General features: G+C 44.8%; 1 protein-coding gene across 1 annotated transcript; it reads right to left on the bottom strand.

Annotated features, from left to right (window-relative positions):
- Positions 1-67,264: 67,264 nt before the first annotated feature.
- SH3TC1 (SH3 domain and tetratricopeptide repeats 1) lies at positions 67,265-120,045 on the bottom strand. The gene is given in 19 exon segments (XM_044295869.1): positions 67,265-68,136; positions 75,437-75,633; positions 77,094-77,208; positions 77,210-77,245; positions 80,282-80,404; positions 84,056-84,206; positions 88,612-88,792; positions 91,908-93,578; positions 94,353-94,388; positions 96,078-96,214; positions 97,352-97,547; positions 102,138-102,208; positions 102,470-102,662; positions 103,775-103,918; positions 104,843-104,948; positions 106,006-106,127; positions 109,865-109,939; positions 115,233-115,533; positions 119,910-120,045. Coding segments are annotated over 18 exon segments (4,053 nt in total). The 5' UTR covers positions 115,489-115,533; positions 119,910-120,045; the 3' UTR covers positions 67,265-67,893.
- Between the last annotated feature and the right edge of the window lie 15,003 nt (positions 120,046-135,048).

The following is a 135,048-nucleotide window of genomic DNA, read 5'->3' on the forward strand; positions in this document are numbered from 1 at the left end:
GGCCATCCACCTAGCCATGCCCCAGAAGTGGAAGAGATTGAGTGCACCGATGCCTAACCACTTATCTTTCAAGAGGAGTACATGGGAGGACCATCGCAGCACGTCTCGGATGATGACGAAACACAGGTGCCAACTGCTGGGGCTTTCGAAAAGTGTGCAGCCTAACAAGGAAGGCAGGGGTGAAGACTGGGTGGAAGATGATGTGGAGGACGATGAGGTCCTCGACCCCACATGGAATCAAGGTCATGCGAGTGACCTATGTAGTTCGGAGGAAGAGGCGGAGGTCGCACAGAGCCACCAGCACAGCAGAAGAGGGAACAAGGTGCAAAAGCAGAGCGGCCGTCCTCTAGACAGTACGCCTGCTACTGCCCACCGCAGCAAGGGACCGAGCACACCAAAGCCAGCTCCAAGGAGTTCCCTGTCGTGGCAGTTCTTCAGACAATGTGCTGACGACAAGACACGAGTGGTTTGCACGCTGTGCAATCAGAGCCTGAAGCGAGGCATAAACGTTCTCAACCTGAGCACAACCTGCATGACCAGGCATTTAAGTGCAAAGCACGAGCTGCAGTAGAGTAGACACCTCAAAAACCAAGAATGGTCTGGCTCCTCCTGCTTCCTCTTCTGCTGCAGTCGCGGCCTCGTCATCTACCTCTGGAGTGACAGTGCCACCTGCCAACCTACACCTGCAAGCAACAGTGCCAGCAACACCAACACCTGGGTCACCAAGCATCTCCACAATGTCCCACGGAAGCGTTCAGCTTTCCATATCCCATACGCTGGAGAGGAAGAGGAAGTATTCCCCTACCCACCCGCGATCCCTAGCCCTGAATGCCAGCATTTCTAAATTACTAGCCTTTGAAATGCTGTCATTCCATTTGGTGGAGACGGATAGTTTTAAAGGCCTTATGGCGGTGGCTGTCCCACAGTATGTCGTGCCCAGCTCCACTACTTTACAAGGCGAGCCATCCCTTCCCTGCACAACCAAGTATGGGACAAAATCAGGTGTGCACTGCGCAACCCCATCTGTGGCAAGGTGCACCTGACTGCGGATACATGGACCAGTAAGCACGGTCAGGGCTGTTATATCTCCATAACAGCACACTGGGTAAATGCAGTGGCGGCTGGGCCTGAGGCGGATAGCAGTTTGGATTGCAGGGCGCTTCAGTTTGCCTCCTGTTGCTTCCTCCTCCTACTCTGCTTCCTCGTCCTCTATCAGCTCCTCATCCGGTCAGCGTAACACCTTCACCCCCAACTTCAGCACAGCCAGGGGTAAACGACAGCAGGCAGTTTTAAAACGTATCTGTTTGGGGGACAAACCCCACACCGTGCAGGAGCTGTGGACAGGCCTTGAACAACAGACCGATGAGTGGTTTGTGCCAGTCAGCCTCAAGCCCGGCCTGGTGGTGTGCGATAATGGGCGAAATCTCGTAGCAGCTCTGGGACTAGCCGGTTTGAAGCACATCCCTTGCCTGGCGCATGTGCTGAATTTGGTGGTACAGAGATTCCTTAAAAATTACTCTGACATGTCAGAGCTTCTGCATAAAGTGCGGGCCGTTTGTGCACACTTTGGGCGTTCTCACCCTGCTGCTGCTCTCCTGTCAGCGCTGCAGCGTAACTTCGGCCTTCCCGCTCACCGCCTCATATGTGACGTGCCCACAAGGTGGAACTCCACCTTGCACATGCTGGCCAGACTGTGCGAGCAGCAGCAGGCGATAGTGGAGTTTCAGCTGCAGCACACACGGGTGAGTCGCTCGGCGGAACAGCACCACTTCACCACCAATGACTGGGCCTCCATGCGAGACCTGTGTTCCTTGTTGCGCTGTTTCGAGTACTCCACCAACATGGCCAGTGCCGATAACGCCGTTCTCAGCGTTACTATCCCACTTCTATACCTCCTTGAAAAAACGCTCCTGGCGATGATGGAAGAGGAAGTGGCACAGGAGGAGGAGGTGGAGGAAGAGGGATCATTTCGTAGAGTTTCCGGCCAGTCATTCCCAAGTGGCTCCGAGGGTGGGTTCCTGCACCCACAAACCCAAGGTACACAATTGTCCAGCCAGGGCACAGTTCTGGAGGATGAGGAAGTCGAGGATGAGGAGGAGAAGATGCAGGAGATGGAACCATGTTCACAGCAGGGTGGCACCCAGACCAGCTCATGGCCATCACTGGTGCATGGATGGGGGGATACAGATGACACAGACGATACACCTCCCACAGAGGACAGCTTTTCATTGCCTCTGGGCAGCCTGGCACACATCAGCGATTACATGCTGCAGTGTCTCCGCAACGACCGCCGAGTTGCCCACATTCTAACTTGTGCTGATTACTGGGTGGCCACTGCTGGATCCCCGTTACAAGGACAACGTGCAGTCCTTAATTCCGTCACTGGAGCGTGATCATAAGATGCGCGAGTACAAGCGCACGCTGGTAGACGCACTGCTGATGGCTTTCCCACCTGACAGCGGGGGCACAGTGGAAGCACAAGGCTAAGGCAGAGGACGAGGAAGAGGCCGCCAACGCAGCTGGGGCACCACCAACACCTCAGAAGGCAGGGATAGCATGGCCGAAATGTGGAAAAGGTTTGTCAGCACGCCACAACAACCAGCACCACCAACTGATATGGAACGTCTTAGCAGGAGGCAGCATTTCACCAATATGGTGGAGCAGTATGTGTGCACACGCCTACATGTACAGACGGGTCTGCCCCCTTCAACATCTGGGTCTCCAAATTGGGCACATGGCCTTAGCTTTCCCTTTACGCCTTGGAGGTGCTGGCCTGCCCTGCAGCCAGTGTATTATCTGAAAGTGTGTTTAGCACGGCAGGGGGCGTCATTACAGAGAAACGCAGCCGCCTGTCCACAGCCAACATGGACAAGCTCACGTTCATTAAAATGAACCAGGCTTGGATCCCACAAGACTTGTCTGTACCTTGTTCAGAATAGACATTTATACCACCATCAAACATACATTCTTGTACTCAAGTCAAGTGCAATGATTCTTTGTTTTCTTTTTTTTATTTGTCCCAATATTTTGGGGCTACCTACCCCAATAAAAAAATATAAAAACATTGTTGGCTACCTCCTCCTCCTCCATTGCTGCCTCCACCTACAACACCACATTCACCGCCTCCTCAACCTCTGACTCCATATCCACCTCCTCCTCTGAGTTGCAGGTTAATAATTTGTAATTTTTAGTTATTTTATTTAAAGTTATTTCCCTATCCACATTTGTTTGCAGAGCACATTTTACTGCCTTTTACATCCCTCTAGCCTTTTCAAGGACTATTTTAGAGCCATTTTAATGCAAAAAAGTGCACATTTTAGTGCACAAAATTGAAAAAAATCTTATTTTCAATTGTCGGGTGACATTTTACCATTTTTGGCGTATACAAACCCCTGCTGTGCCTGGGTGGCAGGGGCCTAAATCTCTCAAAATCCTCTGTTCTATTGCTGGGTGACATGAAGCTAGTTTTGCCGTGAATAAAACCCTGCTGTGCCTGGGTGACATATGTAACATCCCAGAGTATGTTACCAAACTCTGTTCCCCTGCTACAGCATGTTAGGTGTGTATATATTATAATCTTGTGTAATCTTGCTTTGCATTTTCCTGTATATGTACTTTCCAGGTTGTATCATGTCTTTGCTGTAATTTCCCTGTCCGCCAGCAGGTGGCAGCAATATGTAAGCAGACCAAGGTTAGTTAGTATATCTAGTCTGGCATAGTCCATTCCAGTCTAGGCTCCCCTGTATGAGCAGAAGTGTGACGTTCCCATGTCCTGTCTCATGAGGAGGAGAAGGAAGTGTAGTCAGTGTACCAGCCACCCCCTGCTGGGGTAGGTTGTGTTGGTAGGATCTCCCAGAACCAGGGATCCCAACCCTGGATCCCGCCTCGGCTGAGGCAAGGAACCATCTTCCCAGCTTGAGCCATTAGCCTCAGCTGGTCGACAAGAAGAGCAGCCACCTCCAGCCTCCAGGAAGAAACATACCCTGTGAGCCAAGCTGTGAGTACTTATCCCAAGTCCAGGAGAGGCCAAATCCCTGCTCAGCTAGTCAGGTCCATTACAAGCAGAAGACAGACAGAGAAGAAGATAAATACCTGCTAGATTCTCCAGGCACATAGCATAGAAGCAGAAGAGATATTGATCCCTGCCATACATTGCCTATACCTGCTGGGACCCAAGACTATTGCTGTAACTTGTATGGCTTTAAAGCTGTCATTCAGTAAAGACAAGTTGGATCATATCACCTGTTTGGATCTTATTTACTGCTACTAAAGTTCCTCAATTACTCCTATTAACAACACTCAATTTATTGCAAGTGAGCCAGGATCCAGGAGTCCAGCCGTACCAAGGTAGGAGACACATTTGACACTATACAGAGACATTATCCCCCTCTGGCATTACTCACCTGGTACATGAATTATAACATCTTAAAGGGCCCTGCTACAGTACCTGCAGAAGCTGCAATTGGCATCACGAACTATTACATATATATACTGACCCACTGCATAGCTGACCCACTGTACCGGTGTCCTGCTCATTGCACATGGGCCTAAATCTCTCAAAATCCTCTGTTCTATTGCTGGGTGACAAGATCCCCCTTTTGCCGTGAATGAACCCCTGCTGTGCCTGGGTGACAGGGGCCTCATTCTCTCAAAATCCTCTGTTCTATTCCTGGGTGACATGAACCCCCTTTTGCAGTGAATGAACCCCTGCTCTGCATTGCTGACAGGGAACTAAATTTAGTGAAAAGATCTGTTACTGATCGGAAGATGCGCGACTACAAGCGCACGCTGATGATGGCATTCCCACCTGACAGCGGGGGCACAGTGGAAGAACAAGGCAAAGGCAGAGGAAGAGGTTGCCAGCTCAGCTGGGGCACCGCCAGCACCTGAGAAGGCAGGGTTAGCATGGCCAAAATGTGGAAAAGCTTTGTCAGCCTTGGCGGTGCTGACCTGCCCTGCAGCCAGTGCATAGTGTGAACGTGTGTTTAGCACGGCAGAGAGCATTATCACAGGCCACAGCCAATGTGGACAAGCTTAGGTTTATTAAAATAAACCCGGCATGGATCCCACAGGACTTGTCCGTACCTTGTGCAGAATAGACATTTATACCAGCCTCAACCATCCATCCTTGTACTCAAGTGCACTTATTCTTTGTTTTATTTTGTTATAAAAATAAAAAATAACACAAATCAGTGTTGGCTACCTATTCCTCCTTCACCGCCGCTTCCACCTACACCGCCACGTCAACCTACACTGCCACATCCATCCATCCACATTTGTTTGCAGAACAGTTGCCATGCTCTTAAGCACATTTTGATGCTTTTTGCAGCCCTCTAGCCCTTTCCAGGACTATTTTAGAGCCATTTTAGTGCCCAAAAGTTCGGATCCCCATTGACTTCAATAATGTTTGGGTTCGGGGTCAAGTTCGTGTCCCGAACTCGAACTTTTTTCCAAAGTTCGGCCGAACCCGTCGAACCTGAACATCCAGGTGTCCGCTCAACTCTAGTCACCTTTCCTAGATGTAGAACATTTATACTATACCTTGACTTTATGGATGAAGGACTCTGCCACTGAGGAAGGAGAGGTACCCCAAAACGCATATGGCTGGAGTGTTTTAGCAAGCATTTACATCATCCGGATACTATAAGCTGCGAGATATGCAAGCAATCACAGCTCTATTCCCCTAAATGCAGACGTCTGCGAAGGTTCGCTGCACGAACTACAAGTGGAATGCACCGCGGAACGCATAGTTTGCAATTGGAACGCACCGTGGAACGCACAGCTGATATCCCAATCTCCTTCAGATGTAATACGTTGGTCACGTGGTAACAACCCGGTCATGTGAGACGCGGCCAGGTCACGTGTGAAGCCGCACAACTACCGCGAGACCACACGGGATGCCGTTGTAGGTCTGGGTGGTGGAGTAAGAGGACAAGCAGACATCTAAAAGCCGGGTGGTAACGTACTAACTACCTCTTATATTATATTATGCTGTATATGAACCTATATTGGAGATATGCAATGTATCAGCCGATGATATGACGATGATATGAAGTGATACCAATACGGGACTACACTTTACAGGTCTATCTGACAGTCCACTTTGCTGGGACATTTATGATCTGCCTCTTCATTCACTGGGACAGTATTTTACATTCACATAAGGATTATATCTAATACTATTGTCTTATAAAGAACAGGGTGGGCCATTTATATGGATACACCTTAATAAAATGGGAATGGTTGGTGATATTAACTTCCTGTTTGTGGCACATTAGTATATGTGAGGGGGGAAACTTTTCAAGATGGGTGGTGACCATGGCGGCCATTTTGAAGTCGGACATTTTGAATCTAACTTTTGTTTTTTCAATAGGAAGAGGGTAATGTGACACATCAAACTTATTGGGAATTTCACAAGAAAAGCAATGGTGTGCTGCACATCTCGTATCTTATGCATATGCTGTGAAGATACGAGATGTGCAGCACCTGGAACTACGGATACTGGAAGCCTGTGCTAGCATTTCTCCTGCGGTGTTGCTATCAGTGTGTGAAGAGTGGGAGAAGAGGGTTGCATTGACAATCCAACACAATGGGCAGCACATTGAACACATTTTATAAGTGGTCAGAAACTTGTAAATAATTCATGAAAGAATAAAGTTGCGTTAAAACCAAGCACACTATTGTTTTTCTTGTGAAATTCCCAATACGTTTGATGCGTCACATTACCCTCTTCCTATTGAAAAAACAAAAGTTGGATTCAAAATGGCCGACTTCAAAATGGCCGCCATGGTCACCACCCATCTTGAAAAGTTTCCCCCCTCACATATACTAATGTGCCACAAACATTAAGTTAATATCACCAACCATTCCCATTTTATTAAGGTGTATCCATATAAATGGCCCACCTTGTATTATTCCATGGTGTCAATATCAATGTCATCCTATTGCCATCATATGTTAATCCATTTTATATTATATAGTCCTTTGTTTTCCAGAACTTCTAATATTTCAGGTGGCCCCCGAGGGGCAAAAGATAACCCCACTTGTGCATTTACTGCTATTAGCAGCCAAAATATGTCTTTTTAGAGAATGGCTTAACCCTACAGTACCCTCAATGAGTGATGTTTTTTGCACACTAAGGCTACTTTCACACTAGCGCTTGATCGGATCCGTTCTGAACGGATCCGATCATATTAATGCAGACGGAGGCTCCGTTCAGTACGGATCCGTCTGCATTAATAACTTAGAAAAATTTCTAAGTGCGCAAGATGCCTGAGCGGATCCGTTCAGACTTTCAATGTAAAGTCAATGGGGGACGGATCCGCTTGAAGATTGAGCCGTATGGTGTCATCTTCAAGCAGATCCGTTCCCATTGACTTACATTGTAAGTCTGGACGGATCCGCACGCCTCCGCACGGCCAGGCGGACAGCTGAACGCTGCAAGCAGCGTTCAGCTGTCCGCCTGTCCGTGCGGAGGCGAGCGGAGCGGAGGCTGAACGCCGCCAGACTGATGCAGTCTGAGCGGATCCGCTCCATTCAGACTGCATCAGGGCTGGACGGAGGCGTTCGGGTCCGCTCGTGAGCTCCTTCAAACGGAGCTCACGAGTGGACCGACGAACGCAAGTGTGAAAGGAGACTTAGTCGTGTTTCTTGCTTGAGAGGGCAGAAGCAGAGCAGAAGAAGAGGAATTGGGTCAATATCTTTTTTGGTAGATGGGAAGCATTCATAAAAATTGCCCTAAGCAATCCTGAGGTGGTAGAAACAATGAAACCCTTCGTATATTCAGAGCGGTACCTAAAAAGGAGATTATTAAACACCCTGGGGGTTTTGCAAATAGATTGATATTGGAGGTTAAATTAGCGGTTTAGACATTAGGGAAGATGATCAAGTATGTAAAAGACCTTAAAGTGAGGGGGGGGGGGGGGAACGACAGTTGGGAGATGTTTAGTAGAAGTTGTTGTCTATGACCATATAAAGAATAAATGGAGATAATGTCATACCTGTAATAATGTATAATAACACAGGTGCTTATAACATCAAGGCATTTACCAAATGTACTATTTGATATGTGTAATGTGTATTATGCAAAGTTTCATTAATGATATTGTAACCACCTGCTTTGAAACAAATCGAAAAGATATGATTGACTTCGGCTACTTTCACACTTGCGCTTGATCGGATCCGTTCTGAACGGATCCGATCATATTAATGCAGACGGAGGCTCCGTTCAGTACGGATCCGTCTGCATTAATAACTTTAAAAAAATTCGCAAGTGCGCAAGTGCGCAAGTAGCCTGCGCGGATCCGTTCAGACTTTCAATGTAAAGTCAATGGGGGACGGATCCGCTTGAAGATTGAGCCATATTGTGGCATCTTCAAACGGATCCGTCCCCATTGACTTACATTGTAAGTCTGAACGGATCTGCTCGCCTCCGCATGGCCAGGCGGACACCCGAACGCTGCAAGCAGCGTTCAGCTGTCCGCCTGTCCGTGCGGAGGCGAGCGGAGCGGAGGCTGAACGCCGCCAGACTGATGCAGTCTGAGCGGATCCGCATCCATTCAGACTGCATCAGGGCTGGACGGAGGCGTTCGGGTCCGCTCGTGAGCTCCTTCAAACGGAACTCACGAGCGGACCGACGAACGCTAGTGTGAAAGTAGCCTTATCTCAATAAAGATGATATTTGAAAAAATAAATAAATTGTGCCACCTCACAGTAGCATTGCCTTCATTGTACAACCTTCACAGCAGTTATCTTCAGACATGTGCCCCCTAATAATATCCACATTGTGCCCCCTCACGGTAGTTATACCCATATTGTGCCCCCTCACGGTAGTTATACCCATATTGTGCCCCCTCACCGTAGTTATACCCATATTGTGCCCCCTTCACAGTAGTTATGCCCTCTCTGTACCCCTTCACAGTAGTTATGCCCTCTCTGTACCCCTTTATAGTAATAATGCCCATTGTGCCCCCTTCATAGTAATGCCCATTGTGCACCTCTACATAAGACCTCTACATGACTTTGGTGCTTGGTGCAGCCGGTCATGCACCATACTTTACACGATGCTAGCTCCCTTGCTGGTGAAGATTAAGACCATTTTACACTCCATAAACTGGCATAAAAAATTATGAATGAGATGGGACTTAAGTCATTGTCTACTGATCTCAGCCAACCTTCTCCCCCTCCCGTGATATGCCCCCTTTTTCGATCTGTTGGAAAAGTGGCGTGACCGGGGAAATATCGCAGATTTGGTACGTGACTGATATACATCACTTTTGTGACAAATATCAGTTCATAAATGAACCCCTCGGTGTCTTATAATATTGACTCTGTGTATTATTATGTGGATTCTGCATATTATAATATGTATCTTATTATTATACGGACTCTGTATTACAATATAGACACTATTGGGGGAATCTATCATAGACCAGCGTTGTAGAATCTCCAGGCCTGGTGGAAGCTTCCATACTCTCTATGATGTCAGAATTAATGCCAGGTCTGCTCACACTTATTGTGATGTCATAATGGGTAGAATCTGGATGAGGTCAACATCTTGTGATGTCATAATTAATGCCTGGTCTGCTCACACTTATTGTGATGTCATAATGGGTAGAATCTGGATGAGGTCAACCTCTTGTGATGTCATAATGTAGAATGTGGGTAATACCGGCTCACTCCCTGACATCTGTGTCAGTCTTCGTCTGGCTCACGATGTGCTCACGAAAGCGACGCAGATTGGAGCTCGGTCAGGTGGAGGAGATTTTGCGCAAGCGATGGAAAGTGGAGGAAGTCGTCCCACACAAGAGACGACGAGTGGAAAGGGATGAGGTTGAGGATATGGAGGTCGGGGAACGGCAGTACCCAGACGATGTAGAGATGATGGATCTGGAAGAAACATACGACTTTGACAGGGACGGGGACTGTATTATGAAAGACGTCAGCGCCCCCCAAACAGTGAACCCCAAAATAAGGTGCAGGGATTTCTCATTGTGTTTCTTTATATTGTTACATCCTGGAATGCTTGTACTTACTTTTTTGTCTTTCTTCTAAAAGATCTGGCTGCAAAGAACATGGGAATCCTTCCTTGGAGATACCAAACTTCACCAGGGATGATTCATGGGAAGAAAAACATCTTGTAGACAAATATCTACACAGAAGTGCACAGCTGAACATCCACAGATCACAGCCAAAAATTACAAAAAAAAATTTTTTTTTTTAAATATCTTTCAATAAACATGTTTTTTCCCCCCCTGTATTATTGGTTTTCAGTCTGTTTGGGGGGGAGGGGGGGGGGGGAGAGGGCTGATATGTAATTTTCAATTTTGCAGTTGTCCAGGGCCACTTCTTCCTAGGAGGATTCTGGTGTTTGTTCTGGGGAGGCGGTTAATTTGGTAAATCTCCGGGCCACTTCTTGCCTTTACGTGTTCTTTCAGGGGTCTGGTGTGTTTGAGCATTATATACTGGTACTATAGGGGTTAGGGAGCATTATATACTGGCAACACTGGGGTGGGGGATGATTACATACTGGCACTACAGGGGTATGGAGCATTATATACAGGCACTGAAGGGTGAGGGAGCATTATATACTGGGATTATAGGTTGGGAGCATTATATACTGGCAGTATGGGGACGACGGTGCAGCATTATACATACTGGCATTACAGGGGTATTATATCACAGGGGGCATTACAGGGGTGATTATAATACTGGGGGCACTACAGGGGGCTATAACTGTGGGGTGATTAGAAACTGCAGGGGGGGGGGGGGGGATGATATTATAAATACCAGAGAGCACTATGGTGAAAATATATTCTACTAGGGCTTCTGTGGGGGCATCATTATCATTGGGCACAGTATGGAGTGTATTGCTATTGCAGTACTTCAGACCTGGGAGTACTTGCAATTGTTATATGTAATGGTATGTTTTGCCATGTGATGTTAATGTAAATACAACTGCATGGTAGGAGTGGGCTGGTCCTGCTTCCTGCCAGGAGGGGGAGTCCTAGTCCAGACAGAGTGGAGGAAGAAAACACATGCTTGAGCTCCTTCTCCAGATCTTCTGTGAGACCACCACTTTAGAGAGATTCATAAAACTACGTCTATGTTATCTACAGAGCGGTTAGTCAGAAAGTGATCAGCAACCACAGCTTTACAGACCCTGCTGCAGGTGAGGAAATACATTTCAGACACCCATCCCTAAACAACATCCAGGCCAGACTAACCCCCAGCCTGTATTATGCAGTGGACACCTATCTGCACAAGTACCAGCATACTGCCTCCTGATAAAGCCAGCATGGTGGTGAAACATGCTCAAGGACTTTTCTTTCTGTTTTATTATCATTTATATGTGGGAAGGTGTTTCCCCGCTATTCCTGGATGTCACAGTGATATTATTGTTTGGTGTTTTGGTGCCATCACTGTACACTATATGACCCTAGCTCTTTATATCCTGTGTTATACCAGGTTTTGTATTACATCTCTATGCTGCTGTACCTACACTTTGTGTGACTTTTATACACTGCCTTATTGATCATAATATTTATTGGATTTCATTATTTTTGCAGTGTTGTGACACACGTTGCGGATTCAAAGTGCACTTATTTCAAGGTCTTTATATATTTGTAAGGCCATATGGTATGTCATTTAGATTATTTTTGGGGGGCGGATGGTGGATATGTTTCACCTGTTCCCTTTGTATTCTGGTGCAGTATTTTACTGTGCCATTTTTGCTATGAGTGTTATTATATATATATATTTAATTTTGGCGTATATATACTGTATATATATATATATATATACATATATATAACTTTATACACTTGGGGTCCGAATTGCCTACTCAGTGTGCTTCCTTGCCTACAGCAGTATTGAGGGGGTTTTGTTCTATCTTGCTCTAGTTGTCTCACCTACATTATGTGTCTAATTATCTTAATAAACATTTATATTTCTTATATATATTGCTGATATCCTTTATGTGAAGGGGTTATTGACCTGTCTTTATAGGTTACATAGCAAACTGCTGTTAGCCAGGATTACAAAAGAGAGACATCAGCCAGACAGCTCATGAAATTGCCACTTATCCAGCCACCATACCTCCTCCTCCGGTGCCAGTAACTGCACTTTGTTCCTAATACTGCTGGATGTACCACAAGTCATATTTTGCACTAAGTAAAGAGAGACTTTCATCCGTTTACTTGTGGCCTAATTCTTCAAACCACCTTTTCACTTCACCCTTCCCCAGAGACACAGCCACTACCACTCCCATCCTCTGCACCCGCTCCTCAAGAACGTAAAGCACCGATGAGGGCACTCTTGGAGAGCATTATTGCTATTGTGGGCACTGTTACTAAGGAGGACACTATGAGAAATAATTATTACTATTGATGGGACTTTGGGAAGCACTATTACCATGGGGAGGACACTGTATATACCACTATTATTTAGCAATAGACTGTGAGCTTTAGGGAGCACAGTAGTGGGGGTAGCAGCAGGACAATATTGTTGTGGCACCAGGACGGGGAGTTTGTGTTGAGAATCTGGGGAGGATAATGTTAAAATGATGAACCTAAGATGTTTGTGCGGTAAACTGCAGAGACAAGAAGCAGCTGACATAATTTATCATGACGGTCTGGTCCGAATAGTAAAGATGAGGAGAGAGAACATCTATATCAAAGAGATGTAAGGAATGTGGTGCTGTATTCTCCTGTATGTTTGTTATAGCAAAATGCAATGTCCATCTAAATATGTCTTTAGCTGTAGGGCTGGATAAAGAGGTGGGCGCCATTTCAATTTTCTCCTCCAGTAGTAGAGAACCTGGAACTGGCCATGGCTTTCCTCCAATGACAGCAGGCTACAACCTCTGCCTGGAGCTCTAGCATCTATCCAGGAGCCTTTCACAGCCTTCATTCAGAAGCAGAAGGAAGAGGTTGGATAGATTACTTCAGAGACCAAGGGCATTTAGTTCCACAGCATAAAGAGAAAAAAGGGACTTCGATCAGCGCAGCATATTAATGTAAAAAATATGTTATTAAAACAATAAAAATATATAAAATCACATATAATGCGCTTCGGAGGTGTGCTGTCCTCCTTCCACTGACATGTATCATATTTATAGCCAAGCAAGTCAAGATGAACACAAAAACATGAGATGGAGTCCACAAAAGGGTAACCTAAACCACTGTAGTTTGTAACAAGGTTCAGAACATCTGGATGCACTAAGATATATCAATAAATGGACAAAAAACACTATATAAATCACAGAAAAAATCATTGAACAAAGAAAAACCACGTTGTAGAGCAAGAAAATGTCCGCCAGCAAATATGCAGCAGGAACACAAACTATACTCACAGAGAGGCTCACATGCTTAACAGTTACAGTACAGGCAGTCTTGGTGGTTACATAGGCACAGTCTATTAGTTACAGCTGGTTGTAGTGGTTGCAGCTGCATCTCATTGGTCACTACCTTTTGAGGTATCAACACCATTTTTTACTTTCAGATCACAAGGAGCTTCCTTCCTTCACCCCACTGCGTCTATAGATCCTCTAACAGTACATTCTGCAGCCATGGTCTCAGCAGTCTCTTACTAGTGTTGATCCCGAATATTCGAATTGCGAATTTTTATCGGGAATATAGGTACTTCGAAAATTTGCGAATATTTAGAATATAGTGATATATATTCGTAATTTCAAATACTCAAGATTTTTTTTTAATCAGTACACATGATCCCTCCCTGCTTCTAGCTTGTGGGCCAATGAGAAGGCTGCAGTATCTTTGACTTTAGGAGTAGTGTTGATTGCAAATTTTCGTAATGCAAATTTTTATTGCGAATTTTTAAATTGCCGAGTAAAAACATGATTCCTCCCTGCTTCTTGCTTGTGGGCCAATGACTCATTGGCGAACAAGCAAGAAGCAGGGAGGAATCATGACTTTAGATGGGAAAAATGATGAATATTCTAAAAAACAAATATATAGCACTATATCGAATATATTTGTAAATTCTAAGACAAGAATATATAGCAATATAGCAAATATTCTAAAAAAAATATGAATATAGAGCTATTTAGCTAATATAGTGCTATAATCTTCTTTGCCTAATAGTTGTAATTTTTTTCTCATCTGAAGTTAAGTTCCAACTATTAAAAAAAAAGATTATAGCACTATATTAGCTAAATTGCTCTACATTAGTTTTTTTTGAATATTCGCTATATTGCTATATATTCCTGTTTTAGAATATTACGAATATTTGAAAAAACTAATATATTCGATATAGTGCTATGACTCATTGGCCCACAAGCAAGAAGCAGGGAGAAATCATGTTTTTACTCGGCAATTGAAACATTTGCGATAAAAATTTGCATTAAGAAAATATGCATATTATGTGATCATTACCTTGCCGATTTTTCGAGGAAAAAAAAATCTAAGAATATAATGAATATTCGAATTTGCTAATATTCAACAAATATTCTGCAAAATATTCACGAAATATTGCGAATTCGAATATGACCCCTGCCGCACATCACTAGTGGTGATCCCTGTACTCTGCCAGGACTGTGCCATGTAACTCTGTGAAAAGAAAGCAGAGGAGCAGTAACAACAACGCGAGTACTCCATCACGAAATACGTTAACGTGGCTGTGCAGCATGCAGTAGTACTTTACAGGGTTGAAAAAGAACAATCCTAGCATGCCAGCCAACAACCCGCCCACGGAGGGAGAGCAGTTGTCTGGTGCATAACAGGATTGGGAAGTCTTGTTAAATAGTGCGTCAGGCAATGAAGTAAAAATCATTCCTAGTACAGAGGCAAAGAGAAGACTAGAGGGCCCGGTTCAGGAGGAACTGCACCTGGTGTCAGATCTGAACAGGCCAGCAATATACTGAAACTAACAAAGCAATTTGACTCCGCCTAGGAAGGGGGGGAGACATATGGATACCAGGTATGCCATGTATGCTAGAAGCAGAAAAGAGTGATGAATACGCCATCAGGAGATGGAAACATCACTCCACGTGAATGGGGGGCCACATGATTGCCTATCACAGATCAGAGCCAGGGAAGGGATGGATACGCCCAGTAATGCAGGAGCCGTATGGGCCGCAGATTGTACCAATAGGGCATAGCTCCTGGTGATACTGCAAATACTCCACCTATAACAGGAGTAATGTGGCTGCATGGTGTGCATTAGAATGAGAGTGGAACATAGCTACAGGATTTAGAAATGCTACAGTATATGGAGGCTGTACAGGTACTCTACCTAATAAGGGAGACATACGGCTGTGTAGTGCAGACTTTAGACCAGACAGGTGTAAGGGGCACAGCATCTGGAGATGGTACAGGAACTCGTCACACGTAAGAGGGGAGTGATGCCTGCGTGGTGCGCACTAGAACCAGAGAAGTGCAATAGCTACCGCATTAGAAGAGGGCCTCTATACCTCGCCTGATAAGGGAGAAATAGGGCTGCATGTGCAGTACGCCCCCTTGCAGGGTATTGCGATGTGAGGTCACGGTTAATGGGCAAACGAGGGTTACTCACAGTTTGTAGGGAGACCCTGGGCAGGCGTACAGAAGTGATGGAGAGGCTGGCACAGGGGTCATCTGGGGCACACTCTGTATTTAGGGACCAGGCCTGATGGTGGATGAGGTGCCCTGGATGTTGCAGGTGTTTAATGTGCCTAGGGCAAGGTCCCTTTAAGGTTCGTGACGCCAGTGCCTGTGACGGTGGCACACCTGATTTATAGTTGTAATAAGTGAGGAACACAGGTTGTGGTAAACCAAACTTTTCTTTACTGGAAACAGTCCAACTTTATACAACTTGATTTCAGTTCCACTTTGCAGCAGTAATAAATAGCAGGCTTTACACATCAATGGCAGGTGTAATGTACTTTGCAAGATACTCAGAGGGTAAAATCAACACTCACAGACCAGGCTGCACTACTCCTTAGTTATCCTGGCTGTCTGTATCCCAAGACCTGTATGTCCTAATACTGGCTTTAATCCTTGGTAGCAATCTTCCTCAGGTATTTATCCTTGCTTTAAATTAATAATCCTTCTGCCCTTCAGCTTACTTGTCTAGCTGGAACCGATGGCTCTGCTCTGCTTTTGTTAGGGAACTGGGTTTCTCCCAGGAGGTAAACTCTTCTCCTGGGGTGAATCTTCTGAGCTAACAGAGGCTCAGGAACTTGAGGCTGGCTAGACTGCACTTACTAGCCACCTGGACTGCACTGCTCTTCCCTGTCTGGGCCTAGCTATATATACTAAGGGCCCTCTAGCTCCCTCTAGTGTCTAGGAGACTGAGCTACACCCTAATAGGCCTGCTACCCAGATAACACAGGGAAATGAACATAAAAAACATGACATTAATACAATAGGCATATTAACCCTTGTGTAGTGCCCACATTTACCTAGTGGGACACTACACATGGTGCATAATAGAATCAGAGAGGTGTAATTGCTATAGCAAATCTGGAGATGGTACAGGTACTCTACCTCTAAAGAGAGCAATGTGGCTACAGCCCCTGGAGATGGCGCACCATAGAACCAGACAGGTGTAAGGACTACAGCATCTGAAGATGGTACAGGTACTCTACCTATGAAGAGAGCAATGTAGCTGCTCGGATACGGCTGCATAGTGTACTGCAATGGCTAAAGGCACTCACTATGGTGAACCAGGGCTCCCTCTGTATATATGATTGTGTGACGCGCTCTAGCACCAGAATGGCTGTTTTGGCTACAGCGCCTGGCAGGAACACTCTCCGACTAGGAGGGTGTGTATAATATAGCCCCTTCGTACAGTGAAATAGCTGCAGTGCTGGGTACAGCATTTGGCAGTGGTAAAAGTACTCCCATGTTAAGGGAAACCACGTAGGTGTGCGGCATGCTAACCACGTGACGGGCAGACTTACCTTGTGAAGCCAGGGGAGAGCCATCCGAAAGTCCACTAGAGGGGATACCAAACCTGGAGATAAGAGGTTACTCAGCGGACATTTGTCTTTAACGCCTCTGGTGGAAGACCGCCTGATGCTCTGTTACCGAGAGAGAATTGGAGCAGAGGTATCCACCGAGGCAGCGGATGGAATGGCAGGGAAGGGTTTGTCACCAGCCTCAGACCTGTCCTGGGAGAGACCCGAGGATGCCGAGGAGGAGTGGGACATGGTTGTGGCAACCAGAGGTCGTCTGCGGGACCTAGCAGAGTGTGCCCCATCCGCAGAAGGGTCCCTGGGAGGGCAGAGGTGGCCGCAATTTTTGAACAGGCAGTCGGTGCAGCGACTCTGCCATAGACTGGGAGAGTCGGACAGGATTCCCTATGGCTTGGGACAGGCCATAGGATTCCCTATGGCTTGGGACAGGAGAGATCGACGGAGAAATAGGTCAGGGCGTCATGAGAGGGCCTGGGAGCGACTGCGCACAAAAAGGGACAGGCTGACAGCGTGGCAAACCTTTTATCGCCTCGGACGCACCCAAATACATGCAACCCCCGAGAGGGCTGGGAATGGGAGTCCTCAGAAAGAGGACATGAAGGCTGAGAGGGAGCCTGAAAAAGAAAGTAGTCAGCCAAAAGCTGTCTATTGGATCCCAGGGGCCGAGTCCCCAAAAGGGGCTTCAGCAGCTGCAGAATCTCAGAGAAAGGACCCCCCTGCTGGCAAGATGGAGGCTCTTTCTTCTAAAAAACAGCACCCACAGGGTTAAAGCCCGCGCTTGGCCGTGGAGAAACCCCTCCAGAAGCCGAGAGGAGCAGGGAGGGGCCAGCAAAAGCCCGTAAAATGAGGGAAGGGGGCGGGAGAGAACGCAGCCTAGGCGTGGAGGAGTGGCAGCCCACGATGGAGCACCCGCCTGCAGCAGGTGGAAACCTGCAAAAGAGACAAAAAAAGATGAAAAAATAAAATAGCAGCAAGACCTGCAGGAAACAAGCAGGTCAGGTCTGCCTCCTACGGACACTAGACTAAAACTGTATAGCCTAGTGCTGTTGAGAGGGTATAGCCCACCTGGGCGGAGCCAACTTTTTTAATATCTAGTGCCTCCTAGCGGTAGCTGGGCATATACCCATGGTACTGTGTCCCCCAATCCCCCAATGCCATTAATGAGAAATATAAAATACAGAAAACATGTTTTTTCATTGATGCTGCCAGTGGGGGCTGGACGACAACTGAATGGACTGGAGGTCCTGATCGAGCCTGCTTACCAAGAGGAAATGCAGACTCGCCCACTGGTAGCCCGGGCCCTCGCTATTGTGAAGGATGGATGTGTGCCTGTATGATGCCTCAATGTTGAAGACTGCGAGTTAACCGTTCGTGGGAATACCTTGCTGGCCAAAGTTTATTTGTCCGAAGGGGATATCCCTCGACAATAGAGCTTCACGCTACAGCCAGATAGGAGATCAGCCTGGACCTATGCTGTAGAGGTCCATCAAAGGGAGGCCCGGACAGCGGAGTGGAACGGTCGAGTGATCATGGCTCGGATGGGGGATGGACTGCAAGATCCTGACTCCAGGAAAACAGAAGTTGCTGGAAGACACCCTTTGGGAATTTCAGGAGGCATTCTTGAGACATGATGCATAGCGTTGGGCGAGCATTCTCGGCCGAACACCAGTTCGGCTCGAGCATCGCTATGCTCGGCACATCGTGGTGTTCGGCCAAACACCACGTTTGCTCGAGTGTGATGCTCGAGTCTCTTCTCCGCACATTTGTTGGCTGCTATGCAGCCAATAAACGTGCAGGTAAGTACTGCCATTCACTGCAATGCTGTAGCCATGTTGGCTACTGGCATTACAGTGATTGGCTGGCCGGAACACGTCATTGGGTGCTATATAGCACCCGATGACACGTGTTCGGCTCAGTCTTAGGCCGAATGCACCCGGCTGTGTTCCGCGGCTGAGAGCGGTCCGTGGTATGCCGAATATATGAGTGTATTACTGTAGTGCAGCGGCGGCATGAAGCCGAACGGCGGCATAGCAACCAATGACGCCGTGCGCTCCTGCTCTGAACAGGAATCCAGAGCCCGGCATACCATGGACCGCTCTCAGCTGCGGAACACGGATGTGTGCATTCGGCCTTAGTCAGGGAGAGCTGTGCTGCAGAAGGGACAGATAGTGTAGGGAGTGAAATACTAATATATATATTTTTTTTTACTTGTTAGAGACCCAAAAGTCCTTTTAAGACCACTGAAAAAAGGGACACTCCAACCCCGAAACGCGTCTGGTCAGACCCCCCCATTTCTTGAAAGGTAGTGCACTACATAAACAAGGATAAAGACCGGTGCCGAATATTTGCTTAAAGGTCCGCGTGGAAGACAACATTATATCGAGTCCGGAGCCAAACCGACGGGCTCATACGCAGAGATCCACCACGCGGCAAACAAACAACCTGCTGGAGACAAAGAGAATATTCTATTGAAGTCTGCAGGACGGCCGTGGTCGCATTTGTATTAGGTCGGTGTGACTAATACAAACTTAAATACTTACCTTTAGCGGGACGCTGCTAAGTTAGGCATACAGCGGGACGCCGCTGCATATCAATTCGGCTTATACTGTGCCAGCCAGTATCCGATTAAGTGCTGCTGTTCCAAGACAGTGTGCGATACACAGGGGAGACAGACTCTGTGCTTTGTCTGCTGCTAATTGGGACTGTGATATGAACTGGAATTTGTTCTGCTACTTTTACCGATAACGCTGCTGTTATACCCGGTCACTACTATTTTTAGAGGATCACGCTGCTATATATTGATTTATTATTTTGGTACGACTTTTTATGAACTTTTTATCAACTGTTATACTACTTTGAGCTGTTTCTTTCTTTTATTGGTGTTTTTTGTCTATTAGTGATAGACAAGTTGTACAAGAGGGAATATCTTTTAGTCGTATGCGATTTTAATTTTGTCTTATCATTGTACTATACCCCATTACAACATAGTGGCCCAATATTCTGAGGTGTGCCCAGTCTTTTAAATATAGATCCTTTTAAGGACTATTGTTGTATCTGGCAGCAATATAATTATTAGCGCAACCTGCACTAAATTGCGTGGAATTGTTAGAGACCCAAAAGTCCTTTTAAGGACTTTAGTTGTATCTGGCAGCAATATATATTTTTAGCGCAACCTGCGCTAAATAGCTTGCAATTGTTTGACATTATCTGTACTACATCTCCTGTTTAACGTGTGCGCATCCTAAAAATATCTGTGACATTCTGTGCACTTTATTTGTGCATACACTTACAAAATGTGCGCTACTGTACATGTGACATATATGCAAGCATGTATACCATTTAATATGCGCAATGCGAGCAGTAAGGGATGGGGAAGTGGCCACACTGCTGATAATTCACGCAGAAGCCGTGGCCCTGGGCGCGGTGAAACTTTGCCTGCTGCCAGAGCACAAGAATCACACTCATCCCTGATACCTAGCTTCTTGTCCCAGTTTGCAGGGCAGTGCAGGAGACCACACTCGAAGTCAGACCAGTGCGACCAGGTGATCGGTTGGATTGCAGCAGATAATGCTTCCAGTCGGTTAAACACCACCCTGTCTTCCACAAAGTCCAGTCTCAGTAGTCAAAGTCTGGTCAACAGAATCCTCACCCTGATCCTCCTTCCTTCCACCATGGAGAGTCTTGGCAAACAAGTGATCCCACACTCGGATATTACGAGGAGCTCTTTTCAGCACCATTCCTTGATTTGGCCCTCTCGCCAATGCTGCTTGAAGAGGGACATGAGAAGATCTTGTGCCCTGATTCCTAAACTCTTGAGCATCCAGAGTCACAAGAAGATGACGGTGGGGACCGGCAATTAGTGTTTCACGAGGTGGATGATGAGGATGAGACACAGTTGCCAATAAGTCAACCGCAATTACTGTCTCAAGAGGTTGATGATGAGGATGAGACACAGTTGTCAATAGCTGAGGTTGTTGTTAGGTCAACAAGTCAGGAGGATAACCAGAGTGAGGAAGTAGAAGAGGAGGTGGTGGACAATGGGAAGGTGGCAAGCCGACCGAGGACAGCAGTACAGAGGGGGAGGGATCCGCAGCACCGCAACAGGCTGGAAGAGGCAGTGGGGTGGCAAAAGGGAGAAGGCGGGCCACACCAAACAGGCCCGCAACTGTTCCCCGGAGCACCCCCTTGTGGCAATCTTCCTTGCCAAGGGGTAGGTGTTCCGCAGTCTGGCGCTTTTTTGAGGAAAGTGCGGACGATAAAAGAATTGTCATTTGCAACCTGTGCCGTACCAAAATGAGCCAAAATGAGGGTGTGAACACTAGCAACCTCATCACCAGCAGCATGATCCGCCACATGGCATCAAAGCACCCTATTAGGTGGGCCGAATGCCTGGGTCCACAATCAGTGTCTGCGGGTCACACCACTGCCTCCTCTTCCCCTGTGTTACAAGCTGGCCAATTCCCTGTCCAAGATGCAGGGACGGATGCCTCCCGCTTGCGCTGCGATTGGACAGCGGTACAGCCAGGGAAAAGGAGCGCCCACTAGAGAAGCTGATGTCTCCTCCCAATTGCTCAGATAGTAATTAGCATATGGAACAGGAGACAATAATGGGGTACAGCGGGGGGAACGGAGCGGTGCCCAGGAATAATAGTAAGTGCTGGGACATCTCTGGGCGCCGCTCTGTGTAGCCTGCTGCTTAAAGTCTGGACCCATATAAGGTCGTCTTTAACACATAATACAGGAGGTAGGTGCCATCAGCAGAATCGCATAGCCGGCACCCTGCCACTGACAGGGAGCTGTGATCAGCGGCAGTTAACCCCGCTGATCTACTGCCAGTACCTGCCTCCCTCAACGCCCCACCCCATTAAAATCATTGGTGGCACAGTGCACCCACCCCTCTCAACCCCCCAGTATTAAATTCATTGGTGGCAGTGACCACAGGGTCCCCTCCTCTTCATTGGTGGCAGAGGCCACTGGGTCCCCTCCCCTTCTCATTGGTGGCAATGGCCACAGGGTCCCCTCCTCCTCATTGGTGGCAGTGGCAGCTTCTGATCGGAGCCCCAGCTGTGAAATCCTGGGGCTCCGATCGGTTACCATGGCAGCCAGGACGCTACTGAAGCCCTGGCTGCCATAGTCAGCTCCCTGCTGCTGTGTGCACAGAGCAGCAGGAACAGTGTGAGGTCCTATTCACCATAATAGAGCTCTATTAGGGTGAATAGGACAAGGGATTAGAAGATCCCAGATTCTGGCCCCTAAGGGGGGAAATAGTTATTAAATAAAAAGTGTAAAATAAAGGAAAAAAGAAACACCTAAATATTAAGTATAAATCACCCCCTTTCCCAATATTACATAAAAAATACATAAACAATAAATAAATAAACATATCACATATCGCCACGTCAGAAAAGTCCAAACTATTAAAATATAACAAAAATCTATGCGGTGAACGCCGGAACAGAAAAAATCAATAGATAGAAAACTGCGCGATTAGCAATTTTTTTAATGCAGAATGCACGTTGCTTTTTTGGTTTATTTTTCTTTTTGCCTGGTGTCGAATGGTATCGAGTATCGCAATACTTTTTTATGGTATCGAAATCGAATAAAAAATTTGGTATCGCAACAACTCTAGTCACCAGCATGCCCTTGTTCTTAATGTTTTAAAGGTCACCAGCAGGCCATCGCCCCTAATGTTTTAGAAGGTCAGATCAGCAGCAGCCATCGCCCCTAATGTTTTATAGGGTCATCTCAGCAGCAGACCCTCACCCCTAATGTTTTAGCTGGTCACATCAGCAGCAGACCCTCACCCCTAATGTTTTACATGGTCACATCAGCAGCAGGCACTCGTCCCTAATGTTTTAGAGGGTCAATTCAGCAGCAGGCCCTCGCCTTTAATGTTTCAGAAGGTCACATCAGCAGCAGGCCCTCGCCCCTAATGTTTTAGATGGTCAGTAGTGTTGATCGAGCACCACGGTGTTCGGGTGCTCGGGCCGAACACATCTGGATGCTCCGAGCACCCGAGTATAATGGAAGTCAATGGGAGAACCCGAGCATTAAACCAAGCACCCCCTGTTTTCAAGCTCAGAAATTGATGGAAACACCACCGAAATGGTTCGGGAACAGCATTAGGAGGAAGTCTGGATGCATCTTGGACTCCCAGGTCGCTGCTTGGAATGATGTTGTCTGAGTAGTACGCCACTTTTACAGACTGACAATAATACTTACAAAACCGAATATAAAATCGATTTTAGAGGAAAAAATGTTAGGAAACATTCTTTCCTGTATATTTACTTGTATATAAAGTGGAAGTGCTGCAAAAATTACAAGTAAGAGGCACTATGATACAACCTGTATATGACATAAAGGAGGGCCTCATTCACATTGTGGTACAATTGTTCAGGTAGTGGGACTCCCACACTCATAAAGCCTTTGCACTAAGAGAAAGGGCTACCAAAAATTACAAGGAACCGGCACCACAATACACCCTTTGTTACACATAAAGGAGGGCATCATACACAGCCTTGAAAAGTTATTATTGATGGCCTGCTGGGGACCCACAAAAACATTTGGAGCAAGGGCCTGCTGATCTGACCATCTAAAACATTATGTGTGAGGGCCTGCTGCCGCTTTGGTGACTCTAGATAACCTAGGGTCGATCGCACATCCCCGTGACGGTAACGGTCCATTCGGATGTCTGGCCTATCAACTTTTGATGTTATTGTCAGCGCAAACCATGGTGACTATGGGTAATGGGGAATCAGGGCTCGATTCCGGAGAGGGAGCCTGAGAAACAGCTACGGCTACCACATCCAAGCAAGGCAGCATGCACGCAAATTACCTATTAGGTATAATTAGGTGAGGGCCTGCAGGTGATCTGACCCTGTAAAAGATTTTAGGCGCGGGCCTGCAGGTGAGCTGACCCTGTAAAAGATTTTAGGTGCGGGCCTGCTGGTGAGCTCACCCTGTAAAAGATTGCAGGTGAAGCCCTGCTGGTGAGCTGACCCTGTAAAAGATTTTAGGTGCGGGCCTGCTGGTGAGCTGACCCTGTAAAAGATTTTAGGTGCTGGCCTGCTGGTGAGCTGACCCTCTAAAAGGTTGTTGGGGAGGGCCTGCAGGTGAGCTGACCATCTAAAACATTATATGCGAGGGCCTTCAGGTGAGCTGACCCTGTAAAAGATTTGAGGTGCGGGCCTGCTGGTGAGCTGACCCTGTAAAAGATTTTAGGTGCGGGCCTGCTGGTGAGCTGACCCTGTAAAAGATTTTAGGTGCGGGCCTGCTGGTGAGCTGACCCTCTAAAGGTTTGTAGGTGAGGGCCTGCAGATGAGCTGACCCTGTAAAACATTGTAGGTGAAAGCCTGCTGGTGAGCTGACCTTGTAAAAGATTATATACGAGGGCCTGCTGTTGAGCTGACCCTCTAAAAAATTATATGTGAGGGCCTGCTGGTGAGCTGACCCTGTAAAACATTATATGTGAGGGCCTGCTGGTGAGCTGACCATCTAAAAAATTATATGCGAGGGCTTGTAGCTGAGCTGACCATGAAAAACATTATATGCGAAGGGCATATATGCGAGGGCATTATATGCGATGAATAAGCATGAGTTGATATGATGAAAGAGGAGAAGGAGGATGAGAAAAGGAAGATTCAACCATATAGCCTTGTTTGTGGTGGAAGGGGTGCATGGGAATAGTACGGGGTGCAGTGTATTCAGTACATTATAAACAACACATTTAAAGTGCCTTTATGTTCATCAGTTTTCCTCTGGTGGAGTCGACAAGTCATGGTCAATCCAGGCCTTGTTCATTTTTATAAGAGTCAACCTCTCAGCATTTTCAGTTGACAGGCACCTCCAAGGTGTAGTGCGCTAGTTCGTGCCATGTGTCCAGCTTGGACACCCAGTACTTGTAAGGCACTGAGGGATCATTGAGGACCCTAAAACGGTCTGCTATGTACTCCTTTACCATCTTCCAAAATGTTTCCCTCCTTGTGACACTAGGCCGCACATCAGGGTGAGGGTGCTGGTGGGGTGTCATGAAACTTTCCCAGGCTTTGGAGAGTGTTGCCCTGCCTCTGTTGGAACTTCTGTGTGTTTCCCTTGTCTCCCCTCCTTGGTTGGCCAGCGTTGTCAAATGGAAAGTTTTGGAGCAATTTTTCAACAAGGATCTTCTGATATTGCATCGTTTTGCTCATCCTCTCCACCAAATGAATGAGAGATGAGAAGTTCTCTTTGTAGCAGGGGTCGAGAAGGGTGAACAACCAGTAATCTGTGTTGTCTAAAATGTGTATAATGTGCGGGTCGCGAGAAAGGCAGCCTAACATGAAGTCAGCCATGTGTGCCAGAGTACCAACAGGCAAGACTTCGCTGTCGTCATTAGGAGGATCACTCTCAATCTCCTCATCCTCTTCTGCCCACCGACGCTGAACAGATGGAATTAAACTTCCATGGGTACTACCCTCTGTAGCGGAGGCAACCGTCTTCTGCTCCTCCTCCTCCTCTTCATCGTCCAATTAGCGCTGAGAAGACGAACTGAGGGTGGTCTGGCTATCACCCTGTGTAATGTCTTCTCCCATTTCCACCTCTTCCACATGCAAAGAGTCATCCTTAATTGTGAGCAGCAAACGTTTGAGTAGACACAGAAGTGGGATGGTTATGCTAATAATAGCATTATTGACGCTCACTATCTGTGTTGATTCCTCAAAGTTTCTTAAAACCTCACAGAGGTCAGACATCCATGCCCACTCCTCGTTTGTGAATAGCGGAAGCTGACTAGAAAGTCGCCGACCATGTTGCAGCTGGTATTCCACTACTGCCCTCTGCTGCTCACAAAGCCTGGCCAACTTGTGGAACGTGGAGTTCCAGAGCGTGCTCACGTCGTACAACAGCCGGTGAGTTGGCAATTTCAAGCACTGCTGCAGCGTTGACAGAACAGCTGAAGCTATTGATGACTTGCGGAAATGTGCACACGTGTGGCGTACCTTCACCAGTAGCTCAGTCAAATTTGGGTAGGTTTTGAGAAACCGCTGAACCACAAGGTTGAACACATGGGCTAAGTATAGGATGTGTCTGAGCTTGCTGAGCTCCAAAGTTACGGCCATTATCAGACACAACCATGCCTGTTCTAGGTTAAGTGGCGAGAGCCACAGCTCAGTCTGGCCTCTTACCCCCTGCCACAGCTCTGTGGCGGAGTGCTGTTTGTCCCCTAAGCATATCTGCTTCAGCTCGGCCTGTTGCCGCTTCCACACTGCAGTGCTACACTGCTTGCAGCTACCGACTGATGACTGACTGGTGCTGTACGCGGATAAATCAGAGGTGGAAGTGGAGGAGGAGACAGAAGAGGAGAAGGGGGGGTTTGGAGCCACTAACGTAGGTGCTGGCGGAATCCCTGATCGACTTAAGGCCCGCAATCCTTGGCGTCAGTAGCACTCGTGCCATCCCAGGGTATGACTAACTCCCGGCCTCCACAACATTCACTTAGTGTGCCGTCAGGCCGAATGCACTTGTCCATGTGTCCATGGTTAAGTGGACCTTTCCAGTAAATGCGTTGGTCAGGGCAATTGTGATGTTAGGGGACACATATTGGTGTAAGGCGAGCATGGCACACCTTCAAAAACAGTGGCGGCTGGGGACTGCTTAAAGAGAGACGGCCGCCGACATCAGGCTGCGGAAGGCCTCAGTGTCCATAAGCCTATATGGCAACATTTCAAGGGCCAGTAATTTGGAAAGCTGCGCATTTAGTGCTATGGCCTGTGGGTGGGTGGCTGGGTATTTGCGCTTGCGTTCAAAGTCCTGCGGTAAGGACATTTGGACGCTGCACTGGGACACGGAAGTGGATGTGGTCGCTGATAGTGCTTGTGAAGGTCCAGGTGCAGGTCGGCAGGCATCCGGCCCTGCGCCTTCGACAGGGGATTGGCCATTGAGGAGGCAATGGTGTGACCCTGCAGACACAGATTGTGGACCCATGCCATGTGGCAGATCATGCTGGTGGTGGTGAGGTTGCTAGTATTCACGCCCCAGCTCATTTTCGTATGGCACAGGTTGCAAACTACTATTCTTTTGTCAGTTCGCACTTTCCTCGAAAAAGCGCCATACTTCGGAACATCTACCCCTTGGCAAGGGAGATTTCCTCAAGAAAGTGCTCCGGGGAACAGTTGCGTGCCTGTTTGGTGTAGCCCGCCTATTCCCTTTTGCCACCCCACTGCCTCTTCCAGCCTGTTGTGGTGCTGCACATCCCTCCCCTCTGTACTGCTGTCCTCACTCGGCTTTCCACCTTCCCAGGTTGGGTCAGTGACCTCATCATCCACCACCTCATCTTCCACTTCCTCACTCTGATCATTCTTCTGATTTGTTGACCCAACTGTGTCTCATCCTCTTCATCAACCTTTTGAGACAGTAATTGCGGTTGACTCATTGGCAACTGTGTGTAACGGTCACGTACACACACACAGGGGGGAGGATAGTGACCACTGCGCTCCACCCTCACCCCTGGCCCTGCCTACTTGCCTCACGAGTCCTGATGACAGGGGACAACTGGACAGCAGTCCCTAACTTAGGATACGTGCGGGAAGGACAGACAAGACAAATAACGGATAGTGAACGGACCGGGTGAAAACCAAGAGGACAACGCAGTACAGAGGGATAAGCAAAGAATGGTCAGGAGAAGCCGGGGTCATAAATGCAAGGAGATTTGAGAAGTACGAAAGGAGTCCGCAAAGAATAGTCAGGTGGAAGCCAAGGTCAAAATACCAGGAGGGATGCGCAGTACAGGAGGAGCAGGCAAAGGATCGTCAGGGAACAGGATCCGGTAAGTATACAGGTATCCAACAAACTCCAGGAACCTAAATTAACAGGCAACCTGTGGCCAGCAAGCTGCCTGTATTTATAGTGGGGAGTGAGGGTCATGTGACGTGGCCAGTTTCACATGACCGACAGACCGACAAGTCAAGCACAGAGTGATCAGCTCGGCGCTCAAAGCAGACCTAGCAGCAGGGAGCCTCCCAGCTAGCAAAGCCGCCCTGGGAACGAGGTCAAACACAGATCCTCGCTCCCGAAGCTAAGCAGCAGGTCTGCGGCTGATGGGAGACCGAGTGTGCCTTTGCCACCCCGTTACACTGTGTCTCATCAGCCACCTCATTAAACACTAATTGCCATTCCCCACCATCATATTCTTGTGACTGTGGATGCTCAATAGGTTGAGAATCAGGGCACAAGATCTCATGTCCCTCTTCAAGCGTGCTTGGCGAGAGGGCCAAATCAAGTAATGGCGATGAAAAGAGGTCCTCAGAATATCTGAGTGTGGGATCACTTGTTTGGCCAGACTGTACATGACTTGGTAGAAGGCAGGGTGGTGCTTAACCGACTAGAAGCATTATCTGCTGCAATCCAACCGACCACCTGGTCGCACTGGTCTGACTTCAACAGTGGTGTCCTGCGCCGCCCTGCAAACTGGGACATGAAGCTAGGTATCATGGATTATTGTTTTTCTTGTGCTCTGGCAGCAGGCACAGTTTTTCCGCGCACACCACCATGATAATTTAACTGTATCCGTAGCAGATACCGTCTACAGAAAAAGTTCACTGGATGTCACTGATATTTTAGGGATGCGCACACTTTAAACAGGAGATGTGGCGCGGATAATTTAACTGTCCACAGTGGACACCGTCTACAGAAAAAGTGCACTTGATGTCACTAATATTTTAGGGATGCGCACAGTTTTTTGTATAGAAAAGTGTTTTGTATAAAATCTTCCCATTACACTTCCTACACTGTCTGTCCCTTCCTATGCACAGCTCTCCCTAACACTGAGCAATTTAGCGTAGGTTGCGCTACAAACATATATTTTTAATTACACTCCCTACACTATCTGTCCCTTCCTATGCTTAGCTCTGCCTGACTACGAATGAGCCGAACACGTGTCATCGGGTGCTGAATAGCACCGGATAACGCCTTCAGGCCAGCCAATCACTGTAATGCCAGTAGCCAACATGGCTACTGGCATTACAGTGAGGGCAGTACTTACCTGCACGTTTATTGGCTGCGTGTACCGCCATGTGCTGAGCATCGAGATGCTCGAGCCGAACTAGTGTTCGGCCGAGCATGCTCGATCATCACTAATGGTCATAAGAAGACGTCAATCAAGCCCAGCCGAATCCAGGAAGTGAACGTCGCGCTGGATGAAGGTAAGTATTAAAACTGCAGATGGGAATAACCCTTTAAGAGTTGATTCTGTATAGATTGGGTACTCTACCTCAGGACACTCATACTGTCTAGTCATGACAGATAATTTTACAAAGTATGTGGTGGCTGTACCCACCAGAGACCAGACGGCAGAGTCGGCCACTGAAGCGGTCTGCAAACACTTTATACAGGTGTTCGGTGTCCACGGAGGATACATTCAGACAAGGGGGCATGTTTTCAGGGTACTCTAATGAATGAGCTGTACCAACTGTATGGGATCGAACATTTACACACCACCCCGTATCACCCCCAGGGAAATGGGGCGTGCGAGCGGTTCAACCGCACGTTGCTCCAGATGCTGCGGACTCTGGAGGAAAGCCAAAAGGCTTGGTGGCTTGAGTACCTACTTGAACTGATGTGGGCCTATAACAGCAGGGTACCTAGTACCACCGGATACTCCCCACTCATGTTTGGGAGAGCCACCCCTGAGAAGTACCACTGCATGGGTGCAACATCACTGTCACTGGCTGAGAGAGATCCACAAGGTTGTGGGGGAGCGCCTGGGACAAGTTGTACACTATAACCCAAGACCAATGCAGAGGGATGGGTATGCCCCGGGTGATCAAGTGATGGTCAAAGCCAAGTGACCGTCTGGGAAGTTGGATGGGCAGTGGGAGGCTGTCCCATACACTGTGAAGAGGAGGGTAGACCCTGCCATTCCGGTATATGAGGTAGAGCCAATAGGGACTGGGGGGCCCTCACGAAATTTGCACCGTAACATGTTGAGGTGTTGTAATTTTGATGAGCCAGTGTGCGTGGAGGAAATGCTTCTGTAATGGGGTGCTGAAGACCTGCTGCTTAGCTTCGGGAGCGAGGATCTGTGTTGGGCCTCGTTCCCAGCTGGGAGGCTCCCTGCTCCTAGGTCTGCATTGAGCGCCGAGCTGATCACTCGGTGGTCGACTTGTCTGTCTGGCGGTCATGTGATGCTGGCCACGTCACATGATCCTCACTTCCCACTATAAATACAGACGGCCTGCTGGCTACAGGTTGCCTGTGATTTTAGTCTCTTAGGCTGTGTGTATTGTTAGCTACTCTACTGATTGACCTCTGGAATTTGACCTTGACCGTTTCCTGACCTCCCTTTGCCTGCTCCCTTGGTTTTGACGCTACATCTCGGATTCTGACCTTGGCTCGTTCTCGGATTTGCCACCTGCCTCTTCCCTTTGTATTGACGTGACCTCTCTCTTGTCCATTTGTCTGCCTGCATCTCGCGTACCGTTCTCTGCCTAGCTGTCCGGTACCCTCTCTGTTCCTTCCTCCCTTACCCGGCACTGGCGGAGGTGAGGGACTGTCGCCCAGTTGTGCCCCGTCTCCTAGGGAGGGTGGTGCAAGTAGGCAGGGACAGGGTTGAGGGTGGCAGTCTAGGGGTGCACTTCCTTCTACCTTCCCTTCCCGTGACAGCTTCCTCCTACTCAGAGTACAGAGGAAATCCCCTCCCCTAAAGAGGAGGAGGAGGAATGGTGGGTTGTCCTTGCCCCAGTGCCCACAGAGGCTCCGGCCGTGGCAATTTTTCCACCCAGGGAAAGTGTTTTGCAGTGAGCAGCTCCTCTCCCATTAGATGTGCAAGACGTCCCTGGTGCTTCTGAGCCTATCACTCTGCGAAGGTCAACCAGGCCCAATGCTGGTGTGCTCCCACAGCACTATGCCCAGGATGAGTTTGTATGGGGAAGGTTGCTGAGGATTGCAACCTCTAGTGGGGTGGCATGTAAGATGGGGAAGCAGCTCTCCTTGTCTGAACACTGTGTAGTTTAAATTAAATGATCTGGACTGACATTCTGCTGTTTGGCCACAAGATGCAGCTGTTTTTATAAACGCAGCTACAGACTGCCTATATTTCCATATTCATGAGAGGTGGAGTTACACAGAGCCTGGAGAGGAAGACAAAGGAAGCAGCCATCTTAGAGGGAGCTGAGACTGAGGAACTGTGTGAGCAGAGGATCTGACCACATCCAGGTGTGGGAGCATACCTCAGTGACCAAAGCTGCAGCTAAGTGAAGCTGATCGTGTCCAAGACCCTGATCCTGTCCACAGGAACCAGGATTGCTTTCAGGAACGCTGAGGAGAGCTAGTTCCATTCCAGCCCTCTCTAGAAAGGGAGGAGTTAGTTCAGTCTAGCTAGTGAGAGTCAGTTCCAGCCTACCCCATGTCCTGCATAATTTGTATGCATTTCCTGATTTTGTAATTGTTAACATGTAATGTGCCTGGTTCACCAGCAGATGGCGGCAACATTGGCAGGGCTAGTTCCATTCCAGCCCTCTCTAGAGAGGGAGGAGTTAGTTAAAGTCTAGCTAGAAACATAGAATGTGTCGGCAGATAAGAACCATTTGGCCCATCTAGTCTGCCCAATATACTAAATACTATGGATAGCCCCTGTCCCTATCTTATATGAAGGATGGCCTTATGCCTATCCCATGCATGCTTAAACTAGCTAGTGAGAGTCTACCCCCCATGGGGAGAGGTTGAGGTCCAGCTTGTCCCCTGCTGGGGAAGGAAGCAGACCTTGTCCTGTCCTGTAAGTTCTAGAGGTTGCATGTCCCCTTCTGGGCTTGTATTGCCTAAAGCCAAGCTAAGGGTACTTTCACACTTTGCGGCAGAGGATTCCGGCAGGCAGTTCTGTCGCAATCCGGACGCAAACGGATGGCATTTGTCAGACGGATCCGGATGCGGATCCGTCTGACAAATGCATTGAAATACCGGATCCATCTCTCCAGTGTCATCTGGAAAAACGGATCCGGTATTTATTTTTTTCACAGATTTAAAGGTCTGAGCATGCGCGGACCGGAAAAACTGATAATTCAATGCAGCAATTTTAATGCCGGATCTGGCACTAATACATTTCAAAGGAAATTAATGTCGGCAAGTGTTCAGGATTTTTGGCCGGAGAAAAAAATACAGCATGCTGCAGTATTTTCTCCGTCCAAAAAATGTAAGAGGGACTGAACTGGTGCATCCTGATGCATACTGAACGGAATGCTCTCCATTCAAAATGCATTAGGATAAAACTGATCAGTTTTTTTCCGGTATTGAGTTCCGGTAAACAGGGAAAAACGCTAGTGTGGAAGTATGCTAAGTGAGCTTGAAATCAGGAAGAAAGATTCCCTGAAACAGAAATAAAGACAGATGAAGAGAAAGATACAGATCAAGATAATGACAGAGTCAGACTACATAAAGCTAAGTTACAGTCTACAGCAGAAAAGGAAAAGTTTCTATTTAATCCAGCCAACCTAGCAGAGCTGAGGGAGTACAGACATAGCAAGGGTGATTGTGTTTGCCAGCCAAAAGCTAAAGCCAAAGTCTGCTGATGACCAAGATAAAGTTTGGAAGATTGTTTCCTGATGCAAGTTTATTCAAGTGACGCTGCCTTGAACCTTATACAAAGTCTGGACTCAATTATTCCTTCATCATCCAAGTTAATCACCCCTTTTGCACTGCAATGGACGACCACGTCTGGGATCCAGGATACCCAGGTAGGAGCACCGTGACACTTGCTTAAAAAACCTACAGGAACATTGTAGGCCCACCTACACTACTCTGGCATTCCTACCCTGGGTATCAACACCACTATACTTAAAGGGGACTCCATGTCCTCATTGCTTCAATGCAACTGGCGTCACAACAACTTGCTCTATCAGAGGGACACATATCATAAAAACCTCTTAAAGGGTAAGGGATACCCCAGAAGCGGCAACAATACCGCTGCACAAGCCTAGAGAAGTCTACAGCAGACCTCTCCTCCAGGTTTGCGCTGGCCGGGAACTGCTGACTATCCTCAAAAAGCTCATCTTTGTTGAAAAGTGGAGCAGAGCTGGCGGCATAGCTTACTTAGTGGGCAAAAGGAGCAGCAAAAGCAAGAGGCAGGTTCAGGACAGGTGAAGGCACAGAGGCAGTACCTGGGCCATGCCAACTAACAGTGGTGTCAGAGGAACCTATTGTCTCCTGGCTGTGTGCATCTGTTGTCACCTAAGACGTTAAAGAGCTAGTCCACCATTCCAGTAGAGTTGTATTGTTGGTCAAAACACGAACGCTGTATGACAGTGGCAGCTTTGGCCTGTTGCTTTGGCTGCAGGTACCTCACTTCCTCTGCTGGTACATGTGTCGACTACAGCAACATTTTTGCCACCACCCGTTCCTTTGAAGGGCCCAGGCAGCTGTCTGTTGGCCATAGTGTACAGTAACTAGATCAGTAATGTAAAAGATTAACTGCGATTGTGCCAGCAGTTCAACAAGATGCAGACAACGACATATTATACCGCACTTTAATACTGAGGCACAGTAATTCTATGTATAAATTAAAAGATTAACTGGGATTGTGGCAACAAGATGCACACTGCGATTACACTCGACCTGCACTGTCCCTGCTGTCTCCCTACAGTGTCTAAAAAATCTCCCTACTATCTCCCTGCACTCTCCCTATCCAATATTCTTCTAGTAAAAGCTTTCTGAAACACGGTCTATAGTGCATGTCTCTCCCTATGGTTAGCTCACAGTGAAATGGTGAAGACTGAGCAGGATGAGGCCTTTTGTAGAGCTGTGACATCACAGGGGATGGCTATCTGCTCATTGGTTGGCTGCAGAGCATTATGGGTGATCTCGTGTTCCCAGGCTTCTTACTTCATCTTTGTAACATGTGCAGCAGCAATTTTAGGAAAAAATCTGATTTGTTAACACGAAGCGCTTGGAAATTAGGATTAATTGCGAATCATATTTTTCCTAAACTTTGGATCGAATTCCGCTTTGGATGCTCAACACTTGATTCGCTCAACACTTCTGATAAGCTTAGAATACCTAATTGTACAAATATGATCTCTCACCTTAGACTGCCTAAAGACCTTTCAATGTGCAAACTAAGAGAACACTGCCCGGCTGCTACTGTACCTGATTTACAACGGCTCTTAATTAGACCAAAGACAAGGCACAATGAATCTATGAGATCCTATAAAAAAGTCCTATGCTTAGGATCCCCCGAGAAAGATGTGACCCTGGAGAATTACACTGTTATTCCCCCTCCCCCTTTCAATTGCCCTAGTGCAATTGCCCAATCAACCCCTCCCCCCTTAGACTAACCCCTAAGATTCCCAGAGAAGGTAGTGATCCTGGAAAACTGCCCAATTAATCCCCCCAAGACTAACTGTTAGGATCTATTGAGAATGAAGTGACCATGAAAAATTGCCATCTTTAGTCCAACCCTTAGAATCCACCTAGAAATAAGATGCCCTGGACAATTGCCCAATTAAACCGGCCCCGTGCTGCCTTCCCAACAGACCACCAGAACAACCGACAGGATCTCCCTAGCAAGAACTTACCCTGGACAATTGCTGATTAATATAAAACCTTCTTGCATGGAAACTGAAAACACCATTAATGTTTAAGAGAACATGTTTATTGAAATATATATATATATATTTTAATTGTGTTTGCTGTAATTTTTGGCTGTGATGTTTCGATGCTCAGCTGTGTGTCTCTATGCAGATAAGTTGGTGTATCAGATGTTGTCCTTTTTTCCAGGCATCATCCCAGGTGGATCTTATATAAAACTCCATTAGCTGCTGTCAACCGTGATCTAGAAAATAATGGACAATAATGTTTAGTTGACAAAAATTCCTGTATATAGTAATAAATAAAAAAAACAATGATAAATGCCTGCACCTTATTTTGGGGTTCACTGTTTGTGGGCGCTGACGTCTGTCATGATGCAATCACCATCCTTATCATATTGGTAATCGTCATCAAGATCAGCCATTTCGATATCATCGGGGTACTGCCGCTCCCCGACCTCCATTGGTTCTTCTGTTTCCTCATTCGCGTCAATCATCTCGATGTCATCCGCATATTGTCTTCCTTCTACCGTCATATCCTCTACTGTATCCATTTCCACTCGTCGTCGCTTGCGCTGGACGACCTCTTCTACTTTGATTCGCTTTATCAGAACCGCCTCCACTTGTCCTATCTCAACTCGGCGTCGCTTTCGTGAACACATGGTGAGCCAGACATAGACTGACACTGGTGCCAGGGAGTGAGCCGGTATTACCCACATTCTACATTATGACATCACAAGAGGTTGACCTCATCCAGATTCTACTCATTATGATGTCACAAGACATTGGCCAGATTACAGATTGATTATGACATCATAAAGAGTATGGGAGCTTCACCAGACCTGGAGATTCTACATGATGACATCACAGGATTCCTAATTCCACTATGGGGCCTCATGATGAGCAGTGATGAGATTTAGGCTTCTATCTTCTGCGTGTCTTGCATTGTCCGCTCCGGTGTGTACGCATCTCTGCGCTGGGAAAGAATTACGTGCAGCGACTTGTAGAATACGATTATATTACAAGCCGTCATTCAGAGCTTGATGTCAATGAAAAACTATTAACTGACCAGTGATGGTGACATCGAACCAGACAGTAATGCAGGAACGTTCCTTCATCACCAATTCAAGCTGCTGTGACAATGGGATTATTGTATTCTCCACACTATTATATTACACAGAGCATCCATATTATAATTTAACCCTTTCGCTACCAGCACCATACATGTACAGCGCTGGAGAGATATGTAAACATGGTGCCCGCTCGCACGGGCAGCGGGCGTCATGGCTGGCAGGTCTCTGCTGTTTCAAATAGCAAAGACGTGTGGCTAATTACCATGACCAGCAATAATGCCGATCGCGGTAATTAAAGGCTTTAGATGCCGTGATCAAGTGAGATCACGGCATCTAAAGTGTGAAACACCTACCGACACCCCCTGCGGCCAATGGGGCTGTCGGTAGTTGCTTTGAATGTGCTGAGCCTCGCTGACGAGGCTCACAGCATTCATGCTGCAATTTTTATTTTGGCGACCAGATGGCAGGACAACATAATAAATGAGCATTATACAGTATTGTATAATATACAACTCATTTTAAAAATCCTCGATTGTTCAAAATTAAAAAAACTGATTTTTTAGGATTATTTAAGAGCTTAAAAAAAATACCAAAAAAATTTAAAAAATGTAAAAAAATATATAAAAAATATAAAAGTTTAAATCACCCCCTTTCCGTATGATAAAACAAATACCTGAATAACTAAAAAATATAAACATCATGAGTATCACCGTGACCAAAAACGCCATTAGCCATTTTTTCATTGCTAATAAAAACTACAGATTGTCTTGCAAAAAAAGAGCCCCTATATATCTCAGTAGATATAACTATACAAAAATTATGGGGGTCAGAATATGGTCATGTAAAAAAAAAAAAAATTCAAAGTTAAAATTTATTTTGACACTATTTAGACATTTAAAGAACAGTACGCATGTGGTATTATTGTAATCGTATTGAGCTAGAGAATGAAGGGCATGGGTCAGTTTTGCCGCAAACGAAACGCCATGGGAACAAAACCTGTAAAACTGTGGAGGAATTGTGTTTTTTTTCTAATTCCACCCCATTTGGATTTTTTTTTACTGCTTCCCACTACATTTTAGTTATTGTAGGCAATTAGAAAGTACAACTTTTCCCGCAAAAAACAAGCCCTCATACAGCTCAGTGAACGGAAATATAAAAAAATGATGGCTCAAGGAAGATAGGGAAGAAAAATGAAAGCGCAAAAACTAAAAAAAACTCTGGTATCCTAAGGGGTAAAAAGTATTTTGGGTTTCTGTAATATAACATAGACTCTGTGTATTATAATATGGACTATGTGTAATATAATATAGACTCTGTGTATTATAATATGGACTCTGTGTATTATAATATGGACTCTGTGTATTATAATATGGACTCTGTGTATTATAATATGGATTCTGTGTATTATACTATGGACTCTGTGTGTTATAATATGGATTCTGTGTATTATACTATGGACTCTGTGTATTATAATATGGACTTTGTGTATTATAATATGGACTCTGACTATTATAATATGAACTCTGACAGGGATGTGCACACATAGGGCTCAAAGGGGGCTTGAGCCCCTGCCCCCTTCTGCCCCTGCCCCTTTAATGTCTTTTTTTTAAATGTTGTTTCAAGCCCAGGGCCGTCTTTAACATGGGGCAAAAGGGGCAGCTGCCCCGGGCCCAGTTGTTTCCGGGGGGCCCAAAGGCAGCTTAATTACATCTAGTGGCGTGCCACGGGGGTAGGGGCCGTCCGCCCCAGGTGTCAGGCTGTCAGCTACAGCGGGTGCTGCCATGCCTGCCTGCAGGCCGGTAAGGTATAGTATTCTGACAGAACACCGTCACTCCAGGGCGAACTGTGAGAGAGTTACAGCTGTGGGAGAAAGGACCTCACATGACATCATCACCATGTGACCGGTAACATAGAGATATTACTGGTCACATGGCTATGAGGTAATCAAAGGTCCTTTCTTTCTTCTGGGACTCAGTTTTTCTGCAGCCTGCAGGAGAAGGGTAGGTAACGTGGGTCGGCAGCGCTCTGCTATCACAGGCACTGGCCGAATGTCTGCGGAGTAGGAAGATCAGGGATGGCTGCTCAGCAGCGTCTGTAGAGGGGAGAGAGTTTGTCAGTGCTGGAGAGGTGGATGTGACTACTGGGGGGGGTCTGAGTATTGTATGCTGGGGGAGGCTGTGTGGGATTATATACTGGGAGGCTGCTGTGTGGGATTATATACTGGGGGGCTGCTGTGTGGGATTATATACTGGGGGGCTGCTGTGTGGGATTATATACTGGGGGCTGCTGTATGAGATTATATACTAGGGGGCTGCTGTATGAGATTATATACTGGGGGCTGCTGTATGAGATTATATACTGTGGGGTGCTGTATACTGTGTGGTGCTATACTGCTCTACTGTATACTGTGGGGTGCTGTATATTGTGGGGTGCTGTATACTGGGTGCTCTACTGCAGTGTTTCCCAACCAGTGTGCCTCCAGCTGTTGCAAAACTACAACTCCCAGCATGCCCGCACAGCCAAAGGCTGTCCAGGCATGCTGGGAGTTGTAGTTTTGCAACAGCTGGAGGCACACTGGTTGGGAAACACTGCTCTACTGTATATTGTGGGCTGCTGTATACTGGGTGCTATACTGCTCTACTGTATATTGTGGGGTGCTGTATATTGTGGAGTGCTATACTGCTCTACTGTATACTGTGGGGTGCTATACTGTATGCTATAGGATGCTATACTGCATACTGTGGGGTGTTATACTATGTATTGCATACTGTTGGGTGCTGTATACTATAGGTTGCTATACTACATACTGTGGGGTGCTGGGGTGCACTGTAACGCTAGGGTGAGCCAAGACCCGGTCTCCTTCCTGAACTGCAGAGCGGTGCCCACTTCCATCCCTGAGCCCAGCTGCACTGATCCTGAGCCTGCTGGAGTCTTCAGAACTGTAAGTATTTACAGTCATTCACTGTAAGCTATATTATATATAGTGGTGGAGGGCGTGATTGCCTGCTAGGGCGTGGGAAGGCGGGATCCAGGGGGCCCAAGTAAATTCTCACCCAGGATTCAATTAGTATTAAAGACGGCCCTGCCTAAGCTGACCCACATCAAGCGTGCCGCAAGTCCGCACGCACCCCCCCTCCTCCATCCCACCGGCGGCAGCGCAATTTATTCACCGATACAATTTATTCACCAGTCAACCTGCTAGCCAGTGCCGGGTCAGGGTGACAAGGTCCTTTAAGGCTAGCGCAGGAGCTTCCTGGGTAGCGGATGTGCGTGACGCACGTCTGCTACGTCATGTTCAGACGTGCAGGGGAGCAAACGCCGTCCTGTGTGACTCCGTCTGCTGCCTAAGTTCCTTTAGTACCTGTCTGCCCTCAGTGCCCGCCCTGGTAATATATTGTATATAATTTAAAGTCCAGGAACAAAACAAGTATGCAAAGGAACAATAGTTGTAGTGCTTTGTCCCTTTGCATACTGGGGGTTGTAGTGCTTTGTCCCTTTGCATACTGGGCGTTGTAGTGCTTTGTCTCTTTGCATATTAGAGTCTGTAGAGTCTTGTAATGACATCATTTTACAATAATATGAACGGTGAAACCAAAAAGTTATATTTGTGGATTCTGTCGTGTTTACAATGACAGTATCAAAAAATTAATGGCGAACAAGGTAGGACTTCTAGAAAAGTAAGCTTCGTGGTACAAACATTTTTTGAAACTATAACAAGTGGCCTTTTTTTTTTACTTAAGCTTATGCCCTTCAAAATGTCTGTGCACGTCCCTGACTCTGAGTATTATAATATTTACTGTGTATTATAATATGGATGCTCTGTGTAATATAATAGTGTGGAGAATGCAATAATCCCATTGGCACAGCATCTTGAATTGGTGATGAAGGAAGGTCCCTCCATTGCTCTTTGGTTTCATGTCACCATCACTGGTCAGTTCTTAGGTTTTCATTGATATCAAGCTCTGAATGACAGAGTGTAATACTGTATATTTGTGTTCTACAAGTCGCTGCATGGAATCCTTTCCCCACAGCAGAGCTGCATACACACCGGAGCGGACAATGCAAGACACATAGAAGATGACTTATCTATGAATAGATACATAAATTATACACTGCCTGTCCAAAAAAAAAGTCGCCACCTGGATTTAACTAAGCAAATAGTTATGAGCCTCCTATTGGATAATTACTGCATGGGCGATTATCTTTCAGCTGGCAACAAGTTATTTAACCCCAACTGGTGCAATGAGTTGCTTCTCATTTCTTAAACAACCATGTCGAAAGACACATCTCGTGGTCGTGGAAAAGATGTTAGTCTGTTTGAGAAGGGTCAAATCATTGTCATGCATCAAGCAGAGAAAACATCTAAGGAGATTGCAGAAACTACTAAAATTGGGTGAAGAACTGTCCAACGCATTATTAAAAACTGCAAGGATAGTGGGGACCCATCGTATTCGAGCAAGAAATGTGGCGGGAAAAAAATCATAAATGATCGTGATCAGCGATCACTTAAACATTTGGTGAAATAAAATCGAAGAAAAACAACAGTAGAACTTATGGCTATGTTTAATAGTGAAAGTAAGAACATTTCCACATGCAACATGCGAAGGGAACTCAAGGGATTGGGACTGAACAGCTTGGTAGCCGTAAGAAAACCATTAATCAGTGAGGCAAACCAGAAATAAAGGCTTCAATTTGCTAGGGATCATAAAGATTGGACTCTGGAGCAATGGAAGAAGGTCATATGGTCTGATGAGTCCAGATTTACCCTGTTCCAGAGTGATCGGCGCATCAGGGTAAGAAGAGAGGCAAATGAAGTGATGCACCCATCATGCCTAGTGCCTGCTGTACAAGCCTGTGGGGGCAGTGCTATGATCTGGGGTTGCTGCAGTTGGTCAGGTTTAGGTTCAGCAACAGTATGTGCTCCATAAATCAGGTCAGCTGACTACCTGAATATACTGAATGACCAGGTTATTCCATCAATGGATTTTTTTCTTCCCTGATGGCACGGGCAGATTCCAAGATGACAATGCCAGGATTCATCGGGCTCAAATTGTTAAAGAGTGGTTCAGGGAGCATGAGACATCATTTTCACACATGGATTGGCCACCTTAACCCCATTGAGAATCTTTGGGATGTGCTGGAGAAGGCTTTGCGCAGCAGTCAGACTCTACCATCATCAATGCAAGATCTTGGTGAAAAAGTAATGCAACACTGGATGGAAATAAATCTTGTGACATTGCAGAAGTTTATCGAAATATTAGAGTGTGTGACCTTTTTTTGTTTGGTGGCGACTTTTTTTTTTTAACAGGCAGTGTATAAACCACATACATGTACACAAATCACTGAGAGCTGATACTGAACACATTAAAAGTATTACAATGTGGTGGATCCATGTATGATCTCCAGGCCCGCTGAAGCTCCCATACTCTTTATGATGTCATAATCAATCTCTGGTCTGGCCAACTTCTTGTGACATCATAATGAGTAGAATCTGGATGAGGTCAACCTCTTGTGATGTCATAATGTAGAATGCGGGTAATACCGGCTCACTCCCTGGCACCTGTGTCAGTCTATGTCTGGCTCACCATGTGCTCACGAAAGCGACGCCGAGTTGAGATAGGACAAGTGGAGGCGGTTCTGCTCAAGCAAATCAAAGTAGAAGAGGGCGTCCAGCGCAAGCGACGACGAGTGGAAATGGAGGAAGTAGAAGAAATGGAGGTAGAAGGAACACAATATGCGGATGACATTGAGATGATGGAAGTGAATGAGGAAACGGAGGAACCAATGGAGGTCGAGGAGCGGCAGTACCCCGATGATGTTAAAATGGTTGATCTTGATGACGATTACCAATATGATAAGGATGGCGATTGCATCATGATGGACATCAGCGCCCCCAGACAATGAACCCCAAAATAAGGTGCAGAGATTTCTCATTGTATTTTAATTTTATTTATTAATACATCCTGGAATTTTTTTTTTTAAACTAAATATTAATGTCCATTCTTTTCTAGATCACGGATGACAGCAGATGATGGAGTTTTATATAATATCTTACCTGGGATGATGCCTGGAAAGAAGGAGAACATCTGATACACCACCTTATCTACATAGAGACACACAGCTGAACATTGAAACATCAGAGCCAAAAATTAAAGTAAACTCAGTTTAAAAAGAATATTTCAATAAACATGTTCTTTATACATTAATGGTGCTTTTAGCTTCTAGGTAACAAGGTTTGTTGGTGTTGAGTGAGGGGATGTTAATTGGGCAGTTGTCCAAGACTATGTCTTACTAGAGAGATCCTAAGGGTTTGTCTGGTGGTCTGGGGCAGTGGTGGGCAAACTTTTTTGTCAACTGAGCCAAATATCGCCAAAACCACGATTGAAATTTCTTTCGAGAGCCACATTTTTAAAACCTAAAATATTGCGTCAACAGTACCAGTGAGGACTATTAGGTCTCATGCACACGACCGTGTGCCAGCCGTTGTCATATTGCAGGCCGCATACGGCGGGTCCGCAATACACGGGCACTGGCCGTGTGCAGCCCGCATCAAGGACCCATTCACTTCAATAGGTCCAGGATCCGGGATATGAGTGCTACAGAGTGCTTCCGTGGTGCTTCTGGCTGTGCCTCCGCACCGCAAAAAAGTAGTGCAATGACACCCCAAAACACATTCCCCAACTTCTTCTGAGTACGGCGATACCACATGTGTGACACTTTTTTGCAGCCTAGGTGGGCAAAGGGGCCCACATTCCAAAGAGCACCTTTCGGATTTCACAGGCCATTTTCTACAGATTTTGATTTCAAACTACTTCTCACGCATTTGGGCCCCTAAAATGCCAGGGCAGTATAACTACCCCACAAGTGACCCCATTTTGGAAAGAAGACACCCCAATGTATTTCAGTGATGGGCATAGTGAGTTCATGGAAGTTTTTATTTTTTGTCACAAGTTAGTGGAATATGAGACTTTGTAAGAAAAAAATAATAATCATCATTTTCCGCTAACTTGTGACAAACAAAAACAAATTCTAGGAACTCACCATGCCCCTCACGGAATACCTTGGGGTGTCTTCTTTCCAAAATGGGGTCACTTGTGGGGTAGTTATACTGCCCTGGCATTTTAGGGGCCCTAATGCGTGAGAAGTAGTTTGAAATCAAAATATGTAAAAAAAAATGCCCTGTGAAATCAGAAAGGTGCTCTTTGGAATGTGGGCCCATTTGCCCACCTAGGCTGCAAAAAAGTGTCACACATGTGGTATTGCCGTACTCAGAAGAAGTAGGGCAATGTGTTTTGGGGTGTCTTTTTACATATACCCATGCTAGGTGAGAGAAATATCTCGGCAAAAGACAACTTTTCCCTTTTTGTTATACAAAGTTGGCATTTGACCAAGATATTTATCTCACTCAGAATGGGTATATGTAAAATGACACCCCAAAACACATTGCCCAACTTCTCCTGAGTACGGCGATACCACATGTGTGACACTTTTTTGCAGCCTAGATGCGCAAAGGGGCCCAAATTCCTTTTAGGAGGGCATTTTTAGACATTTGGATCCCAGACTTCTTCTCACGCTTTAGGGCCCCTAAAATGGCAGGACAGTATACCCCACATGTGACCCCATTATGGAAAGAAGACACCCCAAGGTATTCAATGAGTGGCATGTCGAGTTCATAGAATTTTTTTTTTTGCCACAAGTTAGCGGAAATTATTTATTAATTTTTTTCTCACAAAGTCTCCCTTTCCGCTAGCTTGGGACAAAAATTTCAATCTTTCATGGACTCAATATGCCCCTCACGGAATACCTTGGGGTGTCTTCTTTCCGAAATGGGGTCACATGTGGGGTATTTATACTGCCCTGGCATTTTAGGGGCCCTAAAGCGTGAGAAGAAGTCTGGAATATAAATGTCAATTTTTTTTTAAGCATTTGTGTTTTGCGGATCCATGGATTGGATCCGCAAAACACATACGGACGTCTGAATGGAGCCTTACAGGGGGGTGATCAATGACAGGGGGGTGATCAATGACAGGGGGGTGATCAGGGAGTCTATATGGGGTGATCAGGGGTTAATAAGGGGTTAATAAGTGACATGGGGGGGGTGTAGTGTAGTGTGGTGCTTGGTGCTACTTATTACAGAGCTGCCTGTGTCCTCTGGTGGTCGATCCAAGCAAAAGAGACCACCAGAGGACTAGGTAGCAGGTATATTAGACGCTGTTATCAAAACAGCGTCTAATTTACCTGTTAGGGGTTCAAAAAATCGCATCTACAGCCTGCCAGCGAACGATCGCCGCTGGCAGGCTGTAGATCCACTTGCTTATCGGCCGATCCTGTGAACGCGCGCCTGTGTGCGCGCGTTCACAGGAAATCTCGCGTCTCGCGAGATGACGCGCCGATGCGTCTAGGAGGAATGAATCGACCGCCGCCAGGACGCATCCCTGCGTTAGGCGGGCGGGAAGCAGTTAGAGACTACCAGTCTTAAGAACAGAGGTTCATTAAAGTGTTTTCGATCAGGTATTGAAAACACCTGTGGATGTCAAGGAGCAGCAATCAAGCATAATAAGCACCAATTAGGCAGATTTAAAAGGACTGTGGTACTCAGCTCCTTCTAGACATTTACTGGTGTGTTTACAAACATGGTGAAGTCAAGAGAATGGTCCAGGAAGACAAGAGAAGAGGTGATTTCTCTTCACAGGAAGGGCAATGGCTATAAGAAGATTGCAAAGATGTTGAACATACCAAGAGACACCATAGGAAGCATCATTCGCAAATTCAAGGCAAAGGGCACTGTTGAAAGGCTACCTGGTCGTGGAAGAAAGAAGATGCTGACTTCGACTGCTGTGCGCTACCTGAAGCGCAAAGTGGAGAAAAGTCCCCGTGTCACTGCTAAGGAACTGAAAAAAGATTTGTCAGATGTGGGTATTGAAGTTTCAGCTCAGACAATAAGGTGCACACTGCGTAATGAAGGCCTCCATGCCAGAACTCCCAGGCGCACCCCCTTGCTGTCTCCAAAGAATAAGAGTCGACTGCAGTATGCCAAAAGTCATGTGGACAAACCACAAAAGTTTTGGGATAGTGTTCTGTGGACTGATGAAACAAAATTAGAACTGTTTGGCCCCATGGATCACAAGGCCTATGAAGAAAAGAACACCTTGCCTACTGTGAAGCATGGCGGGGGGTCAATCATACTTTGGGGCTGTTTTGCTTCTACAGGTACAGGGAAGCTTCAGCGTGTGCAAGGTACCATGAATTCTCTTCAGTACCAGGAGATATTGGATGGAAATGTGATGCAGTCCGTCACAAACCTGAGGCTTGGGAGACGTTGGATCTTTCAACAGGACAATGATCCCAAACATACCTCCAAGTCCACTAGAGCATGGTTGCAGATTAAAGGCTGGAACATTTTGAAGTGGCCATTGCAGTCACCAGACTTAAAGAGGACCTTTCACCAGAATAAAACTTCTAAAGTAACTATACAGGCATGTAGAGCGGCGCCCAGGGACCCCCCTGCACTTACTGTTATACCTGGGCGCTGCTCCGTTCTCCCGTTATTGCCTCCGGTATCTTCACAGTTAGGCTCCACCCAGGGGAACCTGCCGGCGCCTCCTTCTCCCATGCTGTAGCGCTGGCCAATCGCAGCGCTCAGCTCATAGCCTGAGAGAGAAAAAAGCCTCTCAGGCTATGAGCTGAGCGCTGTGATTGGCCAGCGCTGCAGCATGGGAGAAGGAGGCGCCGGCAGGTTCCCCTGGGTGGAGCCTAACTGTGAAGATACCGGAGGCAATAACGGGAGAACGGAGCGGCGCCCAGGTATAACAGTAAGTGCAGGGGGGTCCCTGGGTGCCGCTCTCCATGTCTGTAAAGTTAGTTTAGAAGTTTTCTTCTGGTGAAAGGTCCTCTTTAAATCAGATTGAGAACCTCTGGTGGGACTTAAAGAAAGCAGTTGCAGCGCGCAAGCCTAAGAATGTGACTGAACTGGAGGCTTTTGCCCATGAAGAATAAGCGAAGATACCCGTAGATCGCTGCAAGACACTTGTGTCAAGCTGTGCTTCACGTTTAAAAGCTGTTATAACTGGAAAAGGATGTTGTACTAAGTACTAAGATTGAATGTCACTTGGGGGTTGAATAAAATTGATAATGATGTGAGCACAGAAAAGACATTTGTGGTTATTTCATTATAAATGTTATGTTATATTTGTCTGTTATATAAGTGCCTCTTTGATTTAATTGTAAACAAGATGACTGAAATGATCAAAATCAATGTCAAACTGGCCAAAACACTCAATTTCAGTGGGGGTTGAATAATTTTGAACACAACTGTATATTCGTAATTGCGAATATTCTAGATTTTTTTTCATCAGTAACCTCCCTTCTTGCTTGTGAGCCAATGAGAAGGCTGCAATACCTTTGCCTGAGCTTAGCAACATCCCTAGCAACCAATAGGAAAGTTGCCTACCCCTTACTATATAAGAAACTCCCCAGGAACAATTTTCTAGCTGTTTTTTGCAGTTCTGAGAGAGAGACAGCAGTGACACTGCTGTGCTCTGTGCTTTGCTGAGTCATCTGGATCCTTAGTCAATTACATTAGATAGTTAGTTAGCTCATATATATATATAATACAGATAGTTACTGTAGCTCATATATATACAGTACAGACCAAAAGTTTGGACACACCTTCTCATTCAAAGAGTTTTCTTTATTTTCATGACTATGAAAATTGTAGATTCACACTGAAGGCATCAAATACATAACAAAAAAGTGTGAAACAACTGAAAATATGTCATATTCTAGGTTCTTCAAAGTAGCCACCTTTTGCTTTGATTACTGCTTTGCACACTCTTGGCATTCTCTTGATGAGCTTCAAGAGGTAGTCACCTTAAATGGTCTTCCAACAGTCTTGAAGGAGTTCCCAGAGATGCTTAGCACTTGTTGGCCCTTTTGCCTTCACTCTGCAGTCCAGCTCACCCCAAACCATCTCGATTGGGTTCAGGTCCGGTGACTGTGGAGGCCAGGTCATCTGGCGCAGCACCCCATCACTCTCCTTCATGGTCAAATAGCCCTTACACAGCTTGGAGGTGTGTTTGGGGTCATTGTCCTGTTGAAAAATAAATGATGGTCCAACTAAACGCAAACCGAATGGAATAGCATGCCGCTGCAAGATGCTGTGGTAGCCATGCTGGTTCAGTATGCCTTCAATTTTGAATAAATCCCCAACAGTGTCACCAGCAAAGCACCCCCACACCATCACACCTCCTCCTCCATGCTTCACGGTGGGAACCAGGCATGTAGAGTCCATCCGTTCACCTTTTCTGCGTCGCACAAAGACACGGTGGTTGGAACCAAAGATCTCAAATTTGGACTCATCAGACCAAAGCACAGATTTCCACTGGTCTAATGTCCATTCCTTGTGTTCTTTAGCCCAAACAAGTCTCTTCTGCTTGTTGCCTGTCCTTAGCAGTGGTTTCCTAGCAGATATTCTACCATGAAGGCCTGATTCACACAGTCTCCTCTCAGCAGTTGTTCTAGAGATGTGTCTGCTGCTAGAACTCTGTGTGGCATTGACCTGGTCTCTAATCTGAGCTGCTGTTAACCTGCGATTTCTGAGGCTGGTGACTCGGATGAACTTATCCTCCGCAGCAGAGGTGACTCTTGGTCTTCCTCTCCTGGGGCGGTCCGCATGTGAGCCAGTTTCTTTGTAGCGCTTGATGGTTTTTGTGACTGCACTTGGGGACACTTTCAAAGTTTTCCCAATTTTTTGGACTGACTGACCTTCATTTCTTAGGCCTCATGCACACAACAGTATTTTTTCACTGTCCGCAAAACGGGGTTCCGTTGGTCCGTGATCCGTGACCGTTTTTTCGTCAGTGGGTCTTCCTTGATTTTTGGAGGATCCAGGGACATGAAAAAAAAGTCGTTTTGGTGTCCGCCTGGCCGTGCAGAGCCAAACGGATCCGTCCTGAATTACAATGCAAGTCAATAGGGACGGATCCGTTTGACGTTGACACAATATGGTGCAATTGCAAACGGATCCGTCCCCTATTGACTTTCAATGTAAAGTCAGGAGTCCCTTTTATACCATCGGATCGGAGTTTTCTTCAATCCGATGGTATATTTTAACTTGAAGCGTCCCCATCACCATGGGAACGCCTCTATGTTAGAATATACTGTCGGATATGAGTTAGATCGTGAAACTCAGATCCGACAGTATATTCTAACACAGAGGCGCTCCCATGGTGATGGGGACGCTTCAGGTTAGAATATACTGAGAACTGTGTACATGACTGCCCCCTGCTGCCTGGCAGGTGCTGCCAGGCAGCAGGGGGCAGACCCCCCCCCCTGTTTTTAACTCATTGGTGGCCAGTGCGGCCGCCCCCCCTCCCTCCCCTGTAGTTAACTCATTGATGGCCAGTGGGCCCCCCCTCCCTCCCCTGTAGTTAACTCGTTGGTGGCCAGCCCCCCTCCCTCCCCTGTAGTTAACTCGTTGGTGGCCAGCCCCCCTCCCTCCCCTGTAGTTAACTCGTTGGTGGCCAGCCCCCGCTCCCTCCCCTGTAGTTAACTCGTTGGTGGCCAGTGGGCCCTCCCCCCTCCCTCCCCCTCCTATTTAAAATCTCCCCCCCTATCATTGGTGGCAGTGGAGAGTACCGATCGGAGTCCCAGTTTAATCGCTGGGGCTCCAATCGGTAACCATGGCAACCAGGACACTACTGCAGTCCCTGTTGCCATGGTTACTTAGCAATTTGTAGAAGCATTATACTTACCTGCGAGCTGCGATGTCTGTGTCCGGCCGGGAGCTCCTCCTACTGGTAAGTGACAGATCATTAAGCAATGCACCGCACAGACCTGTCACTTACCAGTAGGAGGAGCTCCCGGCCGGACACAGACATCGCAGCTCGCAGGTAAGTATAATGCTTCTACAAATTGCTAAGTAACCATGGCAACCGGGACTGCAGTAGCGTCCTGGTTGCCATGGTTACCGATCGGAGCCCCAGCGATTAAACTGGGACTCCGATCGGTACTCTCCACTGCCACCAATGATAGGGGGGAGATTTTAATTAGGAGGGGGAGGGAGGGGGGAGGGCCCACTGGCCACCAACGAGTTAACTACAGGGGAGGGAGGGAGTGCTGGCCACCAACGAGTTAACTACAGGGGAGGGGGGGCGGCCGCACTGGCCACCAATGAGTTAACCACAGGGGAGGGAGGGGGGGGCCGGCCGCACTGGCCACCAATGTGTTAACTACAGGGGGGGGTCTGCCCCCTGCTGCCTGGCAGCACCTGCCAGGCAGCAGGGGGCAGTCATGTACACAGTTCTTTGGGAACGCCTCTGTGTTAGAATATACTATCGGATCTGAGTTTTCACGAAGTAAAAAACTCAGCTCTGCAAAAGCTTTTACGCAGACGGATCTGCGGATCCGTCTGTGTAAAAGTAGCCTACGGCCACGGACCACGGACGCGGATGCCAATCTTGTGTGCATCCGTGTTTTTTCACGGACCCATTGACTTGAATGGGTCCGTGAACCGTTGTCCGTCAAAAAAATAGGACAGGTCTTATGTTTTTGACGGACAGGAAACACGGATCACGGATGTGGCTGCAAAACGGTGCATTTTCAGATTTTTCCACGGACCCATTGAAAGTCAATGGGTCCGCGAAAAAAAACTGAAAACGGCACAACGGCCACGGATGCACACAACGGTCGTGTGCATGAGGCCTTAAAGTAATGATGGCTACTCGTTTTTCTTTACTTAGCTGCTTTTTTCTTGCCATAATACAAATTCTAACAGTCTATTCAGTAGGACTATCAGCTGTGTATCCACCTGACTTCTCCACAACGCCACTGATGGTCCCAACCCCATTTATAAGGCAAGAAATCCCACTTATTAAACCTGACAGGGCACACCTGTGAAGTGAAAACCATTTCAGGTGACCACCTCTTGAAGCTCATCAAGAGAATGCCAAGAGTGTGCAAAGCAGTAATCAAAGCAAAAGGTGGCTACTTTGAAGAACCTAGAATATGACATATTTTCAGTTGTTTCACACTTTTTTGTTATTTATATAATTCCACATGAGTTAATTCATAGTTTTAATGTCTTCAGTGTGAATCTACAATTTTCATAGTCATGAAAATAAAGAAAACTCTTTGAATGAGAAGGCGTGTCCAAACTTTTGGTCTGTACTGTATATATATATATAATACAGATAGTCAGTGTAGGTTAGATAGTCAATGTAGGTTAGATAGTGATATAGTGTAGCTGATTCCAGTGCAGGGTGTTAGGTAGTGGGATAGGAATTACTGTTTCTCTGCTGTCCATACATACATGCTACAGACATAGTGCTGTGATGTCACAACAATACTTAGTGCTCCAATCAGTAATATCTACTCAGACCTGATAAAATGTGAAGTTGCATGTATTGCGCCAAAAAATATGTGCATCATTAGTGCCGATTTGCGCAATCGCGAATATATTGGAGCACTCTATCTGCATATAAAGTTATTGTTCTGCCATGCATGCGAAATGTAATCAAAAACAGTGCTGTAATGTAAAATTACTTACAGTGATCAGGAGTTCTTCCTCACAGTCACGAAAGTTGCTGCCGACCATTTTCTCCAGTCTCAGGAAACTTCTAGCAGCTTGAAAAATGTAGCACAAGTGAGCCACGCCTGTATTGCACGCGCAATCCACGCATATTACGTTGCCGATTTTCGCAATCAAGAAAATAATGACTGGAGATCACGAATTCTAGAATTTGCTAATTTATGGCGAATATTAGGCCAAAAATTCGCGAAATATCGCGAAAACAAATATTGCCTATGCTGCTCATCACTATTCAACTCAAACTTCTTAACTCATCGTGATATCATGTAACAAAAGCCAACTGAAGGTGTCGGCTTAACACTAATAGTTTAGTTAACGCATCTAGTTAAGAATGTGTGTTAGCTCTACTACATCTGTACAAATAAGCTGATGTAGTGGAGGGGAGTGGATGTTGTGAGTGTCACGGTCATATTGGTGTTTGACCGTGACGCGATTGCCGTGCAGACTCGTTGCTTGTGGCAACGTGTAGTTTGCGGTTGTACATGCACTTCCCCTTTAAGTTGTGTCTCCCTGCTGTGTGGTGTGCGTGGCGTTAATATCCTGACTTGGTTAGATCAGGGTGTGGTCTCTTCTAGCTATTTAGCCTTTGCTTGTAGCTTGGAGGTTAGTTGTGCTCTAGCCAGTGGCGACTCTAGGAACAATATATAGGGGGGGCACAAAGATACCACAGTCAAAAATGGGGGGGCAGAAACAAAATAAGTATATATCAATAAGATTACAAAATACGAGAGAATTGCGATATGCAGGGATACAGTTATAATAAAGCAATTTACTTACAAAAGAAGCTACTCAGTCGTCTGCTGTGCCGTCCCCTGCTTGCTTCCACGGATTCTTTCCCCTTCTTTCTGTCTCTCGTCAGTGCACAGGCGCACTGTTATGCTGGATCTGTGAAAGACACATATGCCCCATATGCCTCCTATTAGCCCCCATATGCCTCCTATTAGCCCCCATATGCCTCCTATTAGCCCCCATATGCCTCCAATTAGCCCCCATATGCCTCCAATTAGCCCCATATGCCTCCTATTAGCCCCATATGCCTCCTATTAGCCCCATATGCCTCCAATTAGCCCCCATATGCCTCCAATTAGCCCCCATATGCCTCCAATTAGCCCCATATGCCTCCTATTAGCCCCCATATGCCTCCTATTAGCCCCCATATGCCTCCTATTAGCCCCCATATGCCTCCTATTAGCCCCATATGCCCCCATATGCCTCCAATTAGCCCCCATATGCCTCCAATTAGCCTTCATATGCCTCCAATTAGCCCCCATATGCCTCCTATTAGCCCCCATATGCCTCCTATTAGCCCCCATATGCCCCATTATGCCTCCTATCAGCCCCATATGCCTCCTATTAGCCCCATATGCCTCCTATTAGCCCCAAATATGCCTCCAATTAGCCCCAAATATGCCTCCAATTAGGCCCCCAAATATGCCTCCAATTAGCCCCCATATGCCTCCAAATGCCCCCATATGCCTCCAATTAGCCCCCAAATATGCCTCCAATTAGCCCCCATATGCCTCCAATTAGCCCCCATATGCCTCCAAATGCCCCCATATGCCTCCTATTAGCCCCCATATGCCTCCAATTAGCCCCCAAATATGCCTCCAAATGCCCCATATGGCTCCAATTAGCCCTCATATGCCTCCTATTAGCCCCCATATGCCTCCAATTAGCCCCCATAATGCCCCCAGCAGCCACATTTTTTATAAAATAAAAAATAAAAACACTTACCTCTCCTGCTCCTGGACGGACGCCGCCTGCCATTTTCTCCTCAGTCGACTGTGCTCTAAACTGGCGCGCACAGCGTGAGGTCACAGAGCGACCTTACGCTGTGCGCAGCCCTGCACAGCCGACAGCCGAGGACCAGGAAGTGGTGAGTACAGAGCGTTCACCACTTCCTGGTCCTTCGGTACTAATGAGCGCTTCCATAATGGAAGCGCTCATTAGTATTCACTCTGGGGAATCAGCGGGGGGGGGCGGGGGGGCACCCGGGGGGGCAAGGGACAACATAGGGGGGGCAATTGCCCCCCCTCGCCCCCCTCTAGCGACGCCACTAGCTCTAGCCTTGCTGTGGGCTGGAAGCTATGCTCCATTCTGTGGCTATTCCATCTGCCCAATGTCATTCCTTTTTCTCCCTTTTATTCTCTATGTACCCAACCTCACTTGTTGTATGTTTGGTGTGGGTTTATGTTCAGGGTTTGTTGTACGTATCCTACAGGCCTAACAACAAACAAGACGTACAACAAACCCTGAACATAAACCCACACCAAACATACAACAAGTGAGGTTGGGTACATAGAGGATAAAAGGGAGTTAAAGGAATGACAGTGCTAAGAGACCTCGATGTCCAACAAATTGGCCCTCAATGACTGGGCAGATGGAATAGCCACAGAATGTTGTTGGTGTTTTTCCCTGCATGTGTGCAAGGCGTTTCCCTGTGTGTGTTGTCCCTCCGGAAGGGGGTTGGTTTCCCGGAGGGGTGAACTATTTTCCTAGGATGTGCAGTTGCTGGAGTCCTGGTTACTGTGTGTCAGTACGGACTGTATCCGGAAGGTGTTTGGATGGCAGCGCCAGATTTACTATTGTGGTTGGTTCAGTTGTCTCTGGCCACTGGTTACTTACCTGTCATTTCTTTGGTGTTGTTGTCCTTTGTTGCTAGGCCTGTAGGAGACTCTGGTTCATCAGTGTTGTGGATGAACCAGTTGATCTCTTGTCCCTTTCGCCTTACCTCAGGGTAATTCAGGTATTTCAGGGTTCTGAGGTTCCAGCGTATGGGCCTTCCTGCCATCAGGCTCAGATCATACAGATAGGAGATTAGGACCAGATTTAGGGATGCTTAAGGAGGTGACCTGCTCCCTGATCCTAGCATCCAGGCTTAGTTGCTACCTTATATCGAAGATAGGTTTGATTCTTATGGTCGGTATAAATGACATCGGGGTGATTGGTACTCTCTAACAGTTGACAGCACTCCTCCAACACCAGTTTGATAGCTAATAATGCAATGTCTCTGATATACTTATCTGTAGAAAAGGTTTTTGAGAAGTAGTTGCAACTGACCATCTTGTCAGTGGTGATTTTCTGTGTTAGTACTGCCCCTGCTTGTACGGAAAAGATATCTGCAGCAAGCCCCCCTGGGAACTGGTGTAGAGCATGGGAGTGATAGTGGCCCTGACTGGGGTCCATTGCAGTGAAAGTGGTGGCATTTAAGAATGGGGACAGAGTTAAACATAACAAAGTCCTTTTTACTAAGTGCAATGTAGAACTTGAAATACATACAGAAGTAGCAGGCTTTAGTGCAATTCTTTTCTGGCACCAGCAAAGATATTAAGGCAGGTTGGTTGGTGGCCATTCAGCACTTGATGATGATGATACTGGACTAGTAGTTGTTTGGTGAAGGGTGGCTTAGCTACATTCCCTCACATCACAGCAGTATCTGTAGAAGCTGAATTTAACAGTTCACTCGGCTGTCTTTATCTTTTCAAGGCTTTAGTTAATAGAAAAAATGTATGTAGGAGAAAGAGTACTACAGTCTGCGCCAACTTCACTCTCTCTCAAGACAGGAACTCCCCCTCTTGACAGTAAGAAGGATCAGCCCACTCCTACCAAGAGGTGAGGAAAGAGTAGTTAACGCTGTTCCTGCCAACCTTTGCTATACCTTCCTTACTGGTAATAATATCTGGGAAACAAACAGTGAAATACAATGCACAATAAACAACATGTAGTAACCCCATATCTGGGATACTATACACCCCCATGGTGAAAGACAAGTCATCCTCGGGTTGTGCTTGTGGTGTCTTTCAGGTAGTCCTGCATCAGACACACAAGGCTACACTTCTCGCTGACTCTCTTCCTGCCATTGTTGACAAGAGACCAAGTTAAGTTTATAAGTGCTTATATAACAAAACATAACCTAGGCTAGCAATTCTAATTACCAGGGGGACATTAAATGCTGAAGTTCCAAGGACCAGTCCATGATAGTGTTAAGGAGGTGTGCTAGCTAGTCTGGACTAATAAAACTGTCTTCAGCTGTGGGTCTATTCTGTGTCAGAGTCCTTGGGCTTTGCCGGGGTGTCAGGCCTGGGCAGCCATTGCCCACTGCTATATGAAGATTCACGTGGGCGAGAAGGTGGTGCAGCTTGTTGGCAGCCTCTCCTTAAGGGAGTGAGGGGAGCCGCGACTCTGGTTCTTGACTCGTGGTTTGAATAGCACCGAAACGAGCATAGGGCCTCGATCTGTCTCCACTTCTACTCGTATCTTGTTCACCGGAGACAGTCGTGACGGCAAGTCTTCTGAGCTCAGTGATCTTGCCATCATCTTGAGCACATGGTGAACTCTTCTGCCTTCGTCTCTAGTGCTTCAGGTGGACGGAATCTTCTGGTGATGGGCAAACTCTCCATGCCAAGTACAAATGACCCCTCTGGCCCGAATGCCCTTTGGTTTTGGCAAAATATTAAACAGGAGCCCGTAAACCTGCGGACCTTCAGGCAGACACTTCTGATCTGCTCCACGGCAGGATGACATCTCCATTTCCTGATATGAAGGGGTGATGCTTCAATGCGTTGGCGCACGTGGTGTGGATCCAAGTTGTCCAATTAACCTCTTTTGTGCTGATGTTTAATGGTGAATGTGAAACACCCACACTGAGTCTTGTTACCACGAGGTGTCTGTAGCTTTGACTGAATTTTTTCCGGCAAGGCAATAAAGTTACTCTTAGGGTCTGCACAATTATGCCAACAATAGCAAGGCATGGAAGCACAATCCTGTTCATGATGCCAAATTAATGCAGCAAGCCCCCATGGGGCTGGTGTAGAGGATAGGAGTGTGAGTGTCCCTGATGTAGTACTGTGGTGTAACAGTGACCTTTCTCAGGTCATCGCTTCCTGGGGTCAGTTACAGCACTGAACAATGAAGCTAGAAATTAACATAACAAAATTCATTTTACTAAGTACATCATATATCTTGAAATACATGCAGTAGCAACAGACTGTAGTGCAATTTTTCTTTGGTAAAAGCAAGGATATTGAGGCAGGGTGGGTGGTGGCTATTTAGCACATGATACTATGATGTCTCAATATGTTATGGGACTTCCCATGCTATCATGTCGTGACAGCAGCAGGCAAAACTGGGAGGGGTGGGAAGGTACCCGGAGGATAGTCAGGTAAGTTCTTCATCCCGGATAGGTAAGTTTTTCATCTAGAAGAGGGAAGTCCTTCATCTTGGCAAGTTAACTCTTTTATCTAGTATTGGTAAGTCTATCAACGAGGATAAGTAAAAACTTCACCTAAGATAGTTACAGTCTTCAGCCAGCACCGACAAGCCCTACATCAAGAATAGGTAGGTCCTTCAGCCAGAATATGTAGGTCCTTCATGCAGGACCGATACAGTAAGTCCCCTGTCCAAGATAGGTAAATCCTTCTTCCAGAATAGGTGTCTTTCATCTAAGAAAGGTAAATTCTTCTTCCAGGATAAGTAAATCCTCCATCCACGATAGGCAAGTTCTTTATACAAGGTAAGTCCTTCACCCTGAATACATAAATCCTTCATCCAAAATACATAAATCCTTCCTGCAGGACATATGTCTTTCATCTAGGATAGTCAATTCTTTTTCCAGGATAGTTAAGTACTTTATCCAAGAGAGAAGAGTCCTTTATCTGGGACAGATAAGTTAATCCTCCAAGATAAGTAAGTTCTTCCTCCAGGATAGATACTATAAGTCACCCAAGATAGGAAACTGCTTTACCTAGGATAAGTAAATCCTTCATCTATGATAGGCAAGACCTTTATCCAAAACTGGTAAATTGTGTTGAGTGAATCGAAGTCCACGATCCGTGCGAGATTTTGCGCTAGATCTTCAATCAAGATGGCAGCGGTGTATGGCTCTTCGCTATTAAATGGATGATGTAAGTATGATTTAATTTTTACATTTTACACTGTGTTATTACTGTCAGATGCCGCGATCAGCTATGAACTTAGCATCTGAGGGGTACAATGACAATCGTCCCCTGCCATTACATCCACTACTTACAAAGAAATAAGCTTTGTGAGAAAGTAATTTGTTACAAATAAAAAAAATATGTAAAGTTTGGCTCATCACTACTCGTAAATCATTTATTCTGAAAAGAGAAATTCTCTATCCAGGATAGGCAAGTACTTAAAAAAAAAAGTAAGCCCTACATTGAATAGGTAAGCCATCCATGCAGAATAGGCAAATCCTACATCCAGATAGGTAAGTCCTTTATCCAAGATAAATAAGTCCCTCATGCAGGATAAGCATGCATTTAATCTAAGAAAGGCAGGTTCTCCCTCTAGGATAGTTAAATCCTTTATCCATGATAGGCAGGTTATTAATCCACGATATGTAATTTCTTCATCTAGGATAGATGGATCCTTCATACAGGATAGGCAAGAACTTTATCCAATGTAGTTGAGTCAAATATCTCAGATACTTAAGTCCTTCATGCATAATTGACAAAGCTAATTTCTAGACAAATAAGTCCTTAATCCAAGATGAATAAATCCTTTATCTACTCCAAGACAGGTCAGTCTTTCATGTCGGACATATAAGTTCTTTATCAAGGATAGATACATCCTTCATGCAGGATGGGCAAGTATTTCTTCCAAGAAAGTTAAGTCATCTGTCTAAGATAGAAAAGTTAATCTTCCAGGTGGTAAATTGTTAAGCCACAGTAGTTATGGTAAGCAGGTTTAAGTAGAAGCGGCCAAAGAGATATAAGAGACTGCTGAGACCATGACTACAGAATGTACTGTGTGAGGATCTAGAGTAGTGTTTCTCAATTCCAGTCCTCTGGGCTCACCTGCCGGTCATGTTTTCAGGATTTCCTTAGTATTGAGGAGGTGATATAATTAGTGTTAATGCACCAGGACTTACCACAGGTATTTATTCTGTGGGGCATTCTCAACTCATGAACGGCAGGTGGGACCTGAGGACTGGAGCTGAGGAACACTGATATAGAGACTCAGTAGGGTGAAGGAAGAAAGCTCCCCATGACCTAAAAGTTAAAAAAAACTGTGTGGATACCTTAAAGAGTAGTGACTAGAGATGAGCAAAGTTCTCAGAAATTTAGTTCGGACGCTTCGCCGAATTTTCCCCCAAAAAACTTTAATTGCATCTGAATTAATTTGTCTTGAAACACCTTAAATTCCTGGCTGCAAAGAGCCTGTACATCGTTGTACATTACTGTGCCTTGCAGTAACACGCATAGGGAGTCAGCTGTTGTAGTGAAACAATACTGTGAGTCAGTATGACATGCAGATGACAGGTGTCACTCATAGAATCATTTCACACTTCACTTATTTGGGCAGTCACGGGGTCAAAACTGACCAAATAACCCAAGTGTGAACTCAGCCTTACAGGTCAATGTTAGCGTCAGGTATGGAGAACCGTGCAGTGGCCCAAGATCCTACTATAGCGTAAAAGAGCGCACTCCTTGTACACCGTCGGCAGCTGATTCCACATAGATGTCTACGAAACCAGTTCTGTTACACGCTGAGACAAGTAGTGTCCCCCTGACAGAGTGGAGAGGGTGTCAGCAGTAAGTTTGTTTTGACGTCACTGATTATTTTTCCTTTCTTCTGATCCGTCACAAGAACAACCCTACAAAAAATGATCCTGTCTCTTGAGCATCCGCCTTCACAGTATTTGTTCAGTAATCCATCAGTATTGCTAAGGCCAAAAAAAACAGGAGTGGAGCCATAACAGAGATGAGACGGGAATGGAATATTTGCATGTCTTCTGAATTAAAATAGGGACCGTGTGATAGAGGCCCTAGGGATGCTCCAAAGACAGGATCCGTTGTGTTTTTCATTTTGTCCTTTTGACAGATCAGAAGAGTAAAATAAATGGTGATGTCAATAAGGCCAAACAGGGACACTAGTGAGGGTTGCAACCGCATAGTGGCCCAGTCATAGAGTGGGGAGGTGGGGGGGCAACAGCAGTGGCAGTAACAGCACAAGATGATGGCAGTAGGAGAAGGTGGAAGCAGAGGTAGCAGTAGCAGGTGTGTGGCAGCATCAGAATAGTGGCTGAAGCAGGTGGCCCGAAGAAACTGACCTTTTTTCACAATGTTTTGGGGTGGCACCCAGAATGATCTAGTCTGATGCATCAGGCACTGGCATGTGGAAATCTGGACTGATAAACGCCTGATTCAGGTCAGTATCTCCACATTTTGGGTGGAAAGGCAAGTTCTGTTTGGGGTAATTATGCCCCCGCCACACTAAACACTCGCTCTGATGGGCAGAAAAGCTTGTCCAGGGTAAACCTGGCCAGTTGCGGCCATAAATCAAATTTGGCTGCCCAGTAGTCCAGGGGATTTTGGATGTGGGGTGGCAGGGTGCAGTTCAAATATGTCACCGCCTGCTGGTTCATGGTCTGCTCCATGTCTTCCTGCTGCTGCTTGTGGTGGGTGGTTTCTTCAGTAGGCAGGTGAAGAAAAGTGCTCATTAGAGACTCCAGACTTAAGTTGCTGCTGATGGAGCTGGTGCTGCTCCTGTCCCCTTATCCCCCTCCAGCAGTCATGGCAGTGGAACGTGACCGCAGAGGGCCCCCCCGGTCAGACCTTTGTGAGGATGGGCGATGGCACACATAGGCAGCAGACAAGGGAATAGCTAAGGGCTCATGGGCCCTGGTGCAGGAGTTTAGCTTGGGCCCCCCCCCCCCTTCCATCAGTGCTTTGTGGCCAGGGGCAGGGGTGCACCTAGCCTTTCTGCTGCCAGAGGTAAAAATTAAAACATCCCCCCATGCCAAATTCTCAACCTAACTCATTCCCTCAAGTCCTACTGTTAAAGGGGTTGTCATCAATATCAGATCAGCGGGGGTCTCCCGGCACCCCCGCCGATCAGCTGTTTGAAGAGAGGGCAGTGCTCATATGAAAGCTGCTATCTCTGCTCTGTTTACCTGCTCACCGTAGAAATTGCAGGGGTGAGCAGGTAAACAGAGCAGAGAAGGCAGCGTTCGTACGAAAAAAAGCAGACAACCCCTTTAAAGACATACTTGGAAAACATTACATACAGCGCTACAGAACATATAGGAGAATACAGCGCCACATATGTACCTCTTACATCCAGTGACTTCTCCTCTGATGTAGATATTCTCTTTCATCATCTTCTCCATTCAGACCAGACCGCCATGTTGACTTCTTCCAGCGATGTCTCGTCTCTGCAGAGTTTAACAAACAGATATCTTAGTTTCCTACTTTTTCATCATCCTCCCACATTCTCAACACCCTATCCTGCCACCCCCAATACTGTGCCCCCCAATATTATCCTGCAGAAACAGTCCCCCTGAAAATACTGGTACCACACAGTGCGCCAGTACAAAAATTGTGCACCAGTACAAAAACAAACCCCTGTACCTGCAGATCAGACCCCCATAAAAAAAAACCAGATGAGACCTCCCATCTCAGACCAGACCCCCTTTAGACCTCTATGTCAGATCCCATATCAGACCCCATTTTAGACCTCAGATCAGACTCTGTCCAAATATCATACCTCAGATAAGACCCCCATTAGACCTCTCAGACCCCACCCCTTTAGACCTCCAGACCCCATATCAGACCTTAGACCAGACCTCCAGACCCCCATATTAGACCTCAGATCAGAACTCCAGACCCCCATTAGACCCCAGACCAGACCCCCATTAGACCTCCAGACCCCCAATCAGACCCACATTAGACTTCTAGACCCTCCACTAGACCTCCAAATCCCCATATCTGACCCCCATTAGACCTCCAAATCCCCATATCAGACCCCCATTAGACCTCCAGACCCCCAATTACACCTCCAGACCCCCATCAGACCTCTACACCCCCATCAGACCTCCACACCCCTAATCAGACCTCCAGACCCCCCATATCAGACCTCCAGACCCCCAAACAGACCTCCACCTCCCAATATCAGACCTCAGATGAGTCCTAACAATAAATTAACTTACCTCTCCACCCTCCCTGTCCTGGCTGTCTTCTCTTCTCAGGGCTCGCGCTGCACAGTCACCTGACCTCCTGCAGCGCCAGGTCACAGTGCGCTCTGTACGTCCTGATGCTGCAGGCAGCCAGGACACAGCAGCACGGGCCCTGAGAAGAGCGAGCAGGAGGAGGAGTAAGTACTGTACAGCGTTCGCAGCGCTTCACTGCCCCGCCTCCTGCATACTAGTGAGCTCTCCCATAATGGAAGGGCTCAGTAGTATTCCCTTTAGAAGAAGCACTGCATCTTATAAACTGGAAATATACAGCACCAATGGCAATAGGGGCCCTCTGGGCCCCCCTTCCTTAGGGCCCCGATCGCAACTGCGATCGCTGAGACCCCTATAGCTATGCCAGTGGCAGCGGCCAACTGACTACATAGGATGTTTTGATAGTAGTTGAGTTTTATCTGTAGTATCAGCCAGCAATTTCACCCCAATAACAGAATGAAGGATTACTGGAATTTGCTATGTAGAAAAGAATGCGAACAACCTAAAATCTGTAGTAATAGAGCACTTTTTGTAACCCCAATTAGAGCAGCAAGGTGTTATAGACTCGCTCCTATCACCCAGGCTTTACACTCACCTATTGTTCCCTGCTCTCTCCCTACAATGTGGATGATGCCTCCCTATGCTATGCTTTCGCTACACTATGAATAATCTTTCCCTGAACTTCTCAATAGTTATTTTTCCACAATAAAGTCTTTCCTAAACACCGTCCCTAGTGCCTGTCATGTCTCTCCCTGAAATTCAGATTGAATTCCACTTCGTCAACTTCGATTCGCTCAATACTAGTAGTGACCAAAGAGATGCATCCGTCACCACCACAACCAGCTGTAACTAATAGACTGTGCTTATGTAACCACCAAGACTGCCTGTACTGTAACCATGCCAAGAATCTGCATATCTAATCATATGCTAAATAGTTGCAAGTCCACTTTATGTATGAGATAGCCAAGATGACTGTCTATAAAATGATGGTAGTCTCACGTTCGGAGCTGTGGTGGATGGTGAGATATGGAGCCCGAAAGTCAAACGTTCAAAACATTGTTACCCTTTTGCTCGTCAGTGTATATTTAGCTTACAGAGCATTGTCTAGACTGGATACACTTCTCCGCTGACAGCAGGACTAGCTACGTACAGTATGAGAATGTAGCCCCTAAATATAAACAGTCATTTTTATTCACTGACGGAAAACAGAGATCTTGTTAAAAGGGGAGGAATTGAAACACAAAGTGTTAAAAATGAAATGCAGTGTAACCACTTCAGTCAATCAACGCCAGGATGAAGCAGACATGCATAATAGTGCTGACCGTAACTGCTGAGGCATGTCTTCTCAGCCTGCCTCCTGCCTCTCATCTACAAAACGATATTTACTGGTGAAGATTTATCAAAACTGGCAAAAAAAAAATACAAGCTGTGTCGCTACCTACTCACTTCTTCTCTGCTTGACTACAGCAGTCACATGGTATAACCACTTTAGACAATTAATGGTAGCTTGAAACAGAGATATCTAGTAGTGCTAACTGTAACTGCTGAGGCATGGCTTCTCAGCCTGCCTCCTGCCTCTCATCTATAAAACTATATTTACTGGTGCAGATTTATCTAAACTGTCTAAAAAAAAAAAGCTGACAAGCTGTGTCGCTACCTACTCACTTCTTCTCTGATTGACTACAGCAGTCACATGGTATAGCCACTTCAGAGAATTAATGGTAGGTTGAAACAGAGATATCTAGTAGTGCTAACTGTAACTGCCGAGGCATGGCTTCTCAGCCTGCTTCTCATCTATAAAACTATATTTACTGATGCAGATTTATCTAAACTGTCTAAAAAAAAAAAAGCCGACAAGCTGTGTCGCTACCTACTCACTTCTTCTCTGATTGGCTAAGTCTGGTCACAGGAACATTTTATTCTTCACTGGCGTTTCCCTTAATACAATAATGCAGCTTTCACTGTTTAATCACTTAGCAGAAAACCGAGAGCATTCAGTGTGAGCTCTGGGCTATGAAATCCCTTGCAGATGTCACTGCTTCATGACATAATAAATGCTGGGAATAGACTGTATGTGAAGTTATGTTTTCTACATCATGGAACCAATTAGGAGGCTCCTGTGTCTCATCCGTGAAGTCAGGTCCTGAGCTAGTAAGAAACTGAGCATGGAAACAGTGAGTCACCCTCCAGACATGAAGAAATTAGGAGGTTCAGTTCATCTGGTTGGAGGCTACAGGGTTTTATGAGGTTTTTATTTTACTTAAAACCAAGAGTTTGATCCAGGTTTAATCGTCAAATGTAAACCGAAGGCATCACAGTCCCCACATTAACGTGATATAATGGCGATATACCAGCTGGCATATAGATGGGCAATACTGGCCTCTTTCCATTGTTTACTATAATGGTTAATAGAAAATGATTCTACATAAGTCCAGAGAGCTAACAGTTCATTGAATATGATACATCATCATAGGTGTGGGGGCCTTGCTGTAAAACTCCTCTATTAGCCATAGGAGAGCTGCTGCAGAAAGCCCCTTTTGAAGGTCAAATCATGACTATGTATTACATGATGGCCCACTCATCTTAATGTGCACAATCAATGTAATACCACATTTCTCCTGTAGTTGCCACTGCAGAAGAAATGTGCAGCTACAATCATCAGAATCACAATTTGCAGGAATCAGAAGTCAAAATCAACATGACCTGTTGAGCAGGTGTGTATAACCTTTTCTTTACTGATTGTGTACTATCTTTCAGCCTATATCGTGCACTCCATTCAGAAAACAGTGCATTGTGGGAGCTTAAATAAGAGTGACCCATGCTAAGGTTACATGGCACTAGGGTTGCCACATGGGCAGTAAATTAGCCAGTATTATGAGCAGGAGGCCGATGCCGACATGTATTTTTAGCACCATATAACACCACAAAGTGACAATGATTTTTAGTAACCAAGGAGGAATGAGATACTTCCTTAAAACTAATGGCTGAATCTCAGGCTGTATAGGACCGAGAAATATGAGCCAGGTCTGTTTTTTAAAGCTAAGAAATATCTGCAGATCTTATCCTCAACCCAATTTCTAAAAAGTTATATATCAGGTTCTGGTCTTGTTTTCAAGCTTAGATTTCTTAAGCTTTTAAACAAGACCTGGCTCATATCTCTAAGTGCTACTAAGCTTGAGATATTACAGGTTGAAGCAGCCCCCTCCCCAACTGGACAATGTGGAGAAGGAGAGGGGGGCTAGAAAGGAGAGTGCTGACAGTTACTGTGTAACTGTATATCCTCATGGGGTAAGGCTAGTTTCACATTGACAGGTTACAGTTAAGAGCTTACTGCCAAACGGTTAAAGAAAAAAAGCTGGCACAAAACTCCATATGTGCTAAAACTATTAGTGTCAAATCAAACCCAGTGTTAAGCCATGTCTGGTATTTTTTTTGGCGGGAAAGGCAACTGAAAATCCTAAAGATGTATTGCATTGCCAAAGCGCAATATAGTTCTGGACCTGTTCGATTTCTAGATTTCTCTCTTACATTCCATTCAGCCTGCAGTTCTATCTTGTTACCTAATGTGTTTACTATGTCCTTACCCCTGTGTAAAATTAGGAGGACATCAGACATGATTGAAGAAACAATTTAAAAGTTGTATTTTCCATCTAATATTTGCCTTTGCTTGTTAAATTTTCAGAGTTAAGGCTTTACTAGTGTGAATCTAAGGGTGTGGACCAGAGCGAATAAAATGCGGGCTAATTCATCAAAACCGTTTAACAAAAGAACAATCTTTGTTTCCCACAGCCACCAATCTCAGTGCCGCCTACAGAACTTTTGAAAACTTCATTAGAAACATATTAGGAGGGATTTATCATACCCTTTGCAACAGAATTCTGGCAGAAAAAGTTACAAAAATATAAAATTTTTGCACAAGAATTTTGTACCTTTTTGTTCTTTCATGCAACCTTCAGCACTTTAGAAAAGTGGGTGAGAAAATGGGTGAGTGTGCCGTCCAAACTATAGCTCTAACTAATTTACAATCCATCATAATTATATTATGGCTTCTAATCACTTAGTGTTGCCATCTCTTGGCCATAGTTATATTTGGTTTTATGTAAGTTACCTATGACTGTAATTTTCATGTTATTCATCGTATAACTCTTCTCCTGTGAGCTCCTATCCTGTGTCCTTCATTTTTCTCCTCTTTGTCAGACATGCATCCCAGAGTTGGAGAGACGATTTTCCTTTGACCTCTATCATTATTTCTCAAGGTACTTTCAATAAATTACCTAAAGACATATCCATTGTATCTCACACACTGGAATTCTACACGCAACTGATGTTGCTAGGGGGATGATTATAGCGAGTTCACTATCTTCCATTGTTTGTACAAAAGTTTGCCATCATCATAGACTTCTTTCACGTACATCCGTGGCAGAATAGAGGAACACCAGATTTATCTCTGCAACTTAGTCACAAAAAAGGTGCTATTATTCCAGTACAGGGGTGGCATACAAATGTGTCCTGTTTAAAGGGCATCTGTCAGCAGATTTGTACCTATGAAACTGGCTGACCTGTTGCGTGTGCACTTGGTAGCTGAAGGCATCTGTGTTGGTTCCATGTTTATATATGTCCTCATTGCGGAGAAAAATTATGTTTTAATTTATGCAAATGAGTCTCTAGGAGCAACGGGGGCGTTGCCATTACACTTAGAGGCTCAGTTATCTCTGCAACTGCCACGCCCTCTGCACTTTGATTGATAGGGACAGGCAGTGTAAACATAATCAGGCATGGACCTAACTTCTCCTAAATGATCACATGGAGCCATGTGCTTCAGTATCCAGCACAGGCACAGTACAGGATAGAGGCTTAGTCCACCTGGGAATGCAGAAGGTGGTGTACCAGAACAGGGGGTGCTACCAGAGATGAAAATGTAATGTACAGACTATGGGGCACATTTATTAAGACTAACATTTTAGAATTTTAGATGCTGGTCTTAATAAGCCCTATACCTGGTGGTGGATCCGCCGGAGTTATGATGATGCACCGGCCACTACATAACTTCAGCGTATCCAGCGCCGCTGCTAAATGTAAGACAGCTTCCTAGATGTCTTACATTAAGATCATTTGCTACGCCTAAAACAGGCATAGAAAATGGTAAATGAGATGGGCCCCCCGGCCCATCCTCTTCCCCAGCCACGCCACGCCCTTTTTTTTAGACCTGGCCTGAACGGGGAAATTACAGTGCAAATTTTTTTATTGTATATACCATATATTGCAGTAAAATTTCATTTGAAATGTCTTACTCGCTGCATAGTAATACTTTTTGTGGGATAACTCATGTAAAGGGAGTCTATCACCTGTTCTGGCCATGCTAAATTTCTGATAGCACTAGGCAGTGGTTGGGGACAGCAGGACAAACTTACCTTTTGTGGGGCTTTTATTATCAGGGGTTGGGTAAATATCAAGTTTTAACATGCCAAGTTCTCAAGAAGGTGGAGCGTCATCGTTAAGTGCTCTCTGCATTAAAGAGGACCTTTCACTACTCTACAAACTAAAAACTAACTAGATCAGTGGGCAGAGCAGCGCCCAGGGGTCCCCCCTGCACTTACTAGTAAGTCTGGGCACCACTCCGTTCGCCCGGTATAGGCTCCGTTGTCTGCGCTCCCTCTGACTGATTTCTTGTAGGAGGCGTGTCTCTTGCTGCACTGCTGGCCAATCGCAGCGCACAGCTCATAGCCAGGCTATGAGCTGTGCGCTGCGATTGGCCAGCAGTGCAGCAAGAGACACGCCTCCTACAAGAAATCAGTCAGAGGGAGCGCAGACAACGGAGCCTATACCGGGCGAACGGAGCGGCGCCCAGGCATACTAGTAAGTGCAGGGGGACCCCTGGGCGCCGCTCTGCCCACTGATCTAGTTAGTTTTTAGTTTGTAGAGTAGTGAAAGGTCCTCTTTAAGTTCCTTCACACACACCCCTCGCCAGGGAGCTGGTGTAAATTTCCGCCATAATTTACTCCAGTTTTCGGACGTAGATTATAATAAATATGCTGGACTGGATGTAACTGCCTTTTATTACCCATTCCTTGCCTGTTCTGCCCACCTTTTGTAAAAAAGTGGTGAGCGGGTCTCTAAATCCCCAAAAAGTTGAAAAATTTTGCTCAACCATTCTGTGGGTCAACCCTGGCGACTTCTTGAGGCCAATTTGTTGACGTACAGAGCATGATAAATGTCCCCCTTTGTTTCTGAAGTTTGTCGTAAGTTACATATTCATTTTCATTAGGGCAGAAGAACAAAAACAAAAAAAATCTACATTTTCCATCAGTTCTTCTAAATGTGTGCACCACTGGTTCTATTGGCTCAGGTATGTGTCCAGTGCAATGCACTGAGAGGCTTCCAAATGCGAATGACATCTGTGTATGTGTAGTTTAGTTTCATCTTAAAGTTTCATGTGATGAAAGTTCTTATCCAAAAAACCTAAAAGCCATGACTGCCCCCTGGAGACCAAAAAATTTAATTGCAATACAGTAAAATAGGTGTATGCACGAGGTCGTACTTTTCTACTGATCAAATCCAGTTTTCTTCCCAGATCACATACAGAGGTGGATTCTTGTTTCTGCCTTGTCCAAACCCTCGGGTGCAGAACTTCTGACTGTAGCCCCTGCTTGTTCAGTGTCTGTACTGTGCATGCTGTTGTCTGCTGCCCAAGATGTGTGCGTGGGACATTTATCAAGGTCAGAGTATTGTACACTGGTCTTGATTTCCCCTTTTATGTATAAAATTTATATGAGAGGGGCACGCCTCTGATATATTTGGTGCATCTTCCAGACGTGCCTCCTAGCTGCCGTAGATTTAAAGGGAAGCTGTCGCCGGGATTTTGTGTATAGAGCTGAGGACATGGGTTGCTAGATGGCCGCTAGCACATCCGCAATACCCAGTCCCCATAGCTCTGTGTGCTTTTATTGTGTAAAAAACACGATTTGATACATATGCAAATTAACCTGACCCTGAATCATCTCACATACAGGACACATCTCAGGTTAATTTGCATATGTATCAAATCGTGTTTTTTACACAATAAAAGCACACAGAGCTATGGGGACTGGGTATTGCGGATGTGCTAGCGGCCATCTAGCAACCCATGTCCTCAGCTCTATACACAAAATCCCGGTGACAGGTTCCCTTTAAGTCTTTATTCATGCCAGAAAAATGCTGTAAAGAAAGATAGATGTGGCGGGCCTGCTGCGCCACCCACTCTCTATTCCCATGGCACTCCCTCTTTTTTCGCCACTTCTGAAAAGTGCTGTCAAAGGGAAAATGTCACGACTTTTACCGCATGAATGGCTTGCTATAAAATTGGCGACCTATTTACACCACAAAAGTGACGCAAATAGATTAGTAAATGCCCCCCATCATGTTTACACCAGAGACTGTAATGTAGCCTGATGCAGTACATACTACAACTACCATCATGGGCAGACACACCATATGTGCAGCCTGTGCAGGGGCCCTACAGGTAGGGGGCCACAACCAAATGAAAATAACAAAATATAATAGCACCCCCTACTGTTTATTTGTTTGAATGCACAGGACTGCCTAATGAGTTATATTTTTGCCTAGCATCCTATCAAGAAATTAAAGGGGTTGTCCAGCATTAGAAAAGAACAGAACATGGCTGCTTTCTTCTACACAATCAAAACGGTTGCACCAATTGGCGTCAGTACTGGACAGTATTTATGTTCTTTTGCAGAATTTACAATAGTAAATGATAAAACTAAATATTTCACAATAAAATCCCTGCCCCCCCCCCCCCCCCCCATTCAGTAGATGGGAGTCGGCGCCTGGTTTCGCTGCCCAGGAGAGAGGTTTATCCTTCGTACATTAAGTTCTGCGGCAAAGGTCCGGGCTTTTTGATAAAAGTAAAGTGACTTCTCTCGGTCGACTAGAAAATTATGGTAAATGACGGCGAGTCGGGTGTAAATCTTCAGCTGGGACTTCTTGTTGCCTAAGTCCATAGCCGCGGCGAGGGCGAGGTGATAGTATCCGGCCGCATCATAGGGATCCTACAATACACAGAAGTGTTACCATAGAGCACAGCCCAACTCTATATACATAAAGAATATTAACATTATGGTTATTATTATTATTTCTGCCATAACCAGCTCATAATAAAAGTATATTTTACACATCTGTATTCCCCGTGTAATACCAGTTCTGGAGCACCTATTCTTATGACTCTATGATGTGCCGTTCCTGTATTATTCCTACTAGAAGTGGTGAATGACTTTACAATATAAGGGCCATCTAGGTCTGTGATGGCGAACCACCGGCACTCCAGCTGTAGTAAAGCTACGACTCCCAACATACACACTTGCTTGGCTGTTCTCAGAACTCCATACAAATGAACGGAGCATGCTGGGAGTTGGAGTTTCAACACAGCTGGAGTGCCGGAGGTTAGCCATCACTGATCTAGGTGTTACCGGTTGAGGTGTGGTCCTGCACAGTCTGGCACTATCCAATCAGTGGTGCCAGTGTCAGATTGTGCAGGGACACCACTCCAGTTGGTAACACCCATCTGGGCCTTCATTGCAAACTGCAAGCAACTCATTCATAAACCTCTCGCGGGAACGGCACAATATAGAGTCAGAACAATAGATGTTCCAGATTTGTTATTACAATCTGCTAAAATAGACATGTCAAGAGAGGTGGCTGGTCCTCTTTACAGATCAATTGTAGGTAGGTATTGTATAGGAATTCTACTACTGACCCATAGGGGGCAGTATTACATCAGTGCCTGTGTAAAAATATGTATTTTTTTTTCTTTTGTTTACTCCTTAAAGGGGTTGTTCTCACTTCAGCAATTGGCATTTATCATTGTAGAGGAAGTTAATACAAGGCACTTACTAATGTATTGTGATTGTCCATATTGCCTCCTTTGCTGGCTGGATTCATTTTTCCATCACATTATACACTGCTCGTTTCCAGAGATACGACCACCCTGTACTCCAGCAGTGTTGGTTGTGATTTCATATTGATTCTCAAGGGAGATGAGCAATCACTAGGTGTCTGACAGCGTCTTGTGCTGATCCTGATCGTGCATGTGGATGGGTGTTAGGAGGAATAGCTGTTTGGCTGGCAGCTATCTGATGTGTCTGGTCACATTAGTCAATATCCACTTGCTTAAAATATTACATATTTCTGCTATCCTGGACAGCGCTTTTAAGATCTAATAATATACCTCAGTAGGGATTAGTGATGAGCGGCATAGGCAATATTTGTTTTCGCAACATTTTGCTAATTTTTCGCATAATTTTCTTAAAAATAAATTTGAGAATTCTAGAATTCGTGATCTCCAGTCATTATTTTCGCAATTCGGCAATTAATGATGCACATATTTTTTACGCAATACATGCAACTTCACATTTTATCAGGTCTGAGTAGATATTACTGATTGGTGCACTAAGTATTGTTGTGACATCACAGCACTATGTCTGTAGCATGTATGTACACTAATCCCTATCACAGCACAGTAATTCCTATCACACTACCTAACACCCTGCACTGGAACCTATCAGCTACACTATATCAGGATATAACCTACACTGACTATCTCCCACTAACTATCTGTATTATGTATATATATGAGATAACTAACTATAAGGCTACTTTCACACTAGCGTTGTTTAAATCCGGCGTTCAATTCCGACACCGGAGCTGCCCGCCGGATCCAGAAAAACGTGTGAAAACGGATTACATTTGAATCCTGATCAGGATTTTGATCACAATGTAAAAATGCATTGAAAAAAATGGATCCGCCATTTATGGACTTTAACTTTTTTTTCAAATTTTTCGGGTTTAACATGCAAAAGCCGGTTTGACTGAACACACAGCGCCGGCGTTAATGCAAGTCAATGGGAAAAAAGCCTGATCCGGCGTTCAGTCAAAGTGTTCAGGATTTTTGGCCGGAGGTAAAAATACAACATGCTACGGTTTTCTGAAAAGCCTGATCAGTAAAAAAGACTGAACTGAAGACATCCTGATGCGTCCTGAATGGATTGCTCGCCATTCAGAATGCATTAGGATAAAACTGATCAGTTCTTTTCCGGAATTGAGCCCCTAGGACGGAACTCAGCGCCGGAAAAGAAAAACGCTAGTGTGAAAGTACCCTAATGTCATTGGATAAAAGGCCTCATGCACACGACCGTTGTGTGCATCCGTGTCCGTTGTGCCGTTTTCTGTTTTTTTTTCGCGGACCCATTGACTTTCAATGGGTCCGTGGAAAAATCGGAAAATACACCGTTTTGCAGCCGAGACCGTGATCCGTGTATCCTGTCCGTCAAAAAAATATGACCTGTCCTATTTTTTTGACGGACAACGGTTCACGGACCCATTCAAGTCAATGGGTCCGTGAAAGAACACGGATGCACACAAGATTGGCATCCGTGTCCGTGATCCGTGGCCGTAGGTTACTTTCATACAGACGGATCCGAAGATCCGTCTGCATAAAAGCTTTTTCAGAGCGGAGTTTTCACTTCGTGAAAACTCAGATCCGACAGTATATTCTAACACAGAGGCGTTCCCATAGTGATGGGGACGCTTCAGGTTAGAATATACTAAAAGAACTGTGTACATGACTGCCCCCTGCTGCCTGGCAGGTGCTGCCAGGCAGCAGGGGGCAGACCCCCTGTAGTTAACTCATTGGTGGCCAGTGCGGCCGGCCCCCCCTCCCTCCCCTGTAGTTAACTCATTGGTGGCCAGTGCGGCCGGCCCCCCCTCCCTCCCTCCCCTGTAGTTAACTCTTTGTTGTCCAGTGCGGCCGGCCCCCTCCCTCCCCTGTAGTTAACTCATTGGTGGCCAGTGGGCCCCCTCCCTCCCCTGTAGTTAACTCTTTGTTGTCCAGTGCGGCCGGCCCCCCCTCCCTCCCCTGTAGTTAACTTGTTGGTGGCCAGTGGGCCCCCCCCCCTCCCTCCCCTGTAGTTAACTAGTTGGTGGCCAGTGGGCCCCCCTCCCTCCCCTGTAGTTAACTCATTGGTGGCCAGTGGGCCCCCCCTCCCTCCCCTGTAGTTAACTCTTTGTTGTCCAGTGCGGCCCTCCCCCTAAAATCTCCCCCCCTATCATTGGTGGCAGCGGAGAAGCATTATACTTACCTGCGAGCTGCGATGTCTGTGTCCGGCCGGGAGCTCCTCCTACTGGTAAGTGACAGATCATTAAGCAATGCACCGCACAGACCTGTCACTTACCAGTAGGAGGAGCTCCCGGCCGGACACAGACATCGCAGCTCGCAGGTAAGTATAATGCTTCTACAAATTGCTAAGTAACCATGGCAACCGGGACTGCAGTAGCGTCCTGGTTGCCATGGTTACCGATCGGAGCCCCAGCGATTAAACTGGGACTCTGATCGGTACTCTCCGCTGCCACCAATGATAGGGGAACAAAAAAGAAAAATGTAGCCACAGTGGCCCCCCCCCTGTAGTTAACACATTGGTGGCCAGTGCGGCTTGAGAGGGATCACACTGATCGAAACGTCGCATTTGTCTTGGTGAAATAAAGCATTAAGGATCAAGGCTGGAGAGTGCTGCTGTTTTTTGTTTCAATTGTACCTGGATCTGGGGAAGCATAGGACTGGCTTCTGGCACGGCGAGCACCACCACAGTAGGAAAATCACAATTTTTGTGGTGCTGCTACATTTTTCTTTTTTGTTCCCCTATCATTGGTGGCAGCGGAGAGTACCGATCAGAGTCCCAGTTTAATCGCTGGGGCTCCGATCGGTAACCATGGCAACCAGGACGCTACTGCAGTCCCGGTTGCCATGGTTACTTAGCAATTTGTAGAAGCATTATACTTACCTGCGAGCTGCGATGTCTGTGTCCGGCCGGGAGCTCCTCCTACTGGTAAGTGACAGGTCTGTGCGGTGCATTGCTTAATGATCTGTCACTTACCAGTAGGAGGAGCTCCCGGCCGGACACAGACATCGCAGCTCGCAGGTAAGTATAATGCTTCTCCGCTGCCACCAATGATAGGGGGGGAGATTTTAGGGGGAGGGCCGCACTGGACAACAAAGAGTTAACTACAGGGGAGGGAGGGGGGGCCCACTGGCCACCAATGAGTTAACTACAGGGGAGGGAGGGGGGCCCACTGGCCACCAACTAGTTAACTACAGGGGAGGGAGGGGGGGGCCCACTGGCCACCAACAAGTTAACTACAGGGGAGGGAGGGGGGGCCGGCCGCACTGGACAACAAAGAGTTAACTACAGGGGAGGGAGGGGGCCCACTGGCCACCAATGAGTTAACTACAGGGGAGGGAGGGGGCCGGCCGCACTGGACAACAAAGAGTTAACTACAGGGGAGGGAGGGAGGGGGGGCCGGCCGCACTGGCCACCAATGAGTTAACTACAGGGGAGGGAGGGGGGGCCGGCCGCACTGGCCACCAATGAGTTAACTACAGGGGGTCTGCCCCCTGCTGCCTGGCAGCACCTGCCAGGCAGCAGGGGGCAGTCATGTACACAGTTCTTTTAGTATATTCTAACCTGAAGCGTCCCCATCACCATGGGAACGCTTCTGTGTTAGAATATACTGTCGGATTTGAGTTTCACGATCTAACTCATATTCGACAGTATATTCTAACATAGAGGCGTTTCCATGGGGATGGGGACGCTTCAAGTTAAAATATACCATCGGATTGGAGAAAACTCCGATCCGATGGTATAAAAGGGACTCCTGACTTTACATTGAAAGTCAATGGGGGACGGATCCGTTTGCAATTGCACCATATTGTGTCAACGTCAATCGGATCCGTCCCCATTGACTTGCATTGTAATTCAGGACGGATCTGTTTGGCTCCGCACGGCCTGGCGGACACCAAAACGACTTTTTTTCATGTCCGTGGATCCTCCAAAAATCAAACAAGACCCACTGACGAAAAAACGGTCACGGACCTACGGACCCCGTTTTGCGGACAGTGATAAAATACTGTCGTGTGCATGAGGCCTAAGGAATAGGATCCAGAGGAAAGCACAGAGCACAGCAATGACACTGCTCTCTTTCTCTCAGAACTGCAAAAAAACAGCAGAAAAAGGCTGCTAGGGAGGTTCTTATATAGTAAGGGGTAGGCAACTTTCCTATTGGTTGCTGGGGATGTTGCTAAGCTCAGACAAAAATATTGCAGCCTTCTCATTGGCCCAGAATGGAGGTTACTGATGAAAAAAAATCTAGACTATTCGCAATTACGAATATATAGCACTATATTCTACATCTTCGCGAATTTTCAAAGTGCCGATATTCGCGATAAAAATTTGCGATTAGAATATTCGCGATCAACACTAGTAGGGATGGGAGCTTCTTATTTTCTGATATACAGTTTTTCCCTGCTCCATTAATCTCTACGGGACTGCAGAGATGGCCGGGCATGGTACTAGCAGTGCTGTACAGGCATTACTGTCACTCTATTCACTCATTCAAGCTATAACAGTATGCAGTAAGCTCCTAAGCTCCCCCTAGTGGTGAGCATAGGCAGTCGGAATATTATTGTGTAAAAAAAGCTCTCCCACAAAAACTGAGTACCAGTCAACATACATGGTGGGCCATTTATATGGATACACCTTAATAAAATGGTTGGTGATATTAACTTCCTGTTTGTGGCACATTAGTATATGTGAGGGGGGAAACTTTTCAAGATGGGTGGTGACCATGGCGGCCATTTTGAATCCAACTTTTGTTTTTTCAATAGGAAGAGGGTAATGTGACACATCAAACTTATTGGGAATTTCACAAGAAAAACAATGGTGTGCTTGGTTTTGACGTAACTTTATTCTTTCATGAGTTATTTACAAGTTTCTCTTTGTTTACAGTCATTGACATGTCGCCGAGGTTAACACGTGCGGAGCGGATAGAAATTGTGTTGATGTCTGGTGACGTCGTGGGCCAGTTGAATGGCCCCCAAGGTCTCCCTATCTGACCCCTTAGACTTTTATCTTTGGGGGTCATCTGAAGGCAATTGTCTATGCTGTGAAGATACGAGATGTGCAGCACCTGAAACTACGGATACTGGAAGCCTGTGCTAGCATTTCTCCTGCGGTGTTGCTATCAGTGTGTGAAGAGTGGGAGAAGAGGGTTGCATTGACAATCCAACACAATGGGCAGCACATTGAACACATTGTATAAGTGGTCAGAAACTTGTAAATAACTCATGAAAGAATAAAGTTACGTTAAAACCAAGCACACCATTGTTTTTCTTGTGAAATTCCCAATAAGTTTGATGTGTCACATGACCCTCTTCCTATTGAAAAAACAAAAGTTGGTTTCAAAATGGCCGACTTCAAAATGGCCGCCATGGTCACCACCCATCTTGAAAAGTTTCCCCCCTCACATATACTAATGTGCCACAAACAGGAAGTTAATATCACCAACCATTCCCATTTTATTAAGGTGTATCCATATAAATGGCCCACCCTGTAAAAGCCGTAAGATGCAGAAAATCAGAGTGCAGCACCTATCACTTGGATAAATCCATCCATAAGCAGATTACCTGTCCTACTATTTGCATTGGGTACAACTTTTTTGTGGGAGTACTCCTATAAAAGCTATGGACACATTTGACATGGAAAAGGATTTTTAAATATATTACTGGTTATTTTGAGTTAAAAAAAAAATGCTGCACTAAATTATTGTCTGCAATCTTAACTCCTTCACTCTTCTTCAGACTCCCCGATGTTCAGTTTGCAACCTGCTCCTAGTATCAGACTTCTCTTATGGACATGTCCTTGCCAGTAAAACATGCTGGATCTGTGTGTCCAGGATGCTGCTGTCCTTTCCCTGCAAACTGCCTTGTGCGTGCATTTCTACCTGCGTGAGTTGCCCTTCTTGTAGTATTTCCTCTGCTCCATATCTGCTGCTATCTCTAAGGGCTCATGCACACGACTGTTTGCGGTCCGCAATGCACGGGCACCGACCGCGGGGCCGTCGCATGCGGATCGCGGACCCATTCACTTGAATGGGGTCTGACATCCGCATCCGAAGGTCCGCAACTTTGTGGTGACAGAAACCCTTTAAGATATATTTTTTAAAAATAAATGAGTGTAGAATTTCGGACCTATAGTTTTCAAGGGCAGACACTCCCTACACAAGTAAAAACACTTTTCTGAAGGTTCATGATGTCATTCATCTCAGTCCACCATCTGAGTAGTACATTGGTGGTGGTGACTACGACTACAAGGGTTTTTCGGAATTTTTCACTTATCCTATTGAAGATTATTACATTTAGCCTCTCTGCAGGCTGATATGGTTGATAAAAGAGAACATTAGATTGCATTAATGTGCACAGAAAAAGGACGTGACTTGATGTCCTCTACATGTTTGGGTCTTCACCTTCAGGTCATAGAATATGATGTCCCCTAGGACCAGGTAAACTTTCATGTAGTAAACAGACTCCTCTTCTAGTTCCAGGGGAGATGAGCAGAGGGAAAGTGCTTTCAGGTAGAAATGCTCTGCGAGTTCTGACTGATTCAGGTGGCTGTAAATCCCGGCTAATCTGTGATACGAGACCCGCTCATTCAGCTGATTCCCTGGAAGGACACACAAGCTTAGAGTTATAATGTTATTATTCAGGAATTGCAGCTGGAGAAGAATACTAGGTGGAAATTATAAGATGAGCACCATGATTAGTGACCCCCCTATAGACCAGCACTATATACCACATAGGAGGGGAGAGTATTCTGCCATATTTAGGATGACAACACAAGCTACATTGTGACACCAGATTATGTGTCCCCATATCTATGGGCGGGGGTATTTGAGGGGATTGAGCAGGATTTCAAAAACAAGGCAACATTTTTTTTTCCAGAAACAGCGCCACACCTTCCTACAGATCGTCTCTGGTATTGCATCACCAGTCCACTTAAAGGAGTATTCCAGTTGTTAGAAGTTAATATAACTATTAGATTGGCGGGGGTCCTACTGCTGGGACTCCAACCGATCCCCTGCAGCCCCCTGAAATGAACGGAGCGGGCAGTCGAAGATGCGCATGGCCACTTAATTCTTTTCTATGTAAGTCTCCAGAATTCCCATAGAAATGAATAGAGCAATCACATGCATGCCTGACCGGCCACTCCATTCATTTCAGAGGGGCTGCAGGGGGTACTGGACTCTCTATAGATAGGGATAACTTAATCTAACCATAATACCGGAATACCCCTTTAAGTGAATGAGGTTGACCAGCAATACCACACACAACCTGTAAACCAGTGTGGCACTGTTTTTGGACGAAAAGAGCCAATCCTGTGCAAAGTGTATAATGAAGTTGTGCCGCTTTCTAATCCACTTTGTGTTTCGGTTTCTGATCATTTTCAAGATCTCCGCTTTGTGTCAGTGAATTGAAACATTCATGTCTAAAGGCTGAAAGCCTGTACAGATGTTATGTGACTCACAGCTTTTTTACAAATGTATCCAATTATTTAAGCTAAACCAGAGGCTTAATCCTGGGCCCAGTGCAAAATCGGTAACAGGGCCCCCCATCTACCGTGTGATTTCTATAACACCAGTGTCTTCTTATACGGCAGAAGGTCTTTGGGTGCCCTCAGCCTCCCGGGCCCGGTAGCGCCTGCTACCTCTTAGGGGCCACACGTCCGTGAATGTGTCCACACCCGTTCTGCGGAACGGGTGCGGACCCATTCATTCTCTATGGGGCAGGAATGGATGCGGACAGCAGACAGTGTGCTATCCACATTTCCGGAGCGCGCCCCCGATCTTCCGGTCCGCAGCTCCGGAAAAAAATAGAACATGTCCTATTCTTGTCCGCAATTGCGGACAAGATTAGGCAGTTCTATGGGGGTGCCGGCCGGGTGTATTGCGGATCTGCAATTTGCGGATTCGCAATACACTATGGACGCGTGAATGGACCCTTAGTTACGCCCCTGAGCTAAACAGCCAGACTGATGTGATTTCAGCCTCGGCAGCATGTCCTAACATCTGGAAGGATTTTTTTCGTATCTTTGAAGAGCTGCTATAAAACATATTTTATTGATACCTAAATTGACACTCAGGGCCAGCGCCATTTTGGCATGTTCCAGTGCTTCCTGGTAGTTCTTCATGCTCATCAGTAGCTCTGTGAGTTTATTGCACAGTCGCAGCTCCGCTGTCACAGTTCTCCGTCTTCACGGCAAGCGGCAGGGCGCAGTCCTGAAGGGTAAATTGCATATCAGTAAGGGTTTGTGTCACAAAACATATTCTACAGTTTTCAAACCAGCACCCGGAGCTGAATACTTTTGTAATTGCATGTAATTAAAAAATTTGTATAGCCAGTGAGCTATTCAATAAAATGTATCTGTATAGCGCCACCTGCTGTCTGTTCTTTTTCCTTATTTTTTGCCTGTCTCACTGAGCCGGTCAAAACGTGTTCAGTTTAACTGCCACTAGTTGCATGATTTTAAATTTTTACATCATTAATAGCAAAACCCCTTTAAGTGAATTTTCCCCTAAATTCGCTTTTTTAACCCCTTACGTCGGAGGTCAGAACTTTAAAGACGGCACCCACTCCTGAGCGGAGCTGTTTCATACAGCAGGCACCCGCAGCTAATGTCCGCGACCTGTGGTAATGCCGATCGCGGAAATTTAATACTTCAGATGCCATGGTCAATCTCAGCAAGCAATCTAAGCGCGTGAAAAACAGGGTGTGCCCTGGCCTAAGCTTGTTAGCAGCAGCCCCTGCCCCCCTGTGTGACAGGAGGTTCCTGCATAGTCAGTTCTATGGAGCCCCTACCTAAGGCAGGGCTCCATAGAAACACAGTAAAGTCCTAATGCATTGGAGTCTATAAGAAAAGCAATCCAATGAGTGCTTGTTATAGTTCCCTATGGAAACTATTAAAAAAAAAGTGTACCAAAAAATGTTCTTCTAAATTACATTTTTTTATAAAAATTCTAATCACCCCCTTTTCCCCACAAGGAAAAAATAAATAAAAATAAAACACATCATAGGTATCCAGGTGTGCAAAAATGCTTGTACTATTACTATAAATAATTTACTCCCATACGGAAAATGGTGAAACGGAAAAAAAAAAGTCAAAATGGCCGATTCGTCATTTTTCGGTCGCTACTCCTCCCACAAAAAAATTGTCAAAAAAAGTGACCAAAAAGTCGTATGCACCCCAAAATGGTATCACTGAAAAGTACAGATAGCCCCGCAAAAAAATTTTCAGTATAAAAACGCAATAAAAAGCCATTATACACCTAGGTGAATAGAAACCGAAAACGGAAAATCGCCCGGTCATGAAAGGGTTAATGATTTGATGGATGGTTCATTATTTGTCAGCCATTAGGATTCAATAGACAAATAGAGTAGCAGCGCAGGAGCAGCGACTGCGCATGCGCCGCCACCCGGCTGTCGCCACAGGTGAAGAGCTCCTGCTAATGAGATGAATTGATGAGCTCATTCCTAATGTGCAAGGATTACCATTGTACTGTAGTAGAGAGGGATTGTATAGTAAAGGCTTTAGCTCCCCCTCCTGGCCAGAGAGTTTAATACCTAGAAAATATGCACACCGAAGATAATAATCATATTGTAGGTACTATGAAAGAAAATAATGTGAATTTTCTCCATCATGACATCTATCTATATCTATGTTTTATAAAGTATATGGAGAAAAGTACTGGGGCACCTACACATTACACTTACAGGAGCTTTTATGTCATCTAATGCTAAATCCATAGGCATTAATATGGAATTGGTCCCCACTTTCCAGCTAAAACAGCAAGGCTTTCTACAAGATTTTTTGAGAGTGTTTGTGGGAACTTGTGCCATTTATCCAGAAGAGAATTTGTGAGGTCAGACACTGGAGGAGAGGGCCTGGCTCACGATCTCCATTCTAGTTCATCCTAAAGGTGTTGGATGGGGTTGAGGTCAGGGCTCTGTGCGGCCAGTCAAGTTCTTCCACATCAAACTCACCAACCATGGACCTTGCTTTGCTCACTGTGGTTGATAATGCTATGGAGTTGTTTTCAGGGGGTTGGCCAAGGTACCTTAGGACCCTGAGGAGAAATCTTAATTCTTTAGCATACCAAGACATTTTGGACAATTGTATACATCCACCTTTGTGGGAACAGTTTGGGGAAGGCCCTCTTCTGTTCGAGCATGACTGTGCCCTAGTGCACAAAGCAAGGTCCATAAAGGCATGGCTGGGTGAGTTTAATGTGGAATAACTAGACTGGCCACACAGAGCCCTGACCGCAGCCCCATTCAACACCATTAGGGATGAACTGGAACGGCGGTTGTGAGCCAGAACCTCTCATCCAATATCAGTGTCTGACCTCACAAATGTTCTTCTGGATGAATAGGCAAAAATTCCCACAGACACTCTCCAAGATCTTGTAGAAAGCCTTCCCAGAAGAAACCTCCATGACATAAACACCAAAAATTGCTTTGAATTACATTGGTCTTTTAGAAGAGTGGTCCGGTCAAGGAAGATGGAAAATATATCTAGTATGTGATAGACCCAAACATTTGTCACAGAAAATCTGGTCTAGAGGCAGTCTTCTTAGAGGTGTTTTTTTGTTAGAGAGGTTTTACTCTATTAAACTCAATTAACTTGAAAATAAAACTTGTCAATAGTGACTGAGGAGGACCAACGCTATAATCCCTCAATAAAAAGCCTTACAAACATGGGAATACACAAATCAATGATTGAGGGACCTGTGCTGAGGAAGGAAGGTCTGTAATACCCATGGTGTCGCTATTTGCCATATATTCTCACTGATCACCTCTCGGAGTCCCACCTCCTAGATCAGTGATGGCTAACCTTGGCACTCCAGCTGTGGTAAAACTACAACTCCCAAGATGCCCCCCTTGCTTGGCTGCTCCCAGAACTCTATAGAAATAAATGGAGCATGCTGGGAGTCGTAGTATCACCACAGCTAGAGTGCTAAGGTTAGCCATCACTGTCCTAGATAAATACGAGTTCCTGAAGGCCATCCTGCAATTGCATCCAGCCAAAAAGGTGTGTTATTTTAAGACTTAAGGAGTGACTTTCTCTACTGTCTCTATAACCCACATGGACTTCAGAGGAAAAAAACACTTCTCCAATATATGGTTGCTGTTCTCTGGCCAGGTCGTGCTTTAATACATAGCAGAAGATATTTCTAGGAATCAGCAAGACAAATAATCCATAACTAGCAATACTCCCAGATATGCAGCACTTCATACAATCATTATTTTATACTTGCCCTGTAAAAGGTTGTCGCCTTATTTCTGTCATTGGTTCCATTGAAGAATATATCTCCGCTAGCTTCATACAGTTGCATGCCTAGCTGTGGATCCCCCGTGCATAGAGCTACATTCTGAGCGACCTGGGAAGAAGATTATTCGCCATTCATTTCCAGCATCATATATGCATAATATAAATTATATACATAATACGCATAATACATACACTATATACGGTACATAAAATGCATAATATATAATACATACTGTATATACGTAATAGACAGAAATGAATTATGTTCTACTGAAATCTACAGGGGGTCACAATTGTCTACCGTTCTCAGTACACAGGTCCATACAGAAATAATGTAAAAACCTAAATCCATGGTCAACAGAGGAGTATGAGGGCTTGTTTTCTGTTGGACAAGTTGTAATTTTCATTGGTGACATTTTGGGGTAGTTTCTACTTTTTTAACTCTACTTTGTGTCTTTCAGCAGCTGGTATGAACAAAAAACAGCAATTTGGACATTTTTTATTTCTTATTTACCAAATGGGAAAAAAAATAATGTGATTATTTTATTGTTTTGCATGAGTCGCGGACAAAGAGATACGGACTAATGTTTTTTCTTACACATATAAAGGCGTTTACAAAAAAAGGGATTTATTTTTTAGTTTTCCAAACACTTTTTTAACTTTCTTTTTACTTTTTCCTATAGGTGACGAACAAGCATTCATCCGATATAAGTTATATTACAAATATACCAGAATGCAATAATTCTGTATAGCAATGTATTATGTTAGTTACAGCAAAGGCAGGACCTCATAGGTCTCCATACACAGCAGGCCTGGGGGCCATTGATAGCCATGGAAACCCTTTGGCATTGAGGGGCTGGGGCCAATGGATTGGGAGAGTGACTCTCTCTCAGACCCCTTAGGCTGCTTTTACATCTGTGCTTTTACATTTCTGTTCTTCTGCTCTGTTATAGGAACAAAAGAACAAAAATATACAAAATTTGGCACTTGACTGAAGCGAACGTAGCCTACAGACCCCATTGACTATAATGGGATCCGTTAGGTTTCCATTCAGGAGAAGTTTTGTAGCTGACTTTTGTCTCCACTGCAAAAAACCTTCTCCTGAATGGGAATGTAACACCCCAGAGTTGTGTTACGACACGCTTCTACCCTGCTACTGTCTTCTAAGAGCCTTTACCTCGTCATCTGATATGATTTTGCTCATGTCTTCACAACTGTGCATTTAAAACTATGTTAAATGTAAATTTCCTTGTAATTTTCCATGTTCACCAGCAGGTGGTAGCAATGCGTTGGTAAGAAGCTAGTTACAGTTAAGTATATCTAGGCTGGAATGGTTCATTCCAGCTTAGCTCCCCCTCTGTGGAGGTGTGGACTATTCCCACATCTTGCACCTTGGGTGGAGAAGGAAGTTAGAGTCAGCCCCTGCTAGGGGTAGGGTGTGTGTGTGTGTAGGAGATCCCCTGCATAGGAAAGAAAGACAGGATCTTGTCTCGGCTGAGACATTGATCAACTCCCCAGACTGAGAACTGCAGCCTCAGCTGGATGAGAAGAAAGCAGACAATCTCCAGAATTCCAGGAAGAAAGCATTCCCTGAGAAATCATCTGAGAGAGTAAGTCCAGAGTCCTAGAAGAAGCCATATCCTCCTCAGCTAGTCTGTCTCCACAAAGCAGAAGTATAGAGAAGCGCAGAAGATACATTCCTGCCACAGTTTCAGAGCTACTAAGCAGACGTCTTATCCTGCAAGCTCCAGATTTATAGTGCAGAAGATTTATTCCTGACAACCATTGCCAAAACCTGCTGGGACCAAAGACCAAAGCTGTATTCTGTTTGGATTCAAGTTATCTTCAGTAAAGAAAAGTTTGAACTTCATCTAAAGGTCTGGACATCATTTCTGCTGCAAAATTCCTCTATTACTCCTACTATCACTACACTCAATTTATTGCAAGTGAGCCAGGAGTCCAGCCGTACCAGGTAGGAGACACCGTAGACACCATTATCATCACCATACAGAGACATTATAGGACATTACACCACTCTGGCATTTCTAACCTGGGACGTGCGTTATAAGACCTTGGGATGCCCTGTGATAGTACCCTGCACACACTGCAATTGGCGTCACGAACAAACTATAGACTGTCATCTACACCTGACCCAGTCATTGCATAATTTGGCATCAGCGTATACCCGTATCCTGCTCTATTGCAGAAACCTAACGGATCCTATTGTAGTCAATGGGGTCCGTAGGTTCCGTTCGCTTCAGCTCAGCCGAATCCAGAACTTTCGTTATTTTCGTTCTTCTGTTCCTGTAGCGGAGCAGAAGAATGGAAATGAAAAGTGCAGATGTGAAAGCGGCCTTAGATGAAATGGTCAACATTGATTGCAGCATCAATGTTACCCAAGGGGTTACCCAAATCCCAAAATGCGCCCTTCCCCAATGCCCGACCCCTCACACATGTACTTATTCCCTGGTACTCGCATTGCTTCTGATGCTCGCATGGCCTCCGCTGCAGGCCGCGATGGGGAAAGCTCGTCCGCATCGCAGCCTGCTATTGGCTGCCCCTTCCGTCGCTCAGATCAAAACATGCTGCGAGATGCAACGGCAGCCGTTTGGGCATCAGAAGCAATGAGGATGGGGGGGCGGGGAGCGAGGTAAGTACAATCTGTGTGAAGAGTCTGGGCATTGTGGGGGGGGGGGAATTTTTGTGGTTGGATAACCCCTTTAATGGATTGAGCTGCTGGGATCAGAGTTATTACTGTTCCCAGCAGTGAGAGAAGGGTGCCGGCTGTATAATACAGCTGGCACCTGCAAGTGATGGTGTGGGTACAGCTCCTGAGCCTGCACCATTGCTGGACCATAATACTATAATAATACAGAAGTTCTTGCTAACTAGCTGCTTGCTTCCACAGTACTGCACAGGTCGGGAAGGGGTTAAACTACCGTACTACACTGCCGGATATTGAGCCGCTAAATGACTAAACACAATGGATTTCAGAGACAGGGACACAGTAACAAGTGGACATTAAAGTTATTTTCAGGGATTTTCATATGGATGGTCTATCCTCAGGACAGGTCATCAGCATGAGATCGTTGGAGGTCTGACTTCCAGCACCCCCACTGATCCCCCGCTGTGTGCACTTATGCCGCTTCCTAGGCTAGTGACGTAACATTCATTGGTTACATGGCCTAGGCGCAGCTCAGAGTCAGTCCCATTCAAATGAATGGGACTGAGCGGAGAAACCAAGCACAGCCACTATCAAATGGGCAGCGCTGTGCTCGGTAAGCTGGTCCTCAAACAGCGGATCAGTGAGGGTGCCAGGAGTCGGATCCCTACCATCTCATATTGATAACCTATCCTGAGGATAGGCCATCAATATGTAAATAGCAGAGAATCCCTTTCAAGAAAGAGGATGGGGTGGGGGGGGGGGGGTGTAGTGAAGCTCCCCAGTCCAATTATTTCATGTTCTTATGGATAGCCGGAACATAAGTCTCAAACACCATAGCCGAGAAAACAGGATCCAACACTGATGTACCACAAACTGATGGTGCTCTTCCGGAATTTGCAACTTCTGGATCACTGTTTGATTGTTTGACCCCCATTAAAAGTAGTCGATCAGCCTTACTACTGTGGTTACTACCGTGGCGTTTATACGTACGATATGTGGTGTCATCGCTACAGGTGAAGACCATAGTCTAAGTTTCATCTTTCATCTCTGGAGACCTCAATACATGTTATACCTACTAATGTTATATATAGATACCTGTACATACAGATCCACCAGTTCGTTCTGGTCCAGAATATAATAAATCTTCCCAGCCATTAACCAAGCGCAGGCTTCTTTCTCTTTAGACTGAAGATCAATAAAAATGCCCAGACTTCTTTTCGTATATTCCAGTGCCGATCTACAGGCTCTAGACCAACGACAAAAGGCAGTGTTCAGATATGACAGAAAAATAAATTCTAGATTGCCAAAGATTGACTGAGGCCCGGTTCACATCACCATTTAGCTTTCCGTTACTTTTGATCTGTCAGAAGAACAAATTGTTTTTAGCAGAAACGGATCCTTTATTTTGAGCATAATCTGTTCTCAAGTAGCATCAGTTTACACTTAAAATAACTGACTTGGATTTTTTTGGACCATCAGTTTGTATCTGTTCTGTCAGAGATCAGTTATTTTTGATGGGAGAAAAAGTCCTTCATGCAGGGATCTTTGATGGAAGTGACACAAACTAATGCAAACTGTTCATAAGGGTACTTTCACACTAGCGTTTTTCTTTTCCGGTATTGAGTTCCCGTCACAGGGGCTCAATACTGGAAAAAAAAACTGATCAGTTTTATCCTAATGCACTCTGAATGGAGAACATTCCGTTCAGGATGCATCAGTTTTTTTTTTCTTGTTCTTCTGACGGATGTGAAGAACGGAAAGCTACCTGGTGATGTGAACTCAGCCTAAAATGTCACCACAATCCATGGACAGACAGTATGGCACCTTTTTGTTTTGTTTTGTTTTTTCCTCAGGATCAATATGGGGAAACAAATATCTAAAATCTTCCTGTCCCTTTTATTTTATCCATATCCTCACCACTGGTAGAACTTGATGGACAAATGTAACGTTAGGTCCAGAAATTTTTGAACCGTGACACAATCTTCATGATTTGGTCTCTACATGCTACCACATTGGATTTGAAATGAAACAATTGAGATGCAATTAAAGTATACAGTAGATTTCCAGGTTTTATTCAAGGGGTTGAACATAAATATCCTGTTAAACGTTTAGGAATTGCAGCGATTTTTCTACAAAGCCTCCTCATTTCAGGGCTCAAAAGTAATAGGACAAATTAACATTACCATAAATAAAATGTTTACTTTTAATACTTTGTAGAGAATCCTTTGCAGTCAATGACTGCCTGAAGTCTGAAATCCATGGATAACACCAAACATTGGGTTTCCTCCTTTATGATGCTCTGCCAGGCCTTTACTACAGCTGTCTTCAGTTGTTGCTTGCTTGTGGGTCTTTGTGACATAAGTTTTGTCATAAGCGAGTAAAATTAATGCATGTCTTCAATCACATAATCTATAAACACTAGTGACCCAGTGCCACTGGAAGCCATGCATGCCTATGCCATCACATTGCCTCCACCATGTTTTATAGAGGATGTGGTGTGCTTTGGCTCATGAGCCGCTCCAAGCCATTCCATACTTTCTTCTTCCCATCATTCTGGTAGTTTAATCTGTCCAAAGAATGCTATCCAGAACTGGGCTGGCTTCTTTTGATGTTTTTTGGCAAAGATTAATCTGGCCTTTCTATTTTTGAAGCTGTGGTGAACCCTCAGTATTTGATCTCATGAAGTCTTCTCTTTATGGTAGACTTAGATACCGATACACCTACTTGCTGAAGAGTGTTCTTCAGTTGGGTGGATGTTTTGAAGGGGTTTTTCTTCATAATGGAAATTATTCTGCGATCATCCACCACTGCTGTCTTCCATGGACATCCAAGCCTTTTTGAGTTTCCAAGCACGCCAGTGTGCTCTTTTTTACCAGAATGTACCAAACTATTGATTTGGCCATCTCTCTGATGAATTTCTCATTTTTTCAGCCAAATAATGGTCTGTTTCACTTCCATTGTCCACCCTCCAACTCCTTTGACCACATGTTGAGGATTCACATTAGCAGCTTTCAAAAGCAAATGCCACACCAGGAATCAACTCCAGACCTTTTACCTGCTTAATTGATGATGGATTAATAGGGGGAATAGCTATACAATCCCTTAAATAGCTTTAGAGATAATTGTCCAATTACCTTTGATGTCTTGAAAAAGAGGCAGCTACATAGTAAAGAGCTGTAATTCCTAAACCCTTCCTCCAATTAGGATCTGAATACCCTCAAATTAAAGCTGAGAGTCTGCATTTATTTTGGTAAACAGCTAAAATGCCAAAACTTGTGTCACTGTTCAAATATTTCTGGAACTAACTGTAAGTGAGAAGTGCATACTTTTTAACCCGCAAATGACTACGGTACTTCTCGTGTTAACAGTCAAACATGTCATATTGAGCTCATTATTCCTACACATCTAATATACATTGGGTCCTAACTGGTGTGTTTTTTGGTGTGTATTGTAAGTTTTGGTGCAATTGCACATACGGTACTGTAAGTAAATAGCTCTAGTCCTTTGTTTATTGGAGGATATTATATCCTTTTACAGTATTGACTGGAGCATGGGTTTCATAGCTGACAGATTATTGTGGAGATCCAACTATTAGGAAGGCAATGCTCCATAGGAAACTATGTCTCTAGTGTCACCTATAGATACTCTATACATCAATGTGCCAACTTTTTAAAGGGTTTGTCTGGTTTACAAAACCCATTTAATATCCTATTATTGAATTCTGAGTTAATAGAGCATAGGGGGTTCTCAGGATCCTCAGTGTCTTGGTCAGAGTGGAAAACAGCTACAAAGAACATCTCTCAATCTGGAGGACCTCTCTTATCCTGTCCTGAATTTCATAGACAGCTCTGTGGTATGCAGTGGATATAAAAAGTCTACACACCCCTGTTAAAATGTCAGGCTTCTGTGATGTAAAAAAAATTAGACATCAGCATGGCACATTTTGACTTGGCAAGATTTGCTCACTCTTTGCAAAAACACTCCAAATCTGTCAGATTGTGAGGGCATCTCCTGTGCACAGCCTTCTTCAGATCACCCCACAGATTTTTAATCGGATTCAGGTCTGGGCTCTGGCGCGGCCATTCCAAAACTTGAATCTTCTTCTGGTGAAGCCATTCCTTTGTTGATTTGGATGTATGCTTTGGGTCGTTGTCATGCTGAAAGATGAAGTTCCTCTTCATGTTCAGCTTTCTAGCAGAAGCCTGAAGGTTTTGTGCCAATATTGACTGGTATTTGGAACTGTTCATAATTCCCTCTAGCTTAACTAAGGCCCCAGTTCCAGCTCAAGAAAAACAGCTCCAAAGCATGATGCTGCCACCACCATGCTTCACTGTGGGTATGGTGTTCTTTTGGTGATGTGCAGTGTTGTTTTTGCGGCAAACATATCTTTTGGAATTATGGCCAAAAAGTTCAACCTTGGTTTCATCAGACCATAACACCTTTTCCCACATGCTTTCATGCTTTTGAGAGACAAAATGTAGCCTGGCTTGGATGTTTTTCTTCGTCAGAAAAGGCTTTCATCTTGCCACTCTACCCCATAGCCCAGACATATGAAGAATACGGAAGATTGTTGTCACACGTACCACACAGCCGGTACTTGCCAGATATTCCTGCAGCTCCAGATCCTAATGTTGCTGTAGGCCTCTTGGTAGCCTCCCAGACCAGTTTTCTTCTCGTATTTTCCATCAATTTTGGAGGGTCGTCCAGTTCTTGGTAATGTCACTGTTGTGCCATATTTTCTCCACTTGATGATGACTGTCTTCACTGTGTTCCATGGTATATCTAATGCCTTGGAAATTATTTTTTAACCTTCTTCTGACTGATACATTTCAACAATGAGATCCCTCTGATGCTTTGGAAGCTCTCTGTGGACCATGGCTTCTGCTGTGGGATGCGACTAAGAAAATTTCAGGAAAGACCAACTAGAGCAGCTGAACTTTATTTGGGGTTAATAGCGGCACTTTACATGATGGCAGGTGTATGCCTATTTAACATGATTTTAAATGTGATTGCTTAATTCTGAACACAGCTACATCCCCAGTTATAAGAGGGTGTGCACACTTATGCAACCACATTATTTTAGGTTTTTTTTTTCTCTTCCCTCCACTTAAAAGATTTCAGTTTTATTTTTTTTCAATTGAGTTGTACAGTTTATAGGTCACATTAAAGGTGGAAAAAGTTCTTTTTTTTACATCAGAGAAACCTGACATTTTAACAGGGGTGTGTAGACTTTTCATATCCACTGTAAATGGATGCGCAACGCTTTGTGACCTGTGGTGGCACTGTGGGAAAATTAAACACTTACAGTACCGTCACGTTTGCTAACAGATTGCAGCTGATCACTGGGGATTCCAGCAAGGCGATGCTTTGTGATCGGCTTATTGTCAATGAAACTCTTCCATTAAGTAGGAAATGTCTAAAACGGAGAAACCATTTAAAGGGTCTTGAAACACGGAATCCTTCCTATTTCCAACAGAACTCCCATGGAACCCAAGTCTCAAGATTGGAAGTCTGAGATCAGAGATTTTTGACCAAACATTTCTCACCAAACAGATTTACAACGGCATCCCCACTATTGATCATCACAATCACATAGATAATAAATTACACCGAAATACTGTATTTATTTTTACCCTTACTGCCCCACTTACCTTTCAGTACCTAAAGATAGATACAGCTGGCTAATTGTTTCAAGCACTTGACCCTCCAACACTTTGTCAGACATTTTCTTGGCTAAGGACAGCTGGTATTCATTATAAATGATGCACTGAGCCTCATTAACTACAAGTGTGTTGTAAAAATGACACAGGAGCTGGACGGCACGAAGCTGACCTGTCAGAAGACATAAGAAGACATATACATCAGTAAAAGCCTGAACAAACATATTAAGTGTAGCCACAGAAGCCAGCCACCTTGAGGATACAGCTACACAGGGATTTTGATGATTCCATTATGTATGTCCTCAAAGGGAATGTTGTGAATGCCTAACTAGGACCAACTGAACAGAATTTAAAGGGGTACTCCCATATTAATAATTTCTCCTGCTCTCTAGATAGTTAAAGATCCCAGTGGTAGGATCCACAACTATCAGTCATTAAACCTGTGGATTTGCTATAAAGTTGCAATCACACATGTACATTTTGTGGCAGTTTTTAATTCAGCTTATAGAATCAACCATACGAATGGATTAGTGATGAGCGAATTGACTCGTTAGAATAAAAATTCAACCCAATTTTTTTTTTATTCTCATTTGGTAGAATCAGAAATTCTTCAGATTCGTTTGGATAGATTTTTATTTTTTTTAAAGAGAGTGAGAGAGAAAGAAAAAGAGAGAGAGAAAGGTATGCAAATTAGCTTTCCTTCCCTAATAAAGCTAATTTGCATATCCTTTTTTCCAGTAATCCAGAGGAGCGTTGCCTGGTCTGTAAGACTCCTCACGCCTACTAGGCACTCTTCATAAGGAGAAATAGAACCCCCCGAATCCTGACCAAGGCCTTTCTTCTAGCTAAGCCGTATCTCTCTGCTCTGCACTGATGAGGGGCAATCACCCTGAAACAGCTGTCTGCAGATGATATCATTATTATGCGTCAAGATCTGTTTGAGCATTGACTTTTGCTTTTTAAAGGAAATCTAATTTGCATATCTTTTTCCTACAAACCCAGAGGAGCATCACCTGGACTATAGGACTCCTCACGCCTACTAGGCACTACTTATAAGGAATAGGCTGTTCCGGCAGAGAATGCTGGGAATCGGCCAGACAAAAAGCACTGCATACAGTGGTTTTTGGCCTGCCAAATCCCAGCATATTTGCCGTGGAGCTGCCGGAATTCCTCTGGATCCCAATGAAGTCAATGGGGTCAGGTTCACTATCTGGCTGGCTGTTCTCTACCGGAACAGCCTGCCGGAGAGCTGTGCCACAGATGGGAAACCAGCCTTAGGGTGCCCTCACATTTGGCAAAAAATTCTGCCAGAAAATCCTGAAATTGATCAATCACTGCTCTGTGTTCCACTGCGGAACTAACATTCTCTCTCACTCTCTTACTTCTTTGCCAAATTGGATGAATTGAAAAGAATTCTAAGAAATTATTCTTAGCATGGATACAAACAAGATGAGAATTGTCGGTCTATTTTTTGTATTTTTTGGATCCACATCTGACTTTAGCTCCAAAAACTGCATGTGTGATTCTAGTCTAAATCAAAAAAATGTCAGGTTCTATTGCATATTTTGCCCTAAAACTATAAAACAATCAATCTGGTCACCTTTTCTTGCTCCAGAATATACTGCCCACATATACAGCAAATTGTACACGTAGATTGGTCAAGTGTTATTAATAAGTGTGAAATTTCTGCATTGAGGACTGCTAGGCTACTAACGTAGATAAGAAATTGCAACATCTCAATCTTTACTTAGCTGTCATCTCATGAAAAACGGTGGCATTGTTCCAAATGGGGTTGGCCAAAGACAGAAAAGGTTCTTGAATGTTTCTAAATGTAAAATATTGAAACTTACTTATATATAGTGTTGATCACGAATATTCGAATTTAGAATTTTTATCGCGAATATAGGTACTTCGAAAATTAGTGAATATTTCGAATATAGTGATATATATTCGTAATTTCGAATATTCGATTTTTTTTTTAATCAATACACATGATCCCTCAACTGCTTCTAGCTTGTGGGCCAATTAGAAGGCTGCAGTATATTTGGAGTAGTGTTGTTTGCGAACTTTTCGTAATGCAAACTTTTCTTGCGAATTTTTCAACTTACAACTATTAGACAAAGAAGATTATAGCACTATATTAGCTAAATTGCTCTATATTCGTTTTTTTTTTCAAATATTGCTATAACTTAGTTTTTTCGAATATTCGTAATATTCTAAAACAAGAATATATAGCAATATAGCGAATATTCGAAAAAATAAACGAATATAGAGCAATTTAGCTAATATAGTGCTATAATCTTCTTTGTCTAATAGTTGTAATTTTTTTCTCATCTGAAGTTCAGATAAGGAAAAAAATTACAACTATAAAAAAACAAGATTATAACACTATATTAGCTAAATTGCTCTATATTCGTTTTTTTCAAATATTCGCTATATTGCTATATATTCTTGTTTTAGAATATTACGAATATTCGAAAAAACGAAGTTATAGCAATATAGCGAATATTCTAAAAAAAACTAATATAGAGCAATTTAGCCAATATAGTGCTATAATCTTTTTTTTTTATAGTTGTAATTTTTTTCCTTATCTGAACTTCAGATGAGAAAAAAATTACAACTATTAGACAAAGAAAATTATAGCACTATATTAGCTAAATTGCTCTATATTAGTTTTTTTCGAATATTCGCTATATTGGTATATATTCTTGTTTTAGAATATTACGAATATTCGGAAAAACAAAGTTATAGCAATATCGCGAATATTCGAAAAAAAAAAAAAAAGTTAGCTAATATAGTGCTATAATCTTCTTTGTCTAATAGTTGTAAGTTGAAAAATTTGCAATAAAAATTCGCATTACGAAAATTCGCATATTACACGATCATTACCTTGCCGATTTTTCGAGTAAAAAAATCGTGGAATATAACAAATATTCGACTTTGTGAATATTCTAACGAATATTCTACAAAATATTCGCGAAATTGAATATGACCCCTGCCGCTCATCACTACTTATATACTTATATTCTTTATGAGACACGTTATCTAAACTAAATGCAATTGCTTTTCAATGGCTTTTGTTTCAAGATAACGCGATGACTTAAGAAATTTAAGTTAAGAGTATGTGCGTTACCCCTGCTACATCTGTACTTTAATTTCTAATTAAACTAAGTACGTTTAATTATATTTGAAAACCACTCAAGAAATCTGTGTGTCATTGGACAATCCCTTTAATCTATTCAGTTATTCTTGATGTCATTGTTAAAAGTACATTTATTATAGCTCACCTTCCAAATGGTTTGTTTCCATTGCAACAAGGAGTGCCCATTCATAATATGATCTTCCCTTTTCCTTATGGTCTCCTGTGATGTAGTGGCTTCCAAGCATTAATAAAACATATATAAAATTGGCCCCATTTTCCATAATTGGAAGTCCAGAATAAAGGATGACTGATTTAACCAAGAATACTTCTGCCAGAATCCGAGCATTCATGTGCAAGAATAACATGCCAAAGTTAGCCAGCACAGCTGCCTGGTTCTGCAGATTTACCACCTCTCGTGAGATCTGCAAAGCTATACAGTAGTGTCTAGCCGCATCTTCAATTTTTCCTCCTCGTCTTAGAGCAATACCAACAAGGTTGTGGGCAATTCCAAGCTGGTGTTGTGTACAGTCAGGAAATGACACCATTCTGTTCAATATATCAAGAGAAACACTGCTCTCTCCTTCAAGCATGTAGAGCCATGCAAGTGATACAAAAATGTCCACCCTGTACTTTATATCCATGGGAAAAGTGTCCATAGCCTTCATGATATATGTTCTAGCTTCTCTGTACAGCCTGTGACTTGAGCATATGTCCGATAAGCTCAGATATATGAAGCAACATAGTTCCTGGTCTTGACTGGTGACCACTGATTTAAGGGCATGTCGTAGATGATATGCAATTTGAGATGGAAATATCGTCCTTGGTCTTTTGAGTCTCTTAGAAGTGTTTTCTGTGATTAAACTAATCCTTCTTAAAGTGTCCATGATGCTACAAGAAACCTTAGAAGCTACTTTAACGCAGCTCAAGGTCAAGTGTGGTAAACACTTCTTAGTATAAATATCAGCCAACTGGAAGTAGTACCCTGATGAAAAAATCTTACTGCAGTCCATTGAGTTGTTCAAGGCTTGGAGCCTCTCGATATATGGCAAAGCTTCATTGTGTTGTCTCAAGTCGATGAAAGTCTTGACTAGAAGCTGACAAACCTTTATCTCACTCTTCTGGTCTTGACTCAGTATCACCTTTTTCAAGGCATATTTCAGAATTGTGGGCTCCATATCGGTGCTGCTTATATAGTTTTGCAGTCCAAGGAATAATGAAGAAGACTTGTCAATCATTAGCCAGCTTTTGTCCTTTGATTTTTGTTTTAAGTAGATAGCATTCAGGTTCATGTGGACAGCGGCAAATAGAAAAATATCAGAGAAGTCCCCATTAATGACTCCCATGGCTTCTTCAAAGTAAACACGAGCTTGGGAGAACTTGTTTCTCTTAGTACAAAGCCTGCCCAGAAGAAAGCAAATTCTTGCCTGAGCCCATTTCAAACAGGACTTCTTAGCTTCTCCTCGGACCATACTAAGGTACCGAACCAACTCTTCTTCTTCATCATATCCATGAAATAAGGTTTGTAAGAAGGTATATGAGACATCATAAAGCTTTTTGAAGCTTGGTTGATACTTTTCACTGTTTAGAAATGAGAGTAAAGGTTCATGAGTCTCCTCTTTTACACAGATACAGAAGATGGGGTCCTCATATTCATTGAGAGCAGTCTGGATTTGGGAAGGAACAGAGTTTGTATCTTGTAAGTCACTGGAGGTGTCCTTGCATGGTAGACAAGAGGCAGAGGCAGTCCGACTCAGAAATGTCTCCAACTTTTCTTTTAAGTTGCTGCTATCGATACTTGTTGATACATGCAAATTCTCTAAAATTTAAGCAACATGTTCTAAATTAGTATAAACTGTGTCTCATATATTTACTCCTTCCCTCTAAAAGATTTTTTACTTAAAATAGGTAGAATATGGGTTAGTCATCAAAAAATCTAAAATTTGTAATTTTTATGTCTAAAATGCTGCACTAATTTATTTCTTATCATATAGGAGGATAGGTCATCAGTTAAGGAGTCCAGACAACCCCTTGTTTGGGCATTTAATAAGTCCTCTTATTATCCGCTGCCAGGGGCATAGCTAAATGCTCATGTGCCCTGGTGCAAGAGTTCAGCTTGGACCCCCCCCTTCCCTCAGTGGTTTGTGGCCAGAGGCAGGGACGCACATAGCCTTCATGCTGCCTAAAGCAAAAATTGAATCAAATTCTTGACCTAACCCCTTCCCTCCAGACAGAGGTGTAACTTGACCAGCATCATGCACTTTCTCTAATACTGGTCTCTTCTTATGCAGCACAAGAATCTTTGGGCCCCCTCAAGCTCCTGGGCCCGGTAGCGACTGCTACCTCTGCACCCCCTATAGCTATGCCCCTGCCCGCTGCTCAGGTTGCACTGCTTCACAGTCCTCCGCCAGTCTCTACTTCCTGGCCCCTCAGCCACTCATTAGCCGAGCAGTTATTTCCTACATGTCAAGAGCGACCAGGAATTAGAGATCAGAGAGGAATGGGAACGGGAGTGGCGGGGGATTGATATGTCCAGTTTGACTTGCATTATTATTTTACAGGTGCGATATGCACATATTTATTTTAACCTTACCTTTTTTTTGACAAATTTCTGTTTCCTCAAATTGATCTGTTATAAAACATAATTACAAGAGAAGACAGGATGAAGTTATATCATCATATATTGTCCACAGCTTCCTATACAATTCTACTCTTTTTTTTTTATATTTCTTGTTCAGCACCACCATTGTAGTTTATGGGAGTTGTGATATTCTCAAGTGCTTCCATAACACCCATGCACAACAATGGCGAGAACTGCACATGTCATGGTCTCCTCCCTCCTGCCTGGACTGTCAAATGGGGGAGAAGAAACCTCATTGTTCTCATAAATTGGAGCCCCAAACGTGGAACCCAACCTGTCAGACATTTCTGACTAAATATGCCATCCATGTCTCAGATGGAAATACCCCAGCAATGCACCATTTTACGGTGCAGCCCTTTCATGTTGTGCACTCTGACACTTGGCCCTCAGACCTGAAAGGTTTCACACTTCTGTTGTAGACTGTAACCAGGGATAGGAAAAAACATACAGATATTTACGGAGGTGCGCACATGGAAGAGAATAATGGATGACTGCATTATGACACTACGCACAGGGTTTGTTTCTAGTCTGGAACCATGATGACATATAGGTCTTTATAGGCTGTAGATACAAAACTGTTGGAGATTTTTTATAAAGTTTTTTTTTTGCAAAGGGTTTGCAAAATGTCTGAATTAGTATCCTTCTCCCATTCCCCCATGGATGCATTAAATGAGTGGTATATGGACCCAAGATGATCACAGTTGCTGAGGAGAATTATAACATCTTTCCCAAGGTGACAACCAATTTTCACCAATAAGGTAGAAGATGGAGGTTTATGGACATGATATGCATTACTGGGCCCCTGGCAATTTATCCATGTGGGTTCATATATCATGGTAGCCCTGTCTCTAGAAACCAGACCTTGCTTTTTCCTTTTTTTCAAAGTGCCAAAGTGCCATACTGTTTTCTCTCCAGTATGGGAACACAACCAAACGGAACGGAATGCATTTTGGAGCCTTCCGTTCTGCCCTGTTACGTTTTGTCCCCATTGACAATGAATGGGGAAAAAACAGAAGTGTTTTTTTTTTTTTCCGGTATTCAGACCCTATGACGGATCTCAATACTGGAAAATAGAAACGCCAGTGTGAAAGAAACCTAAGAAAACGGATCTCAGATGGAAATGGCTCAAATGGATGACAACTGATGCAACAGGATAATTTTTTTTCAGGATCCTGTTTTTTTTTCTCTCTTTCATCTTCTGATGGATCAGAAGAATGGAAAGCTAAATGGTGATGTGAATGCACCCTAATAGGTACAGGCCATGTGACAACTACAGAGGGACATTGCGGCAGGGGACTCTGGCAGGCTGTTCCGGCGGTTAAACAGCCTGTCGGATCCGTCTTGCCGCTAGTTCACGTGTGCACCCCGGACTGCCGCTCCGTCCCTGATGACTATAATATATGCATGCAGTACTTTTAGTCCGGCTGCCTCTCGCCGTGCGCTGCCATGCCGCCCCCACCCCATTATAATTTATAGTCAATGGGAACGGAGCGGCAGTCCGGGGGCACACGTGAACTAGCGGTAGAACGGATCCGACAGGCTGTTCACCTGCCGGAGTCCCCTGCCGCTAATGTGAAAGTACCCTAAGGTTCCTACAGCACCGTATCATACTTGTATCATTTATAAGCAGTGCAGTTGGATTGACTGACCCTCTCTTCGGGGATTACCAAGGCTTACCGAGCTTGTACAAGTGGCAGACGTCAGATTGTGATATCTTTTGCAGTAAAGCCTTTGCTGCCTCAAAATCGAAGTCTTCTTCTGAGCTTTCTAGGCTCAGTTCAGTGTCATCTACGGGAAGGTGTGTGCTCTTCTGTCTGGATAATGGGACATGAGAAAATACTCATGAAAGTAATTTAGGAATAGATCCACCATACTTACACATGTATCTTTTGTATATGGTCCACTTATTCTTATACAATATGTGGACCTTATGATGTTTATAAAAAAAATGTGGAGGACACATTTGACAAAGTAAATTATTTTCACATATGCTAATGATTTCCTCATGTGAATATGCCCCTCCCAGTAATACATGCTAAACATGAGGACTGTGTATTGAAAATGCTGCTGCCTTGTATGGGCTTTCTTCCCTATCTATAGCCCGTGAGAGCTACTATCCAAAGATGCTTTCCCCCCTCACCACACTCTAATCTGCTATGCAGAATCTCCTCCTCTTCCCTGCTGATATCTCTAACAATGAGAGAAGGGAGGGAGAGAGCAGAAAGAGCCACTAGAAAAAGGAGCAGAGCGAAGATGGATTTATGTCAGATTTAACAGCATCAGTGGCTAGGTGAAGGACTTGCACACTGCAGAAGCAAAACGATAGGAAACTTTTAATAAAGCCTATTTATAATTGTATATTATTATATATTTATAATTATAATTTTGCATTTAGGAAGCAAATGAACATTACAAAGAAAGTCTTTCAAACTTTAAGAGAGCTATAAAGTAGAAGGCACCTATCCAAAATTTTGAGGAATTGGCACTTTGCAAAATTTTAGGACACATAAAATGTAAATACAATTCATGCATTTCATTTGCATTGTGCACGTAAAACATGTAGGAGATTGTATTTTAATTTTGTTATCTGTGTCCTAAGATATAGTAATAAGATTGTAATTTTAGCCTGCAGTTTTAACACAAAATAACGTTCGTGGTATCGGGTGAGCTGATCGTTCTGCTTTTTGTATCTTGAAGGCACCTATAGAAAAACGAACAGTCTACCACCTCACCACCCAGTATGGGCCTGATGATTATTTCCTTCCAGCTATACCTCCAATACTATGTCCCTTGTCAGGCTGAATGGTTGCTGAATCAGGCTTGTGGTGGCAAATGCCAATTCTCTCAATGCACTTGTGCGTACTGGTGAAGCCCATAGTAGCTAACAGGTCACATATAAAATAATAAGCCTTTTCTGAAAGGTTACAATACGTTTTTACCAAGTATCTTACCCCTCTGACATATGAGGTTTCATATTGCATGTTTTGACAAATCCAGTGCTTCCAGTGGTTACATTTCTTCCCACAAACCAATCCATGCATTCAATATAGGTGGTGATTATCTCTATCATGTCTCCCCTCTCATAGCTGATCTCATCCGGGGCATCACTTTCATGATTTACTACGGCTTTCACCCAACCTGTAGGTACTAAGAGACATATACTTATAAAGATACTGTCAATTTGCTGAATAAAATGGCAAAATACACAGTTCATACTTCTCATCTAGGAAAGGTACAGAACATAGTTATAATTTGGGAAATACAATATCGCCTAATGTAGAGCACTTTTAATGGTGTGAGGAGTCTTAAAGGCCAGGCAACACTCCTCTGTCATGTTTCAAAGCCTTTTGAAAGGTCGACCATTGACTTATTGGATAGATTGTAGTTACCTTCCATCCGGTAGCAATAGAGGCAAAGCTTGTTAAGAGCTAATTGGCATAACGTCTTCCTAGAACATATTCCTATAAACTGATTTATGGAGAAATTATAATTAGCTACGTCTAAGTCCTATGCCCTAGGCTTGTACCCTTGAGAAGTTGCATTCTGGTCATTGAGTTGTTTGTAAGAAAATGACTGCCCAGTAACACCAGTTGATCAGACCCGGTCTTCCAACTATATACACTGACGAGCAAAAGAGTAACAATGTTTTGAACTTTTGACTTTCAGGCTCTATATCTCACCATCCACCACAGCTCCGAACGTGAGACTACCATCATTTCATAGACAATAATCTTGCCTATCTCATACATAAATTGGACTTGACACTATTTAGCATATGATTAGTTTGGCAGATTCTTGTGATTTATCTGCATTGTTACTGTGTTGCTCCTAAAATTCTAAATTTTTATTATTTTGTTAGTATTTTGTAAATCCACCTTTGGCTTTCAACACTGCCTGAATCCTTTTGGGCATGCTCTCAAACAGATTCAAGCTTGTCTCAACCAAAATCTGTTCCCAGGTCTCTTCTAAATACTTACTTGGTCACTGAGACAAAAAAAAATCCCTTTAGGGGTCCCTATTAACAGTTAAAATATAACTTTTATTATCAATGGTAAGGACTCACAACATAAATTGAAAAAGAACAAGGAAATTTAAAACTCTCAGTTGTAAAGAGGTATGAGGTACAATTAGATAGACCAGGTTGCCTAATTTTTGCAACCTTTTATAACTATGTCTGTATTATGTAGCTAGATAGAATGATGTCTATTTAATCATAGCGTAGAGGCTGTTTGTGTGCAGCAAACAAACCTTGAGATGCACTTGGAATTTATTTTATCACTTGTGCAGTGGGCTTGATTTTATTTTTTAATTATTTATTTATTATTCGGGTGCCCTGCAGAGAGCCTTTATTTCAGGCCTCCCTGACACAATTGTTGTTGAACTGTAAATGTTCCAGTGTATCCCCTGTTTGCCTAGTTGGTAACAATGCTTCTACTGAACGGATAAGCTACAATGTTGCCCCTATTTCTGTCATAAGGGTCAATGTAGCCGTATTCCTGCATTCATTCAGTTCTTTGGCGTTCCTCTCCCTGCTATGCAGGATGTCTGCCACTAGAGGTTGCTTATCACACGTGTCACTACCTCACTAGACCTCGCTATGTTTCCCTAACATCTCGGTATCTCTACACTAAATGTCCTCTCAATACAAACTGCCTAAAAACAGGATCGCATTCTCTACACCCCTCCCGACATGTTTCGCCGCTGTTGCGGCTTCGTCAGGGGATGCGGGGTATATGTACGCGCGCGCTCATTATGACCTCCCTTTATACACTCCATAGACCCGCCCCTCTAGGTAAATCAGCCAATGGAATTCATGCACGTGACTTCTGGCCCGATGTCAGTTTAGTGACGTCTATTCCCAGCGCTTGTCCTTCACAGTCTCATGTTAATGACGTCTATTGCAAACGCTTGTCCTTCACAGTCTCATGTTAATGACGTCCGGTCTCGCCTCACTGACGTCAGGCAATGTTTACATGGTTCAGCTAGCATAGCATGAATGAGGATTTAGCAATTACCTCACTCAGCTATAACGATGGTAGGCTTCTTCTATGCAAACAAGATCTATAATTTCCACTGTATATACTAGTGAAGGTACAGACGTTAGTTGATTGTTCTAGTTAGTGATTCCAAATCAAATGATTCTAACCCACATGATCTATCTGATTATTTTGAGGTGACACAAAATACCATTAACCATCTTTTGTTTATTATTTCACTATATTCGGTCTATCTTTTATGGGTATAATGTCATTCCCTCTTATACTAATTTCATTAGTTTTGTTTATTTTTTGAATTATTATTGGTATTAATTATTTGTTTACACTTATATAGGTGGGTTAGGTAGATATATCATTCGAGCAATAATAAGAAATAAAATTAAATGGGCCATAAGATCCATTGGTGGCTACTGGGGGTGGGTTCATATTCTGGAACTCTCAGGGGGGGGGGGTCATTATTCTTTGTTTCTTCTTCTATTTAGTTATTATTTTTTGTTTAATAGATATTATTTTTATTATTTCATGTGCTAGTCGCATCAGATGAAGGCTGTATATGAAAAGCCTTCATTCAGGCCTCCTGGGCTCAGGGTCTGTAATCTTTGAATCCACCTGGCTTCTTCTTGTAGAAGTTTAATATCCAGGTTTCCGCTCCTAGGTCCCAGGGTCTTTTTTGTCAGTCCCCAAAATTTGAGCACTTCAGTGTTTCCCCCATGGGCGTATGTAATATGCCTATATAGGGACGTATCCTTTCCTGTATTTATTGCACTAATGTGTCCAGATATTCTTCGCCTTAATTCCTGTGTGGTTTTACCAATATACAGTTTAGGGCAATTACACGATGCAATATAGATGATTCCACTACTACGGCAATTAAAATGTTCTCTAATTGTATATTCACGTCCATCTGAGGGGTTTCTGAATTTTTTTACTTCTACACATTCCCAATATTGGTGCCGATCGACTCTCTTCGGTACGAATACAGTTTTTTCTTCAACTCTACCCACAAGTGTTTGATAGGGTCAAGATCTGGGGACTGTTGGGGCCAATCCGGCACCTCTACTTCATTGTCATTGAACCATTTTTTCACCAATCTCAACGTATGCTTCGAGTCGTTGTACTGCTGGAACAGTATGTCGTCCTTTTCATACCCATAGTACTCAAGTGTACAAAGTAACTAATCTTGTATGATACTCAAATATAGCTCAGCATTGAGACCACCATCGATCCTGGTCAAGTATCCAACGCGTTTGTCTGTGAAACAACCCCATATCATCAGGCTTCTTCCACCAAACTTGACAGTTCCTTCATTTTCCTGATCCGTTAGCCCCTTTTTCCCTTGTTTCTTCCAGACCCATTTGCACCCATCAGAGCCCAGTCTATTGACTTTCGTCTCATTGCTCCAAATCAAACGTTTCCAATCTTCTACTGTCCACTTTTTTGCAAACTAGAGCCGACGCTTCTTATGACGATACTGAAGTCGAGGCTTCTTTACCTTTTTTCGGGCCACCATTACAGACTTGTGTAATGTGCATCGCACAGTGCTTGCATGGACGTCTCACTTTTATGAAGTGGACGTCTCACTTTTACGTAGCATACAAGCCACCTCCACTGCTGCGTTTGTTGCAGAACTGATAGACCTTGAGATGAGCCGACTTGTTGACTCTGATATTTTGGCTGGACATCCACCTCTTGGCTTTGGAATGGATGGACGGACTTTATTTTGTATTCGTCCAACTGTCATGGCACTCACACAATGCAGTTTGGCAATTTTCTTGGCCCAAGATACCCCTATCGATGAGCTGGATGGTGTTGTTTCTCTTTTCTTGGGAAATCTTATTCATGACTGCTCCTGGATTCAAGCCAGTGGCCTTTCGCTTGGAATGTGAGAACAGGTTGTAATTTGTAGTAGGGCCAAAACAATAACAAAGAAAGACAAGAATCTGTATAAATAATTATGCTGAATAGTTGCAAGTCCAATTCATGTATGAGATAGCCAAGATGATTGTCTGTAAAATTATGGTAGTCTCACGTTCAAAGCTGTAGTGGATGGTGAGATATGGAGCCTGAAAGTCAAAAGTTCAAAACATTGTTACCCTTTTGCTCGTCAGAGTATACCCTGCAAAGAATAGAATAGACTAAAGACCCAAGTACAATGGCCAATGAGTTTAGTCCAATGCCCCCATTATCTACTAGTGTTTTAGAAAACCTTAGACTTTATGCAGCCATATTTGCACCATATTAGCACAAATTAAGGTTTTCATAGATTTGGTAGACCTGGAAATAGAATCCACACCCCCTAAATAAGCCTCAAAACAAGGGGTTAGAACCTGATATGTTTTGATAGTATGCAATCATTATTGTGCACCTTGAGCCCACCGGAGGTAGTGATTCTGAGGCTTACATCCCATCTATTCAGAACATGTACACATCCACTTATTATACTGTAATCTTTGTGTTACCATTCTACACTCTAGACATATCAATAACATCCAATGGGTTACATAAGAATCATCATAGGCTTGAGTGTCAAGTGATTGCTCCAAAGACATCTCCAAATGGGGTTGTCTTCTGCTGGACCATTGGGACCCATGAATGTGTAGTGCTGAACCACAGAATAGTAGATAATTTTAATGAATATTTGCTTCATCTTTCATTTTAGATGCATTGGGATAATTCAATAAAAAATATCATACATAGTGTTTCCATGCATCACGATGAGGAGATTATAAGAAAAACTCACCAATCTGATTTCTCTGTCTAGAATCAGATATGTCCTTGATATCAGAACCTAAATTTGTTTTCAGGAACCACCTAAAAAAATTATCAAAAAAATAAAAACTGCATCATATAACATGCTAGACATAAAGACATTATGCAGAGTCATAGCTGCAGCACTAGATCTATATGTAAATGCCCTGACCAAGGAAAAACTTAGCCATTCCCCCCAGTAGAAAATAAACTTTCCTGCCCAGCTATGTTCCTGCGAAAGGTTCTGTATAGAAGTACAGCTACAGTGTAGATGCACTGACTTAAAAAGGAAATTAATGAATGAATAAAAAATCAGCTACCTACTGATGGAATGGACATAGTGGCTCAGTGATAGTCCTAGGGTTCTGTGCCTTGTAATCGCTTGTGGAAGAATCTGTCTCTGTCCATGCAGTACTTGGACTATCAGCAGCAGAGCTGGACTGAACTATCTGCACAGTACCGTCGACAACCACAGCCTGCTGTATAGAGTTGTCAGAGCACAGAACAAAGTACATCCCTACAGGGAAAAAAAAAAGCATAATATGCAATGTCAGATAAATTACTGTACACATGCAGGTTCCAATTCTTGCCTATAGGGGGCAGTTTTACAATATTTGGTGCTTGAGTGGTAATGCTACTCATTTTGCATACGCTTAAGACACAGGCTAGTTTCTACTTCCTTTACCTTCTTTTGGCAGCTTAAAAAAAGTGCATTACTCAGTAGGGGGCAACAGTGAGCACAAGAGAAAACTTGTATCAGGAGTAATCTAGCCTAGAAAACCAATTAAAAGACCACCTTGGTAAACAGGAACAGATGTTAATAGAGTTAATGCCTGTAAAAGGAGCGAAGAATCATGAATGCAATACTTTACATTGGTAATCTCTCCCATAGCAAGCCTTGGCAGCAGGAAAACAACTGAACTGCACAGCGCTGGGCAAGATACTTAAAATGGAAAAATACCTACTTCTGAGAATAGAGAATTAAAGGAGTTGCCAGAAGTACAGTATTCATGATTTATCCCCAGAGTAGATCATCAATATCCGATCAGTGGGGCACCCCTGCTGATAAGCAGTTTGAAGAGACCACCTTTTTCAAGGCCACTAAAATCATGTTTGTAGATCATATAGGTTGTGTGCAGCTCAGTCCTATTCAAGAGAATGGTCATGGGCTGCAATACCAAGCACAGCTACTATACAATGTACAGCACTGTGCTTGGTTGCCTATTAGGAGGTCGCAGTACTCACAAGGGCGCAGCAGCCTCTTCAAACAGCTTATTAGTGGCAATGCAGGGAGATGGACCCCACCGATCAGATATTGATGACCTATCCCGAGGACACATCATCAAAATTGTACTCCTGGAAAACCCCTTTAAATCTTCCCACTGAGATATCTCTTAGCTTATATGTCCAGGTTGGAGCAGACCATCACTTCATCCAGATCTCTACCTTTGGCTTAAAGCGGTTGGTTTCCCCTAAAAAAAGTTTTCAGAACATCGATGCATTCCAGTCCCTTTTGAGATGCTCTACATCCCACATGAAGGGGCAGTACATTACATTCTAGACTTCGTTACCGTAAGTGGTTTGACCTATTATAGTATCTCATGTTATGTTAGAGAAAGTCTTACCAACCTTCCTCCATTAAAAGACTCTTGTAAATGAGACTTAGTGAGCCTTCATTTAACAGGACTTGAATCCCAGCATCTTGTTCCTCTGGAGAAGTCAGCCAAAAAGTCTGGTCTAAAAATATGTCCTCCATGCAGTGATTCAGGAATCCTGTGTGTAAAGAACAAAAGAACAATGTGCAGCTTTTCTGTACTTGTAATACTACATAGTTAGAACTATTGCCCTGTAGCTCTGGAGACTGGGGGGGGGGGGGGGGGGGCATGGTTTGGGTAGGACCATCAGCCCCAGCACATTCGCTATCATGTATCACATTTTCCTGGGGTGGTAACTGATGATTGAAATCTACTCCAGCTAGGTATATGGACTGGAGCAGGATGTGTAGGCCTCGTCATATATTAAGCACATCCTTCGGCGTCACAGGGGATATCAAAGACCTGCATAAAACACAGATCTTTGTTAAATGGTCTTACAATGAAGGTCATTTATTAGGACCCACTAGGCCAGTTCTGGTGTAAAAAAGAGCCGCACGACACAGTTTTGCGACTTTTTAAACGTTGTGTGCCTAAATTTAGGTGCATGCTGTGTTTTTACTCCATCATCACCCCTGGGGAATAGCAGTGTTGGGGTAGGGATGTTGCAAAAGTTGATCCATCTGCCCCATCCTCACCATGGATGAGTGAGAGGGGCGGGTAAGGGGGTGGCAGAGGCAGGGCCATCTGCCCCGGAAAATTCACAAACATTTACACCAGTTTCCTGGTGTAAATGATGATCGAAATGTACTCCACCTGGAGTAAATTTCAATTCAGTTGCATGGGCTGCCACAGGATGTGCCTAATTTATGACAAGTCCTGCAACTCCTTAAAAATTAAGAGCATCCAGGTGATATCAAAGACTGGCACAAAACACCAGTTTTTGATAGATGATCCCTAATTTGTATGGTTTCTATGGCATTGGAGTCTATCATAATAGAGGAAAAGTTCTGTATGGCCTCATAGACTTAACCTAAATAGTAAAAATACAATACAATTATGAGATCATATATAATAAAAAAAAATCCTAAAATTGTTCACTTACCAAGAGAATAGTAAGTAGAAAATTTCCATATCTCTTCAAGCGTTCTGAATGTCACAGTTATTAAATCCTTATCACTCTCAATAGACAGCAGCCGAGCTGACAGCTCCTACACAAATAGCCAAAGTCAATATTATGGACTAAAAAAAAACTGTGTGAGATATTTATAAACAAACGATTTATTAAGGGTATTTTACAAACTTAGAAAAATGTAGAATAGTGGCAAAATGTGTCTGAAAACTGATCCAATTAAGTCATAATAACTCAGAAGTAGGTAATTTCCAGTATCTTGTCCAGCTCTGCACAGTACAGTTGTTTTCATGCTGCCAAGGCTTTCTATGGGTGAGGTTACCAATGTTCAGCACTGCGCTTTTAACAGACATTAATTCTATTAACAGTGTCCCCTGCTTTACAAGGTGGACTTTTAAATGGTCTTCAAAGCTAGATTACTTATTTGAGAATGTGAAAATAAACACTGTAATTACACAACATGGGGTGCTTCATACTGCCCAAAGAATCTTTAATATGCACACCGTTTGCTAAGCATTGCCCAAATAAATTCATAAGCACCTAATATAGGATGGTGACTTTGTTAAAGGGAGAGAGAGCTATGACAAAAAAAGACATCTCCCCCCAGAGATGTGATAGGAAGGGAGCTGCAGCAGAAGTGATACACCCCCCTGGGCTGATAGAGGGAGCAGAAAGGACACACCACATGGCATGTAAAAGGGAGAGAAAGCTACAACAAAAAAGGCAACCCCCAGAGCTGTGATAGGAAGAGAGCTGCAGCAGAAAGAACACAGATCCTGAGCTGGGATAGGGAAAGAGCTGTAGCAGAAAGTACATGTTCCCTTAGCTGTGAATGAGTAAGAGCTGCAGCAGAAAGGACACATCCCATGAGAAAGGATACCGCTCCCCTGAGCTGCAGCAGAAAGAACCTGCCCCCTGAGCTACCAGCCTGAAGACAATCTAGTAGAACAATTGGCGCAATGAATGTGGAGATCTCTGGATCCATGTGAGGTACAGGGCTGGTTCTAGCTTTGTTAGAAAGAGATTGTCATGTACTACTGTATGATGTGTGATTTTCATTTTTTACATTAACAATGAGATAACCCCTGTAAGTCAGAGGATAAGAGAAGCTCTGTCCGAGATATATCATAACTCACACAGAAGACTGCAGCCACGTCCTTGTTGTCATTCTCCAGTAGACGGAGTCTATTCCTGAGTTCTGCTTGGAGTTGGGGATCAGGGACGCCTCCTCGGACCATAACAAGATGGATGTTGAGATCTGTGGGACAAGAGCATTGACTGGGGCCATTTTTCAAACAATTTGATAAATAACATAGGTTAATATAGAGAATGGGACGCCCCTCTCCCTGCACTATTTATATTGTTACATTTATCTGTTTGTCTTTTTATGTGTTTTTTTTTTTTGTTCAATATGTTTTTTGGCGCGCTATTTATTCGCTTACAGATGTCACAACTGGTGAGAAGGTGGACCCTGCTCAGTTAGGAATACATGTCACAACAACAAAGAATGTCCACCAAAGTACTGGTAGGCCTGCATGCTCGATAGATTCAATGTTAAAGGGGTTGTCTCACTTCAGTAAGGCTACATGCACACGAACGTTGATTGTTTATGTGTCCGTTCCGTTTTGTTTTGCGGATCGGATGCGGACCCATTCATTTCAATGGGTCCGCAAAAAATGCGGACAGCACACCGTATGCTGTTCCGCATCCGTATGTCCATTCCGTAGCCCAGCAAAAAAAATAGAACATGTCCTATTCTTGTCCATTTTAGGCATTGTTACAATGGACCCGCAAAAAAAACGGATGGCGTCCGTTTTCTTTTGCAGATCCGCAATTTGCGGACTGCAAAACACATACGGTCGTGTGCATGTAGCCTAAACGTCATTTATTATGTAGAGAAAGTTAATACAAGGCCCTTACTAATGTATTGTGATTGTCCATATTGCCTCCTTTGCTGGCTGGATTCATTTTTCCATCACATTATACACTGCTCTCTTCCAAGGGTTACGATCACTGCTGCAACGCAGATACGAGGTGGCCGGGGTGGGAGCAGTTGCGCATATGAGGTGGTCCCGGCTAGCAGAGAGACTGGCGCTTTTTCCTATAGTATGCAAACACGACCACCTCTGCTAGATTGCAGGGTGGTCGTAACCGTGGAAACAAGCAATGTATAATGTGATGGAAAAATGAATCCAGCCAGCAAAGGAGGCAATATGGACAATCACAGTACATTAGTAAGTGCCTTGTAGTAACTTTCTCTACATGATAAATGCCATTTGCTGAAGTGAGACAACCCCTAATCTTTACGGATAGGACAAGGTGTTTATTTCACTCCTGGCTGACCCCCATTTTAGCGTCAGCGTCCTTACTTTATTTCGGTCATATGTTCACCTGTGACGGTCACAATAATTTGCACTGTCCGCATAGTCTGGTCTGGTGTGACTTTTATTATGAGGAGGGCCAAACATATTCGTCCCCCTACATCATACTCCTATATAATGGCCTAACAGTTCTGAGCATGAAGCCCATGAAGAAGATATGGGGGTGCAGCTAAGGCAAATCCTATCCAGATTTCCCTCCACAAGGCTCCCCCTATCCACAACCACAGCACTGTGGATGGAGGCATCATGCATCATCAGGTCCTCCTGTTGTTGAGATAAATATGGAAGTTTCCAAATTTTGGGTTTTCGCTACATTGCTCCCTTTTGGTTCCAAGTCCGTGTGGTCTTTAGAAGTCCCCCTGTAACCCTTTCCTAACTGATGGTTGTGGCGTTTCCTTTCCATACTATTACATTCTGCTTACAACTGTGGTTACGTGGACATTTTGTAGTGACAGCTACAGGTGAAACTCGAAAAATTTGAATATCTTGCAAAGTTAATTTATTTCAGTAATGTAACTTAAAAGGTGAAACTAACATATGAGACTCATTACAGGCAGAGCGAGATAGATCAAGCCTTAATTGTTATAATTTGGATGATTATGTCTCACAGCTTATGAAACCCCAAAGTCTCAATTTTGAGGTCCCCTTTGCTCAGGGGGTATGGAGTAATCAGCTGACGAGAGTGTGACACTTGGAGCCTAAAATATTGAACCTTTTCACAAAATTCAAATTTTAAGCTGCATTCATGCAATTCCTTTTCATTTGCATTACTGAAATACATGGACTTTTGCTCGATATTCTAATTTTTCGAGTTTCACCTGTATATACTGGCACCGTGTTATCCTGGACAATACTTAAAATTTGTAAAATTCAGAGTGACAACTTAGAACATCCCGAAGGGGAAATACATTGTAACAGATGAGTACCGGTATATATTTTATTTAGTTTTTTGCATAGCTTGCGGTGTTATTTCTTTAGCCATTATCCTATGATAGGCCATGAAGACACTATGTTTGTCAGCGAGTTACATTGTGCACAGACTGACTGTTGTGTCACATCAGAACCTGTGAAATACGGCCATATCCTGAGCAGTTTCCTTCCTTTTCTGTACATATCAGTTCCCCTAACCTTATGGGATGTAGCTGTGCAGATCTGTTATCTCAGGCGAGCTGAGGATGCATTTTCAGGGATGTAGGGGGTGCAGAGGCAGCAGTCACCTCCGCGCCTGAGAGGGTCCAGAAACCCCTCTGTTATATAGGAGACACCATAGTAGGATGGGGCCCTCCTCAAGATTTTATATTGATTCCCAGGAGCTTCAAGTTACTTGGTGGTGGTGTCTTAGCTGCTAAGACCTGACCAGAATGCGTTCCTAATGTGGAGAAGGTTGTGCATGCACAGAAATGTCCGCTTGAGGGACCCCTTCACAGGATGAAACTGGAGAAGCAGGTCCTGGAAAAATGGAAGTACCCTTTATGAGGGTTTTTTATTTAAAAAGAGTATGGGTGAAATGATTATACCACAGACTATACCTCTATATTAATATTAGAAGACACCACATCCCCATATTCATTAACAGACCCCGGAAGAGACCCCCTAAATTAATTTATGACCCCAGAAGAGACATCCTTAATACATTCAGACCTCCAAGATCACACCCCGGACCTCCTATATTCACTTTAGACCACCATAGCATCAGGGCTGCCAACCGTCTAGAAATTTCTGGACAGTCCATAAAAATAGGTAACTTTTTTCCTGTGTCCGTGAAAAAAAAAGACGTGTCCGTGATTTTTTTGAGGCTGGTGTTACTTGACTGAATTATTTTGGTGGTGATTATCATCATTTTACAACTCTCAGTAAATGCTGATAATGAGTTATCGGTATAATGAGCTATGGACCTGTATTACTTATAATCTACAACATTTATTATGGTTTTCCAATTTGTCCATAATTTTTTTTAGCTGTCCGTGATTTTGGGATTGGGTCTCAGAAAAAAGAAATTCTGGTTGGCAACCCTGCATAGCATGGCATTAGGTTATTAAACAATATGGATACACTGCGTGCCTGGATACAGTTCTCCGGGTTGTGTACGGGCTACTTTCACACTTACGGCAGAGGTTCTCAATACTGGGAAAAACGGTTCCATTTAGTCCGCATGCATAGGGATGGGTGAACACCTGGAAGCTCGGGTTCGCCGGGTTCAGCGAACTTCTGCTCAAAGTTCGGGTACCCAAAATTGTAAAGTTCGTTACGGACACTACTCATGCATTCTGAATGGAAAGAGATCCGTTCAGGAAGGATCAGGATCTTAATATTGGTATTAACAACGCAAGTGTGAAAGTAGCCTAAGTGTATCGCCCGTCCATATTACCTGTGTGCGCCATGGCCTAAGACCAGGTTTAACTGACCCAAACTCACAGGATCCAAGATCTTCATGACGCTGTGAGTTCGGGTCAGTTAAACCCGCATGAATAATATGTACATATTGAGCAGCCCCTCAGTCAGTGGTAGATCTCTGGTAACTACTACTCTTACCATTACCTGTCATATCAAGTTGTAGTTTTCCAGCAACCGTGCAATCACAGTATAGAATTATACATTTTTAGAAGGGCTTTACCTGACAAAAAGGTTTCCGTTTGATCAGGGTTTTTTTCAGACCTTTCTTTAAAGCAGTCATTAACGTGAATGAAATCTGGAAGTGAAGAGGGAGCTGTAAAGTAACATGTTAGACTCGGTAAGACGTCTGTAAAGGGACACATCCATTCTTTATATACAGTATGTGAATATTCTATGTATGGAATTTTTGTATCGGGATATCATTTTTTAAAGTCACTCCATGTATTCCACTTCCTATCCTGGCTTTCTAACTTCTAAGAGAACAACACAGCTGTCAAACTGCCATCCCAATTCTACATCTACTATTATCACAGTTACCCTTCAGATAACATCCTCCCCTCACAGCGGCCATACACTGACAATGGATTACCCATCTATATAAGAGGTCTTATCGTTTGTGCTAACTGCTACTAGTGGGGAATATTTAGTATTTCATTTTTCACGGGGAAAAAAATTGCCTTTTTCTGTTGGAAGTATCACAACATGTACCTGCTGAGCAGTGGAAGTAAATGAAGGATTTGTCCTACACACTTGTCAGCTACTGCTGTGACTGTATACATTTAAAAGGGTTTTCCGAGACTTTAATACTGATGACCTATCCTCAGGTCATCAGTATATGATCGTGGGGGTCCAATACCCGGGAACCCACCGATCAGCTTTTTGAGAAGGCACCAGTGCTCCTGTGAGCGCCACAGCCTTCTCCGCGCTCACCAAGCACAGTGCCGTACATTGTATAGTGGCTGTGCTTGGTATTACGCTCAGACCCATTTACTTGAATGGGGCTGAGCTGCGCCTAGACCATGTGACCGATGACCGTGACATCACTGGCCTAGGCAAAACTGCGAGAAGGACGCAGCACTACTGTGAGCACCGGTGTCTTCTCAAACAGCTGATCGTGGGTGTCCCAGGTGTCGGACCCCCACCGATCAGATACTGATGACCTTTCCAGACGATAGCTTATCAGTATGAAAAGCTCGGAAAACACCTTTAGGCCTCGTTCACATTTCCGTTTTTTACTGACGTGTGCTGTCCTCATTGTCCACGGACTGCACACGTACCCATTGATTTAAATGTGTCTGTTCACATTTCAGTGTGGCGGGGACATGCACTACTTTGATCTGTGATGCGGACCAAGCACGCCCATAACATCCGTGTTGTGTCCATTTTTCATTGAAGACTAATAGGAGATTCTTTGGAAATCAATTTTCAGCTGAGCAACGTCAGTGAGTTATGGATGACACACGGATGGTAAAAACGGACACACAGACCAACCACGGATCTATCACGGACATCTTCACAGATGAAACACATATGCTTTTTTTTAACGGACGTGACACTGACACGGAAATGTGAACGAGGCCTTAGGGCTCATGCACACGACCATATGTATTTTGCAGTCCGCAAAACACGGATCCGCCCAAAAAATGGACGACATCTGTGTGACATCCCAATGCATCTGTTTTTGTTTTTTTGCGGATCCATTGTAACAATCCCTGTCCTTATCTGCAAAACGGACAAGAATAGGACATGTTAAAAAAAAATCCGTAACGGACATGCGGACATACGGAAACAGAATGCACACAGAGTCATTTCATTATTTAATTTTTTTGTGGACCCATTGAAATGAATGGTTCCGCATAAGGACCTGTAAAAAAACGGTATGGAAACGGAAAAAAATACGTTTGTGTGCACGAGCCCTTAAGCAGAGTTCTCACCAGCATTGTGTGATATAAGACCAGTCAGGCACACACCACTGCTCAATATCTTACCCTATCAACAAGTTTGCAACAGTTCCAATACTACGAGATTTCAGCTGTAAAGCCGGTAGAATTGTGAATGCAGCTCTGGAGCATAAAGCCTCATGCACCCGTCCGTGGAACACGGACCGTGTAATACCGGCCTGGATTTCTTCTGAGTGCAGGAGCGTACGGCGTCATTGGTTGCTATGACGCCGTGCGCTCCCTGCTGCCGCCGCTGTACAGTAATACGCTGGTATGATCTTTACCAGTGCATTACTGTAGTGCGGCGGCAGCAGGGAGCGCACGGCCTCATAGCAACCAATGACGCCGTACGCTCCTGCACTCAGAAGAAATCCAGGCCGGTATCACACGGTCCTTGTTTCACGGACGTGCGCATGAGGCTTAATACAGGCTTCAACTCAGGAGCAGTACAAGTTATACAATTTATTTGCACAATTTATTTACAAAGTTGCTCAACTCTTTATACAGTTGCTTTCATCAGGTTCAAAGGTGAACATCTGCTTTAAACACATTAATGGGATTCTGTCACCTCGTTTTAGCCTATAGAGCTGCGGACATGCACGGCTAGATCGCCACTAGCATGTCCGCAATATACCTGTCCAATAAAGCTGTGTCCTTTTATTTTGTTTAAAAAATGACTTTAGAGATATGTAAATGAGCCTTGTAAGGAGCCCAAGGGGCTGTACTAACCTTCTTGGAGCCCAGCCACGCCCCCTGTGAAGGAGCTCAGCACCGCCTGCGTCCTCCGAATCTCCTCCTTTCTTAACAGTTAGATTGGCGCGAGGTCGCGCATGTGCAGTGCCGGTATAGTGTTCCTTCCCTGTGCTGGCATCAGCCTCATGGAAGGAACTGCGCATGCGCAAGCTTGCGCATCGCGAGATTACGGCAATCTAACTGTGAAGAAAGTGAACCTGAGCAGATGTCCTATAGTCTGGCAGCCATGAAACGTCTGCTGTTCTTCCAGGACAGAAGCCAATACAATCTGCCCTACCCGCACAGCCCATACAGATGTTTACATCCCCCGGTCACCTAACCATGAGCAGGCGGGCTCCATTATTCACTTTAAAGAATGTAAAAAAAAATACATTCCAACAATTTACCCAAAATCACGGGTGGATTTCTGGGCTGAAAGATCCTAGTATATGTACTATTACAGAAGCTTAAAGGGGTATTCCGGTAGTTACAAGTTATCGCCTATCCAAAGGATAGGCGATAACTATTAGGTCGGTGGGGGTCCTATTGCCGATCACGAGAACATACCTATAAAGGCCCCCTGAAATGAATGGAGTGGCCGGTCGCACATGCTCCATGGAATATAGCCGAGTACAGCGCTCACCTATCTCCGGAATGCCCATGGAAATAAAAGGATCGGATGCACAGATGCCTGAACGGCCGCTCCATTCTTTTCATGGGGGCTGCAGGGTGTACGGGGCCCCGGTTCTCGTGAACAGTATGGGTCCTAGTCGTAGGACCCCCACCAATCTAATAGTTATCCCCTATCCTGTGGAAACAACCAGAATACCCCTTTAATCGAGTGGCTTTTAGTTAACTGCCCAGGTATCTAACAGGTGAGTAGTAGTGTACTGAGGAGTAGAACATATACAGTATACACAGTATTATTACCTGCAGCAGTATCTGTCTGTCAGTGTCTATATAGAAACAGATCTGGGTATGTGTTGTGTTTGTTTTTTTACATTAAACTTTAACATGACAACAAAACCACGAGACAGGCAGCCATTTTACATCACCTACAAACAAGTGTCCATTTTTCAAATCACCTACAGACAGGCAGTCATGTAAATACACACAGTAATGTAGATACTGTAATAACCACAATAAAAATGATGTATCACATTTATTAAGACCCGCATTTTAGACGCCGCTCTTAATAAAGCCCTAAACTGGCGATGGATCTGCCGAAGGTATGAAGAGGAGCATCCAGCTCCAGTTCTAAATGTAAGACAGTGTAAGAGCGGCTGCTGTGCGCTGCTGTTCCCCTGCTTACCACCGCGGTCCCGGGCTCTGTGCTCAGCGGTGATCTGTGGCCAGAGCTTCCCATTCACGCTGCAGCATTGGGCTCTGATTGTGTAGGTGCTGTGGTTCTGAGGATCCGCTCCACAGTTTCATCTCAGCCCTGGCCACAGCATGCTTGCTGCTTTTTTTTTGCAGCACTTCCATAAGGGGCCAGCTCGCATCACTTCCTGGGTTTTATGGGTTAGGTAATGTGACCTCACTGACCAATCCTAGCCCTCCTGCACATATATAAGTGGCTCAGCCCCCTTCCTAGAGGCCTCAGTGTCAAGGTCCTTGTGCTCTGCTTAGGTTCCTGATAACCACTTGTGTGCCTGGATTCTGTTACTTATCTGATCCCTGCCAGCTTGACTTGACTCTTCTGTTGCCGCTCCGGATTGCCTGACCTATGCCGCCTGCCCTGACCTTTTGCCTGTCTGACTACACCTCTGCCTCATCCTTTGGTCCTGCACTGTTGCTCCTTGTAACGACTCCGCCTGCCTGACTATGCCTGTACTTCTGGGGTACCTTTCTCAGGTACCTCCTGGTCCGCCTGGACCAGCTGCCTCATGTACCTATCCTCCTCAAGAGGTAGCGACCTGGTGTTTCCCTTGGCAAAGTCTATCCCCACCATCAGGGGTACTGTGAAGAATCGAGGGATTCACTTAGACAATGCCCTTAGAGGAGGTAGGACACGTGGCACAGTCGGTTCACACCCGCTGGTTCGTGACAGACAGCTTCCGAGCTGTCTTACATTTAGACCTTTTTCTACGCCTAAAACAGGAGTAGAAAATGGTGAATGAGACGGGCCTGCCGACCCCTCCCGTTCCCCACCTTGCCCACTTATTTATATCTGGTGTGAGCGGGGTGAAGTTGCAGATAGCGGCACAATGGTTTAATTTAGGCATATTTCAGCATCGTAAATGACCTGCCATGATTCCAACACTAGTCTTATTGCCCTGACCCAGCACATACTGTATATGTCATCTAAGGCTAGTTTCACATTAGCGGCAGTCTTCTCTGGCAGGCTGTTCCAGCGAGTGAACAGCCTGCCGGAACCGTGCTGCTGCTAGTGCACGAGTGCTGCCGGAAGTCCACTCCGGCCCCTTTGACTATATTGGGGTTAGTAGTTTTATTCCGGCCACCTCTCTGCATGTTTGCCGTGCTGCGGTCGGAACTCCAGCCCTCCCCCAGTATAGTCAATGGGGCCGGAGCGGACTTCCGGCGGCACACGTGCACTAGCGGCAGCACGGATCTGGCAGGCTGTTCACCCGCTGGAACGGCCTGCCAGAGAAGACTGCCGCCAGTGTAAACCTAGCCTTATACTGCTGCTTGCTGAATGTCAGGGGTTATATGATGTGAAGTGTCACATGACTGATGCCATGTTTCAGTTAGGCCATGGAAACATTATACAGGACTGTTACATGGATTATACCATTCTACTACCTATAGGGAGGGTCAACCTCCTGATATAAAAGGTAGGCATGCAGAATTTTAAATACATGTACAATAGAAAATTGTACGATTTCCTATTATATGAACAAATAAGAAAAAATAAAAACTGGAGTACCCCTTTAAGTATAAAGCCCATTCTCTTACCATTGGGTCCTAGGGAAGATATGACCTTTTTCATAGAAGCAACAATGGATCTCGAGCTGTGGGCGGCCGCTGTGAGTCCGGACACCTGATTCTCTCCATTGGCGTGTTCTTCTAAGTGCTCTGGATCTTCTGATGATGATTGGTTTGCAGGTTCCACCATTGGTTCTACGTCCTCTGAATCATCTTCTTCAATTGGGTGAAGTTGATGAACCTTGTTACAGGTGGAAAGGACTTCTACACCAATGGGCTCCATCATCTAGTCTGTCCTTATATTTGCATTGTAATAACACTCCAGTCTGGCCTGTAAAGTTAAAATCATGAAATATTTCTCAAAATAATGATCTTTATAGGAATACAGCATATGATATATATCATTGGGCTCCAATCGATACCAAGTCAATGACTACGAGCAAAATGCTCTACAGAAAAGGTCACTAACTGCTTATTATGGTCAATAGATCTCTTTTCTCCCACAATCACTGATACATGTCACACGCTATGGAACCCGCAGCTCCAGAAACTGCACAGATGATGTCATCATAAGCTATAAGCACATACCATATCAGACCTATGGGATATTTGCAGGTCTTTGCCCCAATCTCAACGTTCCCCAAACAGCCGGAAACATCCCCATCAGAGCAGATTTTGAAGACCCTCACTTCCTTTACGGTACATTTCTTGGCAAGTTTACAATACACTTTAGCCACTTTTTGTTCCTTGCATGTATGATACTTACACGTACTGTACATGCTGCCATGTCCTAAGGTCCAGTAACACAGGCAGATGGCTGGTACGATGCCAAACGAGGACAGAAGTCACTTGTGTTCTTTTCGCATTGACTACTATACCTGACCAGCTATCAGCTATTATGACTGACAGACTCGGCTCTGCTAAACCTGCTCTTCTATACATGACATACTCAGTGCGGCTACACCTGGCACTCTCTTTTGATGCAATTTTATCCCACTGATATCAATAGTACTAATAACATTCCTATAGAGACAAATCAATACTAGTAACATTCCTATAGAGACAGAACTAGTAATATTCCTATAGAGAAAGTACTAGTAACATTCCTATAAGGTACTAGTAATATTCCTATAGAGAAAGTACTATAGTAACATTCCTATAAGGTACTAGTAACATTTCTATAGAGACAGCACTAGTAATATTCCTATAGAGACAGCCCTAGTAACATTCCCATAGAGACAGCCCTAGTAACATTCCTATAGAGACAGTCCTAAAATACTAACATTTCTATAGAGACAGTACTAGTAACATTCCTATAGAGACAGTACTAGTAACATTCCTATAGAGACAGGAATGTTACTAGTACTGTCTCTATAGGAATCTTACTAGCGCTGTCTCTATAGGAATGTTACTAGCGCTGTCTCTATAGGAGTGTTACTAGTACTGTCTCTATAGGAATGTTACTAGTGCTGTCTCTATAGGAATGTTACTAGTGCTGTCTCTATAGGAATGTTACCAGTACTGTCTCTATAGGAATGTTACTAGTGCTGTCTCTATAGGAATGTTACTAATGCTGTCTCTATAGGAATGTTACTAGCGCTGTCTCTATAGGAATGTTACTACTAGTACTGTCTCTATAGGAATGTTACTACCACTGTCTCTATAGGAATGTTACTAGTACTGTCTCTAAAGGGATGTTACTAGCACTGTCTCTATAGGAATGTTACTAGCGCTGTCTCTATAGGAATGTTACTAGTACTGTCTCTATAGGAATGTTACTAGTACTGTCTCTATAGGAATGTTACTAGTACTGTCTCTATAGGAATGTTACTAGCGCTGTTTCAGAACAGCTGGAGTGCCGGAGGTTGCTGATCCCTGTCCTAGGGTACGTCCACACAGTCAGGTTTCCTGGTGCAGTTCTAGAAGCCAAAATCAGGAGTGGATCATGAAAGGAGGGAGAAAGTATAAATAATGGGTACGACTGTTTTTTAATTCTCTCCTGGTTTTGGCTTCCAAAACTGCATCAGGAAACCTGACGGTGTGAACGCACTTTTATAGTGATATTACATGATGTTTTTGTGGTTTTTACATACATGCAGTCACCATAGATGGCTGCTTTCAGGATCCATTGACTGGCTGCCCCTCCTACGTACCCCCGATCATGTCGGCAGCTTATTTTCGGGGCACCATCTGGCATTAGGTACAAAGTAAAAGAAACAGAAAGTCCGGACACGTCGCCACATATTAATCTCCCCCAGCGCCGCGCTGCTAATGTTTTCTTCCCGGGGTTACTCTTTAACTCGTGTGTTTGCTTTTCAGTAACAGCCGGCAGGACAATTAATAAGTCAGATATATTGCGTTAGATCATTTATTGGGACCGGAATTTTTTAAAATATTTTTTGGGGGAAATAAACCCAATTACTGGATTCCAGATAATCTGATTGTAGTAAAGAGAAGTTACAGCATTACAGGCCGTCATTGAGATAATGGGAGCCGGAGTTTATACTGCCCACACCCAGCCTCTGGTTACCATGGCGACACATGCATATTATACCGACGGAAGGGGCGAGGTTGACAATGTAGTTGCTTGTCAGATTGTACTCAATGGGGGAGATTTATCAAAACCGGTGTACAGGAAAACTGGTTTGGTTGCCCATAGCAACCAATCAGATTCCACCTTTCATTTTCTAAAGCAGTCATCTCCTGATCTGTAATTGGTCGCTTTTGGTAGGATTATCAGTAAACCTGCTGGATTATCCTAATTCGGTGCATTATCCCGGTGCCCAAGAGCAACAGTCCAATGACAAAGTCAGCTCTCCTACATCCGCATCAATAATACTTAAAAGGAATGTTTTAAAGTGCGCCTCCTTTATCAGTAGAGGTCCTAATTCAGTGACAAAGACATATTCAGCTCTGCTACATCTCCATCAAAAACAATTTAAAAGGAAAGTTTTCAGGTACGTCTCATTTATCATAGAGAGACTGTCAGTAGATGTCGAAATTCAGTGATTTATCACCGTGCACAATGGCAAAGTCAGTCTGCAACAGAACAACGACAACTTCAGCACTGCTACATCGATCAATACTATTTAAAAGGAATTTTTGAAAGTGTGTCTTATTTGTCATACGGGGACGTCAGGATTTATCTCAATTCAGTTATTTATCACAGTGCAAAAGAGAAACAGAGCAATGACAAAGTCAGCTCTGCTACATCTGTACCAATATTGTGTAAAAGGAGTTTGTTAAAATGTGTCTCATAACGTCACAGAGCCGGGATCAGCAGCCTCTGGCACTCCAGCTGTTCTGAAACTACAACTCCCAGAATCCTTACTTCTATGGGAATTTCAAGAACAGCCAACTACATGTGCATGCTGGGAGTTGTAGTTTCACAGCAGCTGGAGTGTCAAAGGTTGCTGATCCCTGTCATAGAGAGATGTCAGGAGTTTTGATCAGCGGTGTTGAGACCCTCTCACTGGGCATGACAGTCGGGGCTCATGCACACGACCGTATGTATTTTGCGGTCTGCAAAAAACACAGATGACATCCATGTGCTTTCCATATTTTGCAGAACGGAACAGCTGGCCCCTAATAGAACAGTACTATCCTTGTCCATAAGGCCTCCTGCACATGAACGTGTGCTTTCCGTTGCCGTATTGCAGATCCGCAATACACGGGCACCGTTCTGTGTGCATTCCGCATCACGGATGCGGACCTATTCACTTCAATGGGTCCGCAAATCCGGAGATGTGGAATGGTGCGGAATGGGAAGCACGGAACTTTTTTTTGCCCCGTACTTCCGTTCCTCAAAAAGATAGAACATATCCTATCTTTTTGCGTAACGGCCAGATCGCGGACCCATTGAAGTGAATGGGTCCGCGATCCGATGTGGCTGCCCCACGGACAGTGTTCGTGCATTGCGGCCCGCAGGAGGCCTAAGGCGGACAATAAGGGTCCATTCACACGTCCGCAATTCCGTTCCTCATTTTGCGGAACGGAATTGCGGACCCATTCATTTCTATGGGGCCGTACGATGTGCTGCCCGGATCCGGAATTGCGGATCCGCTCTTCCGGGTCCGCAATTCCGTTCCCGAAAAAAATAGAACATGTCCTATTCTTGTCCGCCATTGCAGACAAGATTAGGCATTTTCTATGAAGTGTCGGCAATGTGTGGTCCGCAAAATGTGGAACGCACATCGCCTATGTCTGTGTTTTGCAGATCCATGGATCCGCAAAACACACACGGATGTGTGAATGTACCCTAATAGGCCATGTCCTATTTTTTTGCGGAACGTAAATACGGACATACGGAAATGGAATGCACACGGAGTAACTTCCTTCCTTTCTTTTTTGCGGACCCATTAAAGTGAATGATTCCGCATACGGTCTGCAAAAAAAAACTGAAGAAAATACGTTCGTGTGCATGAGCCCTCAGTCTGGTGTTGTTCTCAGAAACCCAAATCTACCGAACGCAACTTCTTAAAGTGACAGTTACACTTTAAAACCCAAAACAGAACAATACCCTATCATACTGTGCACATAGGTTACATTGTTGCCACTCATGATAGCGCAGAGTAAAGAGGATATAATATGCTTACCTTACCTGCAGTCCTGTGTAAAATCCCAACATCCAATGGCGCGACACACCCAAGTCTGTTACATCTGACAAACTCAGCTCTGCTTCATCCCTATCATATATATCTCTCTTACCTCTGCTGCTCTGCGCCGGCTCTCAGGAACAGACTGCCAGGCATGAGAGCAGCTCCCGGCTCAGCGCTGCGCACAGGACTGCAGGAACTGCCCTGATACATCCCTTCCTGTGTGACCTCTCTACCTTTCCTGTTGACTGAACTACCCAGAGCTCGGCTCGGACTCTCTGAACTAACAAACAGTTGACCATTAACAGTTTATCCAGATGACCATGGCTTTCGTACAAGAATTATTCTGTATATTGTGAAATGGCAGACTGACCCCAGCGCTGGGCAGGATCCCAGTGTACAGCTTGTACTGGAATGTAGTCGTACCCAGTGCACAGCGGAACCAGTACTAGACGTTCAGCAGGAGCTGTCTCCTCTACTGACATGTCTGTTGTAGTAACTACTTGCATTCCCCTTGTAATAACGGTTCTGCAGCATCTATTCTTATGATTCCTCTATTATTCCTACTAGAAGTTATGAATGAATTGCTAGCAGTTTGCAGTGACGGTCCAGCTGGGTGTTTACAGCTGCACAGTCTGATACTATCCCATCAGGACTGTCAGTCTGTGCAGGGAAACACCCCCCAACTGGTAACACCCAGCTGGACCTTTATTGCAAACTGCAGGCAATTCATTCATAACTTCTAGCAGGAATAATAAAATGGCACAACATAGAGACATAAGAATAGATGCTCCAGAATTCTTATTACATGGGGATGCAAGTAGTTACTAAAACAGACATGTCTGGTGAGGCGACAGGTCCTGTTTAAAGGGGATGTCTCTTCAAGACAACTACTGGACACCGCAGATGGTGGTCGGTGCCCTCTCTATGGGCCAGAGTGTAAGGGCAGCTCCTGTGCTGACGGACCCTGTGTCACCAGTTCATTACAATGACGGATTCAATTTCAGGAGACTAAACAACCCCTATGAATGGTTCCACGTCCGTTCCGCAATTTTGTGGAATGGGTGCAGACCCATTCGCTTCAATGGGGCCACAAAAGATGGTGCAGACCTATTAGTTTCATAGGGGCTGCATCCGTTGTTCCGTTCTGCTGCAGCCCCACAGACAAGAATAGGCATTTCTATAATCAGCCGCCCCTTCCGTTGAGGTTGAGCTGCAATACCAGAAGCGTACACTACACAAGAGTGGCGCTGTGCTTGGGGGAAAAAAGACAGATCATTTCTTCAAATCCTAGACATTTGAGGTACTATTGGAAAATGTGGGTTGTCATATACATAACATAACATATGGCCACGACTTGGACACATTTTTTTTTAGCTCAAGCTCAGCATTTCTCTTAAAGGGGGTTGTGTCAAGTATATTCTACATTTTTCAAACCAGCATCTGGATCTGAATACTTTTGTAATTGCAAGTGTAAGTGTAGTATAGCCAGTGAGTTATTCAATAAATTGTATCTGTATAGCGCCACCTGCTGTTTGTTCTTTTCCTTATTTTTCGTCCATCTCACTGATGTGGCCGCACATGCTTACCTTAAATCTTCAATTGCCACCAGCCATTTGTTCTGTTAGAAGTTGTGGCAGTAACGGGGAGAGAGATGCAGCAGAAAGGACACGCCCCTGAGCTGCCAGGCTGAAGATAATCTGGCAGAGCAATTGAAGCAATGAATGAGGAGATCTCTGGATCCATGTGAGGTACACAGCTGGTTCTAGCTCTGTTAGAAAGTGACTGTCATTTGCTATTTGGTGTCTGATTTTAATTTTTTTACATCAATCATGGTATAACCCCTTTGAGACTTATAGGATCTTCATGATTAGATATGACCTATGACCTTGACTATTGTTCCTTTATTTACATGACCACCTGGGGTCACTGTCAACTTTATCTTGGCAATGGTCAGGGCCCCCAAACACTGCAATATATCCATCAGTCTCCTAATGCATGCAATTGTGAGCACCTGAAGAAGACAGTTGGTCTTGGGCTATGGGGGAGAGTTGGTCTTTGACTCTGGGAGAGGTGCTTTTGGGCTCTCGGGAGAGGCGGTCTTGGGCTCTGGGGGAGAGGCGGTCTTGGGCTCTGGGGAGAGGCGGTCTTGGGCTCTGGGGAGAGGCGGTCTTGGGATCTGGAGGAGAGGCGGTCTTGGGCTCTGGGGGAGAGGAGGCTTTGGGCTTTGGGGGAGAGGCAGTGTTGGTCTCTGGAGGAGAGGTAGTCTTGGGCTCTGGGGGAGAAGGCAGTGTTGGGCTCTGGAGGAGAGGTAGTCTTGGGTTCTGGAGTAGAGGTGGTCTTGGGCTCTGGGAGTTAGGTAGTCTTTGGCTCTGGAGGAGAGGTGGTCTTGGGCTCTGGGGGTTAGGTGGTCTTGGGCTCTGGGGGAGAGGCGGCTTTGGACTCTGAGGGAGAAGGCAGTGTTGGGCTCTGGAGGAGAGGTAGTCTTGGGCTCTGGAGGAGAGGTAGTCTTGGGCTCTGGGGGAGAGGTAGTCTTGGGCTCTGGGGGAGAGGCAGTGTTGGGCTCTGGGGGGGAGGCAGTCTTGGGCTCTGGGGGAGAGGTAGTCTTGGGCTCTGGGGGAGAGGCGGCTTTGGACTCTGAGGGAGAAGGCAGTGTTGGGCTCTGGAGGAGAGGTAGTCTTGGGCTCTAGAGGTGAGGTAGTCTTGGGTTCTGGAGGAGAGGTGGTCTTGGGCTCTGGGAGTTAGGTAGTCTTTGGCTCTGGAGGAGAGGTGGTCTTGGGCTCTGGGGGTTAGGTGGTCTTGGGCTCTGGGGGTTAGGCGGTCTTGGGCTCTGGGGGTTAGGCGGTCTTGGGCTCTGGGGGTTAGGCGGTCTTGGGCTCTGGAGGAGAGGTGGTCTTGGGCTCTGGAGGAGAGGTGGTCTTGGGCTCTGGAGGAGAGGTGGTCTTGGGCTCTGGAGGAGAGGTGGTCTTGGGCTCTGGAGGAGAGGTGGTCTTGGGCTCTGGAGGAGAGGTGGTCTTGGGCCCTGGGGGATTAGGCGGTCTTGGGCTCTGGGGTAGAGGCGAGCTTCGGCTCCTTGAACCATTGGTGATGCCCATCTGGGCACTTTGATCCAATTTGCATAACAACCAAAGTTCATTTTTAGAGGATCACTATCCCAGACAATGGTATAGTTTTATTCATGTTGTCCGGCACTTCACAGCATTGCCATCAATCACATACAGTAAAAGTAGGTGACAGATTTCCTTTAAATGAAAGTGCTTGTGTACACAGAATAGTGATCAATATACCCCTGTGAAGATGGGACTAGAAATCCTCAGGATTGATTTGTACACACAGGTATGAGCCCTGTCAGCTCCGGTTACACAGACGCATTTGTCACAGGTACAGGGCTGACAGTCAGTTTATGAGCCCTTTAGAATGTTCTGCATTTTGCAATAAATCACCACTGTACCTTATTATTGTGCTTTGTTCTCTTTTCTCTCAGCTTTCTCTTCCTCGGTTTTAGTACTGTTCTTACAGTTTAGTGCACCCTTTGAATGCCATAACAAGCCTATATGCAATAAGCTCCTATACTGCCCCTAGTGGTGGCCTCAGGCAACGGTTGTGTGAATAGAAGCAGGGGATTGGGAGCTTTGTAACAGAACGCGATCCCTGTAATGACATCTTATGAAAATCATTACACACTTTCTGCACACAAGTGCATTAGTTATTTTCCAACTGCAGTAATAAGTTCCAATTTTTCAGAGGAGCCAAAACTTTCAGATTTCATAAACATTTTTCAATTTCCACTACCTCAACCTTTCCCTTTGGGGGAAAAAAAGTCATAGTACATATAGTAAAGGGCAAAATCCTCTCTTCCTCCATGATGCTGCCAGGTTTTGCCCCCCAAGGCAGAAGTTCTAGGTGTCCGTTTCCCTTCCACAACCTGAATTTTGGCCTAAAACTCGTCCTCCTTGTAGATCCTCAGGGGAAGGCACAGGTTCTTACCGGCCAATAGCGAAAGGAATGAGAACAACCAGGACGCAGGAGCAACCCTTTGCTCCAAAGGTCCCATAGCAGGGCCTGCCACTATGCTATGTGCACCTTGTTAGGGTACTGATGCCATGTTGTGCTCAGCAGTTGAGTTTGTTTGAAGGGATTTCCTGACTCATCAGATGCCAGACTCCAGGAGTTTTATTGAAGATGAATAAACTTTTGACCTATCATTCACACAACAATGGTGGCATTTGATAAAATGCTTAAAATACCTCATCCATCCCTTACAATGCACCAAGAAATTCTGCAAGATCATGACTTTTTATCAGTCATCGCGATTCTGCAAATCATGAACATCCAGAAATTGTTCTCAAAGCTTCCAACTCAGCAAATAAACCACGTGGTTCCTGAAAAGGTTTTTCAATCCTGGAAATGTCTTGGTCCTTCCATAAACAGGAAAGGAAGTCATCCCTGTCACATTCCTCTGGTGATCAGCAGGTTACAAAACGTAAGCCATAGAACTATCGGGAGAGAAAACTGAAGACTTTTATCCAAGAAATGTGGACATTGATGTGGATGGAGCTCTTACATCTATACAATGATAACATGGATCTTATCATGGGACTCCAAGAGCCTTCATATAGTGGATGGAGGCCCCTTGGCAAATAAAATAAATAAATCTGGAGGTAGGGGCAAAATTTCAGTTTTTGTGAAAGAAAACAGTAACAAATGGGAGCCGACCTGGCCATGATGTCTCCAAAGGTTCTGCACTTTTAGTTGTGGTTTTGCTGTCATTTTGTGTCTAGCACCTTTGCTAAAGTCTTAGCAAAAATGCTCCATTTTTGCTGTGATCAATTGGAGGCATGAATGCAACGTGCAAAGATACAAGGGACTGGGTCCAAAAAAGGGGTTCTGCCTCTGGTGGAGGCACCTAACCCACCTGAGAGGTGCCCTCACTATAATCTGGGCCTGGTTCTCATGAAGATCTAGGTCAGGAATGCTCAACCTGCGGCCTTGCAGCTGTTGCAAAACTACAACACCCAGCATGCCTGGACAGCCTACAACTATTAGGGCATGCTGGGTGTTGTAGTTTTGCAACAGCTGGAGGGCCGCAGGTTGAGCATCCCTGATCTAGGTTGTATAGCTGCAGGGGAATTTCCGCAGCCCAGGAGGAGCGGAGTAGAGGATAGAAGTGATTCACATCACAGTGGCAATCCTCACACAGATGCTCTCTAGGGCCATGGCAGTGCAAGGAGGGCAAACCCTTTCTTCCCTCGGGGCACAACCTCATATATGGGCTCCTGCCTGGCCATCGTAGTTGGGTTGCCTTTGGTGGCATGAGTTTGGTGCAGGTGCAAGGCAGGAGAGTGGAAGCAGATACAGTGGCCAGTGAATGGTGCTGGAGTCAGTAACAGACCAGATGTAGAAAAGTCAAAGAAAACAAGTCTATCTTTACTACAGTGCAGAATAGGAGTTGTTGTACATCAACTATATATATATATATATATATATATATATTTCAAAACAATTCACTGTGCAACTCTTCCCAGATAGCAGTGTATAGCTATAGGCAATTATTGGGATTTTAGTAAACCTTTCCACTATACGTCTTACTCTCTCTGCAGAAACTAAGGCTGGCAATAAGGTTCTTGCACACTTGTCTGTAATTCCTAGCTGAATGGGGTAGAGGGTTAAGATTTGACTGGCCAGGACCGTGTCCAAGCATGAAGGGTGTATAAGCAATTACTGACTGACTCCAGTGCTCAGCCATGCAGAATCTGGACCTTCTAGTTCTTTCTTTTCTATCTGTAAGTCAGAACTGTAGAGTAGAGAGGGTGTTCTTGATGCACAAGCCTCAGCGATAGTCCTAGTCTTCTGAGGAGTGAGCACATGTAGTTTCTCTCTCTTCCCCAGATAACTCTAGACTCACACTAACTGAACTAGGGGTGGACCTAGGTCCATCTCCTAGCCTCCTAAAAGGGCAGAGTCAGGATTGTTAACCCTGACTTATCTATAGAGAACTATACAGGTGATACAATACATCAGATAGTATTAAAAAATATTTAATAACAAAAACAACTTTGCAAGTACCCTATTCTGGGATACTGCACAGGCTTCAGGCTATGTTCAGATGTGGTGGACTGATTGCTGAATGTACATGAACATTCAAAACAAAGTACAGTACAACACTGTACATGTGAATGGAGTTTTCGAAAAACAGTACATAAACAAAGATATTACATGTTCATCTAATACGGCAACTGGCAGGACAACGACAGAGAATGTGAAAGTTCTGCTTTCAGATGGCTTCGACTTACCGAGTGGTTCTGCTAATGACGATAGGCTGAACTCAATTTACTCATCAGGGCTTCTCTAGAAAAAGTACACTACAAAGGTTATTCCTCCATTAATGTAAAAAATGAAAATCAGACATCATATGCAGCAAGCCACAGAAAAGGAGTGGGGCATAGAGGATGGGAGTGGTGGTTGTGGCCCTCATGGTGATAGTAGTACTCAAAGTTCATGGTGGTAGTCCTCACTTTGGGTCTCCTCAGGCCGTGCGCAGTGAATGGAGGAAGTACGCTTTCTTCCCTCAGGCACTCCCTGGAGTTTCTGGGGTCCCCGCCTGGCGTTAGGTGGGGTGCCCTTGATGGTGGATATTTGGCAGGATGCAAGGCATGGGCTTAGAGGTAGGGGCAGCGGATGGTTTATGGAGTCAATAATTAGGCCCATTGGTTAAAAAAAAATGTGTTTCTTAAATAAATTGATGATAGGAGTAGTAGTTTACATAGCAGCAAAAATGTACAGTTCCAAAGTATATCACAGTATAGTCTTCTCTTGTTAGCTGTATATAGGGAGCAACACTGATGGTAGTAGTAGTCCCTGCCTCTCCTTATAAGTCTAAATAAGACTCTTTCCACAGTTCCCAGGCTGAGGGTTGCAGAATTTAGATCCGGATGGCCATGCTGTCTCAAAGTGTGGTAGGTGAGGGAGGCAATGAAACATTTCCACAGCAGTAAAGTCTTTAATGCCATAATCGAGCGGTACCTTACTGATGTTATCTTGCATGGCCTTTATGGTTCTGGAACTTCTAAGATATCTGGTTATACAACTATTCAGTCGGCACTCTTCTTCTATTCACGTGGCCTTCACATCTAAGGAAGGCGTCCCATAAATAGCAATGAAGGGAAGACCGGCACTCACTATATCTTGTGAAGTCTTCTTAGTTTATTCTCATATTTTGCATCAATACATGTGACGCGTTTCGGCTCTAACACAAGCCAGCCCAAGACATGTTGCCATAGTAATGGAGTAAACAAAAATGAATAATAATAAAAAAAAAAACACGTTTTTCATTTCTTATATCAAATGATTAGTATCCAGGTGTATTGTAGATCTTCAGATATTCGTGATTTCTGTAAAAATAATATGTAGTAAAAACTATGTTCTCATAGAAAACTACTCAACTCATAATCATGGTTTAGGACCGTGGGCTCCAAAGTCTAAATCCTGTGGATCCAAAAAGCCTCTCTTTTTTTTCTGATCTACGATCAGACAGTGCAGCGTACTCCTCCATGTCCCTTCTCCTTTCTCCAGCATCTAAAACGTCTTAACAGCGTCTTAAAAAAGTGCCCCATAGTTTATTTATACAACTTTTTTTCTTTTTACAAAAATTATGAATATCTGAAGATCTACAATACACCTGGATACTAATCTTTTGAGATAAGAAATGAAAAACATGTTATTTCTTTTTGCCTTCCTTTTTCTCTATCCGTTGATTTTTCTGCAGTAAACCCATGAGGAGCCAGTGCAGAGGATGGGAGTGATAGTGGCCCTGAAGAGATGTTGCATCATGGTGTACTCCCTCAGGCTGTTGCTCCCTGGTGTTTGGTGCAGTAAAAGGTTATGTGAAGGGATCAAGCAGACATAGAAGAACATCAACGTTCAAGGAATGAATCACAGTATAATCAGCTGTCATCTGTACAAGGTGCAATGTCTCTATCCCAGGATGATGAGGTGTGGTGGCAGGCAAGATGGCAGACAGTAGCATTCTAGAGTAGTCCTTCTCTCTCTCCTGATATCCCTTCACTAACAGCAACAGGTTCTCTGGACATGGACCTTGTCTGCAGGAGATTGAACACTCATATATTTTCTGTAGCTCTGCTAAGACTCCAATAACTAAACAGGGGACCTAGTCAATCACCCTGGTAAACTAAACAAATCTGACAGTGTTAACTATATATTGTGCATACCATTGCTATTAGGTATACAGAGTGCGTAAAGAAATAAAGTGCATAAAGTGTTTTCTTGGTAACATTAAACTAACCCTTTGCAGTAGTCCTCTGGGGCACTGCACATATACATGTACTGTACGTGACAATCTCTTTCTAACAAAGTTAAAACCAGCCCACATGGATCCAGAGATCTTCCCATTCATTGCTCCAATTGCTCTGCTAGATTTATTACAAGCAGGCAGCTCAGGGAGTGTGTCCTTTCTGCTGCAACTCTTTCCCTACCACAGCTCGGGGGGTGTCCATTCTCAGAGAGTGCGTCCTTTCTGCTGCACCTTTCTCTCTGTAAGGGCTCATGCCCACAAGCGTATGTATGTTGCAGTCTTCAAAACACGGATCCTCAAAAAAAAAGATGTCATCCGTGTGACATCCATGCTGCATCAGTTTTCTTTTGCGGATCTATTGTAACAATGCCTGGCCTTGTCCGCAAAATGGACAAGAATAGGACATGATCTATTATTTTTTTTGTGGAATGGACATACGGACATGGAATGCACACAGAGTAATTTCCGTTTTTTTCCAAGCCCCATTGAAATGAATGGTTCCGCATACGGACCTGTAAAAAAACGGAATGGAAACAGAAGAAAAATACGTAAGTGTGCAAGAATCCTAATTGTCACAGATTCTAACAGTGGATATGGCTGGTGGCAGTTGAAGGATGGAACTGAGCATGTGCGACCACCTCAGTGATGTTACTGAGGTGGTCAGAGAAATAAGGAAACGAATAAACATACATTTTATTGAACAGTTTAGTGGCTATATTAGATTTTTAATTACATGCAATTACCAAAGTATTTAGATCCGGGGGCGTTTGAAAAATGTAGAATATATTACGTGGGACAATCCCTTAAATGTAAAATTTTTAGAACATTAAAATTAGGGATGAGCGAATCGACTTCGGATGAAACATCCGAAGTTGATTCGCATAAAACTTTGTTCTAATACTGTACAGAGCAGGAGCTTCATACAGTATTAGAATGTATTGGGTCCGATGAGTGGTACCTTGAGACCGAACCCGAGTTCGGGAAATGGTTTTTTACAGTACAAATTATTTTATGAAGTTTTTGCGCGAAGTCTCACGAGACTTCTCGAAGCAATAACTTCGGCTCATCGGAGCCAAAACATCTAATACTGTACGGAGCTCGTGCTCTGTACAGTATTGGAACAAAGTTTTATGCAAAGATGTTTCATCCGAAGTCGATTCGCTCATCCCTAATTAAAATGACGAAATGAGTCATTTATGTAGGTACACCAGAGATTGGTGCAATCATGCCAAGGCTGCGTGTAATGGAGGTCTGCGTCACAGTATGAGAAGCACTGCTTTAAATAGTATATTAGGAAATTACTTATGTGCCAGTAGACAGCCTCCCTAATGTCTTTCCAAGGCAAACCACAGAATTTTCTTCAGCCTTCATGGTTAGTGTTAGATTTTTGTGGTTAAAGGGGTTTTCCAGTTTGCATCAACATCCTTTAAAATAATCATTTATGAAGGAAGGTGTAATTTTATGATGTATTTCTTTTACCTTTATTACTCCTATCTTCTGTTCTGGGTTGTAGTCACATGACCCTGTCCGTGCAGCTCTTTCTTATTTCCTGTGATGTTATGTCCATGGGCGGGGCAGTAATAGGGGAGTGTCTATGTAACTAGCTGGTGGGAGGAGCTATGAACTAGCTGGGCGGTGTTAGGGGCAGTGATAGGGGAGTGTCTATGTAACTAGCTGGTGGGAGGAGCTATTAACTAGCTGGGTGGTGTTAGGGGCGGTGCCGGAGCTGTGGCAGAGGAAGGAGAAGTGCATCATGGGTTTGGTTGGATACAGGAACAGGAAGTGCTACATACAGGATGTAACCAGAGTGATTTGTTCCATGGTGAAAACGGGTCAAGAAAGTCCAAATTGGAAATAAAAAAGCTTGTGGAAGATGTACATGAGGTAAGCAACTACAGGAGCATATATGTTAAACACCATTTAAAGCCACTTCTGCTCCCATTCTCTCTGTAAGTAAGACACAGAGTAAGGCCTCATGCACAAGTGTTTGTGGTCCGCAAAAAACGGATCCGCAAAAAATACGGATGAAGTAATGCGGACGATAATAGGACATGTTCTATTTTTCTGCGGGCGGAACAGTAATACGGACATATGGAAACAGAATGGGCACGGAGTAACTTCCAGTTTTTTTGCGGACCCGTTGAAATGAATGGCTCCGTATACGGTCCGCAAAAAAACCCGGAATGGACAATAAAAGAATATACGTTAATGTGCATGAGCCCTAAGTCATATGGCAAATACTGTCACTATGCCAAAAGTTGGGCGTGGTGCAATCTGACAATGTGGTCCTTGTAGCCATGTGCTAAGGCCACACATCTGGCTGAAGTGCGGCTGTACCGAAATCAACAAGCGGCTGTACCACAAATTGGTGTCATTTTGCTACTAATTATGTCAGTTTGTTTTTCGGAGGTAAGACGCCTCCGCACCGTTATAACATTGTAGTAGAACTTAAGAAGAGGGCCGGATTGGAATCCTGTTCACGTTTTTGGGAGTAGAAGATTTCGGTGGTGGAATTCTGAGTAATTTGGAAAACATAGACAAATAATCAATGAATTGCAATATATAAAAGAAAAAATGTGGCAGAAACTAACAGGAAATAGAATTCAATCATCAGGATCTGTCGATCTGAAATGCAGTTATACACATATGGGGTCATTTATCAAACTGGTGTAAAGTAGAACTGGTTTAGTTGCCCAGAGCAACCAATCAGATTACCCCTTTTATTTTCCATAGGAGCTGTCCAAAATGAAAGGTGGAATCCGATTGGTTGCTATGGGCAACTAAGCCAGTTCTACTTTACACCATTTTTGATAAATGACCCCAATAGGCTAGAGAGAAGGTTTCCGATAATAACATTATATTATGGGTATGTGTGGCCATCGCTTCATTCACTTCTAGAACTGCACTGCCAGGGGTGCTGTGTAGAGATGAACAAATTGATTTTAATGAATCATAATTTGCCCATAATTTATTTTTTTTTTTTTTTTGGATTAGTTAGAACCAAATTTATTGAAATTTGATTCAGTAAATTTTCCCAGAGAGAGAGAGAGAATTCAGTGTACATTCAAGTACAGTGCATGTATTCGCTATAATCGGCTCGTTCACAAATTGAATCGCATGGCAAATTCTAACTAATTAGACACAAAATGAATGCTAAGAAAAAATGTTCTCCTCTCTAGTCCGGAAAAAAAAGTGGCCTTTACTTCCTTCCCCCACAGGTGACAACTGTGCACTTGTGACCTGTGGTTAAAGGGGTAGTACCATGAGAAACACAGGATACTGGCTAAGCATCTAATCAGCGGGGGCCCGACTGCTGGGACCTCTGCCGATCACAAGAAAGGAGGCTCCGTTTGGGCGTCTGCGCTCGGTGGCTATCTCCAGCAGTCCCATAGAGTTCGGTGGTGCAGCAGATACGTGACTGTCACTCCATTCAGGGCCCACAATCTCGTGATTGGTAGACCACTCAGCTGGTTGGATCTCTGCCGTTCAGACACTTATCTCCATACAGTGAATAGAGGATAGGTGTTTGTCATTTGACAACCCCTTTAATTAACATAAATACTGAGAATAGCAGGCAGGCTGCGGTCTCACTCTCCACAGAATACACATTGTACATATACAATATGCCCCCCCCCCCACCCCCCGATATCACAGTAAAGTAGTGATGCACAATGTAACTGCTGCAAATGATATTATCCTTGGTGAAACCCCTCATCTTCCCTTTTAAAACCACATAATCAACACAAGAAGGAAAGTAAAAGCGGTACATAGAAACGACTAACGAAGTAATCAGCACAAAACACCTCCCCAGCAGTGCCAGATACCACTGGGCAGCACAAAACACCTCCCCTGCAGTGCCAGATACCACTAGGCAGCACAAAACACCTCCTCTGCAGTGCCAGATACCACTGGGCAGCACAAAACACCTCCCCTGCAGGGCCAGATACCACTAGGCAGCACAAAACACCTCCTCTGCAGTGCCAGATACCACTGGGCAGCACAAAACACCTCCTCTGCAGTGCCAGATACCACTGGGCAGCACAAAACACCTCCTCTGCAGTGCCAGATACCACTGGGCAGCCCAAAACACCTCCCAGAAGTGCCAGATACCACTGGGCAGCCCAAAACACCTCCCTTGCAGTGCCAGATACCACTGTGCAGCACAAAACACCTCCCAGAAGTGCCAGATACCACTGGGCAGCCCAAAACACCTCCCTTGCAGTGCCAGATACCACTAGGCAGCACAAAACACCTCCCCTGCAGTGCCAGATACCACTAGGCAGCACAAAACACCTCCCTGCAGTGCCAGATACTACTGGACAGCACAAAACACCTCCTCTGCAGTGCCAGATACCACTGGGCAGCACAAAACACCTCCTCTGCAGTGCCAGATACCACTGGGCAGCCCAAAACACCTCCCAGAAGTGCCAGATACCACTGGGCAGCCCAACACACCTCCCAGAAGTGCCAGATACCACTGTCAAGCACAAAACACCTCCCAGAAGTGCCAGATACCACTAGGCAGCACAAAACACCTCCCCTGCAGTGCCAGATACTACTGGACAGCACAAAACACATTCTCTGCAGTGCCAGATACCACTGGGCAGTACAAACCACCTCCTCTGCAGTGCCAGATACCACTAGGTAGCACAAAACACCTTCTCTGCAGTGCCAGATACCACTGGGCAGCACAAAACACCTCCCTTGCAGTGCCAGATACCACTAGGCAGCACAAAACACCTCCCCTGCAGTGCCAGATACTACTGGACAGCACAAAACACCTCCCCTGCAGTGCCAGATACTACTGGACAGCACAAAACACCTCCCTTGCAGTGCCAGATACCACTGTGAAGCACAAAACACCTCCTCTGCAGTGCCAGATACCACTGTGAAGCACAAAACACCTCCCCAGAAGTGCCAGATACCACTGGGCAGCATAAAACATCTCCTCTGCAGTGCCAGATACCACTGTGAAGCACAAAACACCTCCTTTGCAGTGCCAGATACCACTGGGCAGCCCAAAACACCTCCCAGAAGTGCCAGATACCACTGGGCAGCCCAAAACACCTCCCTTGCAGTGCCAGATACCACTAGGTAGCACAAAACACCTTCTCTGCAGTGCCAGATACCACTGGGCAGCACAAAACACCTCCCTTGCAGTGCCAGATACCACTAGGCAGCACAAAACACCTCCCCTGCAGTGCCAGATACTACTGGACAGCACAAAACACCTCCCCTGCAGTGCCAGATACTACTGGGCAGCCCAAAACACCTCCCAGAAGTGCCAGATACCACTGGGCAGCCCAACACACCTCCCAGAAGTGCCAGATACCACTGTCAAGCACAAAACACCTCCCAGAAGTGCCAGATACCACTAGGCAGCACAAAACACCTCCCCTGCAGTGCCAGATACTACTGGACAGCACAAAACACCTTCTCTGCAGTGCCAGATACCACTGGGCAGTACAAACCACCTCCTCTGCAGTGCCAGATACCACTGGGAAGCGCAAAACACCTCCTCTGCAGTGCCAGATACCACTGTGAAGCACAAAACACCTCCCTAGAAGTGCCAGATACCACTGGGCAGTACAAAACACCTCCTCTGCAGTGCCAGATACCACTGTGAAGCACAAAACACCTCCTTTGCAGTGCCAGTTACCACTGGGCAGCCCAAAACACCTCCCAGAAGTGCCAGATACCACTGGGCAGCACAAAACACCTCCTCAGCAGTGCCAGATACCACTGTGAAGCACAAAACACCTCCCCAGAAGTGCCAGATACCACTGGGCAGCACAAAACATCTCCTCTGCAGTGCCAGATACCACTGTGAAGCACAAAACACCTCCTTTGCAGTGCCAGATACCACTGGGCAGCCCAAAACACCTCCCAGAAGTGCCAGATACCACTGGGCAGCCCAAAACACCTCCCTTGCAGTGCCAGATACCACTGGGTAGCACAAAACACCTTCTCTGCAGTGCTAGATACCACTGGGCAGCACAAAACACCTCCCCTGCAGTGCCAGATACCACTAGGCAGCACAAAACACCTCCCCTGCAGTGCCAGATACTACTGGACAGCACAAAACACCTCCCCTGCAGTGCCAGATACTACTGGACAGCACAAAACACCTCCCTTGCAGTGCCAGATACCACTGTGAAGCACAAAACACCTCCTCTGCAGTGCCAGATACCACTGTGAAGCACAAAACACCTCCCCAGAAGTGCCAGATACCACTGGGCAGCACAAAACATCTCCTCTGCAGTGCCAGATACCACTGTGAAGCACAAAACACCTCCTTTGCAGTGCCAGATACCACTGGGCAGCCCAAAACACCTCCCAGAAGTGCCAGATACCACTGGGCAGCCCAAAACACCTCCCTTGCAGTGCCAGATACCACTAGGTAGCACAAAACACCTTCTCTGCAGTGCCAGATACCACTGGGCAGCATAAAACACCTCCCTTGCAGTGCCAGATACCACTAGGCAGCACAAAACACCTCCCCTGCAGTGCCAGATACTACTGGACAGCACAAAACACCTCCCCTGCAGTGCCAGATACTACTGGACAGCACAAAACACCTCCCTTGCAGTGCCAGATACCACTGTGAAGCACAAAACACCTCCTCTGCAGTGCCAGATACCACTGGGCAGCACAAAACACCTCCTCTGCAGTGCCAGATACCACTGGGGAGCACAAAACACCTCCTCTGCAGTGCCAGATACCACTGGGCAGCCAAAAACACCTCCTCTGCAGTGCCAGATACCACTGGGCAGCACAAAACACCTCCTCTGCAGTGCCAGATACCACTGTGAAGCCCAAAACATCTCCCAGAAGTGCCAGATACCACTGGACAGCACACAACACCTCCCAAGGAGTGCCTGATACCACTGTGCAGCACAAAATACCTCCCCTGCAGTGCCAAATACCACCGTTCAGCACA

Source organism: Bufo gargarizans, chromosome 1 (genome assembly GCF_014858855.1).
Source record: "Bufo gargarizans isolate SCDJY-AF-19 chromosome 1, ASM1485885v1, whole genome shotgun sequence".
Taxonomy (NCBI): Eukaryota; Metazoa; Chordata; class Amphibia; order Anura; family Bufonidae; genus Bufo; species Bufo gargarizans.